This window comes from Oncorhynchus mykiss, chromosome 26 (genome assembly GCF_013265735.2).
Source record: "Oncorhynchus mykiss isolate Arlee chromosome 26, USDA_OmykA_1.1, whole genome shotgun sequence".
NCBI lineage: Eukaryota > Metazoa > Chordata > Actinopteri > Salmoniformes > Salmonidae > Oncorhynchus > Oncorhynchus mykiss.
The window spans coordinates 7,695,374-7,827,351 of NC_048590.1; the positions used below are offsets into that span (position 1 = coordinate 7,695,374).

General features: G+C 46.6%; 6 protein-coding genes across 10 annotated transcripts; 4 read left to right on the forward strand and 2 right to left on the reverse strand.

Moving 5' to 3' along the window:
* The first annotated feature begins 11,741 nt into the window (after positions 1-11,741).
* LOC118944528 (D(4) dopamine receptor-like) lies at positions 11,742-16,667 on the forward strand. The gene is made up of 2 exons (XM_036964373.1): positions 11,742-12,736; positions 16,537-16,667. Exons 1-2 carry the CDS (start codon positions 12,476-12,478, stop codon positions 16,642-16,644), a joined length of 369 nt encoding a protein of 122 aa, XP_036820268.1. The 5' UTR covers positions 11,742-12,475; the 3' UTR covers positions 16,645-16,667.
* A 114-nt stretch (positions 16,668-16,781) lies between these two features.
* On the forward strand, positions 16,782-36,679 carry LOC118944527 (D(4) dopamine receptor-like). The gene is made up of 3 exons (XM_036964372.1): positions 16,782-16,898; positions 22,270-22,880; positions 35,341-36,679. Exons 1-3 carry the CDS (start codon positions 16,813-16,815, stop codon positions 35,547-35,549), a joined length of 906 nt encoding a protein of 301 aa, XP_036820267.1. The 5' UTR covers positions 16,782-16,812; the 3' UTR covers positions 35,550-36,679.
* Positions 36,680-48,978: 12,299 nt separating this feature from the next.
* Positions 48,979-56,034, reverse strand: LOC110526845 (NAD-dependent protein deacetylase sirtuin-3). Its single transcript, XM_036963563.1, has 7 exons — positions 55,712-56,034; positions 55,314-55,557; positions 54,866-55,098; positions 54,199-54,299; positions 53,823-53,984; positions 53,298-53,510; positions 48,979-49,505 (listed from the first exon to the last, which is right to left on the reverse strand). The coding sequence occupies exons 1-7, from the start codon at positions 55,806-55,808 to the stop codon at positions 49,485-49,487; spliced, it is 1,071 nt and encodes a 356-aa protein (XP_036819458.1). The 5' UTR covers positions 55,809-56,034; the 3' UTR covers positions 48,979-49,484.
* Positions 56,035-56,234: 200 nt separating this feature from the next.
* On the forward strand, positions 56,235-65,329 carry LOC110526846 (26S proteasome non-ATPase regulatory subunit 13). 5 transcript variants are annotated; one of them, XR_005039689.1, is made up of 13 exons: positions 56,235-56,504; positions 57,190-57,303; positions 57,444-57,499; positions 57,633-57,763; positions 57,983-58,154; positions 58,352-58,431; positions 58,652-58,777; positions 59,071-59,133; positions 60,861-60,941; positions 63,873-63,989; positions 64,274-64,475; positions 64,611-64,837; positions 64,940-65,329. XR_005039689.1 is itself a non-coding variant. In XM_036963562.1 (12 exons), exons 1-11 carry the CDS (start codon positions 56,404-56,406, stop codon positions 64,367-64,369), a joined length of 1,137 nt encoding a protein of 378 aa, XP_036819457.1. In that variant the 5' UTR covers positions 56,235-56,403; the 3' UTR covers positions 64,370-64,407; positions 64,611-65,329. The 5 variants fall into 5 exon arrangements, 1 of the variants encoding a protein (XP_036819457.1); XR_005039686.1 differs by having other exon boundaries at positions 64,611-65,329; XR_005039687.1 differs by having other exon boundaries at positions 64,645-65,329.
* A 4,760-nt stretch (positions 65,330-70,089) lies between these two features.
* LOC110514125 (junctophilin-3) lies at positions 70,090-99,175 on the forward strand. The gene is made up of 6 exons (XM_036964097.1): positions 70,090-71,539; positions 87,336-87,623; positions 87,861-88,365; positions 94,207-94,343; positions 96,164-97,440; positions 98,149-99,175. Exons 1-6 carry the CDS (start codon positions 71,158-71,160, stop codon positions 98,227-98,229), a joined length of 2,670 nt encoding a protein of 889 aa, XP_036819992.1. The 5' UTR covers positions 70,090-71,157; the 3' UTR covers positions 98,230-99,175.
* An 8,094-nt stretch (positions 99,176-107,269) lies between these two features.
* Positions 107,270-114,560, reverse strand: LOC118944558 (protein FAM186A-like). Its single transcript, XM_036964553.1, has 5 exons — positions 114,494-114,560; positions 114,188-114,293; positions 110,324-110,447; positions 109,882-109,985; positions 107,270-108,675 (listed from the first exon to the last, which is right to left on the reverse strand). The coding sequence occupies exons 1-5, from the start codon at positions 114,558-114,560 to the stop codon at positions 107,523-107,525; spliced, it is 1,554 nt and encodes a 517-aa protein (XP_036820448.1). The 3' UTR covers positions 107,270-107,522.
* Positions 114,561-131,978: the final 17,418 nt, after the last annotated feature.

The window sequence follows — 131,978 nt, forward strand, 5'->3', positions numbered from 1 at the left end:
CATACAGTAGGAATACGACCCGGGCCCAGGTTCTATACCCAGTCAGTCTCATACAGTAGAAATACGACACGGGCCCAGGTTCCATACCCAGTCAGTCTCATACAGTAGGAATGCGACCCGGGCCCAGGTTCCAGTCCCAGTCAGTCTCATACAGTAGAAATACGACCCGGGCCCAGGTTCCAGTCCCAGTCAGTCTCATACAGTAGAAATACGACCCGGGCCCAGGTTCCATACCCGGTCAGTCTCATACAGTAGGAATACGACCCGGGCCCAGGCTCCAGTCCCAGTCAGTCTCATACAGTAGGAATACGACCCTGGCCCAGGTTCCATACCTGGTCAGTCTCATACAGTAGGAATACGACCCGGGCCCAGGTTCCATACCCGGTCAGTCTCATACAGTAGAAATACGACCCGGGCCCAGGTTCTATACCCAGTCAGTCTTGTACAGTAGGAATACGACCCGGGCCCAGGTTCCAGTCCCAGTCAGTCTCATACAGTAGGAATACGAACCCGGGCCCAGGTTCCAGTCCCAGTCAGTCTCATACAGTAGAAATACGACCCGGGCCCAGGTTCTATACCCAGTCAGTCTTGTACAGTAGGAATACGACCCGGGCCCAGGTTCCAGTCCCAGTCAGTCTCATACAGTAGAAATACGACCCGGGCCCAGGTTCCAGTCCCAGTCAGTCTCATACAGTAGAAATACGACCCGGGCCCAGGTTCCATACCCGGTCAGTCTCATACAGTAGGAATACGACCCGGGCCCAGGTTCCAGTCCCAGTCAGTCTCATACAGAAGAAATACGACCCTGGCCCAGGTTCCATATCCAGTCAGTCTTATACAGTAGGAATATGACCCGGGCCCAGGTTCTATACCCAGTCAGTCTCATACAGTAGAAAAACAACCCGGGTCCAGGTCCCAGTCAGTCTCATACAGTACGTAGCTCCAGTATAGAGGTACACAGCCCAGGACAACACAGTGTCAACAGCAGCAAATGAGCCTCAGCAGTCTTAAGACTCCCTCCCAGAATGCTTTGCACTAATCTACAGTAGCTGCTTACAGTGGCTGGAGGCTCACCCCGGGTTAGGGTTAGAGTTAGACGAGGTCAGCCATGTATGAGTCCTGTTCGGGCCGGGTTAGGGTTTGAGTTAGACGAGGTTAGCCATGTATGAGTCCTGCTTGGGCCGGGTTAGGGTTAGAGTTAGACGAGGTCAGCCATGTATGAGTCCTGTTTGGGACAGGACCAGTGGCTCTAGGCTCACCCTGGGTTAGGGTTAGAGTTAGACGAGGTCAGCCATGTATGAGTCCTGTTTGGGACGGGATCACTGCCTGGCCTGGTGTTGTCTAAGAAAGCTTGTCTAGGTCAACCATGTATGAGTCCTGTTTGGGACAGGATCACTGCCTGGCCTGGTGTTGTCTAAGGACGCTTATCTACTAAACTCTTATGAGGTGAGACAAGGAGATCCTATAAGTCTACTGTACATACAGTATATCCTCAGTGATAACTCTTATGAGGTGAGACAAGGAGATCCTATAAGTCTACTGTACATACAGTATATCCTCAGTGATAACTCTTATGAGGTGAGACAGGGTCCATCTGAGGACAAGGAGATCCTATAAGTCTACTGTACATACAGTATATCCTCAGTGATAACTCTTATGGGGTGAGACAGGGTCCATCTGAGGACAAGGAGATCCTATACGTCTACTGTACATACAGTATATCCTCAGTGATAACTCTTATGGGGTGAGACAGGGTCCATCTGAGGACAAGGAGATTCTACATACAGTATAGAAATAATATTCTGTCACTTAGAAGAGACTTACAGGAAGTCAATACATTACTGTAGAATGTGTCTGTGATCCCTGTGAAAATATTGTGAGGTGAAACAGAGTCCGTCTGTAGAATGTGTCTGTGAACCCAGACAGTGGTCTGGATGGTGGGTATCATGGAGGAGTAGGGGAGGACCGTGGGGAGGACCGAGGGTGAGACAGTGGGGGAGGACCGTGGGGGAGACAGTGGGGGAGGACCGTGGGGGAGACAGTGGGGGAGGACCGTGGGGGAGACAGTGGGGAGGACCGTAGGTGAGACAGTGGGGGAGGACTGTGGGGGACACAGTGGGGGAGGACCGTGGGTGAGACAGTAGGGGAGGACTGTAGGTGAGACAGTGGGGGAGGACCGTGGGGGACACAGTGGGGGAGGACCGTGGGTGAGACAGTAGGGGAGGACCGTGGGGGAGACAGTGGGGGAGGACCGTGGGTGAGACAGTATGGGAGGACCGTGGGGGAGACAGTAGGGGAGGACCGTGGGGGGGACAGTAGGGGAGGACCGTGGGGGAGACAGTGGGGGAGGACCGTAGGTGAGACAGTAGGGGAGGACCGTGGGGGAGACAGTGGGGGAGGACCGTGGGGGAGACAGTAGGGGAGGACCGTGGAGGAGACAGTAGGGGAGGACCGTGAGGGAGACAGTGGGGGATGACCGTAAGTGAGACAGTAGGGGGGACCGTGGGGGAGACAGTAGGGGAGGACCGTGGGGGAGACAGTAGGGGAGGACCGTAGGTGAGACAGTAGGGGAGGACCGTGGGTGAGACAGTAGGGGAGGACCGTGGGTGAGACAGAAGGGGAGGACCGTGGGTGAGACAGAAGGGGAGGACCGTGGGGGAGGACCGTGGGGGGTTGATGAGGGAACAGCAGCGATACCAACACTGTCTCTGGTCTCTGGGTTGCATCCCAAATGGAATCGTAGTCACTGTATAAATTAGTGCACTACTATGACCAGAAATAGGGTCCAATTTGGGACATCACTTGGTTGTTCCGGTTCCTTCACCTCACGGTCGCCCTCCACTGCAGACTAGGTCCAAACTAAATCCTTTACCTGTCTGTTGCTGACCTGACCAAGAGTATGGTATGGGTTATGGCCCAAATAGAACTCCACTGCCTATATAGTCCACTATTTTTGACCAGGGCCAATAAGGCACTATTGTGCACTGTATAGGGAGTATTTTGCCATTTGGGAAACAATCATGGAGAACATTGGCTGGTTTTGGGAACAGATTGCCCTGTTCAGACCACAGCCAGCCTGACAGGTCTTCGTGAACACAGAGGTAAAGAGATCCTTTATAGAGCCTGACAGGTGATAGTCTTTATAGAGTCTGACAGGTGATAGTTTTCTTTATAGAGCCTGACAGGTGATAGTTGTCTTTATAGAGCCTGACAGGTGATAGTTGTCTTTATAGAGCCTGACAGGTGATAGTTGTCACCCTTAGTGCATGGCTCGTGTCTGCTGTCTCCCTCCTCTCCCGAGACAGTCAGCTGTGTCTCTTAGTGCATGGCTCGTGTCTGCTGTCTCCCTCCTCTCCCGAGACAGTCAGCTGTGTCTCTTAGTGCATGGCTCGTGTCCGCTGTCTCCCTCCTCTCCCGAGACAGTCAGCTGGGTCTCTTAGTGCATGGCTCGTGTCTGCTGTCTCCCTCCTCTCCCGAGACAGTCAGCTGTGTCTCTTAGTGCATGGCTCGTGTCCCCTGTCTCCCTCCTCTCTCGAGACAGTCAGCTATGTCTCTTAGTGCATGGCTCGTGTCTGCTGTCTCCCTCTCTCCCTCCTCTCCCGAGACAGTCAGCTGTGTCTCTTAGTGCATGGCTCGTGTCCGCTGTCTCCCTCCTCTCCCGAGACAGTCAGCTGTGTCTCTTAGTGCATGGCTCATGTCCGCTGTCTCCCTCCTCTCCCGAGACATTCAGCTGTGTCTCTTAGTGCATGGCTCGTGTCCGCTGTCTCCCTCCTTTCCCGAGACAATCAGCTGTGTCTCTTAGTGCATGGCTTGTGTCCGCTGTCTCCCTCCTCTCCTAAGACAGTCAGCTGTGTCTCTTAGTGCATGGCTCGTGTCTGCTGTCTCCCTCTCTCCCTCCTCTCCCGAGACAGTCAGCTGTGTCTCTTAGTGCATGGCTCGTGTCTGCTGTCTCCCTCCTCTCCCGAGACAGTCAGCTGTGTCTCTTAATGCATGGCTCGTGTCTGCTGTCTCCCTCCTCTCCCGAGACAGTCAGCTGTGTCTCTTAATGCATGGCTCGTGTCTGCTGTCTCCCTCCTCTCCCGAGACAGTCAGCTGTGTCTCTTAGTGCATGGCTCGTGTCTGCTGTCTCCCTCCTCTCCCGAGACAGTCAGCTGTGTCTCTTAGTGCATGGCTCGTGTCTGCTGTTTCCCTCCTCTCCCGAGACAGTCAGCTGTGTCTCTTAATGCATGGCTCATGTCTGCTGTCTCCCTCCTCTCCCGAGACAGTCAGCTGTGTCTCTTAGTGCATGGCTCGTGTCTGCTGTCTCCCTCCTCTCCCGAGACAGTCAGCTGTGTCTCTTAGTGCATGGCTCGTGTCCCCTGTCTCCCTCCTCTCCCGAGACAGTCAGCTGTGTCTCTTAGTGCATGGCTCGTGTCTGCTGTCTCCCTCCTCTCCCGAGACAGTCAGCTGTGTCTCTTAGTGCATGGCTCGTGTCTGCTGTTTCCCTCCTCTCCCGAGACAGTCAGCTGTGTCTCTTAGTGCATGGCTCGTGTCTGCTGTCTCCCTCCTCTCCCGAGACAGTCAGCTGTGTCTCTTAGTGCATGGCTCGTGTCTGCTGTCTCCCTCCTCTCCCGAGACAGTCAGCTGTGTCTCTTAGTGCATGGCTCGTGTCTGCTGTCTCCCTCCTCTCCCGAGACAGTCAGCTGTGTCTCTTAATGCATGGCTCGTGTCTGCTGTCTCCCTCCTCTCCCGAGACAATCAGCTGTGTCTCTTAGTGCATGGCTCGTGTCCCCTGTCTCCCTCCTCTCTCGAGACAGTCAGCTATGTCTCATAGTGCATGGCTCGTGTCTGCTGTCTCCCTCTCTCCCTCCTCTCCCGAGACAGTCAGCTGTGTCTTTTAGTGCATGGCTCGTGTCCGCTGTCTCCCTCCTCTCCCGAGACAGTCAGCTGTGTTTCTTAGTGCATGGCTCGTGTCCCCTGTCTCCCTCCTCTCTCGAGACAGTCAGCTATGTCTCTTAGTGCATGGCTCGTGTCTGCTGTCTCCCTCTCTCCCTCCTCTCCCGAGACAGTCAGCTGTGTCTCTTAGTGCATGGCTCGTGTCCGCTGTCTCCCTCCTCTCCCGAGACAGTCAGCTGTGTCTCTTAGTGCATGGCTCATGTCCGCTGTCTCCCTCCTCTCCCGAGACATTCAGCTGTGTCTCTTAGTGCATGGCTCGTGTCAGCTGTCTCCCTCCTTTCCCGAGACAATCAGCTGTGTCTCTTAATGCATGGCTCGTGTCTGCTGTCTCCCTCCTCTCCCGAGACAGTCAGCTGTGTCTCTTAGTGCATGGCTCGTGTCTGCTGTCTCCCTCCTCTCCCGAGACAGTCAGCTGTGTCTCTTAGTGCATGGCTCGTGTCTGCTGTTTCCCTCCTCTCCCGAGACAGTCAGCTGTGTCTCTTAATGCATGGCTCGTGTCTGCTGTCTCCCTCCTCTCCCGAGACAGTCAGCTGTGTCTCTTAGTGCATGGCTCGTGTCTGCTGTCTCCCTCCTCTCCCGAGACAGTCAGCTGTGTCTCTTAGTGCATGGCTCGTGTCCCCTGTCTCCCTCCTCTCCCGAGACAGTCAGCTGTGTCTCTTAGTGCATGGCTCGTGTCTGCTGTCTCCCTCCTCTCCCGAGACAGTCAGCTGTGTCTCTTAGTGCATGGCTCGTGTCTGCTGTTTCCCTCCTCTCCCGAGACAGTCAGCTGTGTCTCTTAGTGCATGGCTCGTGTCTGCTGTCTCCCTCCTCTCCCGAGACAGTCAGCTGTGTCGCTTAGTGCATGGCTCGTGTCTGCTGTCTCCCTCCTCTCCCGAGACAGTCAGCTGTGTCTCTTAGTGCATGGCTCGTGTCTGCTGTCTCCCTCCTCTCCCGAGACAGTCAGCTGTGTCTCTTAATGCATGGCTCGTGTCTGCTGTCTCCCTCCTCTCCCGAGACAATCAGCTGTGTCTCTTAGTGCATGGCTCGTGTCCCCTGTCTCCCTCCTCTCTCGAGACAGTCAGCTATGTCTCATAGTGCATGGCTCGTGTCTGCTGTCTCCCTCTCTCCCTCCTCTCCCGAGACAGTCAGCTGTGTCTTTTAGTGCATGGCTCGTGTCCGCTGTCTCCCTCCTCTCCCGAGACAGTCAGCTGTGTTTCTTAGTGCATGGCTCGTGTCCCCTGTCTCCCTCCTCTCTCGAGACAGTCAGCTATGTCTCTTAGTGCATGGCTCGTGTCTGCTGTCTCCCTCTCTCCCTCCTCTCCCGAGACAGTCAGCTGTGTCTCTTAGTGCATGGCTCGTGTCCGCTGTCTCCCTCCTCTCCCGAGACAGTCAGCTGTGTCTCTTAGTGCATGGCTCATGTCCGCTGTCTCCCTCCTCTCCCGAGACATTCAGCTGTGTCTCTTAGTGCATGGCTCGTGTCAGCTGTCTCCCTCCTTTCCCGAGACAATCAGCTGTGTCTCTTAGTGCATGGCTCGTGTCCCCTGTCTCCCTCCTCTCCCGAGACAGTCAGCTGTGTCTCTTAGTGCATGGCTCGTGTCTGCTGTCTCCCTCCTCTCCCGAGACAGTCAGCTGTGTCTCTTAGTGCATGGCTCGTGTCTGCTGTCTCCCTCCTCTCCCGAGACAGTCAGCTGTGTCTCTTAGTGCATGGCTCGTGTCTGCTGTCTCCCTCCTCTCCCGAGACAGTCAGCTGTGTCTCTTAGTGCATGGCTCGTGTCTGCTGTCTCCCTCTCTCCCTCCTCTCCCGAGACAGTCAGCTGTGTCTCTTAGTGCATGGCTCGTGTCTGCTGTTTCCCTCCTCTCCCGAGACAGTCAGCTGTGTCTCTTAGTGCATGGCTCGTGTCTGCTGTCTCCCTCCTCTCCCGAGACAGTCAGCTGTGTCTCTTAGTGCATGGCTCGTGTCTGCTGTCTCCCTCCTCTCCCGAGACAGTCAGCTGTGTCTCTTAGTGCATGGCTCGTGTCTGCTGTTTCCCTCCTCTCCCGAGACAGTCAGCTGTGTCTCTTAATGCATGGCTCGTGTCTGCTGTCTCCCTCCTCTCCCGAGACAGTCAGCTGTGTCTCTTAGTGCATGGCTCGTGTCTGCTGTCTCCCTCCTCTCCCGAGACAGTCAGCTGTGTCTCTTAGTGCATGGCTCGTGTCCCCTGTCTCCCTCCTCTCCCGAGACAGTCAGCTGTGTCTCTTAGTGCATGGCTCGTGTCTGCTGTCTCCCTCCTCTCCCGAGACAGTCAGCTGTGTCTCTTAATGCATGGCTCGTGTCTGCTGTTTCCCTCCTCTCCCGAGACAGTCAGCTGTGTCTCTTAGTGCATGGCTCGTGTCTGCTGTCTCCCTCCTCTCCCGAGACAGTCAGCTGTGTCTCTTAGTGCATGGCTCGTGTCTGCTGTCTCCCTCCTCTCCCGAGACAGTCAGCTGTGTCTCTTAGTGCATGGCTCGTGTCTGCTGTCTCCCTCTCTCCCTCCTCTCCCGAGACAGTCAGCTGTGTCTCTTAGTGCATGGCTCGTGTCTGCTGTTTCCCTCCTCTCCCGAGACAGTCAGCTGTGTCTCTTAGTGCATGGCTCGTGTCTGCTGTCTCCCTCCTCTCCCGAGACAGTCAGCTGTGTCTCTTAGTGCATGGCTCGTGTCTGCTGTCTCCCTCCTCTCCCGAGACAGTCAGCTGTGTCTCTTAGTGCATGGCTCGTGTCTGCTGTCTCCCTCCTCTCCCGAGACAGTCAGCTGTGTCTCTTAATGCATGGCTCGTGTCTGCTGTCTCCCTCCTCTCCCGAGACAGTTAGCTGTGTCTCTTAGTGCATGGCTCGTGTCTGCTGTCTTCCTCCTCTCCCGAGACAGTCAGCTGTGTCTCTTAGTGCATGGCTCGTGTCTGCCGTCTCCCTTCTCTCCTGAGACAGTCAGCTGTGTCTCTTAGTGCATGGCTCGTGTCTGCTGTCTCCCTCCTCTCCCGAGACAGTCAGCTATGTCTCTTAGTGCATGGCTCGTGTCTGCTGTCTCCCTCCTCTCCCGAGACAGTCAGCTGTGTCTCTTAGTGCATGGCTCGTGTCTGCTGTCTCCCTCCTCTCCCGAGACAGTCAGCTGTGTCTCTTAGTGCATGGCTCGTGTCTGCTGTCTCCCTCCTCTCCCGAGACAGTCAGCTGTGTCTCTTAGTGCATGGCTCGTGTCTGTTGAAGAACCACCATCACTCTACTCCTCTTCTTTTCTCTCTCTCTCTCTCCTTTCTCTCTTCCTTGTCTTCCCTCTCTTCTCCCTCTGAAGTGAACATCTGCGCTGCGTTCCAACAGCATGGTGAGCCTGTCCTCCAGTTCCATCAGGCACCACCAGATGCTCCCTCTCCTCCAACGGTTGTTCGGCTCCGGGCCTCAGCTGACGAAATGCTAATTACCAGGATGTTATATTCTAATCAGATTCATGCCATGGGTACAGTACAGCAAGGCAGCAGCACTATAGGCAGTGTCCAAAATGGCACCCTATTCCCTATTTTTTACACAGTTTTTGACCAGAGCCCTACTAATCAGGGAATAGTATGCTATTTGGGATGCAGGACCTGTCTTTATGTTTAAGACTCAATGAAGATAACAGGAGAGGGAAAAGTTATCCACTTCTGTTGCCGTGTGTGTGTGTGTGTGTGTGTGTGTGTGTGTGTGTGTGTGTGTGTGTGTGTGTGTGTGTGTGTGTGTGTGTGTGTGTGTGTGTGTGTGTGTGTGTGTGCTTATTTTTTACATTTTGAAGGTGCTGGTGTATTTAGAACTGAGAGATGCTTATCAGATATTTGGCCTCCAATTCACAGATCAGTGGTTTGTTTCTGAAGAACTGCACTTCCTGTGAATTTGGAGGACTTTGAAGGAAGCAGCTGGACTGGACACTGCATTGTGATGTACTTAGAGTTCCAGAACACTGAAGGCCCATCAGAATATTACAGATACAGAACACTGAAGATCCATCAGAATATTACAGATACAGAACACTGAAGACCCATCAGAATATTACAGATACAGAACACTGAAGACCCATCAGAATATTACAGATACAGAACACTGAAGATCCATCAGAATATTACAGATACAGAACACTGAAGACCCATCAGAATATTACAGATACAGAACACTGAAGGCCCATCAGAATATTACAGATACAGAGCACTGAAGACCCATCAGAATATTACAGATACAGAACACTGAAGGCTCATCAGAATATTACAGATACAGAACACTGAAGACCCATCAGAATATTACAGATCCAGAACACTGAAGACCCATCAGAATATTACAGACACAGAACACTGAAGACCCATCAGAATATTACAGATACAGAACACTGAAGACCCATCAGAATATTACAGATCCAGAACACTGAAGACCCATCAGAATATTACAGATACAGAACACTGAAGACCCATCAGAATATTACAGATACAGAACACTGAAGACCCATCAGAATATTACAGATACAGAACACTGAAGATCCATCAGAATATTACAGATACAGAACACTGAAGACCCATCAGAATATTACAGATACAGAACACTGAAGGCCCATCAGAATATTACAGATACAGAGCACTGAAGACCCATCAGAATATTACAGATACAGAACACTGAAGACCCATCAGAATATTACAGATACAGAACACTGAAGATCCATCAGAATATTACAGATACAGAACACTGAAGACCCATCAGAATATTACAGATACAGAACACTGAAGACCCATCAGAATATTACAGATACAGAACACTGAAGACCCATCAGAATATTACAGATACAGAACACTGAAGACCCATCAGAATATTACAGATACAGAACACTGAAGACCCATCAGAATATTACAGATACAGAACACTGAAGACCCATCAGAATATTACAGATACAGAACACTGAAGACCCATCAGAATATTACAGATACAGAACACTGAAGACCCATCAGAATATTACAGATACAGAACACTGAAGGCCCAGCAGAATATTAGAGATCCAGAACACTGAAGACCCATCAGAATATTACAGATACAGAACACTGAAGGCCCATCAGAATATTACAGATACAGAACACTGAAGGTCCAGCAGAATATTACAGATACAGAACACTGAAGGTCCAGCAGAATATTAGAGATCCAATTACATTTAATTACAAACAGAAAGTAAAGTAGTCTGAACAATAAAGAAAGCTACGCTTTGTTCAAAGCTTCTCTTTTCTTAAAGCATTTCTTAACTCTCTCTCTCTCTCTCTTTCCCTCTCTCTCTCTCTCTCTCACACACACACACACACACACACACACACACACACACACACACACGGGACTTAATAAGATTTTATTCTGTCTCATTGAAAGAGGCATTTCAATTTGTATTCAAGCCACTAAAGCAGACACGCTCTGTCACTGCAGAATAATGACTAGTCAAGCCTAAACTAACCAACAGCTGGGACAGAGGCACACAGATTCTCACTACAACCCAAGTGGAGTGTTGAAGAAAACCACACAAATGATGGAGAAGTACTATTTCCATGGACTGTCACCTTACAATGACTATGTATGTCTCTCTCTCTGTCTGTCTCTCTCTGTCTCTCTATCTCTCTCTCTCTCTCTCTCTCTCTCTCTCTGTCTCTCTCTCTCTCTGTCTGTCTCTCTCTGTCTCTCTATCTCTCTCTCTCTGTCTCTCTCTCTCTGTCTCTCTCTCTCTGTCTCTCTCTCTCTCTCTCTCTCTCTTTCTCTCTATATCTTTCTCTGTCTCTCTCTCTCTCTCTCTCTCTGTCTCTCTCTCTCTGTCTCTCTATCTCTCTCTCTCTGTCTCTCTCTCTCTCTCTCTCTCTCTCTCTCTCTGTCTCTCTCTCAATTCAATTCAATTCAATTCAAGGGCTTTATTGGCATAGGAAACATGTGTTAACATTGCCAAAGCAAGTGAGGTAGATAATATATAAAGTTAAATAAACAATAAAAATTAACAGTAAACATTACACATACAGAAGTTTCAAAACAATAAAGACATTACAAATGTCATATTATATATATACAGTGTTTTAACAATGTACAAATGGTTAAAGGACACAAGATAAAATAAATAAGCATAAATATGGGTTGTATTTACAATGGTGTTTGTTCTTCACTGGTTGACCTTTTCTTGTGGCAACAGGTCACACATCTTGCTGCTGTGATGTCACACTGTGGTATTTCACCCAATAGATATGGGAGTTTATCAAAATTGGATTTGTTTTCGAATTCTTTGTGGATCTGTGTAATCTGAGAGAAATAGCAAGGCTATGCTCACTGAGTCTGTACATAGTCAAAGCTTTCCTTAATTTTGGGTCAGTCACAGTGGTCAGGTATTCTGCCACTGTGTACTCTCTGTTTAGGGCCAAATAGCATTCTAGTTTGCTCTGTTTTTTTGTTAATTCTTTCCAATGTGTCAAGTAATTATCTTTTTGTTTTCTCATGATTTGGTTGGGCCTAATTGTGCTCTCTCTCTCTCTCTCTCTGTCTCTCTCTCTGTCTCTCTCTCTGTCTGTCTGTATCTCTGTCTCTCTCTCTCTCTCTGTCTCTCTCTGTCTGTCTCTCTCTCTCTCTCTCTCTCTCTGTCTCTCTCTCTGTCTCTCTCTCTGTCTCTGTCTCTCTCTCTCTCTCTCTCTCTGTCTCTCTCTCTGTCTGTCTGTCTGTCTGTCTCTCTCTCTCTGTCTCTCTATCTGTCTCTCTATCTGTCTCTCTCTCTCTGTCTCTCTCTCTCTCTCTCTGGGAGCCCGGCATTCCACTCAACAATGACACGATTCACTGCGTGCAGGCAGAATGCATTAAGCGCTGCGCGTCGTCAACGGGATTAAATGTCATTGATGGAATTCCTCGTTTAATCGCTAGAGAACTACTCTCGTTTAGCCAATTCAATGAAAGCCACAAACTTTCCGTCCCACTTAACGCGCTTTTTATTTTTGGAACAGGCGGAAAAGGGTCCGATTGTCTTCTAAAAAAAAGTTTTGAATCTTCTTCATCGTGCCGTGCAACTTGAGGGGCAAAAGTCAACCGTCAGATCTAAGCAGCTTTGGGCCGTTGGATATATAGAACTGTGTCGCTGATTTGTCCGTTCAGGTCGCTTACCTACACAACCTGTTTGTCTGCTGAAACAACCTCACCTCTATTAAGCACGCAAGTTGTTCTAAACCGCAGAGGTCCAGGAAATACGTTTAAACTATGATATAATTAGTCTGGGTGCTTATACATATTTGAAGGAGACACTAACTGCATTGCTTGAATTTCAGAGAGTCATTTTCTTGGGAAATCGGAAAGTGCTTTCCGAAAACATTTGTACCCTCTACGACTCTCCGCGGGTCTGGTGCTGATCTCCTGCAACAACAAAAAAACATCAGTCCTGGATGGGTCTCACTCAAGAAGAGGAAACTTAGCGATTTTAGCACAGACCAGACACCGGACCACGCGTGCTGCAGGACGACCGGGAATAATGCATAGATGAAACCTCGTTTCAGTAACGCCGTTCTCGCACGGAAAAGGCGTCGCAGAATCTCCGGGCGACAATGTCTGACAACTTCACCGATTTCGAATTCAACAGCACGACGCAGCCGGTGGCAGCTGCCGTGGCTCCAGACTACAACTTTCCAGCTCTTATATTCGGGATATTGCTAATCATTGTGATTATCGGTGGAAATGTGCTTGTGTGTCTTAGTGTTTACATGGAAAAAGCTTTAAAAACTACAACAAACTATTTCATTGTGAGTTTGGCTGTTGCGGACCTACTCTTGGCAGTGCTGGTGCTACCACTGTTCGTGTTCGCAGAGGTAAGTAGCTTAGGTTTTAGCCCTTAGCCTACCTGAGATATGTTGTTTAGTTAATTAATAATACCTGCTTGGCCTATTTCACATGTTTAGTCATGTGGTGGCCGGTTGGTAGGCTATATATATGTTTTATTTTAAGTTAATTTATTTCACTAGGGGACGACTAGGCTATTGGTTATGATTATGAATCAAATTATACTATTTATTCGCCTCTAAATTACCATAATTATAATCATGCATAATATCAGCTGTCTAATAGTTAGTTGCCCGGTATTATAGTACCGGTAAATAATAGCGGCTTAACCCTCTAATCATCCAAATCAGAGTCATCAGACCAACCCATTAAGTTCATTACTAAAGAGGGGGCAAGAACATCCCGTTCCATTCTCTACTCTTGTTCTCTCTGTGTCTCTCACCTGTTCATTTCTCAATTACTATCGAACTGGGAAAGGTCAGTCGTTTTATACTGCACAACGTCTTCTGCGTCATCTTGAAATGCTATAGGCTACGGCCAATTCGTTTGATTAAAACTATCAACAACAACAGACTAACAGTGGAATCAGATCTATCAAGAGGGTTAACTCAAAGCTGTTAAAATGAGAATTACTGAGATATTACATAACATTAATTGGTAGTGTCTATTGTTGAGAACAGGTATGCATGTGTGTGTGTGTGTGTGTGTGTGTGTGTTTGTTTGTGTGTCTGTGTGTGTGTGTGTGTGTCTGTCTGTCTGTCTCGCTCTCTCTATTGTGGTTGACTACTAAATAGTCTTTACTTAGAGAATTAAGGGATGTCTGTCTGTCTGTCTGTCTGTCTCTCTCTCTCTCTCTCTCTTTCTCTCTCTCTCTCTCTCTCTCTCTCTCTCTCTCTCTCTCTCTCTCTCTCTCTCTCTCTCTCTCTCTCTCTCTTGTGGTTGACTACTCAATAGTCTTTACTTAGAGAATGTCTGTCTGTCTGTCTGTCTGTCTGTCTGTCTGTCTGTCTGTCTGTCTGTCTCTCTCTCTCTCTCTCTGTCTCTCTCTCTCTTTATTGTGGTTGACTACTGAATATTCTTTACTTAGAGAATTAAGGCATGCCTGTGTCTGTCTGCCTGTGAGAGACCAGTGCCTAAGTCTTCCTAAATTGTGATGCCATTATCTCGTTACAGGAGAGTTGTTCCAGATAGGTAATCTACTGAGCCAGCCAGGCAGAGTGTTAACATGCTCGTTACAGGAGAGTTGTTCCAGATAGGTAATCTACTGAGCCAGGCAGTGTTAACATGTCGTTACAGGATAGTTGTTCCAGATATGTAATCTACTGAGCCTTTAGTTTGTGGCTTGTTCACCTGATGGTGAAGGGCAGGCTGAAAGTCAACTTCATTATACTATTGATAAGCCAAGAGAGGCTGATCATTAGTATGGACAATAGAAGACAGCGAGAGAGAGAGAAAGGGGAGAGTATGGAGACAGAGAGAGAGAGAGAGAGAGAGAGTATGGAGACAGAGAGAGAGAGAGAAAGGGGAGAGTATGGATACAGACAGAGAGAGAGAGAGAGAGAGAGAAAGGGTAGAGTATGGAGACAGACAGAGAGAGAAAGAGAGAGAAGGGGGAGAGTATGGAGACAGACAGAGAGAGAGAGAAAGGGGAGAGTATGGAGACAGAGAGAGAGAGAGAGAGCGAGAGAGAGAAAGGGGAGAGTATGGAGACAGAGAGAGAGAGAAAGGGGAGAGTATGGAGACAGACAGACAGAGAGAGAGAGAGAGAGAGAGAGAGAGAGAGAGAGAGAGAGAGAGAGAGAGAGAGAAAGGGGAGAGTATGGAGACAGAGAGAGAAAGAGAGGGGAGAGTATGGAGACAGACAGAGAGAGAGAGAGAAAGGGGAGAGTATGGAGACAGAGAGAGAGAGAGGAAGAGAGAGAGAAAGGGGAGAGTATGGAGACAGAGAGAGAGAGAGGAAGAGAGAGAGAGAGAAAGGGGAGAGTATGGAGACAGAGAGAGAAAGGGAAGAGTATGGAGACAGACAGAGAGAGAGGAAGAGAGAGAGAGAAAGGGGAGAGAGGAAGGGGAGAGTATGGAGACAGAGAGAGAGAGAGGGGAGAGTATGGAGACAGACAGACAGAGAGAGAAGAGAGAGAGAGAAAGGGGAGCGTTTGGAGACAGACAGAGAGAGAGGAAGAGAGAGAGAGGAAGGGGAGAGTATGGAGACAGACAGAGAGAGAGAATGGGGAGAGTATGGAGACAGTGAGAGAGAGAAAGGGGAGAGTATGGAGACAGTGAGAGAGCGAAAGGGGAGAGTATGGAGACAGACAGAGAGAGAGAGAATGGGGAGAGTATGGAGACAGTGAGAGAGAGAAAGGGGAGAGTATGGAGACAGACAGAGAGAGAGGAAGAGAGAGAGAAAGGGGAGAGTATGGAGACAGAGAGAGGGAGAAAGAGCGAGAGGAGAGTATGGAGACAGACAGAGAGAGAGAAAGGGGAGAGTATGGAGACAGAGAGAGAGAGAGGAAGAGAGAGAGAGAGAGAAAGGGGAGAGAGGAAGGGGAGAGTATGGAGACAGAGAGAGAGAGAGAGAGAAAGGGGAGAGTATGGAGACAGACAGAGAGAGAGGAAGAGAGAGAGAGAAAGGGGAGAGAGGAAGGGGAGAGTATGGAGACAGAGAGAGAGAGAATGTTAACACATGTTTCCCATGCCAATAAAGCCCTTGAATTGAATTGAATTGAAAGAGAGAGAGAGAGGGGAGAGTATGGAGACAGACAGACAGAGAGAGAAGAGAGAGAGAAAGGGGAGAGTATGGAGACAGAGAGAGAGAGAACGAGAGAGAGAGGGGGGAGAGTATGGAGACAGACAGACAGAGAGAGAAAAGAGAGAGAGAAAGGGGAGAGAGAGAAAGGGGAGAGTATGGAGACAGACAGAGAGAGAGAAAGGGGAGACTATGGAGACAGACAGAGAGAGAGAGAGAAAGGGGAGAGTATGGAGACAGAGAGAGAGAGAAAGGGGAGCGTATGGAGGCAGAGAGAGAGAGAAAGAGAGAGAGAGGAAGGGGAGAGTATAGAGACAGAGAGAAAGAGAGAGAGAGAGAGAGAGAGGGGAGAGTATGGAGACAGACATAGAGAGAGAAAGGGGAGAGTATGGAGACAGTGAGAGAGAGAAAGGGGAGAGTATGGAGACAGAGAGAGAGAGAAAGAGAGAGAGAGAGGGGAGAGTATGGAGACAGACATAGAGAGAGAAAGGGGAGAGTATGGAGACAGTGAGAGCGAGAAAGGGGAGAGTATGGAGACAGAGAGAGAGAGAAAGAGAGAGAGAGAGAGGGGAGAGTATGGAGACAGACAGAGAGAGAAAGGGGAGAGTATGGAGACAGAGAGAGAGAGAAAGAGAGAGAGAGAGAGGGGAGAGTATGGAGACAGACAGAGAGAGAAAGGGGAGAGTATGGAGACAGTGGAGACAGAGACAGGCAGAGGTGATAGAAGCAGCACTACACATGGTTTCTGAGATTAATAGTTTCTCAGATTGACACCTGATCAACATAATCAATGTCCACACGTTTTTCATAGACATGATGCTGTGTGTTGTGTTCAGGCCCAGGGTGGTGTGTGGTCCCTGAACATGATGCTGTGTGTTGTGTTCAGGCCCAGGGTGGTGTGTGGTCCCTGAACATGATGCTGTGTGTTGTGTTCAGGCCCAGGGTGGTGTGTGGTCCCTGAACATGATGCTGTGTGTTGTGTTCAGGCCCAGGGTGGTGTGTGGTCCCTGAACATGATGCTGTGTGTTGTGTTCAGGCCCAGGGTGGTGTGTGGTCCCTGAACATGATGCTGTGTGTTGTGTTCAGTTCCAGGGTGGCGTGTGGTCCCTGAACATGATGCTGTGTGACGGTCTGATGTCCATGGATGTGATGCTGTATGTTGTGTTCAGTTCCAGGGTGGCGTGTGGTCCCTGAACATGATGCTGTGTGACGGTCTGATGTCCATGGATGTGATGCTGTGTGTTGTGTTCAGGCCCAGGGTGGTGTGTGGTCCCTGAACATGATGCTGTGTGACGGTCTGATGTCCATGGATGTGATGCTGTATGTTGTGTTCAGTTCCAGGGTGGCGTGTGGTCCCTGAACATGATGCTGTGTGACGGTCTGATGTCCATGGATGTGATGCTGTGCACAGCCTCCATCTTCAACCTCTGTGCCATCAGCGTCGACAGGTCAGTCAGACACACACACACACACACACACCGAACCCCAGGTCCCTCTACCATTATGGTTTAAGTCGTCAGGTTTTCAGACAAGGTTCTTATTAGGCCAGAGAGGTTTTGGGATCCGACTCTGTTAAAGGATGTAAACATGATGTTCATTTGGTGCTTTACTTTATACTGTGTGTTTCCTGTCCCAGGCTTCCTGCTGTGTAATTATCAACAGTCCCAACTAAGGGCCTCCCGGGTGGCGCAGTGGTTAAGGGTGCTGTACTGCAGCGCCAGCTGTGCCATCAGAGTCCCTGGGTTCGCGCCCAGGCTCTGTGGGGCGACGCACAATTGGCCTAGCGTCGTCCGGGTTAGGGAGGGCTTGGTCGGTAGGGATGTCCTTGTCTCATTCCGCACCAGCGACTCCTGTGGCGGGCCGGGCGCAGTGCGCGCTAACCAAGGTTGCCAGGTGCACTGTGTTTCCTCCGACACATTGGTGCGGCTGGCTTCCGGGTTTGATGCGCACTGTGTTAAGAAGCAGTGCGGCTGGTTGGGTTGTGTATCGGAGGACGCATGACTTTCAACCTTCGTCTCTCCCGAGCCCGTACGGGAGTTGTAGCAATGAGACAAGATAGTAGCTACTACAACAATTGGATACTACGAAATTGGGGAGAAAAAGGGGTAAAAAAAAACAGTCCCAACTATCTACATGGTGTCCAGTAACAATATCTGAAGCGTTAGCAGAAATACTTCAAAATGCTGCGTTGAGTCCATCTAATGAACTACTTCCTGAAACAGACTGACACGTTCCCCAACTGATGTTTGATGCATTAAAAATGTATACATTTCCATTCATAGCTAGTCAGGACGTATAGCCCGAATCTCCCTAACAGACAGACACATCTCATCTTCTACCTCCTGAGTCTCTACTTCTAACGTTGTTGACCCCTCTACCTCCTGAGTCTCTACTTCTAATGGTGTTGACCCCTCTACCTCCTGAGTCTCTACTTCTAATGGTGTTGACCCCTCTACCTCCTGAGTCTCTCTACTTCTAATGGTGTTGACCCCTCTACCTCCTGAGTCTCTACTTCTAATGGTGTTGACCCCTCTACCTCCTGAGTCTCTACTTCTAATGGTGTTGACCCCTCTACTTCTAATGGTGTTGACCCCTCTACCTACTGAGTCTCTACTTCTAATGGTGTTGACTCTCTACCTCCTGAGTCTCTACTTCTAATGGCGTTGACCCTTCTACCTCCTGAGTCTCTACTTCTAATTGTGTTGACCCCTCTACCTCCTGAGTCTCTACTTCTAATGGTGTTGACCCCTCTACCTCCTGAGTCTCTACTTCTAATGTTGTTGACCCCTCTACCTCCTGAGTCTCTCTACTTCTAATGGTGTTGACCCCTCTACCTCCTGATTCTCTCTACTTCTAATGGTGTTGACTCCTCTACCTCCTGAGTCTCTCTACTTCTAATGGTGTTGACCCTTCTACCTCCTGAGTCTCTACTTCTAATGGTGTTGACCCCTCTACCTCCTGAGTCTCTACTTCTAATGGTGTTGACCCTTCTACCTCCTGAGTCTCTCCTTCTAATGGTGTTGACCCTTCTACCTCCTGAGTCTCTACTTCTAATGGTGTTGACCCCTCTACCTCCTGAGTCTCTACTTCTAATGGTGTTGACCCCTCTACCTCCTGAGTCTCTACTTCTAATGGTGTTGACCCCTCTACCTCCTGAGTCTCTACTTCTAATGGTGTTGACCCCTCTACCTCCTGAGTCTCTACTTCTAATGGTGTTGACCCCTCTACCTCCTGAGTCTCTACTTCTAATGGTGTTGACCCCTCTACCCCCCGAGTCTCTCTACTTCTAATGGTGTTGACCCCTCTACCTCCTGAGTCTCTACTTCTAATGGTGTTGACCCCTCTACCTACTGAGTCTCTACATGTAATGGTGTTGACCCTTCTACCTCATGAGTCTCTACTTCTAATGGTGTTGACCCCTCTACCTCCTGAGTCTCTCTACTTCTAATGGTGTTGACCCCTCTACCTCCTGAGTCTCTCTACTTCTAATGGTGTTGACCCCTCTACCTCCTGAGTCTCTACTTCTAATGGTGTTGACCCTTCTACCTACTGAGTCTCTACTTCTAATGGTGTTGACTCCTCTACCTCCTGAGTCTCTACTTCTAATGGTGTTGACCCCTCTACCTACTGAGTCTCTCTACTTCTAATGGTGTTGACCCTTCTACCTCCTGAGTCTCTACTTCTAATTGTGTTGACCCCTCTACCTCCTGAGTCTCTCTACTTCTAATGGTGTTGACCCCTCTACCTCCTGAGTCTCTCTACTTCTAATGGTGTTGACCCTTCTACCTACTGAGTCTCTCTACTTCTAATGGTGTTGACCCTTCTACCTCCTGAGTCTCTACTTCTAATTGTGTTGACCCCTCTACCTCCTGAGTCTCTCTACTTCTAATGGTGTTGACCCCTCTACCTCCTGAGTCTCTCTACTTCTAATGGTGTTGACCTCTCTACCTCCTGAGTCTCTACTTCTAAAGGGTCATACTGTAGGTAAAGGGTCATACTGTAGGTAAAGGTCATACTGTAGGTAAAGGTCATACTGTAGGTAAAGAGTCATACTGTAGGTAAAGGTCATACTGTAGGTAAAGGTCATACTGTAGGTAAAGGTCATACTGTAGGTAAAGGTCCTTTGTCACTAAAGAGTCTCTAGAAGAAGATTTTACATTCGATGATCGTGATACACCTGCGCTTCATCAGACTCACCTGGACTCCATCACCTCCCTGATTACCTTCCCTATCTATGTCTCTCCCTTTGGTGCCTTCCCTATATATATGTCACTCCCTTTGGTACCTTCCCTATCTATGTCCCTCCCTTTGGTTCCTTCCCTATATATGTCCCTCCCTTTGGTTCCTTCCCTATCTATGTCCCTCCATTTGGTGCCTTCCCTATCTATGTCCCTCCCTTTGGTTCATTCCCTATCTATGTCCCTCCCTTTGGTTCCTTCCTTATATATGTCTCTCCCTTTGGTTCCTTCCCTATCTATGTCCCTCCCTTTGGTTCCTTCCCTATATATGTCCTTCCCTTTGGTTCCTTCCCTATATATGTCACTTCCTTTGGTTCCTTCCCTATATATGTCCCTCCCTTTGGTTCCTTCCCTATATATGTCCCTCCATTTGGTGCCTTCCCTATATATATGTCACTCCCTTTGGTTCCTTCTCTATATATGTCTCTCCCTTTGGTTCCTTCCCTATATATGTCTCTCTCTTTGGTTCCTTCCCTATATATGTCCCTCCATTTGGTTCCTTCCCTATATATGTCACTCCCTTTGGTTCCTTCCCTATATATGTCCCTCCCTATGGTTCCTTCCCTATATATGTCCCTCTCTTTGGTTCCTGCCCTATATAAGTCCCTCCCTTTGGTTCCTTCCCTATATATGTCCCTCCCTTTGGTTCCTTCCCTATATATGTCACTCCCTTTGGTTCCTTCCCTATATATGTCACTCCCTTTGGTTCCTTCCCTATCTATGTCCCTCCCTTTGGTTCCTTCCCTATATATGTCCCTCCCTTTGGTTCCTTCCCTATATATGTCTCTCCCTTTGGTTCCTTCCCTATCTATGTCCCTCCTTTGGTTCCTTCCCTATATATGTCCCTCCCTTTGGTCCCTTCCCTATATATGTCTCTCCCTTTGGTTCCTTCCCTATCTATGTCCCTCCCTTTGGTTCCTTCCCTATCTATGTCCCTCCCTTTGGTTCCTTCCCTATCTATGTCCCTCCCTTTGGTTCCTTCCCTATATATGTCCCTCCCTTTGGTTCCTTCCCTATCTATGTCCCTCCCTTTGGTTCCTTCCCTATCTATATCCCTCCCTTTGGTTCCTTCCCTATCTATGTCCCTCCCTTTGGTTCCTTCCCTATATATGTCCCTCCCTTTGGTTTCTTCCCTATATATGTCTCTCCCTTTGGTTCCTTCCCTATATATGTCAATCCCCTTGGTTCCTTCCCTATATATGTCCCTCCCTTTGGTTCCTTCCCTATATATGTCCCTCCCTTTGGTTCCTTCCCTATATATGTCCCTCCCTTTGGTTCCTTCCCTATATATGTCCCTCCCATTGGTTCCATCCCTATATATGTCTCTCCCTATGGTTCCTTCCCTATATATGTCCCTCTCTTTGGTTCCTTCCCCAGGCATTATTGTTTCTGTTCCAGTGTCATGTCTGTGTGTTGTTTGTGTTTCTTGTTTTGTATTTAGTTGCATTTATTTATTAAAACACTCCCTCCCTGAACTTGCTTCCCGACTCTCAGCGTACTCATTACTCTGCCACTGTGTACTCATTACTCTGCCACTGTGTACTCTCTGTTTAGGGCCAAATAGCATTCTAGTTTGCTCTGTTTTTTTGTTAATTCTTTCCAATGTGTTAGGTAATTATATTTTTGTTTTCTCATGATTTGTTTGGGTCTAATTGTGCTGCTGTCCTGGGGCTCTGTGGGGTGTGTTTGTGTTTGTGAACAGAGCCCCAGGACCAGCTTGCTTAGGGGACTCTTCTCCAGGTTCATCTCTCTGTAGGTGATGGCTTTGTTATGGAAGGTTTGGGAATCGCTTCCTTTTAGGTAGAATTTAACGGCTCTTTTCTGGATTTTGATAATTAGTGGGTATCGGCCTAATTCTGCTCTGCATGCATTATTTGGTGTTCTACGTTGTACATGGAGGATATTTTTGCAGAATTCTGCGTGCAGAGTCTCAATTTGGTGTCTGTCTTTCCTGTGGAAATAAATGTTAGTTTTTTTGCCAATTTTAACTGCGCACTTGTTTGTGTACATGCATTTTATAATGTCGGATGTTCTTCCCCCAACACCACTTTCCATTCATTTGTACAACCCTCATGCCAAATTGAGTCAAGCTTTTTTGAAATCAACAAAGTACGAGAGAACTTTACATGTTTGTTTGTCAATTAGGGTGTGCAGGGTGAATACGTGGTCTGTCGTACGGTCATTTGGTTTTAAAAAAAAGCCCATTTGACGTTTGCTCAGTACATTCTTTTTGCTGAGGGAGGAAATGTACACATCTGGTGTTAATGATAATGCAGAGGTTTTTCCCAAGGTTGCTGTTGACGCATATCCCACGGTAGTTATTGGGTTCAAATTTGTCTCCACTTTTGTGGATTGGGGTGATCAGTCCTTGGTTCCAAATATTGGGGGAGATACCAGAGCTGAGGATGATGTTAAAGAGTTTAATAATAGCCAAATTGAGCTTGTGGTCTGTATATTTCATCATTTCATTTAGGAAACCATCAACACCACAGGCCTTTTTGGGTTGGAGGATTTGTATTTTGTCCTGTAGTTCATTCCATGTAAATGTAATTCTCTCTCTCACTCACCCCCTTTCCCTCAGGTTCATTGCCGTGTCAATCCCTCTGAACTACAACAGGAAGCACGTTGACCAGCGTCAGATCATCCTGCTGTCAGGCACCTGGCTCATAGCCCTGGCCGTGGCCTCCCCAGTCATGTTGGGTATCAACAACATCCCACACCGGGACCCCACCGAGTGTAAACTGGAAGATGACAACTACGTGATTTACTCCTCTGTCTGCTCCTTCTTCATCCCCTGTCCCATCATGCTCCTCCTCTACTTCGGCATGTTCCAGGGCCTGAAGAGGTGGGAGGAGGCGCGCAAGGCCAAGCTGAGGAACAGCATCCAGACATGCAGGAAGCTTCAGCATGCAGCCGCAGCCGCCGCCATGCCGACCTCAGGGACCATCCCCGGGCCGCTGCCCATGCCCCTGCCCAGGATCATCGAGAGGGACCTGGCTCAGGCCCGGCTGGGGCTGGAGGATACCGATGACTATCTGCAGCCAGACTGCCCCCCGTTCCCCTCGGCGTACAGGGAGAGGATCAGCTCCGTGCCGTCTATCTCCTACCAGCAGAAGCCGCCGCAGAAGAGGAAGCGAGCCAAGATCAACGGCAGGGAGAGGAAGGCCATGAGGGTTCTTCCAGTTGTGGTGGGTAAGTGCCACAGATTAAAGTTACAGACTTGTCAAAAAGTTGTCAAAAAACTCACAAAAGGCTCCCCTGACTTGTCAAAAACGAATAAGTTCCCCTCAAACCTGTCAAAAACTTACAAAGGTTTCCTTCAAACTTCCGAGTCAGAGTCCTATGAGTCCAGAATCAAGTTTCAAGTGTTTGTGACTGTCCCCATCTCTGCTTCTCCCCCTTTCTCTTTTCTACTGAGGGCTCATAGGGTAGGTTCTACTGAGGCCTCATAGGGTAGGTTCTACTGAGGGCTCATAGGGTAGGTTCTACTGAGGCCTCATAGGGTAGGTTCTACTGAGGCCTCATAGGGTAGGTTCTACTGAGGGCTCATAGGGTAGGTTCTACTGAGGGCACATAGGGTAGGTTCTACTGAGGGCTCATAGGGTAGGTTCTACTGAGGGCTCATAGGGTAGGTTCTACTGAGGGCTCATAGGGTAGGTTCTACTGAGGGCTCATAGGGTAGGTTCTACTGAGGGCTCATAGGGTAGGTTCTACTGAGGCCTCATAGGGTAGGTTCTACTGAGGGCTCATAGGGTAGGTTCTACTGAGGCCTCATAGGGTAGGTTCTACTGAGGGCTCATAGGGTAGGTTCTACTGAGGGCTCATAGGGTAGGTTCTACTGAGGCCTCATAGGGTAGGTTCTACTGAGGGCTCATAGGGTAGGTTCTACTGAGGGCTCATAGGGTAGGTTCTACTGAGGGCTCATAGGGTAGGTTCTACTGAGGCCTCATAGGGTAGGTTCTACTGAGGCCTCATAGGGTAGGTTCTACTGAGGGCTCATAGGGTAGGTTCTACTGAGGGCTCATAGGGTAGGTTCTACTGAGGGCTCATAGGGTAGGTTCTAACTGGTCGTGATTAGACCTGGTTCAAATGCATGTTTTGGGTTCATACTGTATAAACCCCTTATGGCTGGCCTCAAAGCACACATTGCTTTCTCCAACGGCTTAAATAAAATAACAAATGAAATATATAATTAAAACACACACGTTGGGAGCCCTAAAAGCTAGACTAGACAGTCACTATCAGATAGTACTGGGAACCGGTTCTCCAGTTATAATGACAGGCTACATTTATAAAATGATGAAAGTATTGTGTTTCCAGCTTCTGATTCACTGACCTGCTTAATGGAGGATAACGTTCATCAAACCAGAACCTGGAAACTGATAGAAATGTTAAATCATGAGATGAAGTGATGAAAAGGATAAAATACCCAGCAGGCCGTGCTGGTTGAAAGGATGTCATCCAGTTTGGTCCACTGGGAGAGTATTGTGTTTCTCTGGAGTCACACTGACCTGGACATTGATTAAGGGGGCCGTAACGGTTTAAATGGAAATGATGCAGTGATATACCTCGGGGGAATTCTCCATCTCTCATTTCTGAACTTATTCACTTTTGGCCACAGCGTCATCATTCATGAATAATTTGAGGTGGTTGAGTCATTTTCTCAGTGTCAGGCTGATATGAGGTGCATTTTTAATGAAACATGCACTATGTTTGAGTGGTGGATGCTGGTGGCACATCCTTCATCTTCATCGGTGAGAGAAAAACAAAAAAACGCTTCTATAAAAAGGTGCTGTGTCCTGCGGTGCTCTCATGGCTTCCTGATCCGTCACAATGAACTGCTTCACACTTTTCAAAAGAATTTCAGAAAGAGGTCATTTGGCTGTTCTAATAGGAGAACTCTTTGGAATAACCTTTTTTTGGGGGTTCCGGGTAGAACCCTCTGTGAAAAAAAAGGGTTCTACATGGAACCCAAAGGGTTCTGCTTGGAATAGGACAACCAAATATCCTTTTTGTTTAGGTAGAACGGTAAGTGTGGTGTGCCTACTGCCATGTGCTACTTTTATTTTTAAATGATTAATGGGAGAAACGACCTTTCTAATGTACAGTGAATGCTACAGTGTTGACAGCAGATACACGGCTTGTTAGGAAAATACAGAATGCTACAGTGTTGACAGCAGATACACAGCTTGTTAGGAAAATACAGAATGCTACAGTGTTGACAGCAGATACACAGCTTGTTAGGAAAATACAGAATGCTACAGTGTTGACAGCAGATACACAGCTTGTTAGGAAAATACAGAATTCTACAGGGTTGACAGCAGATACACAGCTTGTTAGGAAAATACAGAATTCTACAGGGTTGACAGCAGATACACAGCTTGTTAGGAAAATACAGAATGCTACAGTGTTGACAGCAGATACACAGCTTGTTAGGAGAATACAGAATGCTACAGTGTTGACAGCAGATACACAGCTTGTTAGGAAAATACAGAATGCTACAGTGTTGACAGCAGATACACAGCTTGTTAGGAAAATGCTACAGTGTTGACAGCAGATACGCAGCTTGTTAGGAAAATACAGAATGCTACAGTGTTGACAGCAGATACACAGCTTGTTAGGAAAATGCTACAGTGTTGACAGCAGATACACAGCTTGTTAGGAAAATACAGAATGCTACAGTGTTGACAGCAGATACACAGCTTGTTAGGAAAATACAGAATGCTACAGTGTTGACAGCAGATACACAGCTTGTTAGGAAAATGCTACAGTGTTGACATCAGATACACAGCTTGTTAGGAAAATGCTACAGTGTTGACAGCAGATACACAGCCTTTTAGGAAAATACAGAATGCTACAGGGTTAACAGCAGATACACAGCTTGTTAGGAAAAAGCTACAGTGTTGACAGCAGATACACAGCTTGTTAGGAAAAAGCTACAGTGTTGACAGCAGATACACAGCTTGTTAGGAAAAAGCTACAGTGTTGACAGCAGATACACAGCTTGTTAGGAAAATGTTACAGTGTTGACATCAGATACACAGCTTGTTAGGAAAATACAGAATGCTACAGGGTTGACAGCAGATACACAGCTTGTTAGGAAAAAGCTACAGTGTTGACAGCAGATACACAGCTTGTTAGGAAAAAGCTACAGTGTTGACTGCAGATACACAGCTTGTTAGGAAAATACAGAATGCTACAGTGTTGACAGCAGATACACAGCTTGTTAGGAAAATACAGAATGCTACAGGGTTGACAGCAGATACACAGCTTGTTAGGAAAATACAGAATGCTACAGTGTTGACAGCAGATACACAGCTTGTTAGGAGAATACAGAATGCTACAGTGTTGACAGCAGATACACAGCCTGTTAGGAAAATACAGAATGCTACAGGGTTGACAGCAGATACACAGCTTGTTAGGAAAATACAGAATGCTACAGTGTTGACAGCAGATACACAGCTTGTTAGGAAAATACAGAATAATACAGTGTTGACAGCAGATACACAGCTTGTTAGGAAAAAGCTACAGTGTTGACAGCAGATACACAGCTTGTTAGGAAAATACAGAATGCTACAGGGTTGACAGCCGATACACAGCTTGTTAGGAAAATACAGAATGCTACAGTGTTGACAGCAGATACACAGCTTGTTAGGAAAAAGCTACAGTGTTGACTGCAGATACACAGCTTGTTAGGAAAATACAGAATGCTACAGTGTTGACAGCAGATACACAGCTTGTTAGGAAAATACAGAATGCTACAGGGTTGACAGCAGATACACAGCTTGTTAGGAAAATACAGAATGCTACAGTGTTGACAGCAGATACACAGCTTGTTAGGAGAATACAGAATGCTACAGTGTTGACAGCAGATACACAGCCTGTTAGGAAAATACAGAATGCTACAGGGTTGACAGCAGATACACAGCTTGTTAGGAAAATACAGAATGCTACAGTGTTGACAGCAGATACACAGCTTGTTAGGAAAATACAGAATGCTACAGTGTTGACAGCAGATACACAGCTTGTTAGGAAAAAGCTACAGTGTTGACAGCAGATACACAGCTTGTTAGGAAAATACAGAATGCTACAGTGTTGACAGCAGATACACAGCTTGTTAGGAGAATACAGAATGCTACAGTGTTGACAGCAGATACACAGCCTGTTAGGAAAATACAGAATGCTACAGGGTTGACAGCAGATACACAGCTTGTTAGGAAAATACAGAATGCTACAGTGTTGACAGCAGATACACAGCTTGTTAGGAAAATACAGAATGCTACAGGGTTGACAGCAGATACACAGCTTGTTAGGAAAATACAGAATGCTACAGTGTTGACATCAGATATACAGCTTGTTAGGAAAAAGCTACAGTGTTGACATCAGATACACAGCTTGTTAGGAAAAAGCTACAGTGTTGACAGCAGATACACAGCCTGTTAGGAAAATACAGAATGCTACAGTGTTGACAGCAGATACACAGCTTGTTAGGAAAATGCTACAGTGTTGACAGCAGATGCTAAATTATTATGCACTATTCATCAATAATGAAAAGTTAATGATAAGCAACTACATGTTGTCGGCAAGCAACACAAAACAAAAGGTCAAACAGGTTAAAAACATTTACTAATCAAATCATACCAAAAGGTCATCAAACCCAGCCCATAGCTAATAGACCTAGGAGGCTGTATTTACTAAACCCAAATTAGGAAAGCCCTTGGACATCAGTAGCATCTTATCGGAGAAACTGATGACGAGGGACTACACTTTATCATGTAGGCTCCTGTAGACTTCCCAGGCAACATAACTAAGGTAAAGGTTTGTGGTCATCAGACGTTAGGTCTGACAGAAGGTCTGTAGTCATCAGATGCTAGGTCTGACAGGAGGTCTGTAGTCATCAGATGCTAGATCTGACAGAAGGTCTTTAGACAGGTCTGTAGTCATCAGATGCTAGGTCTGACAGAAGGTATGTAGTCATCAGATGCTAGGTCTGACAGAAGGTCTGTAGTCATCAGATGCTAGGTCTGACAGAAGGTCTGTAGTCATCAGATGCTAGATCTGACAGAAGGTCTGTAGTCATCAGATGCTAGGTCTGACAGAAGGTCTGTAGTCATCAGATGCTAGGTCTGACAGAAGGTCTGTAGTCATCAGATGCTAGGTCTGACAGAAGGTCTGTAGTCATCAGATGCTAGGTCTGACAGAAGGTCTGTAGTCATCAGATGCTAGGTCTGACAGAAGGTCTGTAGTCATCAGATGCTAGATCTGACAGAAGGTCTGTTAGACAGAAGGTCTGTAGGCATCAGACGCTAGGTATAACAGAATGTCTGTTAGACAGGTCTGTAGTCATCAGATGCTAGGTCTGACAGAAGGTCTGTAGTCATCAGATGCTAGGTCTGACAGAAGGTCTGTAGTCATCAGATGCTAGGTCTGACAGAAGGTCTGTAGTCATCAGATGCTAGGTCTGACAGAAGGTCTGTAGTCATCAGATGCTAGGTCTGACAGAAGGTCTGTAGTCATCAGATGCTAGGTCTGACAGAAGGTCTGTAGACATCAGATGCTAGGTCTGACAGAAGGTCTGTAGACATCAGATGCTAGGTCTGACAGAAAGTCTGTAGACATCAGGTGCTAGGTCTGACAGAAGGTCTGTAGACATCAGATGCTAGGTCTGACAGAAGGTCTGTAGACATCAGATGCTAGGTCTGACAGAAGGTCTGTAGACATCAGATGCTAGGTCTGACAGAAGGTCTGTTAGACAGGTCTGTAGTCATCAGATGCTAGGTCTGACAGAAGGTCTGTAGACATCAGATGCTAGGTCTGACAGAAGGTCTGTAGACATCAGATGCTAGGTCTGACAGAAGGTCTGTTAGACAGGTCTGTAGTCATCAGATGCTAGGTCTGACAGAAGGTCTATTAGACAGAAGGTCTGTAATCATCAGATGCTAGGTCTGACAGAAGGTCTGTAGTCATCAGATGCTAGGTCTGACAGAAGGTCTGTAGACCTATTAGAAGTGTGACTTTAGGCCACCGTTCTCTACCTGACTAAGTTTAGCTTAAAGCCTTCAATCCAGACATTATGTACCACTTTGGATCGTCTTAACCCCACGACACACATGACCACAGGTTTAAGTATAGATGTGCCTACTGATTCGTTCACGGCTTCAACTAATGAGCAGAAACAGATGGAAGTGTTGAGGAGAGTTAAATGTCTTCATTAGTCTCCAGCCAGACTGACGGATGTTGGTCTCTGTCTTTGGTCATCTATGTGGGAGACCATGTGGGTGGGTTGGTGACTCATTACACAGATAGTCATTTCACAGTACCATGCCCAATCCAAACATAATGTGGATATTGTCAGCAAAAGTTCCAGAAACTATGATTGTGATCTGCGTAATCAGGTCAGCTCTGTACAAGCTTGGTTTGCTTCAGCAGTGTGAAAAGCCCATCTGCGTTTCTAATAAACAAACAGAGTTTAAAGTAAGAACAAAACAAAAGAATCGCTGCTGTTCAACAGATCAGGGTAGCCTAGTGGTTAGAGTGGAGGGGCGGCAGGGTAGACTAGTGGTTAGAGTGGAGGGGCGGCAGGGTAGACTAGCGGTTAGAGTGGAGGGGCGGCAGGGTAGCCTAGTGGTTAGAGTGGAGGGGCGGCAGCGTAGCCTAGTGGTTAGAGTGGAGGGGCGGCAGGGTAGACTAGTGGTTAGAGTGGAGGGGCGGCAGGGTAGACTAGTGGAGGGGAGGCAGGTAGACTAGTGGTTAGAGTGGAGGGGCAGCAGGGTAGCCTAGTGGTTAGAGTGGAGGGGCAGCAGGGTAGCCTAGTGGTTAGAGTGGAGGGGCAGCAGGGTAGCCTAGTGGTTAGAGTGGAGGGGCAGCAGGGTAGCCTAGTGGTTAGAGTGGAGGGGCAGCAGGGTAGCCTAGTGGTTAGAGTGGAGGGGCAGCAGGGTAGCCTAGTGGTTAGAGTGGAGGGGCAGCAGGGTAGACTAGTGGTTAGAGTGGAGGGGCAGCAGGGTAGACTAGTGGTTAGAGTGGAGGGGCGGCAGCGTAGCCTAGTGGTTAGAGTGGAGGGGCGGCAGGGTAGACTAGTGGTTAGAGTGGAGGGGCGGCAGGGTAGACTAGTGGTTAGAGTGGAGGGGCGGCAGCGTAGCCTAGTGGTTAGAGTGGAGGGGCGGCAGGGTAGACTAGTGGTTAGAGTGGAGGGGCGGCAGGGTAGACTAGTGGTTAGAGTGGAGGGGCGGCAGGGTAGCCTAGTGGTTAGAGTGGAGGGGCAGCAGGGTAGACTAGTGGTTAGAGTGGAGGGGCGGCAGGGTAGCCTAGTGGTTAGAGTGGAGGGGCGGCAGGGTAGCCTAGTGGTTAGAGTGGAGGGCGGCAGGGTAGCCTAGTGGTTAGAGTGGAGGGGCAGCAGGGTAGCCTAGTGGTTAGAGTGGAGGGGCAGCAGGGTAGCCTAGTGGTTAGAGTGGAGGGATGGCAGGGTAGACTAGTGGTTAGAGTGGAGGGGAGGCAGGTAGACTAGTGGTTAGAGTGGAGGGGCAGCAGGGTAGCCTAGTGGTTAGAGTGGAGGGGCAGCAGGGTAGCCTAGTGGTTAGAGTGGAGGGGCAGCAGGGTAGCCTAGTGGTTAGAGTGGAGGGGCGGCAGGGTAGCCTAGTGGTTAGAGTGGAGGGGCAGCAGGGTAGCCTAGTGGTTAGAGTGGAGGGGCAGCAGGGTAGCCTAGTGGTTAGAGTGGAGGGGCAGCAGGGTAGCCTAGTGGTTAGAGTGGAGGGGCGGCAGGGTAGCCTAGTGGTTAGAGTGGAGGGGCGGCAGGGTAGCCTAGTGGTTAGAGTGGAGGGGCGGCAGGGTAGCCTAGTGGTTAGAGCGTAGAGGTGGCAGGGAAGCCTAGTGGTTAGAGTGGAGAGGCGGCAGGGTAGCCTAGTGGTTAGAGTGGATGGGCAGCAGGGTAGCCTAGTGGTTAGAGTGGAGGGGTGGCAGGGTAGCCTAGTGGTTAGAGCGTAGAGGCGGCAGGGTAGCCTAGTGGTTAGAGTGGAGGGGCAGCAGCGTAGCCTAGTGGTTAGAGTGGAGGGGCGGCAGGGTAGCCTAGTGGTTAGAGCGTTGGACTAGTAACCGAAAGGTTGCAAGTTCAAACCCCCGAGCTGACAAGGTACAAATCTGTCGTTCTACCCCTGAACAGGCAGTTAACCTGCTGTTCCTAGGCCGTCATTGAAAATAAGAATTTTTTCTTAACTGACTTGCCTAGTTAAATAAAACATATTTTTTTAAAAACAGATCAGGGTTGTTTTCCAGCTGACTTTGAATTGAAGTTGATCCTTAAATTTGATCGTGTCCCAGGACAGGAGGCAGTTGGTATCAGGTAACACTCAGAGCGTCACATCAATTAGTATTAGCAGGAAACACAGGTTACCATGCAGGGCCCTCTGCTGGGGACACAACAGGCTGTCCCTCATAACACCAGGCAGTCAGTGAGGGTGGTTCCTGTTGAAGACAACACAGATCAACACCAATGTCGGCCGTCTCCACTCAGTAGATCCCCGGCTGGGTGTCAAATAGTTGGGAAATAAACAGAAAAATGTGTCTGTTCTGTGGTCAGAGACGAGGCTGTGCACGGCCGGCGTTCGTGTTGGTCTTGTTCTTTACATTGAGGGTAGATATTAAGATGTCACTGAGGGTAGTGATTCCTACACGGAACGTTGGGAACATAAGAGGGGAAAGGAAGGAGAAGCATTTAGCTAATACAGACAGACAGACAGACAGACAGACAGACAGACAGACAGACAGACAGACAGACATCAGATCCTCTCCTACTAGACAGACAGACAGACATCAGATCCTCTCCTACTAGACAGACAGATAGACAGAAGATCCTCTCCTACTAGACAGACAGACAGACAGACAGACAGACAGACAGAAGATCCTCTCCTACTAGACAGACAGACAGACAGACAGACAGACAGACAGACAGACAGACAGACAGACATCAGATCCTCTCCTACTAGACAGACAGACAGACAGACAGAAGATCCTCTCCTACTAGACAGACAGATAGACAGACAGACAGACAGACATCAGATCCTCTCCTACTAGACAGACAGACAGACAGACAGACAGAAGATCCTCTCCTACACAGACAGACAGACAGACAGACAGACAGACAGACATCAGATCCTCTCCTACTAGACAGACAGACAGACAGACAGACAGACAGACAGACAGACAGACAGACAGACAGACAGACAGACATCAGATCCTCTCCTACTAGACAGACAGACAGACATCAGATCCTCTCCTACTAGACAGACAGATAGACAGAAGATCCTCTCCTACTAGACAGACAGACAGACAGACAGACAGACAGACAGAAGATCCTCTCCTACTAGACAGACAGACAGACAGACAGACAGACAGACATCAGATCCTCTCCTACTAGACAGACAGACAGACAGACAGAAGATCCTCTCCTACTAGACAGACAGATAGACAGACAGACAGACAGACATCAGATCCTCTCCTACTAGACAGACAGACAGACAGACAGACAGAAGATCCTCTCCTACACAGACAGACAGACAGACAGACAGACAGACATCAGATCCTCTCCTACTAGACAGACAGACAGACAGACAGACAGACAGACAGACAGACAGACAGACAGACAGACAGACAGACAGACATCAGATCCTCTCCTACTAGACAGACAGACAGACATCCTCTATTTTTCCTCTTTGGCAACAACACTTATTCTGTCGAAGGGTTAAAGGACAGACAATTTTCTGTTTCCAATTTGTAAAAAGCATTTGTTGACTGTAATTGTTTGATTGCTTTATGAGGAAGCTCAATAAGGAAGCTCAATAAGGAAGCTCAATAAGGAATAAGGAAGCTCAATAAGGAAGGAGCACAGAATCCTTCCAGGGGTGCGGTGCTCCGGATTAGTTAGGAACTGGCAAGGATGGTTCAAATGACCCAGTGGAAATTGGAAACATTTATGAAGGTTAATCCAACTGACATTTTGGGATGTTCTAGGGGGGTGCTCATACTCTCTAGGGGGTGCCCGACATATCTTGGGGGTGCCTGACATCAAAGTGTTTGACTTGTGGTGGGGGGGGGGGGGGGGGGGGTGTCTCTCCAGATGAAGACAGACTGTCTCTTAAGAGTAAAGTCTCTCCAGACGAAGACAGGCTGTCTCTTAAGAGTAAAGTCTCTCTAGATGAAGACAGACTGTCTCTTAAGAGTAAAGTCTCTCCAGATGAAGACAGACTGTTAAGAGTAAAGTCTCTCCAGATGAAGACAGACTGTCTCTTAAGAGTAAATTCTCTCCACCTCCCAGAGAGTTGAGGTATAAATTCAGCCCCTCGTCCAATGAACACCTAACCAATGAATCATACAACGCATGGAGACACTCCAGACAAATGGCTTCTATCTACTGTCAGTTGCCCCTTGATTAAGTGTCCAGGGAAGCTCTGATTCACAGCTGTAGGTGGTTGGTGGGTCTTGATTAAGTGTCTGTCCAGGGAAGCTCTGATTCACAGCTGTAGGTGGTTGGTGGTCTTGATCAAGTGTCTGTCCAGGGAAGCTCTGATTCACAGCTGTAGGTGGTTGGTGGGTCTTGATCAAGTGTCTGGCCAGGGAAGCTCTGATTCACAGCTGTAGGTGGTTGGTGGGTCTTGGTTAAGTGTCTGTCCAGGGAAGCTCTGATTCACAGCTGTAGGTGGTTGGTGGGTCTTGATTAAGTGTCTGGCCAGGGAAGCTCTGATTCACAGCTGTAGGTGGTTGGTGGGTCTTGATTAAGTGTCTGGCCAGGGAAGCTCTGATTCACAGCTGTAGGTGGTTGGTGGGTCTTGATTAAGTGTCCAGGGAAGCTCTGATTCACATCTGTAGGTGGTTGGTGGGTCTTGATTAAGTGTCTGGCCAGGGAAGCTCTGATTCACAGCTGTAGAGGGAAACTAAGCTTATTAGGTTGCAGTATCAGTTCCAGAGGGAGGAAGCGCTTCCCTGTTCAGGAGCTGGTACTACCTAGACTATATCCAAAATAGCAGCCTATTCCCTATTTAGTGCACTACTTTTGTCCAGAGGTTTATGACGGTTCTAGTCAAAAGTAGTGCACTACATAGGGAATAGGGTACAGTTTAGGGTGCAACCCTAATCTGTATCGCTACTCCACCCCGACCTCCAAGCGCTTGACTGAGTATTTATAGCAATCCCATCAACATTCCTGCATTATTCACCTCACCAGAGAGGCACGTTTCTAATCTACAAGGACATCAGCCATGCTGTCCATTTATCTCACTCTCATCGCCATGTTGTAAACACTTTTTTTTGGGGGGGGGGGATTCATCCCAAATGGCACCCTATTCCCTACATAGTGCACTACTTTTGACCAGGAATAGGGCGCTATTTGGGATTCCCCCGTATTAATGTTGACGGGGTCTAGGCAGTGTAAATGAGTGTTACCCAGCCGCGGAGGTGTCGTTGTGAATTGATTGCGTGTGAAGAAATAGCTTGGGTTGCTAACCCTGTGGCAACATTAAATGATCAACCGGCTGTACATTTACTTACCCTCTCATGGTTGGAAAAGGACATTAACAAATGTTTTACCCAGAATGAGCTCTCTCTCTATGTCTCTCTCTGTCTCTCTCTCTCTCTCTGTCTCTCTCTGTCTCTCCCTGTCTCTCTCTCTCTCTCTCTCTCTCTCGCTCTCTCTCTCTGTCTCTCTCTCTCTCTCTCTGTCTCTCTCTGTCTCTCCCTGTCTCTCTCTCTCTCTCTCTCTCTCTCTCTCTCTCTGTCTCTCCCTGTCTCTCTCTCTCTCTCTCTCTCTCTCTCTGTCTCTCTCTCTCTCTCTCCTCTCTCTCATTAGTGTGTGTCGGTCTTTGTAAAGCGTCAACACGGCACTTTATAAAATGGAGTGTTTTCTGCTTCAGGGGCAAAAGGAGAATAAAAAATAATTGTAAAAAATGTGTGAAGGTTAAACTGCTGATTAATGTTTCTTTGAGTTAAGTCTCCATGAAATAGCAATAAGACTGACGTGGTAGATTGGCTGTGCTTCACTTATCAGATCAGATGGGGTTGGCAGTGGAACAGTAAAGTCTGTGGTTGTAGGGAGATTTTACACCACTTTGACTCAGCTTCTGCTTGGTCTTGGTAACAACGGTTATAAAGACCTACAGTAGGTAGATAAAGACCTACAGTAGGTAGATCATAGGTAGATAAAGACCTACAGTAGGTAGATAAAGACCTACAGTATGTAGATAAAGACCTACAGTATGTAGATAAAGACCTACAGTAGGTAGATAAAGACCTACAGTATGTAGATAAAGACCTACAGTAGGTAGATAAAGACCTACAGTATGTAGATAAAGACCTACAGTAGGTAGATAAAGACCTACAGTAGGTAGATAAAGACCTACAGTAGGTAGATAATAGGTAGATAAAGACCTACAGTAGGTAGATAAAGACCTACAGTAGGTAGATAAAGACCTACAGTAGGTAGATAAAGACCTAGATATAAGTTGATTGATTTATAATTGATGGGATATTTTCCAGACTCTCAATGCTCTTACATAGTAAGAAGGTAAAGTCACCTCATCTAATGAATCAATCATCCGTGAATCAATTAATGGATCCATTATTCAGAACAGTCCCCTAACCTCTCCTCTCCTCCTCCTCCTCCCCTCAGGTTGCTTCCTGTTCTGCTGGACCCCGTTCTTCGTCGTCCACACCACCCGGGCCCTGTGTGCTACCTGCTACATCCCGCAGGCCCTGATAAGCACCGTCACCTGGCTGGGCTACGTCAACAGCGCCCTCAACCCCATTATCTACACGGTCTTCAACACAGAGTTCAGGAAGTTCTTCAAGAAGTCCCTCCACTCATTCAGCTGCTGCTGACGTCAGCCCCACACCGCAGGAACAATGGTAGCGCTAACCGTACTCTCACAGAAGGCGTATATTACTGCACAGGCATTTCCAGTTGGGGTCAGTTCAGAAGGTACACAAAAAAAAATGTCCAATTATCTTCAATGCTTTTCGGTGAGGAGAATGTGGAATTGACTTTCTTAATTGCCTGGGGATGGCCCAGGGCTAAATCTGTATGTATTGCTCTGGGGTGACCAACCCTCCTCCTGGACAGCTACTTAGTGAACAGGTTTTTGCTACAACCCTACCCTAAACAGATGACCTTGATCAGCAGGGATGGAGCCAGCACACCCTGTAGATCTCCAGGAGGAGGTTACAAGTTAAACCTTCATTTAACTAGGCAAGTCAGTTAAAGAACACATTCTTATTTACAATGACGGCCTACCGGGGATCAGTGTGTTAACTGCTTTGTTCAGGGGCAGAACAACAGATTTTTACCCTTGTCAGCTTGGGGATTCGATCCAGCAACCTTTAGGTTACCGACCCAACGCTCTAACCACTAGGCTACCTGCTGGTTACTGACCCAACGCTCTAACCACTAGGCTACCTGCCCCCTCAACCCCATAGTCATGCCACTGAGATTTGGCTATATGAGTGTTTATCTGGTGGGTGGGCGGAGTTGGGTGGGCGGAGTCTGAGACCATTCCAACTGTTCTAAAGTAACATCGCTCTCCGTCCTGGATACCATGGCGATGCTGGCTTTGCATTGTTTATTACAGGTGTGGTATGAGGCTTAATACTAGCATTATAACAGTCTTACGACGGTGTTATTACAGCCCTGTGATTACACCTTTAAATCTGAAGTTATTTAGCTGACAGCATTATGAAGAACAGAAGCTAATCAATGAATGCATTCATACAGTGTGTATGATACTGAAGCTTTAGCCTGTAACCTCGTATACAAATCCATTCAAATGTTGTTTTATTTCATTTTTGAAAGTTTGTTGTAATGTTGTTTGTTTTTGCCATTTTAACTGAAGCCAATACTTTGACTGTGTCTGCCTGTAACAGCAGTCTGTTTGTCGGCTCATTGACAGTGCCTACTGTTTTACCATATCCACGTTTTATGTGGAAAGCTTTCCAATAAAATAAAAGACACCTCTTTGTAAAGCAATGCCTTGTTCTCATCAGTATCAGCAATAACACCAGTTTGTCAGCTAAAGACTCCTTGCAGGAACAACAACTTAGGCGGTCGATTATACATGTAACAGTATAACTTTAGACCGTCCCCTTGCCCATACCCGGGCGCGAACCAGGGACCCTCTGCACACATCAACAACTGACACCCACGAAGCATCGTTACCCATCGCTCCACAAAAGCCACGGCCCTTGCAGAGCAAGGGGAACTACTACTTCAAGGTCTCAGAGCGAGTGACGTCACCGATTGAAACGCTATTTAGCGCCGCACCACCGCTAACTAAGCTAGCCGTTTCACATTCGTTACATACACATGCACACAAAAAAATAACTAGGTCTAGATATCAACACATCAGCTTTCCCAGCTAAATAATATATCTAGCAAAACTTGGCAGATATGTATTTTACATTTAAAGGACTTTCAGTCAGTCAGACAAAGTGGTGGAGGAAAATGAGGAGAATTCTAAAGTGCCTTTTCCTCTCAGTTCTGTGGCTAGTTTTCTCTCCGTTCTGTGGCTAGTTTCCTCTCCGTTCTGTGGCTAGTTTCCTCTCCGTTCTGTGGCTAGTTTCCTCTCCGTTCTGTGGCTAGTTTCCTCTCCGTTCTGTGGCTAGTTTCCTCTCAGTTCTGTGGCTAGTTTCCTCTCAGTTCTGTGGCTAGTTTCCTCTCCGTTCTGTGGCTAGTTTTCTCTCCGTTCTGTGGCTAGTTTCCTCTCAGTTCTGTGGCTAGTTTCCTCTCCGTTCTGTGGCTAGTTTTCTCTCCGTTCTGTGGCTAGTTTCCTCTCAGTTCTGTGGCTAGTTTCCTCTCCGTTCTGTGGCTAGTTTCCTCTCCGTTCTGTGGCTAGTTTCCTCTCCGTTCTGTGGCTAATTTCCTCTCAGTTCTGTGGCTGGTTTCCTCTCAGTTCTGTGGCTAGTTTCCTCTCAGTTCTGTGGCTAGTTTCCTCTCAGTACTGTGGCTAGTTTCCTCTCAGTTCTGTGGCTAGTTTCCTCTCAGTTATGTGGCTAGTTTCCTCTCAGTTCTGTGGCTAGTAGTTCAGAGAGCAATTTAAACACTCAGGCAGAGAGAGAGAGAGAGGTGGCAACAAGGACCGATGAAACCATGAGAAACTCTGGGAACATCAGAGATCCAACTGCAGTTGGTGACATGATTTACTGAGAGAGAAGAGAGAGAGAAGAGAGAGAGAGAAGAGAAGAGAGAGAGAAGAGAGAGAGAGAAATGAATTGAGAGAGAAAGCAAATGTGACCATTTTGATGACGTACATAATGCAAGACAGAGACGTGATGACACACTATCATGATCGTCACCCAGAGGCTCTCTCTGCTCCACCAGCCACCTAGCCATGCTGAGTGGTTCGGAGGCTCTCTCTGCTCCACCTAGCCATGCTGAGTGGTTCGGAGGCTCTCTCTGCTCCACCTAGCCATGCTGAGTGGTTTGGAGGCTCTCTCTGCTCCACCTAGCCATGCTGAGTGGTTCGGAGACTCTCTCTGCTCCACCTAGCCATGCTGAGTGGTTCGGAGGCTCTCTCTGCTCCACCTAGCCATGCTGAGTGGTTCGGAGACTCTCTCTGCTCCACCTAGCCATGCTGAGTGGTTTGGAGGCTCTCTCTGCTCCACCTAGCCATGCTGAGTGGTTTGGAGGCTCTCTCTGCTCCACCTAGCCATGCTGAGTGGTTCGGAGGCTCTCTCTGCTCCACCTAGCTATGCTGAGTGGTTCGGAGGCTCTCTCTGCTCCACCTAGCCATGCTGAGTGGTTCGGAGGCTCTCTCTACTCCACCTAGCCATGCTGAGTGGTTCGGAGACTCTCTCTACTCCACCTAGCCATGCTGAGTGGTTTGGAGGCTCTCTCTGCTCCACCTAGCCATGCTGAGTGTTTCGGAGGCTCTCTCTGCTCCACCTAGCCATGCTGAGTGTTTCGGAGACTCTCTCTACTCCACCTAGTCATGCTGAGTGTTTCGGAGGCTCTCTCTGCTCCAACAGCCACCTAGCCATGCTGAGTGGTTCGGAGGCTCTCTCTGCTCCACCTAGCCATGCTGAGTGGTTCGGAGGCTCTCTCTACTCCACCTAGCCATGCTGAGTGGTTCGGAGACTCTCTCTACTCCACCTAGCCATGCTGAGTGGTTTGGAGGCTCTCTCTGCTCCACCTAGCCATGCTGAGTGTTTCGGAGGCTCTCTCTGCTCCACCTAGCCATGCTGAGTGTTTCGGAGACTCTCTCTACTCCACCTAGTCATGCTGAGTGTTTCGGAGGCTCTCTCTGCTCCAACAGCCACCTAGCCATGCTGAGTGGTTCGGAGGCTCTCTCTACTCCACATAGCCATGCTGAGTGGTTCGGAGACTCTCTCTGCTCCACCTAGCCATGCTGAGTGGTTCGGAGACTCTCTCTGCTCCACCTAGCCATGCTGAGTGGTTTGGAGGCTCTCTCTGCTCCACCTAGCCATGCTGAGTGGTTTGGAGGCTCTCTCTGCTCCACCTAGCCATGCTGAGTGGTTCGGAGACTCTCTCTGCTCCACCTAGCCATGCTGAGTGGTTTGGAGGCTCTCTCTGCTCCACCTAGCCATGCTGAGTGGTTCGGAGGCTCTCTCTGCTCCACCTAGCCATGCTGAGTGGTTCGGAGGCTCTCTCTGCTCCACCTAGCTATGCTGAGTGGTTCGGAGGCTCTCTCTGCTCCACCTAGCCATGCTGAGTGGTTCGGAGGCTCTCTCTACTCCACCTAGCCATGCTGAGTGGTTCGGAGACTCTCTCTACTCCACCTAGCCATGCTGAGTGGTTTGGAGGCTCTCTCTGCTCCACCTAGCCATGCTGAGTGTTTCGGAGGCTCTCTCTGCTCCACCTAGCCATGCTGAGTGTTTCGGAGACTCTCTCTACTCCACCTAGTCATGCTGAGTGTTTCGGAGGCTCTCTCTGCTCCAACAGCCACCTAGCCATGCTGAGTGGTTCGGAGGCTCTCTCTGCTCCACCTAGCCATGCTGAGTGGTTTGGAGGCTCTCTCTACTCCACCTAGCCATGCTGAGTGGTTCGGAGGCTCTCTCTGCTCCACCTAGCCATGCTGAGTGGTTTGGAGGCTCTCTCTGCTCCACCTAGCCATGCTGAGTGTTTCGGAGACTCTCTCTGCTCCACCTAGCCATGCTGAGTGGTTTGGAGACTCTCTCTGCTCCACCTAGCCATGCTGAGTGGTTTGGAGGCTCTCTCTGCTCCACCTAGCCATACTGAGTGGTTCGGAGGCTCTCTCTGCTCCACCTAGCCATGCTGAGTGGTTTGGAGGCTCTCTCTGCTCCACCTAGCCATGCTGAGTGGTTTGGAGGCTCTCTCTACTCCACCTAGCCATGCTGAGTGGTTTGGAGGCTCTCTCTGCTCCACCTAGCCATGCTGAGTGGTTTGGAGACTCTCTCTGCTCCACCTAGCCATGCTGAGTGGTTTGGAGGCTCTCTCTGCTCCACCTAGCTATGCTGAGTGGTTCGGAGGCTCTCTCTGCTCCACCTAGCCATGCTGAGTGGTTCGGAGGCTCTCTCTGCTCCACCTAGCCATGCTGAGTGGTTTGGAGGCTCTCTCTACTCCACCTAGCCATGCTGAGTGGTTCGGAGGCTCTCTCTGCTCCACCTAGCCATGCTGAGTGGTTTGGAGGCTCTCTCTGCTCCACCTAGCCATGCTGAGTGTTTCGGAGACTCTCTCTGCTCCACCTAGCCATGCTGAGTGGTTTGGAGACTCTCTCTGCTCCACCTAGCCATGCTGAGTGGTTTGGAGGCTCTCTCTGCTCCACCTAGCCATACTGAGTGGTTCGGAGGCTCTCTCTGCTCCACCTAGCCATGCTGAGTGGTTTGGAGGCTCTCTCTGCTCCACCTAGCCATGCTGAGTGGTTTGGAGGCTCTCTCTACTCCACCTAGCCATGCTGAGTGGTTTGGAGGCTCTCTCTGCTCCACCTAGCCATGCTGAGTGGTTTGGAGACTCTCTCTGCTCCACCTAGCCATGCTGAGTGGTTTGGAGGCTCTCTCTGCTCCACCTAGCTATGCTGAGTGGTTCGGAGGCTCTCTCTGCTCCACCTAGCCATGCTGAGTGGTTCGGAGGCTCTCTCTGCTCCACCTAGCCATGCTGAGTGGTTCGGAGGCTCTCTCTACTCCACCTAGCCATGCTGAGTGGTTTGGAGGCTCTCTCTGCTCCACCTAGCCATGCTGAGTGGTTTGGAGACTCTCTCTGCTCCACCTAGCCATGCTGAGTGGTTTGGAGGCTCTCTCTGCTCCACCTAGCTATGCTGAGTGGTTCGGAGGCTCTCTCTGCTCCACCTAGCCATGCTGAGTGGTTCGGAGGCTCTCTCTGCTCCACCTAGCCATGCTGAGTGGTTCGGAGGCTCTCTCTGCTCCACCTAGCCATGCTGAGTGGTTCGGAGACTCTCTCTGCTCCACCTAGCCATGCTGAGTGGTTTGGAGGCTCTCTCTGCTCCACCTAGCTATGCTGAGTGGTTCGGAGGCTCTCTCTGCGCCACCTAGCCATGCTGAGTGGTTTGGAGGCTCTCTCTGCTCTCTCATGTAAGTTCAAACTGGATCATATGATTCAATCAGAGTTCCCCCAGGGCTCTGATAACAGTCTGAGATAGAGGGATACACTGTTATCACTGTTACCTCACCAGGTGTCCTGGTCCAGGTCTGTCCCAGGTTCTCTCCCTATAACCAGGTGTCCTGGTCCAGGTCTTTCCCAGGCTCTCTCCCTATAACCAGGTGTCCAGGTCTGTCCCAGGCTCTCTCCCTATAACCAGGTGTCCAGGTCTGTTCCAGGCTCTCTCCCTATAACCAGGTGTCCAGGTCTGTCCCAGGCTCTCTCCCTATAACCAGGTGTCCAGGTCTGTCCCAGGCTCTCTCCCTATAACCAGGTGTCCTGGTCTGTCCCAGGCTCTCTCCCTATAACCAGGTATCCAGGTCTGTCCCAGGCTCTCTCCCTATAACCAGGTGTCCAGGTCTGTCCCAGGCTCTCTCCCTATAACCAGGTGTCCTGGTCTGTCCCAGGCTCTCTCCCTATAACCAGGTGTCCTGGTCTGTCCCAGGCTCTCTCCCTATAACCAGGTATCCAGGTCTGTCCCAGGCTCTCTCCCTATAACCAGGTATCCAGGTCTGTCCCAGGCTCTCTCCCTATAACCAGGTGTCCAGGTCTGTCCCAGGCTCTCTCCCTATAACCAGGTGTCCTGGTCTGTCCCAGGCTCTCTCCCTAACCAGGTGTCCATTTTTTTTGTTGATCCTTGGAAACTGCAGACAGTTTTATTTATTCACTTCATCTTCATGTTACCAGGTTGGAAGGCAGTCTGTTGAGGTTGAGAGAGCCTTTAAAACGTGGATGGGAACGACGGTCGTCATTCCATTTACACGGTTAGACGAACACGCGGTTTGTTCAGCAGTAAAGTGGAGCGGAACGATGATCCAACAGAGGATAATCAAGATGAAATGAGTAAGGAGGAGTGGGCTTCCCTCTGGACCGGACAGCAGAGTGTCACTCATCTCTGATTGACAGGTGAGTGATCATGACGACGGTTGTCATGACGTTGTGACTTGGAAATGGAATGTTGTATTTTTCAACCTGGGTGAAAGGATTCCTTTTAGTTCCTCTTTGTTAGGGTGTTAGACTGTATCCAAAATGTCCGCTATCTATAGTGCACTCCATATGACCACAGCCCTATGGGCACTATCAAATCAAATAAAATGTTATTTGTCACATGCGCTGAATACAACAGATTTTACTGTGAAATGCATCATTACAGAGCCCTCCCTTACAATGCAGAGTAAAAACAAAAGGAATACATTGTAAATCAAGAGGAATAAAATAAAAAACACAAGAATGGTGCTCTATACAGGAAGTACCAGTACTATATACAGGAAGTACCAGTACTATATACAGGAAGTACCAGTACCAGATCACTGTGGTGCTATATACAGGGAGTACCAGTACCAGATCACTGTGGTGCTATATACAGGAAGTACCAGTACCAGATCACTGTGGTGCTATATACAGGGAGTACCAGTACTATATACAGGAAGTACCAGTACCAGATCACTGTGGTGCTATATACAGGGAGTACCAGTACCAGGTCACTGTGGTGCTATATACAGGAAGTACCAGTACCAGATCACTGTGGTGCTATATACAGGAAGTACCAGTACTATATACAGGAAGTACCAGTACCAGATCACTGTGGTGCTATATACAGGGAGTACCAGTACCAGATCACTGTGGTGCTATATACAGGAAGTACCAGTACCAGATCACTGTGGTGCTATATACAGGGAGTACCAGTACCAGATCACTGTGGTGCTATATACAGGGAGTACCAGTACCAGATCACTGTGGTGCTATATACAGGGAGTACCAGTACCAGATCACTGTGGTGCTATATACAGGGAGTACCAGTACCAGATCACTGTGGTGCTATATACAGGGAGTACCAGTACCAGATCACTGTGGTGCTATATACAGGGAGTACCAGTACCAGATCACTGTGGTGCTATATACAGGGAGTACCAGTACCAGATCACTGTGGTGCTATATACAGGGAGTACCAGTACCAGATCACTGTGGTGCTATATACAGGGAGTACCAGTACCAGATCACTGTGGTGCTATATACAGGGAGTACCAGTACCAGATCACTGTGGTGCTATATACAGGGAGTACCAGTACTATATACAGAGAGGAAGGACAAAGATCTTACATTTTGTCCAATGGTCTGACGAAACAAAAATAGAACTGTTTGGCCATAATGACAATCGTTATGCTTGGAGGAAAAAGGGGGAGGCTTGCAAGCCAAAGAGCACCATCCCAACCGTGGAGCACGGGGGTGACAGCATTATGTTGTGGGGGTGCTTTGCTGCAGGAGGGACTGGTGCACTTCACAAAATAGATGGCATCATGAGGTAGGAAAATTAAGTGGATATATTGAAGCAACATCTCAAGACATCAGTCAGGAAGTTAAAGCTTGGTCGCAAATGGGTCTTCCAAATGGACAATGACCCCAAGCATACTTCCAAAGTTGTGTCAAAATGGCTTAAGGACAACAAAGTCAAGGTATTGGAGTGACCATCACAAAGCCTTGACCTCAATCCCATAGAAAATTTGTGGGCAGAACTGAAAAGAGTGTGTGAGCAACGAGGCCTACAAACCTGACTCTGTTACACCAGCTCTGTCAGGAGAAATAAGCCAAAATTAACCCCAATTTATTGTGGGAAGCTTGTGGAAGGCTACCTGAAATGTTTGACCCAAGTGAAACAATTTAAAGGCAATGCTACCAAATACTAATTGAGTATATGTAAACGTCTGACCCACTGGGAATGTGATGAAAGAAATTAAAGCTGAAATAAGTGATTTTCTCTGCTATTATTCTGACATTTCACATTCTTAAAATAAAGTGGTGATCCTAACTGACCTAAAACAGGGAATTGCGAAAAACTGAGTTTAAATATATTTGTCTAAGGTGTATGTTAACTTCCGACTTCAACTGTATATGCTACTCTATCATATTGGTCCTAGTTTACGTCAGGATGCTACTGGGTCAGTTATTACATTCTATTGTATTGGTAGTAGTTTACTAGGTCAGTTATTACATTATTCTATCGTATTGGTAGTAGTTTACTGGGTCAGTTATTACATTATTCTATCGTATTTGTAGCAGTTTACTGGGTCAGTAATTACATTATTCTATCATATTGATAGCAGTTTACTGGGTCAGTTATTACATCGTATTGGTAGTAGTTTACTGGGTCAGTTATTACATTATTATATTGTATTGGTAGTAGTTTACTGGGTCAGTTATTACATTATTCTATCATATTGGTCCTAGTTTACTGGGTCAGTTATTACATTATATTGTATTGGTAGTAGTTTACTGGGTCAATTATTACATGATTCTATTGTATTGGTAGTAGTTTACTGGGTCAGTAATTACATTATTATATCATATTGGTAGTAGTTTACTAGGTCAGTTATTACATTATTATATCGTATTGGTAGTAGTTTACTAGGTCAGTTATTACATTATTCTATCGTATTGGTAGCAGTTCACTGGGTCAGTTATTACATTATTCTATCATATTGGTAGCAGTTTACTGGGTCAGTTATTACATTATTCTATCATATTGGTAGCAGTTTACTGGGTCAGTTATTACATTATTCTATCATATTGGTAGCAGTTTAATGGGTCAGTTATTACATTATTCTATCATATTGGTAGCAGTTTACTGGGTCAGTTATTACATTATTCTATTGTATTGGTAGTAGTTTACTGGGTCAGTTATTACATTATTCTATTGTATTGGTAGTAGTTTACTGGGTCAGTTATTACATTATTCTATTGTATTGGTAGTAGTTTACTGGGTCAGTTATTACATTATTCTATCATATTGGTAGCAGTTTATTGGGTCAGTTATTACATTATTCTATTGTATTGGTAGTAGTTTACTGGGTCAGTTATTACATTACTCTATCATATTGGTAGCAGTTTACTGGGTCAGTTATTACATCGTATTGGTAGTAGTTTACTGGGTCAGTTATTACATCGTATTGGTAGTAGTTTACTGGGTCAGTTATTACATTATTCTATCATATTGGTAGCAGTTTACTGGGTCAGTTATTACATCGTATTGGTAGTAGTTTACTGGGTCAGTTATTACATCGTATTGGTAGTAGTTTACTGGGTCAGTTATTATATTATTCTATTTTATTGGTAGTAGTTTACTGGGTCAGTTATTACATTATTCTATCATATTGGTCCTAGTTTACTGGGTCAGTTATTACATTCTATTGTATTGGTAGTAGTTTACTGGGTCAGTTATTACATTATTCTATTGTATTGGTAGTAGTTTACCGGGTCAGTTATTACATTATTCTATCATATTGGTAGCAGTTTACTGGGTCAGTTATTACATTATTCTATTGTATTGGTAGTAGTTTACTGGGTCAGTTATTACATTATTCTATCATATTGGTAGCAGTTTACTGGGTCAGTTATTACATCGTATTGGTAGTAGTTTACTGGGTCAGTTACAACATTATTCTATCATATTGGTAGTAGTTACTGGGTCAGTTATTACATCGTATTGGTAGTAGTTACTGGGTCAGTTATTACATTATTCTATTGTATTGGTAGTAGTTTACTTGGTCAGTTACAACATTATTCTATCATATTGGTAGTAGTTTACTGGGTCAGTTATTACATTCTATTGTATTGGTAGTAGTTTACTGGGTCAGTTATTACATTATTCTATCATATTGGTCCTAGTTTACTGGGTCAGTTATTACATTCTATTGTATTGGTAGTAGTTTACTGGGTCAGTTATTACATTATTCTATTGTATTAGTAGTAGTTTACTGGGTCAGTTATTACATTATTCTATTGTATTGGTAGTAGTTTACTGGGTCAGTTATTACATTATTCTATTGTATTGGTAGTAGTTTACCGGGTCAGTTATTACATTATTCTATCATATTGGTCTTAGTTTACTGGGTCAGTTATTACATTATTCTATTGTATTGGTAGTAGTTACTGAGGCAGTTATTACATTATTCTATTGGTAGTAGTTACTGGGTCAGTTATTACATCGTATTGGTAGTAGTTACTGGGTCAGTTATTACATTATTCTATTGGTAGTAGTTACTGGGTCAGTTATTACATCATATTGGTAGTAGTTTACTGGGTCAGTTATTACATTATTCTATTGGTAGTAGTTACTGGGTCAGTTATTACATCGTATTGGTAGTAGTTACTGGGTCAGTTATTACATTATTATATTGTATTGGTAGTAGTTTACTGGGTCAGTTACAACATTATTCTATCATATTGGTAGTAGTTACTGGGTCAGTTATTACATCGTATTGGTAGTAGTTACTGGGTCAGTTATTACATTATTCTATCATATTGGTAGTAGTTTACTTGGTCAGTTACAACATTATTCTATCATATTGGTAGTAGTTTACTGGGTCAGTTATTACATTCTATTGTATTGGTAGTAGTTTACTGAGTCAGTTATTACATTATTCTATTGTATTAGTAGTAGTTTACTGGGTCAGTTATTACATTCTATTGTATTGGTAGTAGTTTACTGGGTCAGTTATTACATTATTATATTGTATTGGTAGTAGTTTACTGGGTCAGTTATTACATTATTCTATTGTATTGGTAGTAGTTTACTGGGTCAGTTATTACATTATTCTATCATATTGGTAGTAGTTTACTGGTTCAGTTATTACATTCTATTGTATTGGTAGTAGTTTACTGGGTCAGTTATTACATTATTCTATTGTATTAGTAGTAGTTTACTGGGTCAGTTATTACGTTCTATTGTATTAGTAGTAGTTTACTGGGTCAGGATGATCCTCCTTACACTGGGTCAGTTATTACATATCTCCTAGTGATTCTGTGGTTCTATATTCAGCTCCATGTCTCTTATCAGCCTCGGTGTCATTTCACCACCCTACAGGAGATGATGGTGGGCCCACCAATGCAGAAATACAATTATAACTCACAAAATGGACACACAATCTCTATTGATTAGAACAGATTGAGGTCTTCTGTTGGCGTGGGTTTCAGTGAGCAGGGCAACATCAGTACCTTCATTATGTGTGACAATCAATACTGTTAGCAGCCTATAAAGGTAATGGCTGTGGGCTACAACATTGAGTTTAATCTATCTAATGGCTGTGTGCTACAACACAGATTAAAGTCATTCTAATGGCTGTGGGCTACAACACAGATTAAACTCATTCTAATGTCATGTGAACTACAACACAGATTAAACTCATTCTAATGGCTATGGACTACAACACAGATTAAACTCATTCTAATGGCTATGGACTACAACACAGATTAAACTCATTCTAATCACTGTGGACTACAACACAGATTAAACTCATTCTAATGGCTATGGACTACAACACAGATTAAACTCACTCTAATCGCTGTGGACTACAACACAGATTAAACTCATTCTAATGGCTGTGGGCTACAACACAGATTAAACTCATTCTAATGGCTGTGGGCTACAACACAGATTAAACTCATTCTAATGGCTGTGGGCTACAACACAGATTAAACTCATTCTAATGGCTGTGGCGGGGGATTCACAGTAGAGGAAGAGAGTGGCCAGTCAGACAGATTCAGACCAAGCTAAAAATCAGTATTATTACAACATACTAAAGGTATTCATATTAATAATATCCTCTTAAGGATCCGCTCACTTTTTTCAATTTTCTTCTAAAATGACATACCCAAATCTAACTTCCTGTACCTCAGGCCCTGAAGCAAGGATATACATATTCTTGGCACCATTTGAAAGGAAACACTTTAAGGTTTGTGGAAATGTGAAAGGAATATAAATCTGATAATACAAAGAAGAAAAAAAGCTTTATTTTGTATTATTTTTGACCATCATTTTTGAAATGCAAGAGAAAGGCCATAATGTATTATTCCAGCCCAGGTGCAATTTAGATTTTGGTCACTAGATGGCAGCAGTGTATGTGCAAAGTTTTAGACTGATCCAATGAACCATTGCATTTCTGTTCAATATTTTGTAACAAGACTGACCAAATGTCAACTTCTGTCAGTGAAATGAATGCACTGTGGTGTGACTAACCTTCTATCTAGAGGTATTTATCAGCTAGTTACGTTTCTCATTGCCTCGTTCCAGTCACCTACTACTGAGAGAATCTGACGTCTGCTATATTACGTTCTGTACCCAATGTGCATCTCTTTGATGCAAACCTGTCAGGACAGTATAGAAACAAGTTAAATTATGAATGGTGTTATTTAACATTAGGATGGGGTGTGACAGGTAGTCAAGGCTGTGTAGCAGGGTGGAAGCCGTGGAAGGGCATTTCAAAGGGTCCTATAGTATTACCATCATCTAGTGTGTGTGTGTGCACGTTGGGAGGAGAGGAGGTGGGGGGTAGCCATAGACCTGGAAGATCTATCATTGTCCTCATCCTGTGGCTTTCAGCAGCATTGTCCATTAGGAAGTTCACAGGTCAATGGATTTGACCTTAAACAAAGTAGAACTGCATTGATTGAATTCCATTTAATGAATCAATGACCTATTTGATTTCAAGAGGGCTGAACGGAGTTCACAATACTGTACTTTAGCTCCATCTGGTGGTCACATGGACACACACACACACACACACACACACACACACGATATACATATATATATATATATATATATATATATATATATATATATATATATATATATATATATATATATATATATATATACACACACACACACACACTTCATGCTAAGAGTTCCAATTGTTGCTCAGCTTTATTAGCAGCGTAATCTCTTGTGACTGACAAAACAGAGGAGCTGATTTGGTTTCAAAAGTGCCACGATCATTAGCAACATCATGGTCAACAGGTCTGGTCGATGACATTGACAACAAAACCAGCCCTGTACGGGTCTTTATGTTAATTATTTACTGCAAAAACTGTACATGAGACAGAATTTTTTTTAAAGCATAAAAGAATATCTCAAGATATTTACACATTTCACAGAAAACTAATAACTATAATCTATTAAACCAACCCAATACATTGCCAATTTGTCCTAAATGTCTTCCTCCAGTGTTGCCTCTGTGTTGTGCTGATTGACCGTTGTGTGGATCAAAGTCTGTTGAAGAGAGTTCATTTAATGACAGATTCTCTGCTGAGCAGACAGTCTGCTGTAGTCCTGAGCTATGAGGCAGGTGGACTGAGGTGGACTGCAGCGGTGAGGCATTCTTGAATGCTATCTTAAAAGACACCGACCCGTCTCATTCCTCCTCCTCTGTAGCCTGCAGATTAAAAACAAAACAAAACAGAAGAGCCACATAGTGGAGGTTGAAGTTTATATTTTGAAGTGGTCCTTTGTAGCTTAGTGCAGCTTCCGGGATAGTGCTGCTCCATTCCCAGGACCACACGTATGTCAAATGGATGTACGGAACGAAGTCACTTTGGATAAAAACAGCTGCTCAATGGCATGCACTATAATACAGGGATTCTTGAAAGATGAGGAAATAAACTTTTTTTTTTTTTTTTAACACATATTTTTCTTAAATATTACAAATGAATAGTGAACGCTGTCAGACACCTTAAACGGCTTTACATTTCTACGTTTATTGTTCAAACAAGTGTTTAAATGCCTTGGTTGTTTAATTCTAACATTCGATTATTCAAGAGCTGTTCTTAGGCACGACGCATCGCAGAGTGCCTTGGACACAGCCCTTAGCCGTGGTATATTGGCCTTATATCACAAACCCAATAAGAGCCTTATTGCTATTATAAACTGGATTACCAACGTAATAAGAGCTGTAAAACTAAATGTTTTGTCATATCTATGGTATATGGTCTTTCAGCCAATACGAATTTCAGGGCTCAAACCACCCAGTTTCGAGCCCTGAATGCTGATTAGCTGGCTCCGCGTTGTGTCGTGCCTGAGAACGGCCCTTAGCCGTGGTATATTGGCCATATACCACACCCTTATTGCTTAATTATACCATGGGCATTGTTGAATACTTGTTTCTGATTGGCTTGAAGGGCATTCTAGAGTGTGCAGTATTTCCCTATAACCCACGCATGGTATATTTGCATGATAGAATTCATTGGCTATCGTTCATTCTTACATGTTCTATGTTTGAGCTGCTTTTGAAAGCAAACGTCCAATTGAAAACATCATTGCCATTGTTGAATTCGATGTTCCTAAAGGCAAACTAGGACTGCTGGTTTGGTTCGCTAAACTAGCAAGTCTGTTTGGTTACCATGGCAACTCCTGAAGCTGTCTAGCAAACTCGCTAGCTACTTCAGTGGATGTTGAACACATTTCTACCGGAAAATGAACACATTCCTAACAGCAAATATGTTAAAATTATAGCTTTGGTATAAAAGGGATAATCAACTAAAGATTCTATATATTCTTTAGAAAATAATGTAACTCTGTGGAAGGTCAGTTCCACTCCGTGAACACACCTTCCACGTCGTTCATTATTTTCCATAGATTGTCCCTTACATTAAAATCTCCAAACTTCCTTTTGTTTTGTTTTATAGCGCTCCAGGCTAATTTCATTAGCATGTTGATATGTTTTTCTATATTCAGAACATAAAACAAAATGTACAAAACATTATCCCTTAGGTCTAGGACAGGAAGTACTTCAATAGTTGAAGTACAGTGCCTTGCGAAAGTATTCGGCCCCCTTGAACTTTGCGACCTTTTGCCACATTTCAGGCTTCAAACATAAAGATATAAAACTGTATTTTTTTGTGAATAATCAACAACAAGTGGGACACAATCATGAAATGGAACGACATTTATTGGATATTTCAAACGTTTTTAACAAATCAAAAACTGAAAAATTGGGCGTGCAAAATTATTCAGCCCCTTTACTTTCAGTGCAGCAAACTCTCTCCAGAAGTTCAATGAGGATCTCTGAATGATCCAATGTTGACCTAAATGACTAATGATGATAAATACAATCCACCTGTGTGTAATCAAGTCTCCGTATAAATGCACCTGCACTGTGATAGTCTCAGAGGTCCGTTAAAAGCGCAGAGAGCATCATGAAGAACAAGGAACACACCAGGCAGGTCCGAGATACTGTTGTGAAGAAGTTTAAAGCCGGATTTGGATTCAAAAAGATTTCCCAAGCTTTTAACATCCCAAGGAGCACTGTGCAAGCGATAATATTGAAATGGAAGGAGTATCAGACCACTGCAAATCTACCAAGACCTGGCCGTCCCTCTAAACTTTCAGCTCATACAAGGAGAAGACTGATCAGAGATGCAGCCAAGAGGCCCATGATCACTCTGAATGAACTGCAGAGATTTACAGCTGAGGTGGGAGACTGTCCATAGGACAACAATCAGTCGTATATTGCACAAATCTGGCCTTTATGGAAGAGTGGCAAGAAGAAAGCCATTTCTTAAAGATATCCATAAAAAGTGTTGTTTAAAGTTTGCCACAAGCCACCAGGGAGACACACCAAACATGTGGAAGAAGGTGCTCTGGTCAGATGAAACCAAAATGTAACTTTTTGGCAACAATGCAAAACGTTATGTTTGGCGTAAAAGCAACACAGCTGAACACACCATCCCCACTGTCAAACATGGTGGTGGCAGCATCATGGTTTGGGCCTGCTTTTCTTCAGCAGGGACAGGGAAGATGGTTAAAATTGATGGGAAGATGGATGGAGCCAAATACAGGACCATTCTGGAAGAAAACCTGATGGAGTCTGCAAAAGACCTGAGACTGGGACGGAGATTTGTCTTCCAACAAGACAATGATCCAAAACATAAAGCAAAATCTACAATGGAATGGTTCAAAAATAAACATATCCAGGTGTTAGAATGGCCAAGTCAAAGTCCAGACCTGAATCCAATCGAGAATCTGTGGAAAGAACTGAAAACTGCTGTTCACAAATGCTCTCCATCCAACCTCACTGAGCTCGAGCTGTTTTGCAAGGAGGAATGGGAAAAAATGTCAGTCTCTCGATGTGCAAAACTGATAGAGACATACCCCAAGCGACTTACAGCTGTAATCGCAGCAAAAGGTGGCGCTACAAAGTATTAACTTAAGGGGGCTGAATAATTTTGCACGCCCAATTTTTCAGTTTTGGATTTGTTAAAAAAGTTTGAAATATCCAATAAATGTCGTTCCACTTCATGATTGTGTCCCACTTGTTGTTGATTCTTCACAAAAAAATACAGTTTTATATCTTTATGTTTGAAGCCTGAAATGTGGCAAAAGGTCACAAAGTTCAAGGGGGCCGAATACTTTCGCAAGGCACTGTATATGTTTCAGAACGACGTATCGGGGGTTTAGCCGTCTGTGACGGAGTTGACAAGTCACTGATGAAGTGGACAACAAACACTCAAAACAGACATTTTTTTTTACCTCTGAAAAATGGAAGTTCAACACAAAGGTTTAGTAAAATATAGAAAATAATTCATTCGAAAATTTGCCAATAAAAGCATCAATCTATCAGGTTTTTCAGACAGAATTTACGTTACATGAAAATCTGAGGAGTTTGTTTTACGGAGTAGACAAAAAATGTCAATGTTTATTCGTTCAAGTTGTATACAAAGTAGCGATTTAGTTTTTCCTCAGGTGCTTAATGACTCTAAAATCTCATTTAAAATAAACATATTTGAACCAAAATTCCCATCCTATCAGGGAGATGGAGTTGACAGTTTATGGTTGTGGCCATAGTGATTTGAATATTGTTTGTTTAATTCTATCAACATTTGAAAACTTTCCAGACCATGAGTGGCCTTGTTGCACTCCATGTAATGAGGACATGAATAAGGGGTCCTTATGGTAGTAGAGCTGTCCCTGCTCATTCCTGATTCATTTAGGATTTCAGACAAATCTGACTGAGTCGACCAAATCTCCAGACACATTTTTTAGGAATCACAGTTTTGAGAGAAATATTATTTAAAGTCAAATAACAGAACAATTTGTAATTTTTTCCATACATTAAGTCTCTGAATGCTCTGAAAATCAGTGAATGCAAAGAGCCCAGGGTTTAGGTGCGTTTGTGTGTTAAATGCGTACGTGACACGTGTGTAAATCAAATGATTTCCCATGAACCAACCTTCTTAGCATTGGCAGCCATGAAAGCCTCCAGCTGGTGGTTCCAGCCCAGGACATCAGCCAGCATCTGCACCCCACTGACCACATCCCCTAGCTGGGCCACATCATTGTGTCGCGGGGTCCCCCAAGCGAAGGGCCCCACCAGGTCTCTGTTGATAAGTAGGCGAGGGACAGAGTCCCTCACAGCTCCGGTCAGACTGGCAAAGGGCTCCACCTAGTGTATTGACATGGAACAACATGTTTTAAGTCTCCAGTAAATAAATAAAAAATAAATAAAAATAATAATAATAATAATAAAGAAATGTAAAAAAATATATATATATATATACACACACACACCGGAGATATATTTTATAGGAACCCTGGACTGAGTGAAACCCTGTCCTGCCTGATTGACAGGTGAATAACAGGAGAATAGCGTGTTAACTGGTTTATAACATGTTTATGACTGTGAATAACAGCTTACTAACAGCCACATAACGTGTGTATAACATTTTAATAACACATTAACAGCAGTGTTCCTCACCTCCAGAGAGGTACCCATGATAATGAGGAGGTCTGCCAGGGGAAAGTCCTTCAGGTAGCTGAAGTAGTGAGGAGGTAGTTCCTCCCCGAAGAAGACAATGTCAGGCTTCACCACACCCTTACAAGTGGGACACTTAGGGACTGTCCCCTTCATAATGTCAGGCTAAGAAGTAGACAAACACACAGGAGAAATACAGGAAATCAAAACTAGATATATATTTTAACAACAAGCCACTGCATCAAACTATTATCTTTCAAACTTAAGAAACTTTCACAAATGACAGTATCGGAGCTAGATGGATTGAAGTCTCTCAATAATATGAATCAGTTGTAACAGGGAAATGCTCTGAGAATGGTGTGATAGTTAACCGACTCACACGTAGCTCCTCCCCCTTGTAGTCTCTCAGACACACAGTACAGGTAGCAGTAGCAAACGAGCCGTGTGCCTCCACCAGTTTCTCAGGGGGGATTCCTGCCACTAGAGTCACACACACACAGTGAAACACAGCGAGACAGACAGAGAGGTAGAGAGACAGTGAAACAAATCAAATCAAATGTTATTTGTCACATACACATGGTTAGCAGATGTTAATGCGAGTGTAGCGAAATGCTTGTGCTTCTAGTTCCGACAATGCAGTAATATCCAACGAGTAATCTAACCTAACAATTTCACAACAACTACCTTATACACATACACACAAGTGTAAAGGAATTAATAAGAATATGTACATAAAAAAATACATGAATGAGTGATGGTACAGAACGGCATAGGCAAGATGCAGTGGATGGTATAGAGTACAGTATATACATATGAGATGAGTAATGTAGGGTATGTAAACATTATATGAAGTGGCATTGTTTAAAGTGGCTAGTGATACATTTATTACATCAATTTTTCCATTATTAAAGTGTCTGGAGTTGAGTCAGTATGTTGGCAGCAGCCACACAGCGTGTGTGAGATAGAGAGAGAGAGAGAGATGACAGGCTCCTGTGTGTATTACCTGAACTGTTTTTCAATACGGTCACACTAGTGGATCCACTTACGTCTCTCCAGGCCGTCGATATTCTGCGTGTACATTCTGAGGAGCTGGCCCTTGTCATGAAGCAGACGTATGAAATAGTGTGTGAGGTTGGGTTGGTAGTTGCCTGGGTACAGCTCTTTGGCCAGGGCAAAGAAAGGGTTGGGGTTGTGATGGAAGTAGTTGATCTCGAAGATGGCTTCTGCGTAAGGAAGATTATACTGCTGGAGGTTGTCATAGAGACCACTGCCAGGGGACCTGTCCAAGGAAAGTAGGGAGAAAAAGGTTTCCTACAAAGTCTGTGCATTCATTGTATTCCTGACATGGGTTGACTGACCATTTCAAACACTTTCCAAATACTTGAGGTTGCATTTGATGGAACTTCAACCAATGGAATCATCCCAAAAGTGCAAAACCGCACCCTGCCCACCGGTCAAGTGCACCTCAAGCATTTAAAATATACCGCTTGTCACCTGAAGTCTGGGATCCCACTAGGTGTGCTGATCCCAGCCCCTGCCATCACTATGATCCTCTTGTACTGTCCGCCTCCGATGTTCTTAGTGAGGTCCTCTAGCGTCTGCTGCTTGGAGTCCTCCACTCCTCCTCTACAGAACAGTCCTCGAAACCCAGGCCACCAGACTGTCTTGTCTTGGCTTGGACGTAGACCGTGGACATCCCTTTGCCTTGGAGCGAGGAATAATGTTCTTTGCTGTTGATCTGAGAAGGTAATGCATGTGGTGAAGTTACTGAGTAACTAGCTACTATCCTCATCGATCATATTACCTGTAGGTCTATGTAATGTTCACATCAATCTCAACAGCAGCTTTCAAATTACAATTAGTTTCAAATCGATATTTAGGCTATTGCTTACGTTTGAGTTTGATGAATCTAGCTGTACTCGATGTAATAGTATGATACAGATATAACCTGCCCTTGTGGACCATTGGGGAGGACATGCAATAAGTCATAGCTAGCTGCAAGAAATACACAGTATATCTGTAGCTTTCTCTAGAGCCGCATCTTCATTTTGGAAGCAGGCAGTTGAAGCGCATGTTTTTACACAAGAAGAACCATTGCAATAGCATAACTCTCCTAAGCTTTAGCTACATTTCATAATGCACAACATTGGCTCAAAACAAATGTGAGCCGCTGCATTAGTCTGTTGTTGCTCTGGTTACCTTTGAACTCGTGACGAAGGCTGATTATACCGTAAAATATGTACAATTATTTAATACAGTTTAGAATAAACAATTTAAATATAAGTGCTCACTGTCATTATTTTATCAATTGTAAATATCAGTTTGGTCCACTAATATCGAGTAATTAAACTACTTATCGTGATTACATCTCTTTAAAAAATATATATGGGGTAATAAAAAACACGCAAACGCGTATTTGTTAGAAACATTACGGTAGACGTTCCTGTGTCAGCTCAGCTCCCATGAGTCTTTGCGTCTGCTCTTTGCTTGTGGTGCTAGCTGTTCAGTTAGCTAGCTAGCAATTATAGATACAAGTTGTCAACGCGTTTCTTATTCGGTATCTAAATCTAAACCTACCGCGACAATGAAAGATGTTACCGGGTACCTCAAAACGCAACAGAGCATCAGTTCGACTCCGGAGATGGCATCGGAATGGCACACACTAGAGGAGTTTTACAACAAAAAGTAAGGAAAGCGTCTTGTCTACGTTAGCTAGTTTTTATATGTCATTCATGCGCTGAGTCATGGAGTTAGCTTACTAATGCTACAGTAGCTAGCTAAACACAAACCATCAGTGAATGACACAAACAATCCACCAACTGTCAATTGTATAGAGTGGAATAAAACATGAAATATATTTTATTCGTAACATGTGACTAACGTTACCGAAAATAAAATGTTATGATAGTCGTCATGTCCACAATCTTCCTTGATGCTATGCGGTTAACGGTTGCTAAAATGCTTCAGTAGACAGGGAGGATAGCTAGTTAGTTAACGTTAGTTTTTTTTTTTTTTTGCGTTTAGGGACTTTTGCAATCTTGCAAGGCCATAGGTATTCATAGTCTCCGTCTTCCCTTCATCAGGCGGCAGGTAGACTAGTGGTCAGAGAGTTGGACTAGTAAGTTAACAGAAAATATCGAATTCCCAAACTGACAAGGAAAACATCAGTCGTTCTGCCCCTGAACAGGCAGTTAACCCACTGTTCCTAGGCTGTCATTGAAAATTAGAATTTGTTCTTAACTGACTTGCCTAGTTAAATAAAGGTAAAATAAATCTGACCAGCTTGCCACTAACCCCATTCAGTGCAGGATTGTTTCTTATTCATCATGTAATTCTAGTACCTAACCATACCTCGTCTTTCCATTGACAGGTTGTGGCATCAATTGACCCTAAAGCTCACAGACTTTGTAAAAGACCCTTGCTTTGCCACAGGAGATGGCCTCATACAACTGTACGATAACTTCCTCAGTGACTTTGACCACAGGTAGGACCAACACCAACCTACAGTAAAAACTGCTTCTCTGACAATTGGAATAGTAGCTAAAATTACAACACTGTTTAGTAGTCTAATCTCTGAGTGTTCAGTTGTAACCTTTTCTTTCTCTATCTCTCTGTTGTTTCTAGAATCAACCCCCTGTCTCTGGTGGAGATCATCCTGTATGTTGCCAGACAGATGACAGGTAAGAACACAGTCGGTACATGCAGTCTGTAGTCCTATCACCTTCTTCGCTGATGCTAAGTAATTGAACTCGAATCCACTCAGATACAGCATGTATCAGCACTCAACCAGCTCAAACAAGTTCTCCTTTTCAGATCCTAAAGATGCTATCACTTTCCTTGAGAAGACTAAGGAGAAGGTGAAGAGCAACGACGAGTCGGTCATTCTGTGCAAGACATCTATTGGAGCCCTTAAACTGGAGATAAATGACCTTCCAGCCACAAAGGTAACACGCTGTCTGGGTATACAGTAACTTGTAGGTTAAAAAAAACCTGGAAAACAAACATCTCAATGGAGACCTGTCCCAAGACGGCAGTAATCAAAACAATCAAAGCTTACTGAAGCCAGATGTACATGTACGTACATTTCAATCCAATGTATCTGTATGCGAACCCTGCCAGTCCACCGCTCTAGCCACTAGTCTACCCTGCCTTCCGTCCTGCAGATATTAATTGAGGAGGTGGAGGAGACGCTGAATAACTTGCCGGGTGTGACGTCAGTCCACGGGCGATTCTACGACCTGTCCAGCAAATACTACCGCATCGTGGGGAACCACGCCTCTTACTACAAGGACGCTCTGCGCTACCTCGGCTGTGTCGACATCAAAGACCTGCCAGGTAACATCTGTTTACAATGTACAGAGGCAGTATGTTGCACTGAAATCATACAGCAGAATTTAATGTTGGTAAAATCACAAAAACATAATTAGAATTATTATTATTATTATTTTATTTTTTACAATTGTTTGAAGGCGTTATTAGTTTGTGTGCTAGTACTCACTTGCTGTCATAACTGATGTCTTTATATCCATCAGAGACAGAGAAGCAGGAGAGGGCTTTCACACTGGGTCTGGCTGGACTCTTAGGAGAAGGAGTTTACAACTTCGGAGAGCTGGTAAATTACCCATCACCACCCTTGTGATAGTTGTGTTTTTGAGGTATCCTCCCATTTGGTGAGATATTAGTCTGTCTGATAATAAGCATCAAGCAGCCATTTTAAAGCGAGTTTTGGCTGAGCTACAGCCACAAAAGTTTGGGCTCAAGTTTTACCTTTCAAGCAACCAGATGGCTTTGACAGCCTTTGTTTGACAGCCTGTCTCTGCTTGTGTTTTTAGCTGATGCACCCAGTACTGGAGTCCCTAAGGAGCACAGACAAGCAGTGGCTGATAGACACATTGTACTCCTTCAACGGAGGCAACGTGGAGAAGTTCCAGGCCTACAAGTCTGCCTGGGGAGCGCAGGTAACCAGCACAACTGGCTATAGTACGGCCTACAACAGCCGGTTGAATGTACTCTATGGAAACTATCGCTGCAAGAAATAAAGATTGAAAACTATTGTAGCTCCCGTTGTCTCGTTCCAGAATGTGTTATTGTTTATTCACATGGACATGGTTTTGTTGAGGTGCTATGATTGGAGGCCCATTTTTAAAAAATGATAATGTAAGTTAATAATGTTACAATAATCACATAAGATTAGAAATCACCTGTCATTTAACCAACAAACACAACTCATTTCAACGTGTCTGTGTTGCAGCCTGACCTGGCAGCCAACGAAGCCAAACTGATGCAGAAGATTCAGCTGCTGTGTGTGATGGAGGTGGGTTCTCCTTTCTCTCTCTTCTCCCCCCCCCCCCCCCCCACACGGCAGAACTAATACTCTCACTAATTGAATGTTTTATAGTGCAGGAGAACTGACGTTTGGATACAGATTTTACTTTTCACAATGAATGTGTTTGTTTTACCCAAGGGTAGGAACTGAAAAATGTCATATTTTTAGAGGAACAGAATCTGAACCGGGAACGAAAGTGATCTATACTGTTCCAGAACAGTTATTTTGAAAGCATGGGAACCGATTAATAACTTTACATTTCGGGTATTTTTTTCTAGTCCCACAAAAAAAACACAACAAAGTGGTTATGCAAAGCCCTCCCTCTGTCACTCAGAAACTTCTTTCAGTGTCTGCCTGCCACTCCCCCTCCTTCCGAAGCCCTCCCTCTGTCACTCAGAAACTTCTTTCAGTGTCTGCCTGCCCCTCCCCCTCCTTCCGAAGCCCTCCCTCTGTCACTCAGAAACTTCTTTCAGTGTCTGCCTGCCCCTCCCCCTCCTTCCGAAGCCCTCCCTCTGTCACTCAGAAACTTCTTTCAGTGTCTGCCTGCCCCTCCCCCTCCTTCCGAAGCCCTCCCTCTGACACTCAGAAACTTCTTCCAGTGTCTGCCTGCCCCTCCCCCTCCAGAAGCCCTCCCTCTGTCCTCCCTCTGTGTCTGCCTGCCCCTCCCCTCCTTCTGAAGCCCTCCCTCTGTCCTCCCTCAGTGTCTGCCTGCCCCTCCCCCTCCTTCTGAAGCCCTCCCTCTGTCACTCAGAAACTTCTTCCAGTGTCTGCCTGCCCCTCCCCCTCCTTCAGAAGCCCTCCCTCTGTCCTCCCTCTGTGTCTGCCTGCCCCTCCCCCTCCTTCTGAAGCCCTCCCTCTGTCCTCCCTCAGTGTCTGCCTGCCCCTCCCCCTCCTTCTGAAGCCCTCCCTCTGTCACTCAGAAACTTCTTCCAGTGTCTGCCTGTCAGATCTTTGCCAGTGTGTGAGTGTGTGGGCTACTGTAGCCCCTCCCCCCTCTGAAGCATAGGCTACTGTAGCCCCTCCCCCCTCTGAAGCATAGGCTACTGTAGCCCCTCCCCCCTCTGAAGCATAGGCTACTGTAGCCCCTCCCCCCTCTGAAGCATAGGCTACTGTAGCCCCTCCCCCCTCTGAAGCAGTAGATGGTATAGAGTACAGTATATACATATGAGATGAGTAATGTAGGGTATGTAAACATTATATAAAGTGGCGTAGTTTAAAGTGGCTAGTGATACATTTATTACATAGAGATGCAGTAGATGGTATAGAGTACAGTATATACATATGAGATGAGTAATGTAGGGTATGTAAACATTATATAAGTGGCATAGTTTAAAGTGGCTAGTGAAACATTTATTACATAGAGATGCAGTAGATGGTATAGAGTACAGTATATACATATGAGATGAGTAATGTAGGCTATGTAAACATTATATAAAGTGGCGTAGTTTAAAGTGGCTAGTGAAACATTTATTACATCCTGAAAAAGGGGACTTTTCTTCTTTTTTTGCTGAGTCAATTTTTTTTTATGGTTCAGAATGAAACAATTGGGAAATAAATTAGGTTCCAACACCTGATTTTTACCAACTTACTGTTGGATGCACTGATTGGTCAGTGTCTCTGGGTCACAGCGCCTGCTTAATGACGAGGATACATGTAAATGATGCTCCCAAACAGCCCTAACAGGTCTGCCTCTTCTTCTTCTCTCCTCCGTCTAGATGACGTTCACTCGTCCCGCCAACAACAGACAGCTGACCTTCCATGAGATTGGACAGAGTGCCAAGATCCCCGTGAACGAGGTCAGTTGGTCATCAATCGTATGTCACTTATGACAAATCATTCATATCTGGAGGCTTCCTATGATCATAGGTCTGTATCCGTGGTCAGCTGGTCCACAGGCGATTTCCCAGCACAATAACACCCCATTAAAATAACATTTAGTTGAGTCGGTGCTTTACTGTCTGGAACTATAGGCCTGCACATCCTGTGGCTCCACCTCTGGGGTGGGTGACAACTGGGGTTTATCTGGAGACCAGGGTTGGTGACAACTGGGGTTTATCTGGGGACCAGGGTTGGTGACAACTGGGGTTTATCTGGAGACCAGGGTTGGTGACAACTGGGGTTTATCTGGAGACCAGGGTTGGGGTTTATCTGGAGACCAGGGTTGGGGTTTATCTGGAGACCAGGGTTGGTGACAACTGGGGTTTATCTGGGGACCAGGGTTGGTGACAACTGGGGTTTATCTGGAGACCAGGGTTGGTGACAACTGGGGTTTATCTGGAGACCAGGGTTGGGGTTTATCTGGAGACCAGGGTTGGGGTTTATCTGGAGACCAGGGTTGGGGTTTATCTGGAGACCAGGGTTGGGGTTTATCTGGAGACCAGGGTTGGGGTTTATCTGGAGACCAGGGTTGGTGACAACTGGGGTTTATCTGGAGACCAGGGTTGGGGTTTATCTGGAGACCAGGGTTGGTGACAACTGGGGTTTATCTGGAGACCAGGGTTGGTGACAACTGGGGTTTATCTGGGGACCAGGGTTGGTGACAACTGGGGTTTATCTGGGGACCAGGGTTGGTGACAACTGGGGTTTATCTGGAGACCAGGGTTGGTGACAACTGGGGTTTATCTGGAGACCAGGGTTGGGGTTTATCTGGAGACCAGGGTTGGGGTTTATCTGGAGACCAGGGTTGGGGTTTATCTGGAGACCAGGGTTGTGGTTTATCTGGAGACCAGGGTTGGTGACAACTGGGGTTTATCTGGAGACCAGGGTTGGGGTTTATCTGGAGACCAGGGTTGGGGTTTATCTGGAGACCAGGGTTGGTGACAACTGGGGTTTATCTGGAGACCAGGGTTGGTGACAACTGGGGTTTATCTGGGGACTAGGGTTGGGGTTTATCTGGGGACCAGGGTTGGTGACAACTGGGGTTTATCTGGAGACCAGGGTTGGGGTTTATCTGGAGACCAGGGTTGGGGTTTATCTGGAGACCAGGGTTGGTGACAACTGGGGTTTATCTGGAGACCAGGGTTGGTGACAACTGGGGTTTATCTGGAGACCAGGGTTGGTGACAACTGGGGTTTATCTGGGGACTAGGGTTGGGGTTTATCTGGGGACCAGGGTTGGTGACAACTGGGTTTTATCTGGGGACCAGGGTTGGTGACAACTGGGGTTTATCTGGAGACCAGGGTTGGTGACAACTGGGGTTTATCTGGAGACCAGGGTTGGTGACAACTGGGTTTTATCTGGAGACCAGGGTTGGTGACAACTGGGGTTTATCTGGAGACCAGGGTTGGTGACAACTGGGGTTTATCTGGAGACCAGGGTTGTGGTTTATCTGGAGACCAGGGTTGTGGTTTATCTGGAGACCAGGGTTGTGGTTTATCTGGAGACCAGGGTTGTGGTTTATCTGGAGACCAGGGTTGGTGACAACTGGGGTTTATCTGGAGACCAGGGTTGGGGTTTATCTGGAGACCAGGGTTGGGGTTTATCTGGGGACCAGGGTTGGTGACAACTGGGGTTTATCTGGAGACCAGGGTTGGTGACAACTGGGGTTTATCTGGAGACCAGGGTTGGTGACAACTGGGGTTTATCTGGAGACCAGGGTTGGTGACAACTGGGGTTTATCTGGAGACCAGGGTTGGTGACAACTGGGGTTTATCTGGAGACCAGGGTTGGTGACAACTGGGGTTTATCTGGAGACCAGGGTTGGGGTTTATCTGGAGACCAGGGTTGGGGTTTATCTGGAGACCAGGGTTGGGGTTTATCTGGAGACCAGGGTTGGGGTTTATCTGGAGACCAGGGTTGGGGTTTATCTGGAGACCAGGGTTGGGGTTTATCTGGAGACCAGGGTTGGGGTTTATCTGGAGACCAGGGTTGGGGTTTATCTGGAGACCAGGGTTGGGGTTTATCTGGAGACCAGGGTTGGGGTTTATCTGGAGACCAGGGTTGGGGTTTATCTGGAGACCAGGGTTGGGGTTTATCTGGAGACCAGGGTTGGGGTTTATCTGGAGACCAGGGTTGGGGTTTATCTGGGGACCAGGGTTGGGGTTTATCTGGGGACCAGGGTTGGGGTTTATCTGGGGACCAGGGTTGGGGTTTATCTGGGGACCAGGGTTGGGGTTTATCTGGGGACCAGGGTTGGGGTTTATCTGGGGACCAGGGTTGGTGTTTATCTGGAGACCAGGGTTGGGGTTTATCTGGAGACCAGGGTTGGGGTTTATCTGGAGACCAGGGTTGGGGTTTATCTGGAGACCAGGGTTGGGGTTTATCTGGAGACCAGGGTTGGGGTTTATCTGGAGACCAGGGTTGGGGTTTATCTGGAGACCAGGGTTGGGGTTTATCTGGGGACCAGGGTTGGGGTTTATCTGGGGACCAGGGTTGGGGTTTATCTGGGGACCAGGGTTGGGGTTTATCTGGGGACCAGGGTTGGGGTTTATCTGGGGACCAGGGTTGGGGTTTATCTGGGGTTTATCTGGAGACCAGGGTTGGGGTTTATCTGGGGACCAGGGTTGGGGTTTATCTGGGGACCAGGGTTGGGGTTTATCTGGGGACCAGGGTTGGGGTTTATCTGGAGACCAGGGTTGGGGTTTATCTGGAGACCAGGGTTGGGGTTTATCTGGGGTTTATCTGGAGACCAGGGTTGGGGTTTATCTGGGGTTTATCTGGAGAGTTGATTGTAAACGGTTTGAACCTCCTCACTGGGTCTGATTGTGATTCTTGGTTGTCCCCTGCAGGTGGAGCTGCTAGTGATGAAAGCTCTGTCTGTGGGTCTGATCAAAGGAAACATTGACGAGGTGGACCAGAAGATTCAGATGACCTGGGTGCAGCCCCGAGTACTGGACCTGCAGCAGGTAAATGCATTCTCCTTAACATATTCATATTCACGGGCCCAGGAATAATAATCAATCAATGAGAAGCACCGGTTCTCAGGGGCTGGACACGACTCCTGGTTTGGACCAGAAACAAGGGAATATTCTGTTTTTACTATAATGTCCTCTGTAACACAAGTCATTGAGACCAATCCTAGTTGTGGTTAAAGTAAGTTGGCTTTGAGCTATAGAAATCATCCTCGACATATGGAAAAGCTTGTGAATGTTAACCTTTGACCCTGACTCTCTTCCTTGTCCCTGTTCAGATCAAGGGCATGAAGGACCGGTTGGACCTCTGGTGTGGGGATGTGAAAAACATGGCTGTGTTGGTGGAACAGCAGGCCCACGATATCCTCACTTAGACAGGCCTCCCCCCCTTGGTTTAGCATCACTTAGACAGGCCTCCTCCCCTTGGTTTAGCCTCACCTAGACAGGCCTCCTCCCCTTGGTTTAGCCTCACCTAGACAGGCCTCCCCCCCTTGGTTTAGCCTCACCTAGACAGGCCTCCCCCCCTTGGTTTAGCCTCACCTAGACAGGCCTCCCCCCTTGTTTTAGCCTCACTTAGACAGGCCTCCTCCCATTGGTTTAGCCTCACCTAGACAGGCCTCCTCCCCTTGGTTTAGCCTCACCTAGACAGGCCTCCTCCCTCTGGTCTACTCCATGGCCCTGTCCAGAACAACCCCCTAACCTCTAGACACTTGTAGAGATCAGAGAAGATTTATTTAATAGGTTTATGCAGTATGATGATAGTACCTTGCCCTCTGATAGTCTAGGTAGAGTTTTGGCCATATTGCTTACACCAGTCAGATCCTCTCAGACAAGGGTCTAAGGTGTAGGTGCCAGGATGTTCTTCTGGACAGGGCCCTTCTCCCAGCCTGTTCACCCCTAGAACAGACCCCCATCACAGGAATCCTCTCAGACAAGGGTCTAAGGTGTAGGTGCCAGGATGTTCTTCTGGACAGGGCCCTTCTCCCAGCCTGTTCACCCCTAGAACAGACCCCCATCACGGGAATCCTCTCAGACAAGGGTCTAAGCCAGGTGTAGGTGCCAGGATGTTCTTCTGGACAGGGCCCTTCTCCCAGCCTGTTCACCCCTAGAACAGACACCATCACAGGAATCCTTCCTTCCTCTACCTACCTATCTCCCAGAAGGACTGATGCATCCAACTTTTTCAGTTTTTTTAATTTTATTTGTATTTTTGTTGGGGTTCTGTGTACGTTCTTGTTACTTTATAGCAGTAAATAAGTACAAGAAAACATTGTTCAATTTTGAAATAAAAATTACAAATGCTTGTTGGTGAAACATTACCCTTCAAACATGAATTATGGATGTGACTGTGTTTTTAGACCTATTGGTTGTATTGACTAATAGAATGACAGGTTCCTCAACCCTGGATCCTGAGATATGTTTAACCAGGTCATAGTGACTAATAGAATGACAGTTTCTCAACCCTGGATCCTGAGGTATGTTTAACCAGGTCATAGTGACTAATAGAATGACAGTTTCCTCAACCCTGGATCCTGAGGTATGTTTAACCAGGTTATAGTGACTAATAGAATGACAGTTTCCCCAACCCTGGATCCTGAGGTATGTTTAACCAGGTTATAGTGACTAATAGAATGACAGTTTCCTCAACCCTGGATCCTGAGGTATGTTTAACCAGGTTATAGTGACTAATAGAATGACAGTTTCCTCAACCCTGGATCCTGAGGTATGTTTAACCAGGTTATAGTGACTAATAGAATGACAGTTTCTCAACCCTGGATCCTGAGGTATGTTTAACCAGGTTATAGTGACTAATAGAATGACAGTTCTCCAACCCTGGATCCTGAGGTACAGTGCCTTGCGAAAGTATTCGGCCCCCTTGAACTTTGCGACCTTTTGCCACATTTCAGGCTTCAAACATAAAGATATAAAACTGTATTTTTTTGTGAAGAATCAACAACAAGTGGGACACAATCATGAAGTGGAACGACATTTATTGGATATTTCAAACTTTTTTAACAAATCAAAAACTGAAAAATTGGCCGTGCAAAATTATTCAGCCCCTTTACTTTCAGTGCAGCAAACTCTCTCCAGAAGTTCAGTGAGGATCTCTGAATGATCCAATGTTGACCTAAATGACTAATGATGATAAATACAATCCACCTGTGTGTAATCAAGTCTCCGTATAAATGCACCTGCACTGTGATAGTCTCAGAGGTCCGTTAAAAGCGCAGAGAGCATCATGAAGAACAAGGAACACACCAGGCAGGTCCGAGATACTGTTGTGAAGAAGTTTAAAGCCGGATTTGGATACAAAAAGATTTCCCAAGCTTTAAACATCCCAAGGAGCACTGTGCAAGCGATAATATTGAAATGGAAGGGGTATCAGACCACTGCAAATCTACCAAGACCTGGCCGTCCCTCAACTTTCAGCTCATACAAGGAGAAGACTGATCAGAGATGCAGCTGAGGTGGGAGACTCTGTCCATAGGACAACAATCAGTCGTATATTGCACAAATCTGGCCTTTATGGAAGAGTGGCAAGAAGAAAGCCATTTCTTAAAGATATCCATAAAAAGTGTTGTTTAAAGTTTGCCACAAGCCACCTGGGAGACACACCAAACATGTGGAAGAAGGTGCTCTGGTCAGATGAAACCAAAATTGAACTTTTTGGCAACAATGCAAAACGTTATGTTTGGCGTAAAAGCAACACAGCTGAACACACCATCCCCACTGTCAAACATGGTGGTGGCAGCATCATGGTTTGGGCCTGCTTTTCTTCAGCAGGGACAGGGAAGATGGTTAAAATTGATGGGAAGATGGATGGAGCCAAATACAGGACCATTCTGGAAGAAAACCTGATGGAGTCTGCAAAAGACCTGAGACTGGGACGGAGATTTGTCTTCCAACAAGACAATGATCCAAAACATAAAGCAAAATCTACAATGGAATGGTTCAAAAATAAACATATCCAGGTGTTAGAATGGCCAAGTCAAAGTCCAGACCTGAATCCAATCGAGAATCTGTGGAAAGAACTGAAAACTGCTGTTCACAAATGCTCTCCATCCAACCTCACTGAGCTCGAGCTGTTTTGGGCGTGCAAAACTGATAGAGACATACCCCAAGCGACTTGCAGCTGTAATCGCAGCAAAAGGTGGCGCTACAAAGTATTAACTTAAGGGGGCTGAATAATTTTGCACGCCCAATTTTTCAGTTTTTGATTTGTTAAAAAAGTTTGAAATATCCAATAAATGTCGTTCCACTTCATGATTGTGTCCCACTTGTTGATTCTTCACAAAAAAATACAGTTTTATATCTTTATGTTTGAAGCCTGAAATGTGGCAAAAGGTCGCAAAGTTCAAGGGGGCCGAATACTTTCGCAAGGCACTGTACATGATCAAATACAAAGTTTAGAATCAACTATTAAAGACGCCCAGAACCCACTGGATTCTCCAATTACCTTGAATGAGCTACAGAACAAAATAATAACCCTCCAACCCAAAAAGGCGTGTGGTGTTGATGGTATCCTTAACGAAATGACCAAATATACAGACAACAAATTCCAATTGGCTATACTAAGACTCCTTAACATCCTCCTTAGCTCTGGCATCTTCCCCAATATTTGGAACCAAGGACTGATCACCCCAATCCACAAAAGTGGAGACAAATTTGACCCCAATAACTACCGTGGGATTTGAGTCAACAGCAGCCTTGGGAAAATCCTCTGCATTATCATTAACAGCAGACTTGTACATTTCCTCAATGAAAGCAATGTACTGAGCAAATGTCAAATTGGATTTTTACCAAATTATCATATGACAGACCACGTATTCACCCTGCACACCCTAATTGACAACCAAACAAACCAAAACAAAGGCAAAGTATTTTCATGCTTTGTTGATTTCAAAAATGCTTCGACTCAATTTGACATGAGGGTCTGCTATACAAATTGATGGAAAGTGGTGTTGGGGGAAAAATGTACGACATTATAAAATCCATGTACACTAACAACAAGTGTGCGGTTAAAATAGGCAAAAAACACATTTTTTTCCATGGGACCGTGGGGTGAGACAGGGATTCAGCTTAAGCCCCACCCTCTTCAACATATATATCCACGAATTGGTGAGGGCACTAGAACAGTCTGCTGCACCCGGCCTCACCCTACTGGAATCTGAAGTCAAATGTCTACTGTTTGCTGATGATCTGGTGCTTCTGTCCCCAACCAAGGAGGGCCTACAGCAGCACCTAGATCTTATGCACAGATTCTGTCAGACCTGGGCCCTGACAGTAAATCTCAGTAACACCAAAATAATGGTGTTCCAAAAAGGTCCAGTCGCCAGGACCACAAATACAAATTCCATCTAGACACCGTTGCCCTAGAGCACACAAAAAACTATACATACCTTGGCCTAAACATCAGTGCCACAGATAACTTCCACAAAGCTGTGAACGATCTGAGAGTCAAGGCAAGAAGGGCATTCTATGTTATCAAAAGGAACATGACATTCAACATACCAATTAGGATCTGGTTAAAAGTACTTGAATCAGTCATAGAGCCAATTGCCCTTCATGGTTGTGAGGTCTGGGGTCCGCTCACCAACCAAGACTTCACAAAACGGGACAAACAACAAATTGAGACTGCATGCAGAATTCTGCAAAAATATCCTCCGTGTACAACGTAGAACACCAAATAATGCATGCAGAGCAGAATTAGGCCGATAACAGCTATTTATCAAAATCCAGAAAAGATATGTTAAATTCTACAACCACCTAAAAGGAAACGATTCCCAAACCTTCCATAACAAAGCCATCACCTACAGAGAGATGAACCTGGAGAAGAGTCCCTTAAGCAAGCTGGTCCTGGGGCTCTGTTCACTAACACAAACACACCCTACAGAGCCCCAGGACAGCAACACAATTAGACCCAACCAAATCATGAGAACAAAAAGATAATTACTTGACACATTGGAAAGAATTAACAAAAAAACTGAGCAAACTGGGATGATATTTGGCCATAAACAGAGAGTACACAGTGGCAGAATACCTGACCACTGTGACTGACCCAAAATTAAGGAAAGCTTTGACTATGTACAGACTCAGTGAGCATAGTCTTGCTATTGAGAAAGGCCGCCGTAGACAGACATGGCTCTCAAGAGAAGACAGGCTATGTGCTCACTGCCCACAAAATGAGGTGGAAACTGAGCTGCACTTCCTAACCTCCTGCCCAATGTATGACCATATTAGAGAGACATATTTCCCTCAGATTACACAGATCCACAAAGAATTTGAAAACAATCCCGGTTTTTGATAAACTCCCAATCCATTGGGTGAAATTCCACAGTGTGCCATCACAGCAGCAAGATTTGTGACCTGTTGCCACGAGAAAAGGGCAACCAGTGAAGAACAAACACCATTGTAAATACAACCCATATTTATGCTTATTTATTTTTCCCTCTTGTACTTCAACCATTTGTACATTGTTACAACACTGTGTATAGACATATAATATCACATTTGTAATTTATTTTTATTATTTTGGAAGTTTTGTGAGTGTAATTTTGACTGTTAATTTTTATTGTTTATTTCACTTTTGTTTATTATCTACTTGACTTGCTTTGGCAATGTTAACATATGCTTCCAATGCCAATAAAACCCCTTGAATTGAATTGAGAGAAAGGTAGAGAGAGAGAGAAAGAGAGAGAGAGAGAGAGAGAGGGGAGAGAGAGACAGAGAGGGAGAGACAGAGAGAGAGAGAGACAGAGAGAGAGAGACAGAGAGAGAGAGAGAGAGAGACAGAGAGAGAGGAGAGAGAGAGAGAGACAGAGAGAGAGATACAGAGAGAGAGAGAGAGAGAGAGAGAGAGACAGAGAGAGATCATTAGACCGCTAGGTAATTAGGGAAAGCAGGATTTATCTCCAAAGGGCCAGTGCAGTGAACCAAACACACGCTGCTCTTCCCCTGTCCCTGTATCCCTGTCTCTTTAAGAGCCTGCAGGAGGAGGGAGGGAGAGAGGGAGCATGTGGGGGAGGGGTATTGGATGGGGTGGACCAGTCCTTCAGTAATGAGCAGATTTTAGAGCGAGAGAGAGAGAGAGAGAGAGAGAGAGAGCGAAAGCAAGGGAGAGAAGAGACCGAGAGACCACCACCATATGACTTGTGGGAAACTGGATATATTAACGACCCAGACATAAGGGGGTTGAGCTCTAAATACAGAAGATTAAGAGGAAAGGAAGACAATCATTATATATATATTTTGTTGTTGCATCAACCCTCCTCCCATGTTGTTCAGGAGAGACTGCAGCTCCATCACTACAGCGCTGCAGGAGCACAGTGAGGAGGAGGAGGAGGAGGAAGGAGAGAGCAAGACAGAAGAAGAGGGGAGCAAATGGGAAATACACAGTCAGTTAGGTCGTCTGAGGTGTGTGTGTGTTCAGTGTGTGTGTGTGTGTGTTTACGGATGTGTGTGTTCGGATGTTTCCAGCCCATTCTATAGCTATAGCCCATCTCTGTTTATTTCTGGGGCGTACTGGTGAGGTACGATCTCTCTCCCGTCTCTATCCTCTCTCCCTCTCCCATCTCTATCCTCTCTCCATTTCTGTGTGCCAGTACGGCACAGCTAGACGGGTGGTGGTGGTATGTCTGATTGAGCTCATCAGGCTGTGCTGTGCTGTGGCGCTGCTGCCGTCAGGGCCTCTGGGACTATTAGAAAAGCCTGGGCCTAGCCTGTCTGGAGTGCCCCAGCCAACGGAGAGGTGAGTGGGTTAGTGCCATCCCAGCTGGCGAGGAGGGTGGAGGAGGAGGAGGAGGGTGGAGGAGGAGGAGGAGGAGCGCATACAGCCATGGGAAGCAGAATGCTCGGCCGGCAGTAGCATCTAGCATCCTTAACGTCGCGCCAGGCCCAGACCTCCATTGACAGACAGATGAAACCTCTCTCTCCGTCCCAGGTGATGTTCTCTGGACCAAGCCCTGCTCTGTACAAGACGGGGAACCTGTTTTTGATTCCATTATCATAAAAAAAACAACAACAACAAGGTAAAGGGAAATACTAGGACATCTAAACCTCCATGATTCTATCTCCATCTTCGCCTCCCGGCCCTGATCTTTCTGTGTCACCGTGATTTTCTCTTCTTGACGTTCTGAGGATTTTGCCTAAACCTGTTTCATGCATGTCCACTGGAGGCAGGTTTGACTTTGATGACGGGGGGTCGTACTGTGGAGGGTGGGAGCAGGGCAAGGCCCATGGCCGGGGGGTCTGCACAGGGCCACAGGGTCAGGGGGAGTACGCCGGGGCCTGGAGCCACGGCTTCGAGGTCCTGGGCGTCTACACTTGGCCCAGCGGGAATAGCTACCAGGGCACGTGGGCGCAGGGGAAACGCCACGGCGTGGGCGTGGAGAGCAAGGGCCGCTGGGACTACAGGGGGGAGTGGACGCAGGGCTTCAAGGGACGCTACGGCCAACTGGAGAGCACGGTTAGCGGGGCCCGTTACGAAGGGACCTGGAGCAACGGCCTGCAGGATGGATACGGGACTGAGACGTACTCCGATGGAGGTAAGGAAGGGACACACCAAGCCATCAAGCTGAGGTTGCTCTTACTATGCAGCACACTTGTCTTCATTCTCTTTTGGTGTTAACCCACTATAAAACAGGTGCTATAAGGGTCACTCTACCCTCTCCCTACCCTGTACCTCTCATCCTCCTTTCAACCCTCATCCCATTGTATTCTGTTCTCTCCATCTCTTTTCATACAGTATCTCTACCTGCCTCCCCTTGTATCTGAAATGGTATCCATATCTGAGAACTATTTCAGCTGGGATTGATAACAATATACAGGTCACCTCCCCAGTCGGCAGTAATAGGTCTGAAACATACAGAGAATCCGAGAGGAGCCCCTGCAGACTGGCACTAGATCCTAGAGAACATTCAGGACTAGGTCTGGATCTGGGCTAGCTGAATCAGAGAGGAGCCCCTGCAGACTGGCACTAGATCTTAGAGAACATTCAGGACTAGGTCTGGATCTGGGCTAGCTGAATCAGAGAGGAGCCCTGCAAACTGGCACTAGATCCCAGAGAACATTCAGGACTAGGTCTGGATCTGGGCTAGGCCCTATGTGTGTGTGCAAGCTTTACAAAGACAGAGTATGTAGGCTATATTGCTATTTCCAGTTCTGTAATAAAGTGGTGTGAAAGCAGAACACTTAATGTGGGCTAGCAGTATAGTACATGTTACCACGCAAAGACAAACAATGAAGCTGCCAGTAATGTCAGCTAACTGAAATGCATCAGTGTTTTTACATGTATATAGCATCTGACTGCCTGCCACCATCTTATCTGAAGCCTGTTGAATCGTTGTATCCTCTCAGCATCTCTATTCCCCAAACCTCTATTCCTCCTCCTCTATTCCCCCTCCTCTATTCCTCCCTCCTCTATTCCTCCTCCTCTATTCCTTCATCCTCTATTCCCCCTCCTCTATTCCTCCTCCTCTATTCCTCCTCCTCTATTCCCCCTCCTCTATTCCCCCTCCTCTATTCCCCCTCCTCTATTCCCCCTCCTCTATTCCTCCCTCCTCTATTCCTCCTCCTCTATCCCTCCTCCTCTATTCCCCCTCCTCTATTCCTTCATCCTCTATTCCTCCCTCCTCTATTCCTCCTCCTCTATTCCTTCATCCTCTATTCCCCCTCCTCTATTCCCCCTCCTCTATTCCTCCTCCTCTATTCCTCCTCCTCTATTCCTTCATCCTCTATTCCCCCTCCTCTATTCCTCCTCCTCTATTCCTCCTCCTCTATTCTCCCTCCTCTATTCCCCCTCCTCTATTCCTCCCTCCTCTATTCCTCCTCCTCTATCCCTCCTCCTCTATTCTCCCTCCTCTATTCCCCCTCCTCTATTCCTCCTCCTCTATTCCTCCTCCTCTATTCTCCCTCCTCTATTCCCCCTCCTCTATTCCTCCCTCCTCTATTTCTCCCTCCTCTATTTCCCCTCCTCTATTCCTCCTCCTCTATTCCTCCTCCTCTATTCCCCCTCCTCTATTCCTGCTCCTCTATTCCTCCTCCTCTATTCCTCCCTCCACTATTCCCCCTCCTCTATTTCTCCCTCCTCTATTCCTCCCTCCTCTATTTCTCCCTCCTCTATTCCCCCTCCTCTATTCCCCCTCCTATATTCTTCCTCCTCCATTCCCCTCTTCTCTATTCCCCCTCCTCTATTCCTCCCTCCTCTATTCCTCCCTCCTCTATTCCACCTCCTCTATTCCTCCCTCCTCGATTCCTCCTCCTCGATTCCTCCTCCTCTATTTCTCCCTCCTCTATTCCCCCTCTTCTATTCCTCACTCCTCTGTTTCTCCCTCCTCTATTCCCCCTCCTCTATTCCTCCCTCCTCTATTTCTCCCTCCTCTATTCCCCCTCCTCTATTCTTCCTCCTCTATTCCCCTTCCTCTATTCCCCCCTCCTTTATTTCCCCTCCTCTATTCCTCAATCCTCTATTCCTCCTCCTCTATTCCCCCTCCTCTATGCCTTCTCCTCTATTCCCCCTCCTCTATTCCTCCTCCTCTACTCCCCCTCCTCTATTCCCCCTTCTCTATTCCTCCTTATCTATTCCCCCTCCTCTATTCCCCCTCCTCTCTTCCCCCCTCCTATATCCCCCCTCCTCTCTTCCGCCTCCTCTATTCCCACTCCTCTATCCCCCCTCTATTCCTCCTCCTCTATTCCCCCTCCTCTATCCCCCCTCTATTCCTCCTCCTCTATTCCCACTCCTCTATCCCCCCTCTATTCCTCCTCCTCTATTCCCCCTCCTCTATTCCCCCTCCTTTATTTCCCCTCCTCTATTCCTCCTCCTCTATTCCTCCTCCTCTATTCCTCCCTCCACTATTCCCCCTCCTCTATTTCTCCCTCCTCTATTCCTCCCCCCTCTATTCCTCACTCCTCTATTCCCCCTCTTCTATTCTTCCTCCTCTATTCCTCCTCCTCTATTCCCCCTCCTCTATGCCTTCTCCTCTATGCCTCCTCCTCTATTCCCCCTCCTCTATGCCTTCTCCTCTATGCCTCCTCCTCTATTCCCCCCTCCTCTATTCCCCCCTTCTTTATCCATCCCTCCTCTATCCCCCCTCCTCTATTCCTCCTCCTCTATTCTTCCTCCTCTATTCCCCCTCCTCTATCCTCCCTCCTCTATTCCCCCTCCTCTATTCTTCCTCCTCTATTCCCCTCTCCCCTATTCCCCCTCCTCTATTCTTCCCTACTATATACATATCCATTCTCTTTCTCCCCCATCCCTCTCTCGCTCTCTGCATTATACCACAGACGCCTCTGTACTGTAAATCGCCATGGTAACGCCGAGACAGCAGGTCAGCCTGTCACTGGAGACTCTCTGTGTTCTGCGCCCTGATTGGTGCTTTGGCATTGTCACTGGGGTTTTCTGACTTGGGCGCAAAGGGACAGTTTGAAATTGACTGAGGTGGGCCGGTCCAAAATAAGGGAGGTTTGTCTAGTTTTTTGTTTTGCTTTGGGGAGGGATGGGGGATTTGTATTTATTTTTATTATTAGGCACAGGGGAGGGTAGTGCATTTTCTCCTGGTTTTTCTTCAATACAGCCACATTTCCTAATCTGCCTGCACGCTCCTCCCCTATCAAGGTGTTTTGGTATTTCCCTTATGCTCTACACTTTTCTACACGTTTAGTATACAGTCAACTCTATCCTGCCCTCTGTACATAGTGACAATAGTGGTAGGTGGATCGTTTGTCCAGATCTGCAATAGGTTAACTAGCAATCATGCCACACATAAAATCATTCGAATCTGCATCAATTTTCTATATAAATCCACAAGAACGTAGAGGAATAACTGATTGGCAGCGAAGAGACCAGGTGCAGAGGAGAGGCCAGGTGTAGAGGAGAGGCCAGGTGTAGAGGAGAGGCCAGGTACAGAGGAGAGGCCAGGTGTAGAGGAGAGGTCAGGTGCAGAGGAGAGGTCAGGTGTAGAGGAGAGGTCAGGTGTAGAGTAGAGGCCAGGTGTAGAGGAGAGGCCAGGTACAGAGGAGAGGTCAGGTGCAGAGGAGAGGTCAGGTGTAGAGGAGAGGTCAGGTGTAGAGGAGAGGTCAGGTGTAGAGTAGAGGCCAGGTACAGAGGATAGGCCAGGTGCAGAGGAGAGGTCAGGTGCAGAGGAGAGACCATGTGCAGAGGAGAGGTCAGGTGTAGAGGAGAGGCCAGGTGTAGAGGAGAGGCCAGGTACAGAGGATAGGCCAGGTGTAGAGGATAGGCCAGGTGTAGAGGAGAGGTCAGGTGCAGAGGAGAGGTCAGGTGCAGAGGAGAGACCATGTGCAGAGGAGAGGCCAGGTGTAGAGGAGAGGCCAGGTGTAGAGGAGAGGCCAGGTGTAGAGGAGAGGCCAGGTGTAGAGGAGAGGTCAGGTGTAGAGGAGAGGTCAGGTGTAGAGGATAGGCCAGGTGTAGAGTAGAGGCCAGGTACAGAGGATAGGCCAGGTGCAGAGGAGAGGTCAGGTGCAGAGGAGAGACCATGTGCAGAGGAGAGGTCAGGTGTAGAGGAGAGGCCAGGTGTAGAGGAGAGGCCAGGTACAGAGGATAGGCCAGGTGTAGAGGATAGGCCAGGTGTAGAGGAGAGGTCAGGTGCAGAGGAGAGGTCAGGTGCAGAGGAGAGCCCATGTGCAGAGGAGAGGCCAGGTGTAGAGGAGAGGCCAGGTGTAGAGGAGAGGCCAGGTGTAGAGGATAGGCCAGGTGTAGAGGAGAGGTCAGGTGCAGAGGAGAGACCATGTGCAGAGGAGAGGCCAGGTGTAGAGGAGAGGCCAGGTGTAGAGGAGAGGCCAGGTACAGAGGATAGGCCAGGTGCAGAGGAGAGGTCAGGTGCAGAGGAGAGGCCAGGTGTAGAGGAGAGGCCAGGTGCAGAGGAGAGGTCAGGTGTAGAGGAGATGCCAGGTGTAGAGGAGAGGTCAGGTGTAGAGGAGAGGCCAGGTGCAGAGGAGAGGTCAGGTGCAGAGGAGAGGTCAGGTGCAGAGGAGAGGCCAGGTGTAGAGGAGAGGCCAGGTGTAGAGGAGAGGCCAGGTGCAGAGGAGAGGCCAGGTGTAGAGGAGAGGCCAGGTGCAGAGGAGAGGCCAGGTGCAGAGGAGAGGCCAGGTGCAGAGTAGAGGCCAGGTGCAGAGGAGAGGCCAGGTGCAGAGGAGAGGCCAGGTGCAGAGGTGAGGCCAGGTACAGAGGGGAGGCCAGGTACAGAGGAGAGGCCAGGTGCAGAGGAGAGGCCAGGTGCAGAGGAAAGGCCAGGTGCAGAGGTGAGGCCAGGTACAGAGGAGAGGCCAGGTGCAGAGGAGAGGCCAGGTACAGAGGAGAGGCCAGGTACAGAGGAAAGGCCAGGTGTGTCATTACACATGAAATAAGAGTGAAGACACGCAGCTGAAACAAATGTAACTTACTGTATATAAGGATTCCCTCATATAGAGAGTGGGTCCACCCTATTGGCACGATGCATTATGGGGGTTTTCCTTTCACGCCAATGACCCGGTTTCACTCCCTTGCCCTGCCATTGGTTGGTGTCAGAAGTGGAAATACCAAAAGGCTGAAATATGTCGGTGAGGTCGCTAGGTGTTGTACAGAAGATGTTTAGTATTATTAAAAAGGGTACAACTTTTATTAGATTTTTTATGATGATATTTTTTCTCTTTTCGCTGGCTCGCCTCTCTTTTTAAAATAACGTATCAGCTAATTACATTTATATGGCCTTGGTGACAATGAACCTACCTAAACTAGCCTACAACAACACAATGATCCTCCCTAGACTAGCCTACAACACCACAATGATCCTCCCTAGACTAGCCTACAACACCACAATGATCCTCCCTAGACTAGCCTACAACAACACACTGATCCTCCCTAGACTAGCCTACAACAACACACTGATCCTCCCTAGACTAGCCTACAACAACACAATGATCCTCCATAGACTAGCCTACAACACCACAATGATCCTCCCTAGACTAGCCTACAACACCACAATGATCCTCCCTAGACTAGCCTACAACAACACAATGATCCTCCCTAGACTAGCCTACAACACCACAATGATCCTCCCTAGACTAGCCTACAACAACACAATGATCCTCCCTAGACTAGCCTACAACAACACAATGATCCTCCCTAGACTAGCCTACAACAACACAATGATCCTACCTAAACTAGCCTACAACAACACAATGATCCTCCCTAGACTAGCCTACAACACCACAATGATCCTCCCTAGACTAGCCTACAACAACACACTGATCCTCCCTAGACTAGCCTACAACAACACACTGATCCTCCCTAGACTAGCCTACAACACCACACTGATCCTCCCTAGACTAGCCTACAACACCACAATGATCCTCCCTAGTCTAGCCTACAACACAATGATCCTCCCTAGACTAGCCTACAACACCACAATGATCCTCCCTAGACTAGCCTACAACACCACAATGATCCTCTCTAGACTAGCCTACAACACAATGATCCTCCCTAGACTAGCCTACAACACCACACTGATCCTCCCTAGACTAGCCTACAACACCACAATGATCCTCCCTAGACTAGCCTACAACAACACAATGATCCTCCCTAGACTAGCCTACAACACCACACTGATCCTCCCTAGACTAGCCTACAACACCACAATGATCCTCCCTAGACTAGCCTACAACACCACACTGATCCTCCCTAGACTAGCCTACAACACCACACTGATCCTCCCTAGACTAGCCTACAACACCACAATGATCCTCCCTAGACTAGCCTACAACACCACAATGATCCTCCCTAGACTAGCCTACAACACCACAATGATCCTCCCTAGACTAGCCTACAACACCACAATGATCCTCCCTAGACTAGCCTACAACACCACACTGATCCTCCCTAGACTAGCCTACATAACCCCAATGATCCTCCCTAGACTAGCCTACAACACCACACTGATCCTCCCTAGACTAGCCTACAACACCACAATGATCCTCCCTAGACTAGCCTACAACAACACAATGATCCTCCCTAGACTAGCCTACAACACCACAATGATCCTCCCTAGACTAGCCTACAACACCACACTGATCCTCCCTAGACTAGCCTACAACACCACACTGATCCTCCCTAGACTAGCCTACAACACCACACTGATCCTCCCTAGACTAGCCTACATAACCCCAATGATCCTCCCTAGACTAGCCTACAACACCACACTGATCCTCCCTAGACTAGCCTACAACACAATGATCCTCCCTAGACTAGCCTACAACACCACACTGATCCTCCCTAGACTAGCCTACAACACCACAATGATCCTCCCTAGACTAGCCTACAACACAATGATCCTCCCTAGACTAGCCTACAACACCACACTGATACTCCCTAGACTAGCCTACAACACCACAATGATCCTCCCTAGACTAGCCTACAACACCACACTGATCCTCCCTGGACTAGCCTACAACACCACAATGATCCTCCCTAGACTAGCCTACAACACCACACTGATCCTCCCTAGACTAGCCTACATAACCCCAATGATCCTCCCTAGACTAGCCTACAACACCACACTGATCCTCCCTAGACTAGCCTACAACACCACACTGATCCTCCCTAGACTAGCCTACAACACCACACTGATCCTCCCTAGACTAGCCTACAACACCACACTGATCCTCCCTAGACTAGCCTACAACACCACACTGATCCTCCCTAGACTAGCCTACAACACCACAATGATTCTCCCTAGACTAGCCTACAACACAATGATCCTCCCTAGACTAGCCTACAACACAATGATCCTCCCTAGACTAGCCTACAACACCACAATGATCCTCCCTAGACTAGCCTACAACACCACAATGATCCTCCCTAGACTAGCCTACAACACCACACTGATCCTCCCTAGACTAGCCTACAACACCACACTGATCCTCCCTAGACTAGCCTACAACACCACACGGATTCTCCCTAGACTAGCCTACAACACAATGATCCTCCCTAGACTAGCCTACAACACCACACTGATCCTCCCTAGACTAGCCTACAACACCACACTGATCCTCCCCAGACTAGCCTACAACACAATGATCCTCCCTAGACTAGCCTACAACACAATGATCCTCCCTAGACTAGCCTACAACACCACACTGATCCTCCCTAGACTAGCCTACAACACCACACTGATCCTCCCCAGACTAGCCTACAACACAATGATCCTCCCTAGACTAGCCTACAACACAATGATCCTCCCTAGACTAGCCTACAACACCACACTGATCCTCCCTAGACTAGCCTACAACACAATGATCCTCCCTAGACTAGCCTACAACACCACACTGATCCTCCCCAGACTAGCCTACAACACAATGATCCTCCCTAGACTAGCCTACAACACACTGATCCTCCCTAGACTAGCCTACAACACCACACTGATCCTCCCTAGACTAGCCTACAACACCACAATGATCCTCCCTAGACTAGCCTACAACACCACAATGATCCTCCCTAGACTAGCCTACAACACCACAATGATCCTCCCTAGACTAGCCTACAACACCACACTGATCCTCCCTAGACTAGCCTACATAACCCCAATGATCCTCCCTAGACTAGCCTACAACACCACACTGATCCTCCCTAGACTAGCCTACAACACCACAATGATCCTCCCTAGACTAGCCTACAACACCACAATGATCCTCCCTAGACTAGCCTACAACACCACAATGATCCTCCCTAGACTAGCCTACAACACCACACTGATCCTCCCTAGACTAGCCTACATAACCCCAATGATCCTCCCTAGACTAGCCTACAACACCACACTGATCCTCCCTAGACTAGCCTACAACACCACACTGATCCTCCCCAGACTAGCCTACAACACAATGATCCTCCCTAGACTAGCCTACAACACACTGATCCTCCCTAGACTAGCCTACAACACCACCCTGATCCTCCCTAGACTAGCCTACAACACCACAATGATCCTCCCTAGACTAGCCTACAACACCACAATGATCCTCCCTAGACTAGCCTACAACACAATGATCCTCCCTAGACTAGCCTACAACACCACACTGATCCTCCCTAGACTAGCCTACAACACCACAATGATCCTCCCTAGACTAGCCTACAACACAATGATCCTCCCTAGACTAGCCTACAACACCACACTGATACTCCCTAGACTAGCCTACAACACCACAATGATCCTCCCTAGACTAGCCTACAACACCACACTGATCCTCCCTAGACTAGCCTACAACACCACAATGATCCTCCCTAGACTAGCCTACAACACCACACTGATCCTCCCTAGACTAGCCTACAACACCACAATGATCCTCCCTAGACTAGCCTACAACACCACACTGATCCTCCCTAGACTAGCCTACAACACCACACTGATCCTCCCTAGACTAGCCTACAACACCACAATGATCCTCCCTAGTCTAGCCTACAACACAATGATCCTCCCTAGACTAGCCTACAACACCACACTGATCCTCCCTAGACTAGCCTACAACACCACACTGATCCTCCCTAGACTAGCCTACAACACCACACTGATTCTCCCTAGACTAGCCTACAACACCACACTGATCCTCCCTAGACTAGCCTTCAACACCACACTGATCCTCCCTAGACTAGCCTACAACACCACACTGATCCTCCCTAGACTAGCCTACAACACCACACTGATCCTCCCTAGACTAGCCTACAACACCACACTGATCCTCCCTAGACTAGCCTACAACACCACACTGATCCTCCCTAGACTAGCCTACAACACCACACTGATCCTCCCTAGACTAGCCTACAACAACACAATGATCCTCCCTAGACTAGCCTACAACAACACAATGATCCTCCCTAGACTAGCCTACAACAACACAATGATCCTCCCTAGACTAGCCTACAACACCACACTGATCCTCCCTAGACTAGCCTACAACACACTGATCCTCCCTAGACTAGCCTACAACACCACACTGATCCTCCCTAGACTAGCCTACAACACCACAATGATCCTCCCTAGACTAGCCTACAACAACACAATGATCCTCCCTAGACTAGCCTACAACACCACACTGATCCTCCCTAGACTAGCCTACAACACCACAATGATCCTCCCTAGACTAGCCTACAACAACACACTGATCCTCCCTAGACTAGCCTACAACAACACACTGATCCTCCCAGACTAGCCTACAACACACTGATCCTCCCTAGACTAGCCTACAACACCACATTAAAATGAATACTGCATTATTGTTTTCAAGTGAGTGAAATACTGTCAACTGAAGTGAAAATGTCATTGAATGATGGCGCAAAAGCCCCGATATGTGAATGTTTCATTCCGTCTGGATGAATTGCGGGTCTACTCTTGATCTAGATAAGGCGCGGTACAGGACCGTCTGGCTGTATTTTTCCTTCTGATACCGATGCGCGGTCTGTTGCCCGTCGTCATTCCCCCAAGTCGTCCTACATTGTGTAGCCACACAGTCTCATGCGCCCAGCAGGCCCAGTTATTCAGGAAAGATTAATGCGCGTTCTGCCTCCTTAACAATCAGAGTAGCTATTCCTTGACCTCAAACGTTTCAATATTGTCTAAATATTGGTCACTTAACTTTTAAAATGTATTAATTTGATTAGGCTACTTAAAAGGTGGGCTACTGCGCATGTTCATCCCCCCCCCCCCCCCCCCCCCCCCCCACACACACACACACACACACAGTAAATGTCAAACTGTCCTTAATCTAGGCCGTTTGATAACCAAAGCAACTCCATTGCACTAAACCGGGATGAGCCGAGAGAGGCAGGGAGGGGTGCCGGGGACGGAAGAGAGGGAGGTAGAGTGAGGGAGGAAGAGAGTTAGAGATAGGAAAAGGTAGAGCGGTAGAGTGAGGGAGAAAGAGAGGGAGGTAGAGTGAGGGAGGAAGAGAGTTAGAGATAGGAAAAGGTAGAGCGGTAGAGTGAGGGAGGAAGAGAGGGAGGTAGAGTGAGGGAGGAAGAGAGTTAGAGATAGGAAAAGGTAGAGCGGTAGAGTGAGGAAGGAAGAGAGGGAGGTAGAGTGAGGGAGGAAGAGAGTTAGAGATAGGAAAAGGTAGAGCGGTAGAGTGAGGGAGGAAGAGAGGGAGGTAGAGTGAGGGAGGAAGAGAGGTAGAGATAGGGAAAGGTAGAGAGAGAGAGTGAGGGAGGAAGAGAGGGAGGTAGAGTGAGGGAGGAAGAGAGGTAGAGAGAGGGAAAGGTAGAGAGAGAGAGGGGTCAATAAGTGATGCAGAGGGGACCATGGAAACCAGATCAGTGGCTGCTGTATCGGTGTAGCTAGAGGTTGTTTACCATCGTAGCCTGTAGTCTAATATCAGATGTACCGCAATGGTTTACATACCAGCGGATAACCTTGGTGTTATTTTGGTTTATGAAGTAGCGGAGGCGACCGTAATAACACTCCAGAATTAGATAAAAAAATAAAAAAAAATAAAGACTGCGTCACGAGAGGGAGCACCTCTCTCTCTTCGGTCTCTCACCTGGGAGATGAATATAGCACGAACGAGCTGACACATTTTCCACAACCCAATAAACGTGCCATTATCGCTAAACCAACAGCTACACATGTAATATTGTGTGTAGTGTAGGCTAATAACATGAATCGGTATATACATGGGGGTCGGCGCAGCATAGCTTTGTCTATTGCGATCTGCTTTTCAGCACCATGGACAGGTCCCGATCTCCTACACTTTGACAGACACACCACAGCGAAGGTTCAGGACGTCATTCCTCTGTTTTTAGATGATTGAAATTGAGGTGAAATACCGTTTATTAGGTCTATCCCGGCCACTAAAACGTGTATATGTTCGCGTTAAAAGCCTCACTACTGAAATGAGATGGAAACTCTCTTTAAACAATCTACTGTATAAAACAACATAAGATAAAAACGGATCATTATTTGCGGTCGGTCTTCAGCCAAGTTGTGAAATAAAACCCAATATCTTAGTTTTAATCAATGGAAAATGAAAAACATGATTTTGCCTCAGGTAGAGAGCATTGCGGTCCGTGATATTTAACCTGTTGTCATGACATGACGTGCGGTCATGATATTTAACCCCTGTGTGGCGTTCATGTTTTTGTTATTCTCCCGATCTTCTCGGGTCTGATGGTCTGATGGACCCACAACATTATTGGGTTTTTAAATCAATTCAGCCATAACAATTTAAGTAAACATACTTAATACTAAACATTTAGATGTTGACTTATATCAATTACAAGCAGTATAGACAGCATACATGGCTAATATTTACCATTTACCTCTGCTAAATCACACTTATCAATAAAAGTGCTATTCTTTTTTTTAAATAAAACGTAATTATAATCAAGACATGGGTGGAATAAAGAATGTTTATCTTGAACAAATATAAATGAAACAAGGTTTTTATCACTATTGATGTTTATTGCTTTGAACTGAACAAATTGGAAGGACACATTTTACATACAGTATTTTATGGAAATGATAAATGAGCCCCATTGAACACAAATGAAGGCCAGTTGACACACCACATGAGAGACAGAGTTTCTGTGTTTTGCAAATGTATTTATATAAGGGCACAAGACTAGACCCAGATGCAGACACACAAGAGAATGGTCGTGGACAGGCAAAAGGTCAAAACCAGTTCAGAGTACAGGAGGTACAGAGTGGCAGGCAGAATGGTCAGGCAGGCAGAATGGTCAGGCAGGCAGAATGGTCAGGCAGGCGGGTACAGAGTGGCAGGCAGGCTCGAGGTCTGGGCAGGCAGAATGGTCAGGCAGGCGGGTACAGAGTGGCAGGCAGGCTCGAGGTCTGGGCAGGCAGAATGGTCAGGCAGGCGGGTACAGAGTGGCAGGCAGGCTCGAGGTCAGCGCAGGCAGAATGGTCAGGCAGGCTCGAGGTCAGGGCAGGCAGAATGGTCAGGCAGGCTCAAGGTCAGGGCAGGCAGAATGGTCAGGCAGGCTCGAGGTCAGGGCAGCCAGAATGGTCAGGCAGGCGGGTACAGAGTCCAGAAAACAGGCAAAGGGTCAAAAAATCACGAGGACTAGAAAAAGAGAAGAGAAGCAGGAGAAGGGAAAATCGCTGGTTGACTTGAAAAACAAACAAGATGAACTGGCACAGAGAGACAGGATACACAGGGATAAATACACTGACACAGAGAGACAGGAAACACAGGGATAAATACACTGACACAGAGAGACAGGAAACACAGGGATAAATACACTGACACAGAGAGACAGGAAACACAGGGATAAATACACTGACACAGAGAGACAGGAAACACAGGGATAAATACACTGACACAGAGAGACAGGAAACACAGGGATAAATACACTGGGGCAGAGAGACAGGACACACAGGGATAAATACACTGGCACAGAGAGACAGGAAACACAGGGATAAATACACTGGCACAGAGAGACAGGAAACACAGGGATAAATACACTGGCACAGAGAGACAGGAAACACAGGGATAAATACACTGGCACAGAGAGACAGGAAACACAGGGATAAATACACTGGGGCAGAGAGACAGGAAACACAGGGATAAATACACTGACACAGAGAGACAGGAAACACAGGGATAAATACACTGGGGCAGAGAGACAGGAAACACAGGGATAAATACACTGGGGCAGAGAGACAGGAAACACAGGGATAAATACACTGGCGCAGAGAGACAGGAAACACAGGGATAAATACACTGGGGCAGAGAGACAGGAAACACAGGGATAAATACACTGACACAGAGAGACAGGAAACACAGGGATAAATACACTGGCGCAGAGAGACAGGAAACACAGGGATAAATACACTGGCACAGAGAGACAGGAAACACAGGGATAAATACACTGGTTCAGAGAAACAGGAAACACAGGGATAAATACACTGGCGCAGAGAGACAGGAAACACAGGGATAAGTACACTGGCGCAGAGAGACAGGAAACACAGGGATAAATACACTGGCACAGAGAGACAGGAAACACAGGGATAAATACACTGGGGCAGAGAGGCAGGAAACACAGGGATAAATACACTAGCGCAGAGAGACAGGAAACACAGGGATAAATACACTGGCACAGAGAGACAGGAAACACAGGGATAAATACACTGGGGCAGAGAGACAGGAAACACATGGATATATATACACAGGGGCAGAGAGACAGGAAACACAGAGATATATATACACTGGGGCAGAGAGACAGGAAACACAGGGATAAATACACTGGCACAGAGAGACTTGAAACACAGGGATAAATACACTGGTACAGAGAGACAGGAAACACAGGGATAAATACACTGGTACAGAGAGACAGGAAACACAGGGATACATACACTGGTACAGAGAGACAGGAAACACAGGGATAAATACACTGGTACAGAGAGACAGGAAACACAGGGATAAATACACTGGTACAGAGAGACAGGAAACACAGGGATAAATACACTGGTACAGAGAGACAGGAAACACAAGGATAAATACACTGGGGCAGAGAGACAGGAAACACAGCGATAAATACACTGGTACAGAGAGACAGGAAACACAGGGATAAATACACTGGTACAGAGAGACAGGAAACACAGGGATAAATACACTGGTACAGAGAGACAGGAAACACAGGGATAAATACACCGTGGAAAATAAGCGACGCCTGGAGGGGGTGGAGACAATCACAAGACAGGTGAAACAGATCAGCGTGTGACAATTAATTGCACTTGATGTATGTGTACTGTGACTTCCTGTCCTTCTTGGATCCACACACATCGCAACACTTCTTCTTGTTGCTCTAGAATGATGAAAACTCTTAGTTCAGGGATTTTACTAACATCTCACTCACCCACATACTGTATATGGTTACAGCAAGCCAAGGTAGGAGAGTCAGACACACACACACATACAACAACATCGCTCACACTTCCAGTATTGGAGTTGTTGGTTCTGTGGGTCGGGCGGATGGCTGGGGTCTTTGGGATGTGACGCCTCCTCTGGATTTTGAGGTCTAGCCAATGCCTTGCCCAGCTCTTCGAGAAAGATCCGTCTCCTCTGGAGCTTCTCTCTGTTCCTATCTGGGTTCAACACCATCCAGATGACAAACGCGTTGTACGCCGAGATGTCCAGAAATGTTCTGCAGCTGGAGCCAATCACCAGCTTGTCTCCACTCCTCCTTTTGTGGCGTTGTAATCCATTATGATTTCTGGTTTTTCTGATGTTCTTGTCAACAGATTCTCCCATTTCTATGCAGCGGACTCATAAATACCACATTTTTTGCCTTTCTTTGGCAAGTAGGACACTCTGGACGTGTCGGCCATGAACACAAACTTAGAGGAATTGATAGGCCTGTTCCGTGTATTCAACAGCTGAGGTGGGAGCTCTGGCTTGTTTTTTTCCTAATGTTCCTGCTATCTTCCTCTTGAGGAGCTCTGGCTTGTTTTTTTCCTAATGTTCCTGCTATCTTCCTCTTGAGGAGCTCTGGCTTGTTTTTTTCCTAATGTTCCTGCTATCTTCCTCTTGAGGAGCTCCTGTCCCAGCTTGTGCCAAGTTTAAAAAAAAGTTATTGCATCTTGATGTTGTGGCCACGGAGTCCCTGTGTCACGTCCAGGACAACCCTCATCCCTTGGTTCTTCTCAGGTGCTCCTCCATCTAGCTTCACCATATACACGTGCAGGTTCCACACATATGATCAGCCTTGGACCTCTTATGTCCCCATATTGCTTTCATATATACACACACAGTGGTTCCCCACCATTCATCCCATCATATAGTCCTTTAAGACCCCTTCACCTGCAGTAAACCAGGTAGCAGAGCTGGAATGGTGACGTAAGATAATGGCTCACTCTCTTAAAGGCCCTAGTTGATTCAGATGGAATAAACAAGCCATGTGTGTGTGATATCAGTTAGTCACTTCCTGCTACCCAACGTGAGAGTTTTCTCCCAATGAAATACGATGTCACAACTCATGCAGCTATAATGCTTTATAACTTGTTATAGGCACTGACAGCCTTTTATAGTGTCTCATAATAAGCCTTATGTTACGGGGGGGTGACCTAATTGGTTATGCCTCTTTCCATCCATGCACCTTTCTGGGGGGGGGGCCTAATTGGTTATGTCTCTTTCCATCCATGCACCTTTCTGGGGGGGGGCCTAATTGGTTATGTCTCTTTCCATCCATGCACCTTTCTGGGGGGGGGGCCTAATTGGTTATGTCTCTTTCCATCCATGCACCTTTCTGGGGGGGGGGGGGGGGGGGGGGGGGTGACCTAATTGGTTATGTGGTGCAATGCATGCCCTCAGATCGCCCTATAATTCGACCCCTGTGACTCTCTCCTATAGGTACGTTCCAGGGCCAGTGGCTGGGGGGGATGCGGCACGGCTATGGGGTCCGGCAGAGCGTGCCATACGGCATGGCGGCCGTCATCCTCTACCCGCTTCGCACGTCCATAAACTCCCTCCGCTCCGAGCACAGCCACGGCCCCCCCACCCCGCTGGAGGACGGCGCCGGGACCGCCATCTCGCCTGCCGACGGGGTGGTGGGGGGCGGGCTGGTCGGGAGTCCCGTGGGGAGGGGGGGCTTCGCTCTGACTGCGCCCAGCGAGGCGGACCGTCGGGGGAAGAGGAAAGGTGAGACTTCTGATGTGCTGTTTGTGGGCAGCTGGTTGGGTTCTATGAGCTAATACTTCAATATCCATTAGCCCTGCTTTTCTAGTCAAATCTATTGGCACATTGACATGGACTGGATTCCCCGTTGCCTGTGTTATTATGTCACGCTTGTGTTTGTATGTCAGTTGTCCATTTCTGTAAAGTTGCATCGTATCGTATTTTGTAGGATAAATAACGTTGTGTCGTTTCATGTCCCAGGCCGTTTCCGTCAGTCGATCCTGAGTGGTCTGAAGCTGCGTCGCTCCGAGTCCAAGAGTTCCCTGGCCAGCCAGCTGAGTAAACAGAGCTCGTTCTGCAGCGAGGCCGGCATGAGCACCGTCTCCTCTGCCGCCTCCGACATACACTCCAACGCTAGCCAGGATGGCGAGCAGGGCGCTCCTGTGGATGCCACGGTCACCGAGGCCTACGCCGGCGAGTGGCGCAGTGACCAGCGGGCGGGTTGGGGCGTGAGCCGGCGCTCCGACGGTCTACGCTACGAGGGGGAGTGGGTGGCCAACAAGCGCCATGGTTACGGCTGTACAACGTTCCCCGACAGCACCAAAGAGGAAGGGAAGTACAAGCAGAACGCGCTGGTCAGCGGGAAGCGGAAGAACCTGATTCCTCTGAGAGCCAGTAAGATCAGGGAGAAGGTGGAGCGGGCTGTGGAAGCGGCTGAGAAGGCTGCAGACATCGCCAAGCAGAAGGCAGAGATCGCCCTGTCCAGGTGAGAAACATGGTGTTGATCTCTGTTGCTGTGGTAACAGTAGTCGGGGTTAGAGCTAGCTGCAGACATCGCCAAGCAGAAGGCAGAGATCGCCCTGTCCAGGTGAGAAACATGGTGTTGATCTCTGTTGCTGTGGTAACAGTAGTTGGGTTAGAGCTAGCTGCAGACATCGCCATGCAGAAGGCAGAGATCGCCCTGTCCAGGTGAGAAACATGGTGTTGATCTCTGTTGCTGTGGTAACAGTAGTCGGATTTAGAGCTAGCTGCAGACATCGCCAAGCAGAAGGCAGAGATCGCCCTGTCCAGGTGAGAAACATGGTGTTGATCTCTGTTGCTGTGGTAACAGTAGTCGGGGTTAGAGCTAAGGCTAAGGTTAGGCTTAGGTTAGGGAACCGGAGATCTCTGTTGCTGTGGTAACAGTAGTCGGGTTAGAGCTATGGCTAAGGTTAGGCTTAGGTTAAGGAGCCGGAGATCTCTGTTGCTGTGGTAACAGTATTCGGGTTAGAGCTAAGGCTAAGGTTAGGCTTAGGTTAGGGAGCCGGAGATCTCTGTTGCTGTGGTAACAGTAGTCGGGTTAGAGCTAAGGCTAAGGTTAGGCTTAGGTTAGGGAGCCGGAGATCTCTGTTGCTGTGGTAACAGTAGTCGGGTTAGAGCTAGGGGTAAGGTTAGGCTTAGGTTACGGAGCCGGAGATCTCTGTTGCTGTGGTAACAGTAGTCGGGTTAGAGCTAAGGCTAAGGTTAGGCTTAGGTTAGGGAGCCGGAGATCTCTGTTGCTGTGGTAACAGTAGTCGGGTTAGAGCTAGGGGTAAGGTTAGGCTTAGGTTAGGGAGCCGGAGATCTCTGTTGCTGTGGTAACAGTAGTCGGGTTAGAGCTAGGGGTAAGGTTAGGCTTAGGTTAGGGAGCCGGAGATCTCTGTTGCTGTGGTAACAGTAGTCGGGTTAGAGCTAGGGGTAAGGTTAGGCTTAGGTTAGGGAGCCGGAGATCTCTGTTGCTGTGGTAACAGTAGTCGGGTTAGAGCTAAGGCTAAGGTTAGGCTTAGGTTAGGGAGCCGGAGATCTCTGTTGCTGTGATAACAGTAGACGGGTTAGAGCTAAGGCTAAGGTTAGGCTTAGGTTAGGGAACCGGAGATCTCTGTTGCTTTGGTAACAGTAGTGGTGTTAGAGCTAGGGGTAAGGTTAGGCTTAGGTTAGGGAGCCGGAGATCTCTGTTGCTGTGGTAACAGTAGTGGGGTTAGAGCTAGGGGTAAGGTTAGGCTTAGGTTAGGGAGCCGGAGATCTCTGTTGCTGTGGTAACAATAGTGGGGTTAGAGCTAAGGATAAGGTTAGGCTTAGGTTAGGGAGCCGGAGATCTCTGTTGCTGTGGTAACAATAGTGGGGTTAGAGCTAAGGATAAGGTTAGGCTTAGGTTAGGGAGCCGGAGAAGGTGGCCAACATCTTTGTCTTTGACAAGTGCACTTAAAGATTCTCTGTTATCTTGCGATGTGCCAAATGGGCCGGTTTCCAGACTAAAAGGCCTAGTTGAGAATATCCATGAAAGGTTGTTTTTAAGTCCAGAAATAGGTTTAATCTGGGTCAGGTAAACTGTCCCTAGGGGTCCAATAGACCTGTAGTCTCAGCAACTCTTCAAGCAGTATGGTTGTACCGTACTGAGGTAACAGGTCAGACAAATTCTGAAGTTGTTCACCAAGCAAGCAAACCATTTCCTTAGAAAAAACGAATCCATGCAGATTGATTGTTTTGGATGACTGTATTATGTCAAGTAAAACAAATCAATAAAAAAAGAAGACATCCTGTTGTGGTGAATTGATTAAATTTGAGCCGATGCTACCGTCAGAAAGAGAACAGTAAGGGATTGTGGTGATACAGTGGATGGCTGAGCAGTCCTGTTGGGATCATAGTGATACAGTGGATGGCTGAGCAGTCCTGTTGGGATAATGGTGATACAGTGGATGTCTGTTCTGTCCTGTTAGGAACATGGTGATACAGTGGATGGCTGAGCTGTCCTGTTGGGATCATGGTGATACAGTGGATGGCTGAGCAGTCCTGTTGGGATCATAGTGATACAGTGGATGGCTGAGCAGTCCTGTTGGGATAATGGTGATACAGTGGATGGCTGAGCTGTCCTGTTGGGATCATGGTGATACAGTGGATGGCTGTTCTGTCCTGTTGGGATCATGGTGATACAGTGAATGGCTGAGCTGTCCTGTTAGGATCATGGTGATACAGTGGATGGCTGAGCTGTCCTGTTGGGATCATGGTGATACAGTGGATGTCTGTTCTGTCCTGTTGGGATCATGGTGATACAGTGGATGTCTGTTCTGTCCTGTTAGGACCATGGTGATACAGTGGATGGCTGAGCTGTCCTGTTAGGAACATGGTGATACAGTGGATGTCTGTTCTGTCCTGTTGGGATCATGGTGATACAGTGGATGTCTGTTCTGTCCTGTTGGGATCATGGTGATACAGTGGATGGCTGAGCTGTCCTGTTAGGATCATGGTGATACAGTGGATGGCTGAGCTGTCCTGTTGGGATCATGGTGATACAGTGAATGGCTGAGCTGTCCTGTTAGGATCATGGTGATACAGTGGATGGCTGAGCTGTCCTGTTAGGACCATGGTGATACAGTGGATGTCTGTTCTGTCCTGTTGGGATCATGGTGATACAGTGGATGGCTGAGCTGTCCTGTTAGGAACATGGTGATACAGTGGATGGCTGAGCTGTCCTGTTGGGATCATGGTGATACAGTGGATGGCTGAGCTGTCCTGTTAGGATCATGGTGATACAGTGGATGGCTGAGCTGTCCTGTTGGGATCATGGTGATACAGTGGATGGCTGAGCTGTCCTGTTGGGATCATGGTGATACAGTGGATGGCTGAGCTGTCCTGTTGGGATCATGGTGATACAGTGGATGGCTGAGCTGTCCTGTTAGGACCATGGTGATACAGTGGATGTCTGTTCTGTCCTGTTAGGACCATGGTGATACAGTGGATGTCTGTTCTGTCCTGTTGGGAACATGGTGATACAGTGGATGGCTGAGCTGTCCTGTTGGGATCATGGTGATACAGTGGATGTCTGTTCTGTCCTGTTGGGATCATGGTGATACAGTGGATGTCTGTTCTGTCCTGTTGGGATCATGGTGATACAGTGGATGGCTGAGCTGTCCTGTTAGGACCATGGTGATACAGTGGATGGCTGAGCTGTCCTGTTAGGACCATGGTGATACAGTGGATGGCTGAGCTGTCCTGTTAGGATCATGGTGATACAGTGGATGGCTGAGCAGTCCTGTTAGGATCATGGTGATACAGTGGATGGCTGAGCTGTCCTGTTAGGAACATGGTGATACAGTGGATGGCTGAGCTGTCCTGTTAGGATCATGGTGATACAGTGGATGGCTGAGCTGTCCTGTTAGGACCATGGTGATACAGTGGATGGCTGAGCTGTCCTGTTAGGATCACGGTGATACAGTGGATGGCTGAGCTGTCCTGTTAGGATCATGGTGATACAGTGGATGGCTGAGCTGTCCTGTTGGGATCATGGTGATACAGTGGATGGCTGAGCAGTCCTGTTAGGACCATGGTGATACAGTGGATGGCTGAGCTGTCCTGTTAGGAACATGGTGATACAGTGGATGGCTGAGCTGTCCTGTTAGGATCATGGTGATACAGTGGATGGCTGAGCAGTCCTGTTAGGATCATGGTGATACAGTGGATGGCTGAGCTGTCCTGTTAGGACCATGGTGATACAGTGGATGGCTGAGCTGTCCTGTTAGGACCATGGTGATACAGTGGATGGCTGAGCTGTCCTGTTGGGATCATGGTGATACAGTGGATGGCTGAGCTGTCCTGTTGGGATCATGGTGATACAGTGGATGGCTGAGCTGTCCTGTTGGGATCATGGTGATACAGTGGATGGCTGAGCTGTCCTGTTAGGATCATGGTGATACAGTGGATGGCTGAGCAGTCCTGTTAGGACCATGGTGATACAGTGGATGGCTGAGCAGTCCTGTTAGGACCATGGTGATACAGTGGATGGCTGAGCAGTCCTGTTAGGACCATGGTGATACAGTGGATGGCTGAGCTGTCCTGTTAGGATCATGGTGATACAGTGGATGGCTGAGCAGTCCTGTTAGGACCATGGTGATACAGTGGATGGCTGAGCTGTCCTGTTAGGATCATGGTGATACAGTGGATGGCTGTGCAGTCCTGTTAGGATCTGTTTGAGGAAACATTCCACTCTTTGCCAATCCTTTTCATGTCAAACACATTTGACACAAGGAGAGGAATGTTAGCAGAAAACAGGTTCTGGATGCCATTCTAGTATAAAATCCATCCATAAAATGGATGAAAAGGGCTGAACAGAAAACCAGGCCGTTTACCGGAATGTTCCGGGGAAATATTATACTCACCGGAGGAACATTCTGAGAAAGAGAACCATCCTGATAAAGAAGAAAAACCCAGGCCAGACAGATACAGGGTGTAAACAACAGTCCTTAAGGCAACACACAACACAAAACCCCAGGCCAGACAGATACAAGGTGTAAACAACAGTCCTTAAGGCAACACACAACACAAAACCCCAGGCCAGACAGATACAGGGTGTAAACAACAGTCCTTAAGGCAACACACAACACAAAAGCCCAGGCCAGACAGATACAGGGTGTAAACAACAGTCCTTAAGGCAACACACAACACAAAACCCCAGGCCAGACAGATACAGGGTGTAAACAACAGTCCTTAAGGCAACACACAACACAAAACCCCAGGCCAGACAGATACAGGGTGTAAACAACAGTCCTTAAGGCAACACACAACACAAAACCCCAGGCCAGACAGATACAGGGTGTAAACAACAGTCCTTAAGGCAACACACAACACAAAACCCCAGGCCAGACAGATACAGGGTGTAAACAACAGTCCTTAAGGCAACACACAACCCCAGGCCAGACAGATACAGGTTGTAAACAACAGTCCTTAAGGCAACACACAACACAAAACCCCAGGCCAGACAGATACAGGGTGTAAACAACAGTCCTTAAGGCAACACACAACACAAAACCCCAGGCCAGACAGATACAAGGTGTAAACAACAGTCCTTAAGGCAACACACAACCCCAGGCCAGACAGATACAGGTTGTAAACAACAGTCCTTAAGGCAACACACAACACAAAACCCAGGCCAGACAGATACAGGGTGTAAACAACAGTCCTTAAGGCAACACACAGCACAAAACCCAGGCCAGACAGATACAAGGTGTAAACAACAGTCCTTAAGGCAACACACAGCACCAAGACAATCTACACACAGATTTAAATCTACAACCAGCATCTACATCAAGCATTTTAATATCTCTCTCTCTCTCTCTCTCTCTCTCTCTCTCTCTCTCTCTCTCTCTCTCTCTCTCTCTCTCTCTCTCTCTCTTTCTCTGTCTCTCTCTCTCTCTCTCTCTGTCTCCCTCTTTCAATCTCTCTCTCTCTCTCTCTCTCTCTCTCTCTCTCTTTCTCTGTGTCTTTCTCTCTGTGTCTCTCTCTCTGTCAATCTCTGTCTCTGTCAATCTGTCTTTGTCTCTCTCTCTGTCAATCTCTGTCTCTGTCTCTCTCTTTCTGTGTCTTTCTCTCTGTGTCTCTCTCTGTCAATCTCTGTCTCTGTCTCTCTCTTTCTGTTTCTTTCTCTCTGTGTCTCTCTGTGTCTCTCTCTGTCTCTCTCTGTCAATCTCTGTCTCTGTCTCTCGCTTTCTCTTTCTCTGTTTCTTTCTCTCTGTGTCTCTCTCTCTCTGTCTCTCTCTCTCTGTCTCTCTGTGTCTCTCTCTCTCTCTCTGTCTCCCTCTGTCTCTCTGTCTCTCAGGATGAGCCACGCGAGGGGAAAGGCGGATGCAGCTGAAGGTGTGGCCCTGAAGGCTAGCGAGGAATGTCGGATGGCCAGGGTCGCTGCCAAGGAACTCTCGCCGTCATTCCATATCCATGGAAACGGTGAATCAAACGGTGAGTCAATCACAGAGAAATTGACTCGGCTACATCAAGCATTTTAATATCTCTGTCTCTGTCTCTCTCTTTCTCTCTATCTTTCTCTCTACTGTACACTTGCCCAACCAGGCAGAGAAAAATCACTCAAATTGTTGTAGAATTTGAAGAAACTTTATTGAAACTTCCTTTACAGACAATCTGGGTTGGATTCAGTCAGTAGTGTACCCAAATTCTAAGTCTCATTATTTTGTCCTCTTACCTGAGTTAACACAGTACAGGGTGTACTGTACTGTGTAATATTACCTGTGTTACTTGAATTAACACAGTAATCTAGCTGTGTAATCCTGATGTACAATACCAGTCAAATATTTAACAACACCTACTCATTCTAGGATTTTTCTTTATTTTTTAAAACTATTTTCTACATTGTAGAATAATAGTCAAGACATCCACACTGACATAACACACATGTAGTAACCAAAAAAGTGTTAAATATATTTTAGATTTTAGATTCTTCAAAGTAGCCACCCTTTGCCTTGAGGACAGTTTTGCACACTCTTAGCATTCTCTGGAGGTGTGTGGGGTCATTGTCCTGTTGAAAAACAAATGATAGTCCCACTAAGCGCAAACCAGACTGGATGGCGTTTTGCTGCAGAATGCTGTGATGCTGGTTAAGTGTGCCTTGAATTCTAAATAAATCACAAACAGTGTCACCAGCAAAGCACCCCCACATCAACATACCACCTCCTCCATGCTTCATGGTGGGAACCACACATTCGGAGATCATCCGTTCACCTACTCTGCGTCTCACAAAGACACAGTGGTTGGAACCAAAAATCTCAAATTTTGACTCATCAGACCATTGGACAGATTTCCACAGGTCTAATGTCCATTGCTCGTGTTTCTTGGCCCTAGCAAGTCTCTTCTTCTCATTGGTGTCCTTTAGTAGTGGTTTCTTTGCAGCAATCCGACCGTGAAGACCTGATTCTCACAGTCTCCTCTGAACAGTTGATGTTGAGATGTGTCTGTTACTTGAACTCTGTGAAGCATTTATTTGGGCTGCAATCTGAGGCTGGTAACTGTAATGAACGTATCCTCTGCAGCAGAGGTAACTCTGAGTCTTCCTGTCCTGTGGCGGTCCTCATGAGAGCCAGTTTCATCACAGCACATGATGGTTTTTGTGACAGCACTTTCATGTCTTAAAGCAATGGGGGACTGTCATTTCTCTTTGCTTATTTGAGCTGTTCGTGACATAATATGGACTTGGTCTTTTATCAAATAGGGCTATCTTCTGTATATCACCCTATACCATGTCACAACACAACTGATTGGCTCAAACGCATTTAAAGGAAAGAAATTCCACAAACTAACTTTTAACAAGGCAAACCGTTGAATTGAAAATGCATTCCAGGTGACAACCTCATGGTTGAGAGAATGCCAAGAGTGTGCAAAGATGTCGTCAAAGCAAAGGGTGGATACTTTTAAGAATCTGAAATCTAAAATATATTTAGATTTGTTTAACAATTTTTGGTTACTACATGATTCCATATGTGTTATTTCGTAGTTCTGATGTCTTCACTATTATTCTACAATGTAGAAAATAGTACAAATATAGAAAAACCCTTGAATGAGTAGGTGTGTCCAAACTTTTGACTGGTACTGTATGTCTGGTGGATCTCTGCCAAATCCCCTCTTTCATTGTGTTTCGTCTCTTCCCGCCTGTCTGCCTTTCTGCCTGTCTGTCTGTCTGCCTGTCTGTCTGCCTGTCTGTCTGCCTGTCTGTCTGTCTGTCTGCCTGTCTGTCTGTCTGTCTGCCTGTCTGTCTGCCTGTCTGTCAGGTCTGGAGTGCCAGCGGCCCAATAAGCACCAGGACAACAAAGACCACGAGATCATTTCCACGGGAACTGACAGTCCTGAACTGTGCACCCCGGACACCACGCCTCCCTTGATAACGCCTGACCTCAGCCCAGTACTGAGCGTCCCCCCCTCGCCCCCCCGAAGCCCGCCGACCTCTAAACAAGGCCACTCTCACCGTCCCAGAAACGCCTGCTTCATGCGGCAGAGCGCTGTGGACGACCAGGGAGGAGGAGCAGAGATACAGGTGCTTGTGGAGGGGCGGGGCATGGATCTCCAGAGGGGAGGAGCTAACAACTGGACAGAGGACATGTATCCAGACCGGGGGGTTCACAGCAGCCAATCCACCACCCCGTCTCTACTGGAGGAGCAGGAGGGACAGGTCAACGGCCACCAGCAGGCCCCGTCCAACCACAAACCGAGGGAGAAGGCCTTGACTAACCACAAGTCCCGGGAGCACACTTCCTCTTCCTATAGGTCGTGGGAGCACTCCTCCTCGTACAACCAGAAGCCCTCAAAGCACACCTCATCCAATCACAAGTCGAGGGAGTACATGCAGTCCAATCACAAAACATGGGATCATTCCTCCTCCTCCACCAATCACAGGGCCTGTGAGAATGCCTCTTCCAATTACAAGCAGCAGGTGCACATTTCATCCAATCACAAAGCCTTGGAGCATAACCTGTCCAATCACAAGACTTCTGAGCATGCTTCTTCCAATCACAAGTCGTGCCAAGATTATACCTGCTCCAATCACATCCCAAAGGACAATGTCTCCTCAGCCAATCACAACGACCCCCGAGAGCATGTGTACTCCAACCACCATTCCAAGCAGCAGCACATCTCATCCAATCACAAGCTTAGCAAGCATGCCTTGCCCGACCCCGGGCTCGACAGCCCCGCAGAGGGCTGGACTGACGAAGGCGCCCTGCAGTGGAGCCCTGCCCACTCTCGCCTCATGGACCGAGAGGAAGAGGAGGACAGGCTGGGAGACTACACAGTAGACATGAGGTTCCAGCCCCTGGACTCCACTACCCAGATGTCCCCTGGCCATTGCCCCAAAAGCAGGCTGCGCCCGCGGGGCCTGCGGCCGGTCAAGGAGGGCTCCATGGACTCCGTACAGATGCTGGACACTCTGAATGTGGGGGCGGAGCAGGAGGAGTGGCCCTTGCACAGGGACCTCACTCTCTCCCCGCCTCTCAAGTCTCAGCCAATCACCTTGGAGCAGGATGGGGAGCACCACACCCTCAAATCAAACTCAGTGAGTGATTTATTGGTATCAGATAGATCTGTAAACTGGACCTCAGGTTTTAAATACTGATACTATACTCTTAACTGTAGAATCAGATTGGTCTGTAAACTGGACATCAGGTTTTAAATACTAATACTATACTCTTAACTGTAGAATGAAGTCTGAGAATTAACACTTTCTCTCTCTTCTCTCTCCTCCCGTCTCTCTCTCTCCTCTCTCCTCCTGTCTCTCTCTCCCCTCTCCACTCATCTGCTTTATCTCTCTCGCTCTCTCCTCTTGTCTATCTCTCTCCTCTCTTCTCCTTTCTCTCTCTCTCTCTCTCTCTCTCTCTCTCTCTCTCCTCTCCTCCTGTCTCTCTCTCTCCTCTCTCCTCTCTTCTCCTGTCTCTCTCTCCTCTCCCATCCTGTCTCTCTCTCTCCTCTCTCTCCTCTTCTCCTGTCTCTCTCTCCTCTCTCATCCTGTCTCTCTCTCCTCTCTCTTCTCATCTCTCTCTCTCTCTCTCTCTCTCTCCTCCTGCCTCTCTCTCCTCTCCTCCTGTCTCTCTCTCCTATCCTGTCTCTCTCTCTTCTCTCTCCTCCTGTCTCTCTCTCTCCTCCTGTCTCTCTCTCTTCTCTCTCCTCCTGTCTCTTCTCTCTCCTCCTGTCTCTTCTCTCTCCTCCTGTCTCTCCTCTCTCCTCCCGTCTCTCTCTCCCTCCTCTCTTCTCCTGTCTCTCCCAGGGCTCCAGCTCAGTCCTGGTTGTCATGGTTATTTTACTCAACATTGGAGTAGCCCTCCTCTTCATCCATTTCTTTATTTAACCTTCCTTCTATGATCTACTAAGTCTTATTATTATGATGATGATGATGATGATGACTTATATATTACATAAGTTATTATTGATCCAGACGTGACTCTGCCCAGCCACGTGGAGCCTGCAGCGTGGGAGGAGCGGAGGAGTGGCGACGGACATCGACAGCATGGTGTTTCTATTGTCGTTAACCTCCAGCCCTTTGATGTTTATCTCATCTCATGTCACAGACTCAGTTAAGGTATATCATTCAACGGATTTATCTGCCTTGAGTTTCTAAAAAACACTACACATTTTTTAATGTTATTTTATTTTTTTTATTAATTGCCTTTTTTTTTGTTGTGCCACGTGGAAAGGTATTTTGACACTACGACTGTGGAATGGAGCTTTGAGATGGGGATGATGCGATGTGGTGGCGTAGTCGGCCACAAACGCACAGGTTTTGTTAGTAGGGCACCTGCTGTATGGAGGACAGGATACACAGGGCACAGACTATGTCCACTGGGCCCATCCATCCAAGACTAGTGTACAAGCACCCTCTGTCCTACACTGTATCCCACTTAACAATATGACACGCTAGCCCATGGTGATCACACTTCTTCTTCTTCGCCCACCTTAGCCCCTAACCCTATACCCTATGGCCTCATCCACCAACCGCTGGGGTGCCTCTCGAATGGCACCCTATTCCCTATATAGTGTACTGCTTTTGACCAGAGCTCTATGGGGGCTACGGTTAAACACAGTGCATGATAGAGGGTATAAGGTGCCATTAGGGACGTAGTCCTGATCTATGCTACCAAACTATGCTGCAAGAGTAGATCCATGTTAAAGGGCTCCGCCATGTTTATTTTCCTGTTCACCATAACACACACACACACACACACACACACACACACACACTCTCACTCACACACACACACACACACACACACACACACACACACACACACACACACACACACACACACACTCTCACTCACACACACACTCTCACTCACACACACACACACTCTCACTCACACACACACACACACACACACTCTCCCTCACACACACACACTCTCTCTCTCTCACACATACACACACACACTCTCTCTCTCACACATACACACACACTCTCTCTCTCAGACATACTCACTCTTACACACATACAGTCAAACAGTCATACACACACACACACACGCAGTCATACACACACACACGCAGTCATACACACACACACACAGTCATACACACACACACGCAGTCATACACACACACACACACAGTCACACACACACACACACAGTCATACACATACACAGTCATACACAGTCACACAAACACACACACAGTCATTGCATTAAAATAGCATCTTTCTATCCCTGTGTCTTTTCCATCTGTTGTTCTTAATTTGTCCACAAACCCTCCTAGATATCCATTCTTCTGATTCACTTCACTGCAACTACGAACCGAGAGTTGGGATCAACGCCGTTTCACATTCAGTCGAATCAGGAAACGGACATTTTTTAAGATTTCAGATTCGATTCATGAATTGAATAAAAAAAAACACACTTTTCTATGAGTTTTTTTTTTTTTTTTTAAATTCATGAATCATTCATGAATGATCTCAACCCTATCACTTACGCAACAAAACACACGTAGTGTCCACACTACACACACACACACACACACACACACACACACACACACACACACACACACAGGACTATGGAGGTGGGAGAATTCAGGCTTGCCCCTGTGTGCAGCGTTGAGACTGTTACGTTATAACACTGTTTCTATATATATATATATATATCATTATTATTCAAATGTTTGTTACTTTTGAGCATTTTGCCAGACAGAGAGAATGCTGAGTGCCTCGTATTTATTTATTTTGTATTAATGTAATGATTCACTTGATGAAACACCCCTCGTGGGAAATGCAGGCTGGGAAGGGGGAGGGGGAGGGGGAGGGGGGGGGGGGGGGGGGGTGACCTTCAGAATGGTGAAAGGTTGACCCCGCCTGAAGTGGCATGCACCGTTTAGTCTCTCTCCCTGTCGGCCTTCTTCCAGAACAGTCCACAGGGGGAACTGGGTCTCTTCCAGAACAGTCCACAGGGAGAACTGGGTCTCTTCCAGAACAGTCCACAGGGAGAACTGGGTCTCTTCCAGAACAGTCCACAGGGAGAACTGGGTCTCTTCCAGACTAGTCCAAAGTCCCAAATGGAACACTATTTCCTATATAGCTAGTGCACCGCTTTGGGAGAACAGGTATGCGTGGGCCCTGGTCCAGAATGGTGCATGGTATATAGTGAATAGGGTGCTATTTGGGAATATACAAGCCTGGATGTGTTCTCCTTCAGTGTCACTTCCAGACATGCTGGGGGGGCCCCCATGAGATGTTTTTCAGCATGTTTGTTTAGCCTGCTCAATCTGGTGTCCGTCAGTTTGTGAGTCTCTCTCTCTCTCTCTCTCTCCGGCTCTCCTAGTGTTTTTATCCAGCTACAGGTGGCTGACGCTGAGGCTGAGACCATCATCGGTGGCAAATAAAATAAAAAAAAAACGCTAGCTTTAAAAAATAAAATAAAAAAACTCTTGTGGATTTTCAAAATGTCGATCCAGAGTTTTATGAATGAGCTTAAAACAAAAAAAAAATCTGTTCCGCCTTTTTATACCTGGCACCGGGTGACATCATGTTGTGACATCATGTTGTGACATCATGTTGTGACATCATGTTGTGACATCATTGCATGCCCAAGCATGCTCTTTTCTTACGCTTTTTTGGTTTATGACATGTGGAGAAAAATAATGAAAATGTTTGAAATGACTGTGTGTGTGTGTGTGTCGGTGTTGATTACTGCTGCTCTCCTCCACATAGCCTCAGACACACACACACACAACGTAGAGTGGACTGGATTTCAGATGTTAAAATCCTTTTCCTAGTGTCTGAATGTATAGTAACGACAGGCTGACTGTAGTGACTTGTCTTTCTGCAGTGTGTTTCTGTCAATACAACCAGAGTGTAACAACAGTCAGCCAGCACTCAACAAAACAACCTTCAAAACCCCAGTCAACTCTTCACTCCTGTCATCATTGGCTGTTTCAAAAACTTTATTTATAAAACCAAAAATTCACATTTAAAGTGCAGCACAGGAAGGACACTTAGAACAATGTCTTGGGTATTTCATATAAAAATAAGAGTTTGAAAACATTCAGAGCAAACAGAGTATTTAAACAATTAAAAAATAAATAACAAGACAAGGCACAGGAAGTGTCAAGAAAGCTTCAGGAATATCTCTGTCGGTAGAATACAGACAGTAACAACCCGATGATAACATTAGATAACTAGTTCAGTAGTTCATCTCGTCCTCCAGCCGGCGTTCTCTCTCTCTCTCTCTCTCTGTAGGAATGGAGCCTGGGGACTCTAGAGCTCTGACTTCTCATTCTGAATTCTAGTCACTATTTTACCTTCCCGAGATGTGCACTTCCTAAAGAACGAACTTCTTCAGGACCAAATATCATGCCTTCATACAACCAGTTATGTAAGGGAAAGGGAAGGGGGGGATACCTAGTCAGTTGTTCAACTGAATGTATTCAACTGAAATGGCATCTTCCACATTTAACCCAACCCCTCTGAATCAGAGGTGGGGGGGGGGGGCTGCCTTAACCCACATCCACGTCTTCGGCGCCCGGGGAACAGTATCCGGGTCGGGGTCAATTCCATTTCAATTCAGGAAGTACAATGAAATTAATATTCTCTTCAATGCATTTCAATGAGGAAAATGTTTTACTTTCTGAATGGAATTGAAATTGAGCCCAACCCTGCTTAGTACTCCTCTAGAACTTCCCAGGTTAACATCTAAAGACACTCTCAAAATAAGAAAAACACAACAGCCTACGTAAGTGCTATTTAAATATAGGAAGAAATATAAACAACAGACCAAAATACTGAAAAGACAGTTTGAAAATGCAGAGAACAGACAGCAAGGTGGGTTCTGTGTAAACAACCAGATTGTTAGGCCTCTACTTACTAGTTGGTTCCTCACCTCTTTCTTCTGGACACAATAACCCCCCCCCCCCCCCCCCCCCCCCCCCCACTGGTTAGGGGTCAAAGGTCATAGAGTATTCAAAGTGATCAGCCTGAGATGAACACACATTGACCGTCCAGCACTGCTTCAGTGGTGATACAGCGGCTTGGGTTGCAGTGGAGAAAAGGATGAGTTCATGAGTCCTGAGGAACCACGTTCAGCAGCTTCTGACAGAACACGGTCAACAAGCAAGAAACCCATCTCTACTAGTACACCCTTTCATCATCAGCAGCAGCAGTACTAGTAGTAGTAGAACTAGTAGTAGTAGCAGTACTAGTAGCAGTACTAGTAGTAGTAGCAGTACTAGTAGTAGTAGCAGTACTAGTAGCAGTACTAGTAGTAGCACTAGTAGTAGCACTAGTCGTAGCAGTACTAGTAGTAGCAGTTCTAGTAGCAGCAGTAGTAGTAGTAGTAGCAGCACTACTAGTAGTAGTACTAGTACTAGTAGTACTAATAGTAGTATCAGTAGCAGTATCAGTAGTACTAGCAGTAGTAGTAGTACTAGTAGTAGTAGAAGTAGTACTAGTAGTAGTAGTAGCAGTACTAGTAGCAGTAGCAGTACTAGTAGCAGTTGCAGTACTAGTACTAGTAGCAGTACTAGTAGCAGTACTAGTAGTAGCAGTACTAGTAGTAGTAGTACAAGTAGTACTAGTAGTAGTAGTAGCAGTACTAGTAGTAGCAGCAGTACTAGTACTAGTAGCAGTACTAGTAGCAGTACTAGTAGTAGCAGTAGTAGTAGTAGTAGTAGTACAAGTAGTAGCAGTACTAGTAATAGTAGCAGTACTAGTAGTAGTAGCAGTACTAGTAGTAGTAGCAGCAGTACTAGTAGCAGTACTAGTAGCAGTAGCAGTACCTAGTAGCAGTAGTAGTAGTAGTAGTATCATTACTAGCAGTAGTATCAGTACTAGTAGTAGTATCAGTACTAGCAGTAGTAGCAGTACTTGTAGTAGCAGTACCAACAGCAGCAGTGGTATTAGTAGTAGTATATTTAATTCATCTAGATGTCATCTTGATGTGTACTGTACATTAGCCTTGTTAGTAGAAGTGATAGTTTAGTATATTGATGTGTACTGTACATTAACCTTGTTAGTAGAAGTGATAGTTTAGTATATTGATGTGTACTGTACATTAACCTTGTTAGTAGAAGTGATAGTTTAGTATATTGATGTGTACTGTACATTAACCTTGTTAGTAGAAGTGATAGTTTAGTATATTGATGTGTACTGTACATTAACCTTGTTAGTAGAAGTGATAGTTTAGTATATTGATGTGTACTGTACATTAACCTTGTTAGTAAAAGTGATAGTTTAGTATATTGATGTGTACTGTACATTAACCTTGTTAGTAGAAGTGATAGTTTAGTATATTGATGTGTACTGTACATTAACCTTGTTAGTAGAAGTGATAGTTTAGTATATTGATGTGTACTGTACATTAACCTTGTTAGTAGAAGTGATAGTTTAGTATATTGATGTGTACTGTACATTAACCTTGTTAGTAGAAGTGATAGTTTAGTATATTGATGTGTACTGTACATTAACCTTGTTAGTAGAAGTGATAGTTTAGTGATTTTCTATAAGAAGTGACAGCAGTTTTAAATTACTCACTGATGCCATTGATCCAGCCAGCCACCAATAGACGGGTACCCCAGTCGCGATGATACCGAAGCAGATGTAGACGGGTACCCCAGTCGCGATGATACCGAAGCAGATGTAGACGGGTACCCCAGTGGCGATGATACCGAAGCAGATGTAGACGGTTACCCCAGTGGCGATGATACCGAAGCAGATGTAGACGGTTACCCCAGTGGCGATGATACCGAAGCAGATGTAGACGGGTACCCCAGTGGCGATGATACCGAAGCAGATGTAGACGGTTACCCCAGTGGCGATGATACCGAAGCAGATGTAGACGGGTACCCCAGTGGCGATGATACCGAAGCAGATGTAGACGGTTACCCCAGTGGCGATGATACCGAAGCAGATGTAGACGGTTACCCCAGTGGCGATGATACCGAAGCAGATGTAGACGGGTACCCCAGTGGCGATGATACCGAAGCAGATGTAGACGGTTACCCCAGTGGCGATGATACCGAAGCAGATGTAGACGGTTACCCCAGTAGCGAGGATACCGAAGTAGATGTAGACGGGTACCCCAGTGGCGATGATACCGAAGCAGATGTAGACGGTTACCCCAGTGGCGATGATACCGAAGCAGATGTAGACGGGTACCCCAGTGGCGATGATACCGAAGCAGATGTAGACGGTTACCCCAGTGGCGATGATACCGAAGCAGATGTAGACGGTTACCCCAGTGGCGATGATACCGAAGCAGATGTAGACGGGTACCCCAGTGGCGATGATACCGAAGCAGATGTAGACGGGTACCCCAGTGGCGATGATACCGAAGCAGATGTAGACGGGTACCCCAGTGGCGATGATACCGAAGCAGATGTAGACGGGTACCCCAGTCGCGATGATACCGAAGCAGATATAGACGGGTACCCCAGTGGCGATGATACCGAAGCAGATGTAGACGGTTACCCCAGTGGCGATGATACCGAAGCAGATGTAGACGGGTACCCCAGATGTAGACGGGTACCCCAGTGGCGATGATACCGAAGCCGATGCCACACACTTTGGGCGTCTTCCCAAATGACACCGCAATGAGGAACACACACGCTACCACAAAACTCACCGGGAGTAGGAGATTCACCTGGAACACACACACACACACACACACTACGATGTAGGACCCACAGGAGAAACACACACAGAAATACTTATACAAACGCACACACACACACAGACAGACAGACTTACCTTGATGGGGCGCTCCAGTTCAGGTCTCTTGTATCGCAGAGAGAGACAACAGAGAGATACTGAGAGAGAGACAACATACAGCACTGTCACTATGTACTGAGAGAGAGACAACATACAGCACTGTCACTATGTACTGAGAGAGAGAGAAAACATACAGCATCGTCACTATGTACTGAGAGAGAGAGAAAACATACAGCATCGTCACTATGTACTGAGAGAGAGACAACATACAGCACCGTCACGATGCACTGAGAGAGAGACAACATACAGCACCGTCACTATGCACTGATAGAGAGACAACATACAGCACCGTCACTATGTACTGAGAGAGAGAGAGAGACAACATACAGCACCATCACTATGCACTGAGAGAGAGACAACATACAACACCGTCACTATGCACTGAGAGAGAGAGACAACATACAGCACCATCACTATGCACTGAGAGAGAGACAACATACAGCACCGTCACTATGTACTGAGAGAGAGAGACAACATACAGCACCGTCACTATGCACTGAGAGAGAGAGACAACATACAGCACCATCACGATGCACTGAGAGAGAGACAACATACAGCACCGTCACTATGTACTGAGAGAGAGAGACAACATACAGCACCATCACTATGTACTGAGAGAGAGACAACATACAGCACCGTCACTATGCACTGAGAGAGAGACAACATACAGCACCGTCACTATGTACTGAGAGAGAGAGACAACATACAGCACCATCACTATGTACTGAGAGAGAGACAACATACAGCACCGTCACTATGCACTGAGAGAGAGACAACATACAGCACCATCACTATGTACTGAGAGAGAGACAACATACAGCACCATCACTATGTACTGAGAGAGAGACAACATACAGCACCGTCACTATGCACTGAGAGAGAGACAACATACAGCACCATCACGATGCACTGAGAGAGAGACAACATACAGCACCGTCACTATGCACTGAGAGAGAGACAACATACAGCACTATCACTATGTACTGAGAGAGAGAGAGAAATCATACAGCATCGTCACTATGTACTGAGAGAGAGAGAACATACAGCACCGTCACTATGTACTGAGAGAGAGAGACAACATACAGCACCGTCACTATGCACTGAGAGAGAGACAACATACAGCACCGTCACTATGCACTGAGAGAGACAACATACAGCACCGTCACTATGTACTGAGAGAGAGAGAAAACATACAGCATCGTCACTATGTACTGAGAGAGAGACAACATACAGCACCGTCACTATGCACTGAGAGAGAGACAACATACAACACCGTCACTATGCACTGAGAGAGAGAGACAACATACAGCACCATCACTATGCACTGAGAGAGAGACAACATACAGCACCGTCACTATGTACTGAGAGAGAGAGACAACATACAGCACCGTCACTATGCACTGAGAGAGAGAGACAACATACAGCACCATCACGATGCACTGAGAGAGAGACAACATACAGCACCGTCACTATGTACTGAGAGAGAGAGACAACATACAGCACCATCACTATGTACTGAGAGAGAGACAACATACAGCACCGTCACTATGCACTGAGAGAGAGACAACATACAGCACCGTCACTATGTACTGAGAGAGAGAGACAACATACAGCACCATCACTATGTACTGAGAGAGAGACAACATACAGCACCGTCACTATGCACTGAGAGAGAGACAACATACAGCACCATCACTATGTACTGAGAGAGAGACAACATACAGCACCATCACTATGTACTGAGAGAGAGACAACATACAGCACCGTCACTATGCACTGAGAGAGACAACATACAGCACCATCACGATGCACTGAGAGAGAGACAACATACAGCACCGTCACTATGCACTGAGAGAGAGACAACATACAGCACCATCACTATGCACTGAGAGAGAGAGACAACATACAGCACCGTCACTATGCACTGAGAGAGAGACAACATACAGCACCATCACTATGCACTGAGAGAGAGAGACAACATACAGCACCGTCACTATGCACTGAGAGAGAGACAACATACAGCACCGTCACGATGCACTGAGAGAGAGACAACATACAGCACCGTCACTATGCACTGATAGAGAGACAACATACAGCACCGTCACTATGTACTGAGAGAGAGAGAGAGACAACATACAGCACCATCACTATGTACTGAGAGAGAGAGACAACATACAGCACCAGCACCTGTCACTATGCACTGAGTCAAACACTGATACACACAACAGGATTCAAACACTGATTCACACAACAGGAGTCAAACACTGATTCACACAACAGGAGTCAAACACTGATTCACACAACAGGAGTCAAACACTGATTCACACAACAGGAGTCAAACTCTGATAAAAACAGGAGTCAAACAATTGAGAGGTTAAATAAATAAATATTCATACTGAAGGTGTAACTTTGTTGACAATGACAGGACTCACGGTGAAAATGAGTGAAGGCTGAGGGGTGAGCAGGATCGGGTGGGTCATGGACAACAGAATGATAATGACAGGACTCACGGTGAAGATGAGTGAAGGCTGAGGGGTGAGCAGGATCGGGTGGGTCATGGACAACAGAATGATAATGACAGGACTCACGGTGAAGATGAGTGAAGGTTGAGGGGGGAGCAGGATCAGGTGGGTCATGGACAACAGAATGATAATGACAGGACTCACGGTGAAGATGAGTGAAGGTTGAGGGGTGAGCAGGATCGGGTGGGTCATGGACAACAGAATGATAATGACAGGACTCACGGTGAAGATGAGTGAAGGCTGAGGGGTGAGCAGGATCGGGTGGGTCATGGACAACAGAATGATAATGACAGGACTCACGGTGAAGATGAGTGAAGGCTGAGGGGGGAGCAGGATCAGGTGGGTCATGGACAACAGAATGATAATGACAGGACTCACGGTGAAGATGAGTGAAGGCTGAGGGGTGAGCAGGATCGGGTGGGTCATGGACAACAGAATGATAATGACAGGACTCACGGTGAAGATGAGTGAAGGTTGAGGGGGGAGCAGGATCAGGTGGGTCATGGACAACAGAATGATAATGACAGGACTCACGGTGAAGATGAGTGAAGGTTGAGGGGTGAGCAGGATCGGGTGGGTCATGGACAACAGAATGATAATGACAGGACTCACGGTGAAGATGAGTGAAGGCTGAGGGGTGAGCAGGATCGGGTGGGTCATGGACAACAGAATGATAATGACAGGACTCACGGTGAAGATGAGTGAAGGCTGAGGGGGGAGCAGGATCAGGTGGGTCATGGACAACAGAATGATAATGACAGGACTCACGGTGAAGATGAGTGAAGGCTGAGGGGTGAGCAGGATCGGGTGGGTCATGGACAACAGAATGATAATGACAGGACTCACGGTGAAGATGAGTGAAGGTTGAGGGGGGAGCAGGATCAGGTGGGTCATGGACAACAGAATGATAATGACAGGACTCACGGTGAAGATGAGTGAAGGTTGAGGGGGGAGCAGGATCAGGTGGGTCATGGACAACAGAATGGGCAGGTGACCTTCTCTTGACCCGACCAAAAACAACCTGACTGAAAGAAAGATGGAGAGCAGTCTATTACAAACAGGTGCCCAGTAACTGCATGTAAGTTGACCTGTGTGTATTGACTTTAGAAGGTTATATTGTGAGGTGAGTGGGCTGCGAGGTGTGTGTGTGCATATACAGTGTCTTGCGAAAGTATTCACACCCTTGGGATTTTTCCTATTTTGTTGCCTCACAACCTGGAATTAAAAAATATATTTTTTAAATTGGGGGGGGGGGGGGGGGGGATAAGTTGGATAGGTTCCGCTGGTGTAAAGCAATCTTTAAGTCATATCACAGATTATCAATTGGACTGAGGTCTGGGCTTTGACTAGGCCATTCCAAGACATTTAAATGTTTCCCCTTAAACCACTCAAGTGTTGCTTTAGCAGTATGCTTAGGGTCATTGTCCTGCTGGAAGGTGAACCTCCGTTCAAATCTCTGGAAGACTGAAACAGGTTTCCCTCAAGAATGTCCCTGTATTTAGCACCATCCATCAATCCCTCAATTCTGACCAGTTTCCCAGTCCCTGCCGATGAAAAACATTGTATTCTTGTATTGGATTGTATTCTTGGAGTGATGAGAGGTGTTGGGTTTGTGCCAGACATATGTTTGGGGAGTCTCCCACATGCCTTTTGGCGAACACCAAATGTGTTTGCTTATTTTTTCTTGAAGCAATGGCTTTTTTCTGGCCACTCTTCCGTAAAGCCCATCTCTGTGAAGTGTACGACTTAAAGTGATCTTATGGACAGATACTCCAATCTCCGCTGTGGCGCTTCGCAGCTCCTTCAGGGTTATCTTTGGTCTCTTTGTTGCCTCTCTGATTAATTCCCTCCTTGCCTGGTCCGTGAGTTTGTGGGCGGCCCTCTCTTGGCAGGTTTGTTGTGGTGACATATTCTTCAATTTTTTAATAATGGATTTAATGGTGCTCCGTGGGATGTTCAAAGTTTCAGATATTTTTTTATAACCCAACCCTGATCAATTTGGACTATTTTGTGTACGTCCATTATATGAAATCCAAATAAAAAGACATTTAAATTACATGTTGTGATGCAACAAAATAGGAAAAACGCCAAGGGGGTGAATACTTATGCAAGGCACTGTACATGTCTGTGTGTGTGTGCTAGCGTGTGTGTGTGTGCTAGCGTGTGTGTGTGTTTGGTTTGTGTGCTAGCGCGCGCACGTGTGTGTGTGTGTGTGTGTGTGTGTTACCTGGAGGAGGTGAAGAGAAATCCGTTGACGGAGCCGAAACAGGACAGTCCCACAAACACAGAGATGATCCAGGCCATGACGCCCAGGTGGAAGTTACCAAAGTCCTGCAGGTCACAGTTACTTGGAGTTAGGGGTAGCTGTGCGTGTGTGTGTGTGTGTGTGTGTGTGTGTGTGTGTGTGTGTGTGTGTGTGTGTGTGTGTGTGTGTGCTAGTGTGTGTGTGTATGCTAGTGTGTGCTAGTGTGTGTGTGTGTGTGTCTGTGTGTGTGTGTGTGTGTGTGTGTGTGTGTGTGTGTGTGTGTGTGTGTGTGTGTGTGTGTGTGTGTGTTTGTGTGTGTGTGTGTTTGTGTGTGTGTGTTTGTGTGTGTGTGTGTGTGTGTGTGTGTGTGTTTGTGTGTGTGTGTGTGTGTGTGTGTTCGTGGTCATCATGCTCGTAGTCTCACCACTGCCACGGCCTCTGAAGCCACCATCTCCTCAGGGATGATGGTGGTGAAGTAGACCAGGTTAGTAAGGACATACACCACCGTCACCATGGGCAGGGAGATCACGATGGCATGCGGCAGGTTCCTACATACACACACACACACACACACACACACACGAAACAAGGGTCAAAGAAAGGTCAAATGTAAACTTCCTCCTTCCCCGTCGCCATGGTAACAGGTGACGGGGAGGAGAAAATCTAAAATGGCACCCTAGTCTACCGTATAGAGGCGATGGCTGCCGTTTTATGGCCTGACTAACCAACTGTGCTATTTAGTTTGTTACTCATTTTGTATATAACCGTATATGTATAGACAGTATAGCCAGACAGACAGTAGACCTATACCATTATGAACCACTGTAGTAGAGATGCCAGACAGACAGTAGACCTATACCATTATGAACCACTGTAGTAGAGATGCCAGACAGACAGTAGACCTATACCATTATGAACCACTGTAGTAGAGATGCCAGACAGACAGTAGGACCTATACCATTATGAACCACTGTAGTAGAGATGCCAGACAGTAGACCTATACCATTATGAACACTGCAGTAGAGATGCCAGACAGACAGTAGACCTATACCATTATGAACCACTGTAGTAGAGATGCCAGACAGACAGTAGACCTATACCATTATGAACCACTGTAGTAGAGATGCCAGACAGACAGTAGACCTATACCATTATGAACCACTGTAGTAGAGATGCCAGACAGACAGTAGACCTATACCATTATGAACCACTGTAGTAGAGATGCCAGACAGACAGTAGGACCTATACCATTATGAACCACTGTAGTAGAGATGCCAGACAGTAGACCTATACCATTATGAACACTGCAGTAGAGATGCCAGACAGACAGTAGACCTATACCATTATGAACCACTGTAGTAGAGATGCCAGACAGACAGTAGGACCTATACCATTATGAACCACTGTAGTAGAGATGCCAGACAGACAGTAGGACCTATACCATTATGAACCACTGTAGTAGAGATGCCAGACAGACAGTAGGACCTATACCATTATGAACCACTGTAGTAGAGATGCCAGACAGACAGTAGGACCTATACCATTATGAACCACTGTAGTTGAGATGCCAGACAGACAGTAGGACCTATATCATTATGAACCACTGTAGTAGAGATGCCAGACAGACAGTAGGACCTATACCATTATGAAGACTGTAGTAGAGATGCCAGACAGACAGTAGACCTATACCATTATGAACCACTGTAGTAGAGATGCCAGACAGACAGTAGGACCTATACCATTATGAACCACTGTAGTAGAGATGCCAGACAGACAGTAGGCCCTATACCATTATGAACCACTGTAGTAGAGATGCCAGACAGACAGTAGGACCTATACCATTATGAACCACTGCAGTAGAGATGCCAGACAGACAGTAGACCTATACCATTATGAACCACTGTAGTAGAGATGCCAGACAGACAGTAGGACCTATACCATTATGAACCACTGTAGTAGAGATGCCAGACAGACAGTAGTACCTATACCATTATGAACCACTGTAGTAGAGATGCCAGACAGACAGTAGGACCTATACCATTATGAACCACTGTAGTAGAGATGCCAGACAGACAGTAGGACCTATACCATTATGAACCACTGTAGTAGAGATGCCAGACAGACAGTAGGACCTATACCATTATGAACCACTGTAGTAGAGATGCCAGACAGACAGTAGGACCTATACCATTATGAACCACTGTAGTAGAGATGCCAGACAGACAGTAGGACCTATACCATTATGAACCACTGTAGTAGAGATGCCAGACAGACGGTAGGACCTATACCATTATGAACCACTGTAGTAGAGATGCCAGACAGTAGACCTATACCATTATGAACACTGCAGTAGAGATGCCAGACAGACAGTAGACCTATACCATTATGAACCACTGTAGTAGAGATGCCAGACAGACAGTAGGACCTATACCATTATGAACCACTGTAGTAGAGATGCCAGACAGACAGTAGACCTATACCATTATGAACCACTGTAGTAGAGATGCCAGACAGACAGTAGGACCTATACCATTATGAACCACTGTAGTAGAGATGCCAGACAGACGGTAGGACCTATACCATTATGAACCACTGTAGTAGAAATGCCAGACAGACAGTAGGACCTATACCATTATGAACCACTGTAGTAGAGATGCCAGACAGACAGTAGACCTATACCATTATGAACCACTGTAGTAGAGATGCCAGACAGACAGTAGGACCTATACCATTATGAACCACTGTAGTAGAGATGCCAGACAGACAGTAGGACCTATACCATTATGAACCACTGTAGTAGAGATGCCAGACAGACAGTAGGACCTATACCATTATGAACCACTGTAGTAGAGATGCCAGACAGACAGTAGGCCCTATACCATTATGAACCACTGTAGTAGAGATGCCAGACAGACGGTAGGACCTATACCATTATGAACCACTGTAGTAGAGATGCCAGACAGACAGTAGGACCTATACCATTATGAACCACTGTAGTAGAGATGCCAGACAGACGGTAGGACCTATACCATTATGAACCACTGTAGTAGAGATGCCAGACAGACAGTAGGACCTATACCATTATGAACCACTGTAGTAGAGATGCCAGACAGACAGTAGGACCTATACCATTATGAACCACTGTAGTAGAGATGCCAGACAGACGGTAGGACCTATACCATTATGAACCACTGTAGTAGAGATGCCAGACAGACAGTAGGACCTATACCATTATGAACCACTGTACTAGAGATGCCAGACAGACAGTAGGACCTATACCATTATGAACCACTGTAATAGAGATGCCAGACAGACAGTAGGACCTATACCATTATGAACCACTGTAGTAGAGATGCCAGACAGACAGTAGGACCTATACCATTATGAACCACTGTAGTAGAGATGCCAGACAGACAGTAGGACCTATACCATTATGAACCACTGTAGTAGAGATGCCAGACAGACAGTAGGACCTATACCATTATGAACCACTGTAGTAGAGATGCCAGACAGACAGTAGGACCTATACCATTATGAACCACTGTAGTAGAGATGCCAGACAGACAGTAGGACCTATTCCATTATGAACCACTGTAGTAGAGATGCCAGACAGACAGTAGGACCTATACCATTATGAACCACTGTAGTAGAGATGCCAGACAGACGGTAGGACCTATACCATTATGAACCACTGTAGTAGAGATGCCAGACAGACAGTAGGACCTATACCATTATGAACCACTGTAGTAGAGATGCCAGACAGACCGTAGGACCTATACCATTATGAACCACTGTAGTAGAGATGCCAGACAGACAGTAGGACCTATACCATTATGAACCACTGTAGTAGAGATGCCAGACAGACAGTAGGACCTATACCATTATGAACCACTGTAGTAGAGATGCCAGACAGACAGTAGGACCTATACCATTATGAACAGTGCTGTATTCATCATGTCTACAGGTGACCTCTTCATCCACCTAGCTTACTTTGAAATGTTTGTTATATGTTCAAACTAGACAGATGTTTCAGTGGTTTAAAATGCTAATGAATACATAGACACTGGAGCAGACTAAGAGAAGTGTTCTGTAGTCCAGGACTAGGTTTAATCTGGGTCTGGGAGCCGGACACACAGATTTATCCCAAACACTAGTTATGTTCCCTCCTCCCTACATACCAGCCTCCTCCTCCCTACCTACCAGCCTCCTCCTCCTTAACTACCAGCCTCCTCCTCCCTAACTACCAGCCTCGTCCTCCCTAACTACCAGCCTCCTCCTCCCTACTTACCAGCCTCCGTAGGCAAACAGGCCACTGTACAGGGCCAACCCAAAGCTGCCAACGTCCGTCCTTGTCCCTTCAAATGCGTTCTCTGGCCAAAGACGCTCCGTCCCTCCTGGAAAGAGATGAAAGTTTGTGAGTGGACTGACAGAAGAAGATATCACTGACAGATCGAAACAAAAACTCTTATTCAACACTTCTATCTCTGTGTGTGTGTGTGTGTGTGTGTGTGTGTGTGTGTGTGTGTGTGTGTGTGTGTGTGTGTGTGTGTGTGTGTATCTAGCACTTCAGTCTGTCTGTGTGTCTACTTCTCACTTCTGCCAATCTGCACACAGCCGAGGATGATGATGAGCACCAGAGCGAGGAGCTGCAGTGAAGACATTCTGGACCCGTGTGGCAGCCTTCAGACAGACAGACAGACAGACAGACAGGCAGGCAGACAGGCAGGCAGACAGACAGACAGACAGACAGACAGACAGGCAGACAGACAGACAGACAGACAGACAGACAGACAGACAGACAGGCAGACAGACAGACAGACAGGCAGACAGGCAGACAGACAGACAGACAGACAGACAGACAGACAGACAGACAGACAGACAGGCAGACAGACAGACAGGCAGACAGACAGACAGACAGACAGACAGACAGACAGACAGACAGACAGACAGGGGGTGACCAGACAGACAGACACACAGGCAGGCAGACAGCCAGACAGACAGGGGGTCTGACAGACAGACAGACAGACAGACAGACAGACAGACAGACAGACAGGGGGTGACCAGACAGACAGACACACAGGCAGGCAGACAGCCAGACAGACAGGGGGTGACCAGACAGACAGACAGACAGGCAGGCAGGCAGGCAGGCAGACAGACAGACAGACAGACAGAGGTTTATTTCTCAGGTTAGGGGTTGCTAGCCTGTTGGAACCAGCCTGATCGCTGCGTTCACCATTCTATTTCATTTCACAGTGAAAACAGAATGATGAACACGGCAATGAGACAGGACGGCTGGTTCCTTCCACCTGGCTAGAATAATTGCTGTCCTAAGGGCATCCGTTTGTAATGTGAGGCGCACAGTACTACATAGAGCCATGACTACATGGAACTCTATTCCACATCAGGTAACTGATGCAAGCAGTAAAATCATTTAGAAAACAGATAAATATACACCTTCTGGAACAGCGGGGACTGTGAAGAGACACACACACACTGGGGTACAGACACGCGCAAACACACACACACACACACACACACACACACACACACACACTCTATACACACAGACATTGTAATCTTGTTGTATTTTGGTATTATACATGTTGTATTGTACATTTTGAATTGTAGAGACAGTTGATGTTGGAAGTTTACATACACTTAGGTTGGAGTCATTAAAACTCGCTTTTCAACCACTCCACAAATGTATTTGTTAACAAACTATAGTTTTGGCAAGTCGGTTAGGACATCTACTTTGTGCATGACACAAGTCATTTTTCCAACTATTGTTTACAGACAGATTATTTCACTTAAAAATTCACTGTATCACAAATCCAGTGGGTCAGAAGTTTACAAACACTAAGTTGGATGTACCTTTTAACAGCTTGGAAAATTCCAGAAAATGATGTTGTGGCTTTAGAAGCTTCTGATAGGCTAATTGACATCATTTGAGTCAATTGGAGGTGTACCTGTGGATGTATTTCAAGGCCAACTTTCAAACTCCGTGCCTCTTTGCTTGACATCGTGGGAAAATCAAAAGAAATCAGCCAAGACCTCAGAAAAAAATTGTAGACCTCCACAAGTCTGGGTCATCCTTGGGAGCAATTCCCAAATGCCTGAAGGTACCACGCTCATCTGTACAAACAATAGTACGCAAGTATAAACACCATGGGACCACGCAGCCGTCATACCACTCAGGAAGGAGACACGTTCTGTCACCTAGAGATTAACCTACTTTGGTGCGAAAAGTGCAAATCAATCCCAGAACAACAGCAAAGGACCTTGTGAAGATGCTGGAGGAAACAGGTACAAAAGTATCTATATCCACAGTAAAACGAGTCCTATATCGACATAACCTGGAAGGCCGCTCAGCAAGGAAGAAGCCACTGCTCCAAAACCGCCATAAAGAAGCCAGATTACGGTTTGCAACTGCACATGGGGACAAAGATCGTACTTTTTGGAGAAATGTCCTCTGGTCTGATGAAACAAAAATAGAAGTGTTTGGCCATAATGACCATCGTCATGTTTGGAGGAAAAAGGGGGAGGCTTGCAAGCCGAAGAACACCTTCCCAACTGTGAAGCACGGGGTGGCAGCATCATGTTGTGGGGGTGCTTTGCTGCAGGAGGGACTGGTGCACTTCACAAAATAGATGGCGTCATGAGGAAGGAAAATTACGTGGATATATTGAAGCAACATCTCAAGACATCAGTCAGGAAGTTAAAGCTTGGTCACAAATGGGTCTTCCAAATGGACAATGACCCTAAGCATACTGTGATAAAATGGCTTAAGGACAACAAAGTCAAGGTATTGGAGTGGCCATCACAAAGCCCTGACCTCAGTTCTATAGAAGATTTGTGGGCAGAACTGAAAAAGCGGGTGCTTACAAACCTGACTCAGTTACACCAGCTCTGTCTGGAGGAATGGGCCAAAATTCACCCAACTTATTGTGGGAAGCTTGTGGAAGGCTACCCAAAATGTTTGACCCAAGTTAAACAATTTAAAGGCAATGCTACCAAATACTAATTGAGTGTATGTAAACTTCTGACCCACTGGGAATGTGATGAAAGAAATAAAAGCTTAAATATATAATTCTCTACTATTATTCTGACATTTCACATTCTTAAAATAAAGTGGTGATCTTAACTGACCTAAGACAGGGAATTTTTACTAGGATTAAATGTCAGGAATTGTGAAAAACTGGGTTTAAGTCTATTTGGCTAAGGTGTATGTAAACTTCCGATTTCAACTGTGCCTCGATTACCTCGTACCCCTGCACATCGTGGTATCCCGTGTATAAAGCAGAGTTATCGTTACTCATCGTGGTATCCCGTGTATAGAGCAGAGTTATCGTTACTCATCGTGGTATCCCGTGTATAGAGCAGAGTTATCGTTACTCATCGTGGTATCCCGTGTAAAAAGCAGAGTTATCGTTACTCATCGTGGTATCCCGTGTATAAAGCAGAGTTATCGTTACTCATCGTGGTATCCCGTGTATAGAGCAGAGTTATCGTTACTCATCGTGGTATCCCGTGTATAGAGCAGAGTTATCGTTACTCATCGTGGTATCCCGTGTATAGAGCAGAGTTATCGTTACTCATCGTGGTATCCCGTGTATAGAGCAGAGTTATCGTTACTCATCGTGGTATCCCGTGTATAGAGCAGAGTTATCGTTACTCATCGTGGTATCCCGTGTATAGAGCAGAGTTATCGTTACTCATCGTGGTATCCCGTGTATAGAGCAGAGTTATCGTGGTATCCCATGTATAGAGCAGAGTTATCGTGGTATCCCGTGTATAGAGCAGAGTTATCGTGGTATCCCGTGTATAGAGCAGAGTTATCGTGGTATCCCGTGTATAGAGCAGAGTTATCGTGGTATCCCGTGTATAGAGCAGAGTTATCGTGGTATCCCGTGTATAGAGCAGAGTTATCGTTACTCATCGTGGTATCCCGTGTATAAAGCAGAGTTATCGTTACTCATCGTGGTATCCCGTGTATAGAGCAGAGTTATCGTGGTATCCCGTGTATAGAGCAGAGTTATCGTGGTATCCCGTGTATAAAGCAGAGTTATCGTTACTCATCGTGGTATCCTGTGTATAGAGCAGAGTTATCGTGGTATCCCGTGTATAGAGCAGAGTTATCGTGGTATCCCGTGTATAAAGCAGAGTTATCGTGGTATCCCGTGTATAGAGCAGAGTTATCGTGGTATCCCGTGTATAGAGCAGAGTTATCGTGGTATCCCGTGTATAGAGCAGAGTTATCGTGGTATCCCGTGTATAAAGCAGAGTTATCGTTACTCATTGTTTATTTATTATTACATGTTTTACTTATCTATTATTTCTCTACTTTCTCTCAGCATTGTTGGTAAGGGCCCCGTAAGTATGTGTTTCACTGTTAGTCTACCTACACCTGTCGTTAACGAAGTGTGGGATTTGATGTGTTTCACTGTTAGTCTACCTACACCTGTCATTAACGAAGCGTGGGATTTCATGTGTTTCACTGTTAGTCTACCTACACCTGTCGTTAACGAAGCGTGGGATTTGATGTGTTTCACTGTTAGTCTACCTACACCTGTCGTTAACGAAGCGTGGGATTTGATGTGTTTCTCTGTTAGTCTACCTACACCTGTCGTTAACGAAGCGTGGGATTTGAGACGTGTTTCACTGTTAGTCTACCTACACCTGTCGTTAACGAAGCGTGGGATTTGATGTGTTTCTCTGTTAGTCTACCTACACCTGTCGTTAACGAAGCGTGGGATTTGAGACGTGTTTCACTGTTAGTCTACCTACACCTGTCGTTAACGAAGCGTGGGATTTGATGTGTTTCACTGTTAGTCTACCTACACCTGTCGTTAACGAAGCGTGGGATTTGAGACGTGTTTCACTGTTAGTCTACCTACACCTGTCGTTAACGAAGCGTGGGATTTGAGACGTGTTTCACTGTTAGTCTACCTACACCTGTCGTTTACGAAGCGTGGGATTTGAGACGTGTTTCACTGTTAGTCTACCTACACCTGTCGTTAACGAAGCGTGGGATTTGATGTGTTTCACTGTTAGTCTACCTACACCTGTCGTTAACGAAGCGTGGGATTTGAGACGTGTTTCACTGTTAGTCTACCTACACCTGTCGTTAACGAAGCGTGGGATTTGAGACGTGTTTCACTGTTAGTCTACCTACACCTGTCGTTAACGAAGCGTGGGATTTGAGACGTGTTTCACTGTTAGTCTACCTACACCTGTCGTTAACGAAGCGTGGGATTTGAGACGTGTTTCACTGTTAGTCTACCTACACCTGTCGTTAACGAAGCGTGGGATTTGAGACGTGTTTCACTGTTAGTCTACCTACACCTGTCGTTAACGAAGCGTGGGATTTGAGACGTGTTTCACTGTTAGTCTACCTACACCTGTCGTTAACGAAGCGTGGGATTTGAGACGTGTTTCTCTGTTAGTCTACCTACACCTGTCGTTAACGAAGCGTGGGATTTGAGACGTGTTTCACTGTTAGTCTACCTACACCTGTCGTTAACGAAGCGTGGGATTTGAGACGTGTTTCACTGTTAGTCTACCTACACCTGTCGTTAACGAAGCGTGGGATTTGATGTGTTTCACTGTTAGTCTACCTACACCTGTCGTTAACGAAGCGTGGGAGTTGATGTGTTTCACTGTTAGTCTACCTACACCTGTCGTTAACGAAGCGTGGGATTTGAGACGTGTTTCGCTGTTAGTCTACCTACACCTGTCGTTAACGAAGCGTGGGATTTGATGTGTTTCACTGTTAGTCTACCTACACCTGTCGTTAACGAAGCGTGGGATTTGATGTGTTTCACTGTTAGTCTACCTACACCTGTCGTTAACGAAGCGTGGGATTTGAGACGTGTTTCACTGTTAGTCTACCTACACCTGTCGTTAACGAAGCGTGGGATTTGAGACGTGTTTCTCTGTTAGTCTACCTACACCTGTCGTTAACGAAGCGTGGGATTTGAGACGTGTTTCACTGTTAGTCTACCTACACCTGTCGTTAACGAAGCGTGGGATTTGAGACGTGTTTCACTGTTAGTCTACCTACACCTGTCGTTAACGAAGCGTGGGATTTGATGTGTTTCACTGTTAGTCTACCTACACCTGTCGTTAACGAAGCGTGGGAGTTGATGTGTTTCACTGTTAGTCTACCTACACCTGTCGTTAACGAAGCGAGGGATTTGATTCGCTGTTAGTCTACCTACACCTGTCGTTAACGAAGCGTGGGATTTGATACGTGTTTCACTGTTAGTCTACCTACACCTGTCGTTAACGAAGCGTGGGATTTGATATGTTTCACTGTTAGTCTACCTACACCTGTCGTTAACGAAGCGTGGGATTTGATAAGTAGCTGACGCAACCAGACAGGAAATACTGGTTCAACATAGGTTCATTCAAAGTGTAGAGATAAGATCTGTATTTTATAAAGCCAACTGATTTACATATACACTGGCAGGCGATCAATTTAGCTACATGCTCTGGTCCTGGAGAGCAGGGGAAGACGGGGTTGGAGTAAATAAGTAGCAGATACATGATGCACAGAGAATAAGGTTGGAATGATCAGCAGTTCTATCCAGAGTGTTAGGAATGCAGGAAGAGACCCATAGACCTCAAGAATGTAGGCATAATCTCCACCAGATTTGGCGATGGTGGTCCCTATTTCAGCAGAGCACAGGGCCCCCACTGTCGAGAACAACCCACACACTGCCCAAATGATCGACGACAATCCCGACAGAACCGGCTTCCTTCACTACAGCGATGGGTGTCACGAATATCCCCGAACCGATGATGCTACCCACGATGATAGCAACACCATTCAATAGAGTTATAGTTCTTTTCAATTCAACTGTGTTCTCCCCGGAGATGCTGCCAATTTTACTCGTCTTTCTGCCAGTTGGGTTGGTGAGCGCACTGCCTCCAATCGGGGAAAACTCTTCTTCGTGGACGCCTGATTCCCCCGAGGACTTCGAGTGACGTTTCTTCAAACTTGACATATTGAGACATATTTCTTCAAACCTCTATTCAACCATTCATGCATATTGCGAGGTGAAAACCTACATACAGTTTGCTAGTTAAGTAGTCCTGTACAGTAGCTAGTTATCTAAACGTGGTATTAGTTATTGTTGGTTTGGTGATGCCGCGTGGACTGGAATGGGAGTGGAAGCTATAATAACTTTACTACAATGTTGCAGTAACCGGCTGTTCCGCCCACATATTTGAGGCTGCTGAGGATTCTCCTAGGCAGAAGAGCAACCCCGTGGCAGAGCAACCCCGTGGCAGAGCAAACCCGTGATTTCTGGTAGATCATTAACAGCAATTCAAACGCAGCATGTTTTTTGGACTCATTCGGCTGTTTTTTTTTATCTGATTAAGTACAATACCATTGGAAATGAAAGTTGATAGTTCAATGAAAGTTGATAGTCTCTTCTTCCTGTTAACAATAGACGCTGGTTGGACATTTTAATGAATAGCCCAATGTCAAAACAGAGTTTTAACTGTCCAAAACAATAACGAATATACACAAACAGTTCGTGATATATTGGAAACCTAAACATGTACATACATGTGTAACAATAGTAATCATATTACTTGTATATATATTTTTAACGAGCACCTTATAAACCGCACACGCACCAAAAACCGTGGCAATAATTCACTGATATCGATTAGGGGAGAATTCAGGATGCGCGCTGTTGAAACTAACAACTAAAAAAACACATGGAAACTGGAAATATTTTTTTCCATGGTTAGAGAACAACCTGCAGAAGACCGACCGTTACATTTTGGGTCGCTAAAACGGAAATAGAAACGCAATACGCACTTATTTTTCAATCACACATATCACGTTGAAATCAGATGGACGAGAGAGGAGGAAATGAAGTTGCGCATCCTGTTTAAACTAACACAGCTCAAAAAACGGAATATGGGAATAATGTGTACGTCATTGGTTAGAAGACGATTTGTAGAAGACATCTAGCTAAATTTTTTAAGTGTTGCGTTTTGATTAAAGTGTTTGGCCAACGCGGCAAGTGTAACGCATTAAAAATAACTGTTAATAACTTTATCGATTATCACCCTGAAATCATTAGAACAGGGGGTAAACGTTTTGGGGTGTATCGCTGTTTAAACTAACACCATTCAGAGGCCAAATGGAAACTTGGAAAAATCTATACATGGTTGGTTGGATGAGAACTTATAGAAGGCTTCAATCTATATTTTGGCATTTCGGATGTTGAGTTGTAACTTCGGGAGGCTGCCATTATGGGAAAGGGAACAGTCCACTTTTTCTGTTAGTTCATTTAAACAGCATAATATATCAACAGTGACAACGATGGGTTGCGAATTAAGTGATACATTTGAATGTCCGCGACTTTTATAGCGGGACTGCCCCGAATTATCCGTGCCAGTTCGTTAAGTCCCGCGCATCCCAAAGTGAACAGTACAAAACAACATATGTTGATTGATCTGTTTTAAGTCATCTATTTTATGTCATCGTGATGAATCGTTCGTAACCGAAAGGTCGCTGGATTGAATCCCTGAAGCTAACAAGGTTCAAATCTGTCGTTCTGCCCCCTGAACAAGGCAGTTAACCCACTGTTCCCCGGGCGCCGAAGACGTGGATGTCGATTAAGGGTTAAATGCGGAAGAGGCATTAAGTTTTACAACTGACGGTATCCCCCTTTCCCCTTCGCCAGTCTGAGGTAAAAAAAAGGATGTGTAGTTACACAAAAATGTTATGGGGTGAAAATACAAGGTTTCCTTCAGAACAACAGATCTATGCTATACCAGCTTTATTTCAAAGGGATATTGTATCCATTCCTTATGTCACAAGTTACTGGAATACATTGGTCACTAATATCTGTTGTAAACAAGTCTGGTTATTACCACACAACTACTTGCTTGTTAACAAGGTCAAAGAGGTCTCTTTCAGAATGATCTAGAAGTATTACCCTGTGAATCATTACCTGAAGAAACTCAAAAAATATATTAACTGTACTTTTTGTGTTGAGCATCCAGTAACAGTTTTGCATTTATTTTGGCATAGTCTACATGTAAAAACATAATGGAAAGATATTCATAGTTTTATAATTATTCATATTCTTGATGACTTTAGTTTTTTTTTATGTAAGAATGTGCTGCTCGGTTTCCTTAACCTTAATAAGGATAAAGAAAAACAATTTTACCTCATAAATCTAATTGTGCTAATGGCATAATTTCATATTCATGAATGTAAATTCACTAATAAAAAACCACTCTTCCGTGTTTTCTAGAAGGAAACGGAGCAGTACATTAAGAACACAATGTTCTGGGACACTGTAAAGTCCATGGAGAATAAGAGCACCTCCTCCCAGCTGCCCACTGCACTGAGGCTAGGAAACACTGTCTCCACTGATAAATCCACTATAATTGAGAATTTCAATAAGCATTTTTCTACGGCTAACCATGCTTTCCACCTGGCTACCCCTACCCCGGTCAACAGCACTGCACCCCCCACAGCAACTCGCCCAAGCCTTCCCATGTCTCCTTCACCCAAATCCACATAGATGATGTTCTGAAAGAGCTGCAAAATCTGGACCCCTACAAATCAGCTGGGCTAGACAATCTGGACCCTCTCTTTCTAAAATGATCTGCCGAAATTGTTGCAACCCCTATTACTACCCTGTTCAACATCTCTTTCATATCGTCTGAGATTCCCAAAGATTGGAAAGCTGCCGCGGTCATCCCCCTCTTCAAAGGGGGAGACACTCTAGACCCAAACTGCTACAGACCTATATCTATCCTACCCTGCTACAGACCTATATCTATCCTACCCTGCCGTTGTAAGGTCTTCGAAAGCCAAGTTAACAAACAGATTACCGACCATTTCGAAGCCCACCGTACCTTCTCCGCTATGCAATCTGGTTTCAGAGCTGGTCATGGGTGCACCTCATCCATGCTCAAGGTCCTAAACGATATCATAACCACCATCGATAAGAGACATTACCGTGCAGCCGTATTCATCGACCTGGCCAAGGCTTTCGACTCTGTCAACAACCACATTCTTATCGGCAGACTCAACAGCCTTGGTTTCTCAAATGACTGCCTCGCCTGGTTCACCAACTACTTCTCTGATAGAGTTCAGTGTGTCAAATCGGAGGGCCTGTTGTCCCGGACCTCTGGCAGTCTCTATGGGGGTGCCACAGGGTTCAATTCTCAGGCCGACTCTCTTCTCTGTATACATCAATGATGTCGCTCTTGCTGCTGGTGATTCTCTGATCCACCTCTATGCAGACGACACCATTCTGTATACTTCTGTAGACTTCTGGCCCTTCTTTGGACACTGTGTTAATAACTAACCTCCAGACGAACTTCAATGCCATACAACTCTCCTTCCGTGGCCTCCAACTGCTCTTAAATGCAAGTAAAACTAAATGCATGCTCTTCAAACGATCACTGCTCACACCTGCCCGCCCGTCCAGCATCACTACTCTGGATGGTTCTGACTTAGAATATGTGGACAACTACAAATACCTAGGTGCCTGTCTAGACTGTAAACTCTCCTTCCAGACTCACATTAAGCATCTCCAGTCCAAAATTAAATCTAGAATTCGCAACAAAGCATCCTTCACTCATGCTGCCAAACATACCCTTGCAAAACTGACCATCCTACCGATCCTCGACTTCGGCGATGTCATTTACAAATTAGCCTCCAACACTCTACTCAACAAATTAGGTGCAGTCTATCACAGTGCCACCCGTTTTGTCACCAAAGCCCCATATACTACCCACCACTGCGACCTGTACGCTCTCGTTGACTGGCCCTCGCTTCATACTCGTCGCCAAACCCACTGGCTCCAGGTAATCTACAAGTCTTTGCTAGGTAAAGCCCCGCCTTATCTCAACTCACTTGTCAACATAGCAGCACCCACAGGTAGCACGCACAAAGCCAATTCCTACTTTGGCCGCCTTTCCTTCCAGTTATCTGCTGCCAATGACTGGAACGAACTGCAAAAATCCCTGAAGCTGGAGACTCTTACCTCCCTCACTAGCTTTAAGCACCAGCTGTCAGAGCAGCTCAAAGATCACTGCACCTGTACATAGCCCATCTGTAAATAGCCCTTCCAACTACCTCATCCCCGTACTGTATTTATTTATTTATCTTGCTCCTTTGCACCCCAGTATCTCTACTTGCACATTTATCTTCTGCACATCTATCACTCCAGTGTTTAATTGGTATATTGTAATTACTTCGCCACTATTGTTACGGTGCGTGAATGAGGACCCAAAAGCGAATTAACATAAACAGAGCTTCTTTAATAACAAAACAAAACGTAGGCTCAGATGGACCGGCAGGTTCCGACAGGACAGGACAAGGTTGCAGCAAACATGACGATAGTCTGGTTCAGGCATGAACAACACAAACAAGAATCCGACAAAGACAGGAGCAGAAACAGAGAGAGATATAGAGGACTAATCAGAGGGAAAAAGGGAACAGGTGGGAAAAGGGGTGACGAGGTAGTTAGGAGGAGACAAGGCACAGCTGGGGAAAAGAGGGGGAGAAAAGGTAACCTAACAACGACCAGCAGAGGGAGACAGGGTGAAGGGAAAGGACAGAAACAAGACACAACATGACAGTACATGACAGTACCCCCCCACTCACCGAGCGCCTCCTGGCGCACTCGAGGAGGAAACCTGGCGGCAACGGAGGAAATCATCGATCAGCGCACGGTCCAGCACGTCCCGAGAGGGAACCCAACTCCTCTCCTCAGGACCGTACCCCTCCCAATCTACTAGGTACTGATGACCACGGCCCCGAGGACGCATGTCCAAAATCCTACGGACCCTGTAGATGGGTGCGCCCTCGACAAGGATGGGGGGGGGGGGGGGGAAGACGAGCGGGGGCGCGAAGAACGGGCTTGATACAGGAGACATGGAAGACCGGGTGGACGCGACGAAGGTATCGCGGAAGAAAAAGTCGAACTGCGACAGGATTAATGACCTGAGAAATACGGAACGGACCAATGAACCGCGGGGTCAACTTGCGAGAAGTGGTCTTAAGGGGAAGGTTCTGAGTGGAGAGCCAAACTCTCTGACCGCGACAATATCTAGGACTCTTAGTTCTACGCTTATTAGCAGCCCTCACAGTCTGCGCCCTATAACGGCAAAGTGCAGACCTGACCCTCTTCCAGGTGCGCTCGCAACGTTGGACAAAAGCCTGAGCGGAAGGGACGCTGGACTCGGCGAACTGAGATGAGAACAGCGGAGGCTGGTACCCGAGGCTACTCTGAAAAGGAGATAGCCCGGTCGCAGACGAAGGAAGCGAGTTGTGGGCGTATTCTGCCCAGGGGAGCTGTTCTGACCAAGACGCAGGGTTACGAAAAGAAAGACTGCGTAAGATGCGACCAATAGTCTGATTGGCCCGTTCTGCTTGACCGTTAGACTGGGGGTGAAAGCCGGAAGAGAGACTGACGGAAGCCCCAATCAAACGGCAAAACTCCCTCCAAAATTGAGACGTGAATTGCGGACCTCTGTCCGAAACGACGTCTGACGGAATTCTGAAAACATTCTCGATGATGATTTGTGCCGTCTCTTTAGCAGAAGGAAGCTTAGCAAGGGGAATAAAATGAGCCGCCTTAGAGAACCTGTCGACAACCGTAAGAATAACAGTCTTCCCCGCTGACGAAGGCAGTCCGGTGACAAAATCTAAGGCGATGTGAGACCACGGTCGAGAGGGAATGGGAAGCGGCCTGAGACGGCCGGCAGGAGGAGAGTTACCGGACTTAGTCTGCGCGCAGACCGAACAAGCAGCCACGAAGCGACGCGTGTCATGCTCCCGGGTGGGCCACCAAAAGCGCTGGCGAATGGAAGCAAGCGTACCCCGAACGCCAGGGTGGCCGGCTAACTTGGCAGAGTGAGCCCACTGAAGAACGGCCAGACGAGTAGGAACGGGAACGAAAAGAAGGTTCCTGGGACAAGCGCGCGGCGACGGAGTTTGAGTGAGTGCTTGCTTTACCTGCCTCTCAATTCCCCAGACAGTCAACCCGACAACACGCCCCTCAGGGAGAATCCCCTCGGGGTCAGTGGAGGCTACTGAAGAACTGAAGAGACGAGATAAAGCATCAGGCTTGGTGTTCTTAGAGCCCGGACGATAAGAAATCACGAACTCGAAACGAGCGAAAAACAGCGCCCAGCGCGCCTGACGCGCATTAAGTCGTTTGGCAGAACGGATGTACTCAAGGTTCCTATGGTCAGTCCAAACGACAAAAGGAACGGTCGCCCCCTCCAACCACTGTCGCCATTCGCCTAGGGCTAAGCGGATGGCGAGCAGTTCGCGGTTTCCCACATCATAGTTACGTTCCGACGGCGACAGGCGATGAGAAAAATACGCGCAAGGGTGGACCTTGTCGTCAGAGAAGGAGCGCTGAGAAAGAATGGCTCCCACGCCCACCTCTGACGCGTCAACCTCGACAATGAACTGTCTAGAGACGTCAGGTGTAACAAGGATAGGTGCGGATGTAAAACGATTCTTGAGGAGATCAAAAGCTCCCTGGGCGGAAACGGACCACTTAAAGCACGTCTTGACAGAAGTAAGGGCTGTGAGAGGGGCTGCCACCTGACCGAAATTACGGATGAAACGACGATAGAAGTTCGCGAAGCCGAGAAAGCGCTGCAACTCGACGCGTGACTTAGGGACGGGCCAATCAATGACAGCTTGGACCTTAGCGGGATCCATCTTAATGCCTTCAGCGGAAATAACAGAACCGAGAAATGTGACGGAGGAGGCATGAAAAGAGCACTTCTCAGCCTTCACAAAAAGACAATTCTCTAAAAGGCGCTGGAGGACACGTCGAACGTGCTGAACATGAATCTGGAGTGACGGTGAAAAAATCAGGATATCGTCAAGGTAAACGAAAACAAAGATGTTCAGCATGTCTCTCAGGACATCATTGACTAATGCCTGAAAGACAGCAGGAGCGTTAGCGAGGCCGAAAGGAAGAACCCGGTATTCAAAGTGCCCTAACGGAGTGTTAAACGCCGTCTTCCACTCGTCCCCCTCCCTGATGCGCACGAGATGGTAAGCGTTACGAAGGTCCAACTTAGTGAAAAACCTGGCTCCCTGCAGGATCTCGAAGGCTGAAGACATAAGAGGAAGCGGATAACGATTCTTCACTGTTATGTCATTCAGCCCTCGATAATCTATGCAGGGGCGCAGGGACCCGTCCTTCTTCTTAACAAAAAAAAAACCCCGCTCCGGCGGGAGAGGAGGAGGGGACTATGGTACCGGCGGCAAGAGCTACAGACAAATAATCTTCGAGAGCCTTACGTTCGGGAGCCGACAGAGAGTATAGTCTACCCCGGGGGGGAGTGGTTCCCGGAAGGAGATCAATACTACAATCATACGACCGGTGTGGAGGAAGAGAGGTGGCCCTGGACCGACTGAACACCGTGCGCAGATCGTGATATTCCTCCGGCACCCCTGTCAAATCACCAGGCTCCTCCTGTGAAGAAGAGACAGAGGAAACAGGAGGGATAGCAGACATTAAACATTTCACATGACAAGAGACGTTCCAGGAGAGGATAGAATTACTAGACCAATTAATGGAAGGATTATGACAAACTAGCCAGGGATGGCCCAAAACAACAGGTGTAAAAGGTGAACGAAAAATTAAAAAAGAAATGGTTTCGCTATGATTACCAGAAACAGTGAGGGTTAAAGGTAGCGTCTCACGCTGAATCCTGGGGAGAGGACTACCATCCAGGGCGAACAAGGCCGTGGACTCCCTTAACTGTCTGAGAGGAATGTCATGTTCCCGAGCCCAGGTCTCGTCCATAAAACAGCCCTCCGCCCCAGAGTCTATTAAGGCACTGCAGGAAGCTGACGAACCGGTCCAGCGTAGATGGACCGACAAGGTAGTGCAGGATCTTGAAGGAGAGACAGGAGTAGTAGCGCTCACCAGTAGCCCTCCGCTTACTGATGAGCTCTGGCTTTTACTGGACATGAAGTGACAAAATGACCAGCAGAACCGCAATAGAGACAGAGGCGGTTGGTGATTCTCCGTTCCCTCTCCTTAGTCGAGATGCGGATACCTCCCAGCTGCATAGGCTCAGCACCCGAGCCGGCAGAGGAAGATGGTAGTGATGCGGAGAGGGGGGCAACGGAGAACGCGAGCTCCTTTCCACGAGCTCGGTGACGAAGATCAACCCGTCGCTCAATGCGAATAGCGAGTTCAATCAAGGAATCCACGCTGGAAGGAACCTCCCGGGAGAGAATCTCATCCTTTACCTCTGCGCGGAGACCCTCCAGAAAACGAGCGAGCAAAGCCAGCTCGTTCCAGCCACTGGAGGCAGCAAGAGTGCGAAACTCAATAGAGTAGTCTGTTATGGATCGATTACCCTGACATAGGGAAGACAGGGCCCTGGAAGCCTCCTCCCCAAAAACAGATCGATCAAAAACCCGTATCATCTCCTCCTTAAAGTCCTGATACTGGTTAGTACACTCAGCCCTTGCCTCCCAGATTGCCGTGCCCCACTCACGAGCCCGTCCAGTAAGGAGAGATATGACGTAGGCGACACGAGCAGTGCTCCTGGAGTAAGTGTTGGGCTGGAGAGAAAACACAATATCACACTGGGTGAGGAACGAGCGGCATTCAGTGGGCTCCCCAGAGTAACACGGCGGGTTATTGATTCTGGGCTCCGGAGATTCGAAAGCCCTGGAAGTGGCCGGTGGATCGAGGCGGAGATGGTGAACCTGTTCTGTGAGGTTGGAGACTTGGGTGGCCAGGGTCTCAATGGCATGCCGAGCAGCAGACAATTCCTGCTTGTGTCTGCCTAGCATCGCTCCCTGGATCTCGACGGCTGAGTGGAGAGGATCCGAAGTCGCTGGGTCCATTCTTGGTCGGATTCTTCTGTTACGGTGCGTGAATGAGGACCCAAAAGCGAATTAACATAAACAGAGCTTCTTTAATAACAAAACAAAACGTAGGCTCAGATGGACCGGCAGGTTCCGACAGGACAGGACAAGGTTGCAGCAAACATGACGATAGTCTGGTTCAGGCATGAACAACACAAACAAGAATCCGACAAAGACAGGAGCAGAAACAGAGAGAGATATAGAGGACTAATCAGAGGGAAAAAGGGAACAGGTGGGAAAAGGGGTGACGAGGTAGTTAGGAGGAGACAAGGCACAGCTGGGGAAAAGAGGGGGAGAAAAGGTAACCTAACAACGACCAGCAGAGGGAGACAGGGTGAAGGGAAAGGACAGAAACAAGACACAACATGACAGTACATGACAACTATGGCCTATTTATTGCCTGACCTCCCTTATCTTACCTCATTTGCACAGACTGTATATATCATTTTTTTGTACTGTATTATTGACTGTATGTTTGTTTACTCCATGTGTAACTCTGTGTTGTTGTTTGTGTCGAACTGCTTTGCTTTATCTTGGCCAGATCGCAGTTGTAAATGAGAACTTGTTCTCAACTGGCCTACCTGGTTAAATAAAAGTTAAATAAATAAAAAATACATTTTAAAAATCAACATTCTTCTAATAAGAAATCTGTAAAAACAATCAATATGTGTGTTCCTTTTAAGGACTTTGTATAATCTGTAATTTGTTGTACCCCCTAGCATATGTTATCATTGTCTGTTTGTATACTTCTTGTATGTATACTGGTTTATCTGCAATAAATAAATAAATAAATAAATATATATATATATATATATATATATATATATATATATGTATATACAGTATATATTTGAGAAAAAACAAGCTTGTGTAAGGTAGTAACACAAACTGGCCACATCAGGGACATTAGCGCAATATACAATCATTTAAACATGGATAAATAATTCAACATGTCATTTTAACATGATAGTATATGTTTCCCACTCAAACTATTGAAACAACGACATCCATGTCTCACTAATTTAAACCATTAAAGAGTTTAAAACTGCTCACACGATGTAACCAGGCGCTCCAGACACAAGCCTCCATAGTGTCTGTGCATTAGGCTGAACGTTTGCCGTCCCTACGTATTGCGCACACCCAAGTCTCTAAAGCCAGTGAGGGAACATTTACATTTTTCTCAATGTTGCCTGCATGTCAATTTCATTGTAAATACTCAAAACGGATTGTAAGTACTATGTAATCGTGTGCAGTGTGTAACTGCACTGTACCTGACATACTATATACTTAACCTTTATTTTATTTGTGTTGCATCCTTTTTAATCTTATACAAGATTACTTGGAAGTAATATGTTAATTGTGGCTCTGATGACTCAGATCAGAGAACATGAAAACTAAATTAGTCACATTGGTGCCGTGACTCCCACCCATATACTAAACTCCCACCCCCATCCATCCCTATAGGAAAATGAAATGTTCATCAATCTGTACATATTCTGATTACAGCTACAGTAGCCTAGTGTGTATCAATGTTCATAGTGCTTCAATTAGTAACGAATATAGAATTTGGCTTTACAATGCATCAACCCTCTTGTTGTGTTAGTTTCATGTTAATTAATTCTGTGTGAGTGAAAATGACCGCCCCATTATAGCTGATTATAAATCCATAATAATAGATATATTATCACCTAATGTAGTGTTAGAACCTTTTATCAACTTAAGTTATTGTGAACATAAGTTTTTAACTTCTATTTGCTATTTATGGCCTGTAGGCCTCATTGACCTGAACTCATACAACTCGTTTGTGAGTAAAACAAGCATAATGTATGGATTATTTTGACTATAACAAATACTCAGATGAAACATGTTGTGATATTTATCGCAGACTGTTTGTGTCAAAGTTTAACAAGGACTCTCTCCTCATCACCAGTGTCATGATCAAAGATATGATCATGAGCCTCACATACAATATATTGTTTTGGTCATTGTGCTGCCACAGAATGAATTGTGAGCAAGGCCTCAAAAAAGCTTTATATACCAGAGCTGAGAGAAAAGCTTCTATATATTATTGAAATAATGTTGCGATTGTTTGTGAGAATGCCAACAGGTGTGGTTCCCGTGGAGGAAATATTCTATTGGGGAAAGGTTCCCGCGGGGGTTGCCATGGAAGCCAAGA

Coding starts and splice junctions, on each gene's coding strand:
- LOC110526846 (XM_036963562.1), top strand. CDS start 56,404: ATGAAAGATGTTACCGGGTACCTCAAAACGCAACAGAGCATCAGTTCG. Junction 58,155..58,351: donor CGACATCAAAGACCTGCCAG/GTAACATCTGTT, acceptor TATATCCATCAG/AGACAGAGAAGCAGGAGAGG. Junction 63,990..64,273: donor GAGTACTGGACCTGCAGCAG/GTAAATGCATTC, acceptor GTCCCTGTTCAG/ATCAAGGGCATGAAGGACCG.
- LOC118944527 (XM_036964372.1), top strand. CDS start 16,813: ATGATGCTGTGTGACGGTCTGATGTCCATGGATGTGATGCTGTGCACA. Junction 16,899..22,269: donor TGTGCCATCAGCGTCGACAG/GTCAGTCAGACA, acceptor CCTTTCCCTCAG/GTTCATTGCCGTGTCAATCC. Junction 22,881..35,340: donor GGTTCTTCCAGTTGTGGTGG/GTAAGTGCCACA, acceptor TCCTCCCCTCAG/GTTGCTTCCTGTTCTGCTGG.
- LOC110526845 (XM_036963563.1), bottom strand. CDS start 55,808: ATGACTTATTGCATGTCCTCCCCAATGGTCCACAAGGGCAGGTTATAT. Junction 55,558..55,711: donor TAGATTCATCAAACTCAAAC/GTAAGCAATAGC, acceptor TTACCTTCTCAG/ATCAACAGCAAAGAACATTA. Junction 54,300..54,865: donor TATCGACGGCCTGGAGAGAC/GTAAGTGGATCC, acceptor GTGTGACTCTAG/TGGCAGGAATCCCCCCTGAG.
- LOC118944528 (XM_036964373.1), top strand. CDS start 12,476: ATGTCTGACAACTTCACCGATTTCGAATTCAACAGCACGACGCAGCCG. Junction 12,737..16,536: donor CACTGTTCGTGTTCGCAGAG/GTAAGTAGCTTA, acceptor TGTTGTGTTCAG/TTCCAGGGTGGCGTGTGGTC.
- LOC118944558 (XM_036964553.1), bottom strand. CDS start 114,560: ATGTCTTCACTGCAGCTCCTCGCTCTGGTGCTCATCATCATCCTCGGC. Junction 114,294..114,493: donor CTGTGTGCAGATTGGCAGAA/GTGAGAAGTAGA, acceptor ATCTCTTTCCAG/GAGGGACGGAGCGTCTTTGG. Junction 109,986..110,323: donor CTTCAGAGGCCGTGGCAGTG/GTGAGACTACGA, acceptor TGTGACCTGCAG/GACTTTGGTAACTTCCACCT.
- LOC110514125 (XM_036964097.1), top strand. CDS start 71,158: ATGTCCACTGGAGGCAGGTTTGACTTTGATGACGGGGGGTCGTACTGT. Junction 87,624..87,860: donor CCGTCGGGGGAAGAGGAAAG/GTGAGACTTCTG, acceptor TTCATGTCCCAG/GCCGTTTCCGTCAGTCGATC. Junction 88,366..94,206: donor GCAGAGATCGCCCTGTCCAG/GTGAGAAACATG, acceptor TCTGTCTCTCAG/GATGAGCCACGCGAGGGGAA.